Genomic DNA, 140,972 nt, shown 5'->3' with positions numbered 1-140,972 from the left:
TGCAGCACTATTCATAATATCCAAGATTTGGAAGCAACCTAAGTGTCCATCAACAGATGAACAGATAAAGAAAATGTGGAACATATACACAAAAGAGTATTATGCAGTCAGAAAAAAGAATGAGATCCTATCATTTGCAACCATATGAATGGAACTGGAGGTCATTATGTTAAGTTAAATAAGCCAGGCACAGAAAGACAAACTTTGTCTGTTCTTACTCATTTGTGGGAGCTAAAAATTAAAACAATTAAACTCATGGAGCTAGAGATTAGAATGAAGGTTATCAAAGGCTGGAAAGGGTAGTGGGGTGGCGGGGAAGTGAAGATGGTTAATGAGTACAAAAATATAATTTAATAGAATGAATAAGGTCTAGAATTCACTACAATCAACAATAATTTATTATACATTTTAAAATAAAAAAGAATAATTGGATTGTTTCTAATACAAATAAAGGATAAATGCTTGAGGTGATGGATACCACAGTTACCCTGATGTGACTATTTGCATGGTATACCTGTGTCAAAATATCTCATGTACCCCATAAATATATATACCTACTATGTACCCACAAACTTAAAAATTTTAAAAACTGAGGAACAATATATAGTAAACAAATGAAAAAAACCTTATGCAAGAATATATACTGTATGATTCCATTTATACAAAGTTCAAGAACAGGGAAATAAATTAACTCCAGTGACAGAAATCAGAACAATGGTTGCCTCTGGGGAGTGGGATTGGGATAGCCACTGGAAAAGGGCACCAGGGAAATTTCTGGGGCAATGGAAATGTTCTATACTTCAATTTAGCTGGTGGTTATATTGGATGTGTTAAAAATCCATAGCATTTTACTGTATATAATATAAATCTTTATAAAGTATAATAGGCTGGATGTGGTGGCTCATACCTGTAATCCCAGCCCTTTTGGAGGCCAAGGCAGGAGGATCCGTTGAGCCCAGGGGTTTGAGACCAGCCTGGGCAACAAAGCAAGACTCTGTTTCTATTTTTAAAAAATAAAAATTAAAATGTATATGCTTTAAAAAAATTAAGACTCTCAAGTCCTGAAGGACAGATGAATGGAGAGATGCATCTATCATGCATAGTGCTTAATACTTGCAATACATGTTTACATCCGTGGTCCTAGCATCCAAAGCCCTTAATTGGGTCTTATTTTGTCCTGAATTCCTATCATTCTCTCACCTAGGTTCCTCTGCCCCAGCCCCACTGACCACTCATCATAAGCCAGACACATTCCCATCTCAGAACTTGTGCTTGCAGTTTTCTTCCTGGAATTATCTTTTACCAGAGGCTGGCTTGCTCCTTAACATCTTCAGTTTGCTGCTCAAATGTCACTCTGTCACAGAATAGCATACATATCCTGCCTTCTCTCATTCCTCTCCACTTTTCTTCATTCCCCTTATCCCACCCTTTGCCCTGACATTGTACATATTTATTTGCTTATTGTCTGTCTGCCCTGTTAGATTGTCAGCTCCACAAAGACAAGGACTTCATCTGTTTTGCTCACTGCTGTATCCTCGGTACCTAGACAGTTGTTAAATATTTGTTCTCAGTGAGCTCTCATAGCAACTCTTGGAGACTCTTGGGGCATGTAAAGTTTGAAAAGGAAAATGATTACAAACAGAAGGCTTGATATACATTAGATAGTCAATAAGTGTTAGTTCTTTTCTTTCCCAAACTCTTCTTTGGGTGTAGAGGCACAGATTTATTAATCTGGAAATTAAAAAAAATTTAATTGGGAAAATTAAGTTCTGAATGGTTTGATGACCTTCCCAAGGTCACACTACAAATGGTCAATCTCAAATTTGAGTTCTGGGCTTTTTGATCCCAAATGGCCCTTAAGACAGAGCAGCCATCACATTGATGGTCAGACTATGCAATGGAAGGCAGAGGTGTTAGCACAGGGACTAATTTCCTGACCACTGTTGGACACTAGACAGGTAGACTCCCCCTCCCACAATTTCACACCCTATGGACTTATATATATATATATATAAAGTCCCTTTTCCCCAGGGAAATGCACAGTCATACAAGAACTAAGGGGGTTTCTGCACTCCATGAAACCCATCCACAGAAACAGGGTTAAGAACACCTGCATTAAGTCTTTAAATCATCCCATGTTCAGACTCTTCATTATATTCCTTAAAACATTCCCATAACCCAATGCTTTTCAACCTTGGGGGAGTTTCTCCTCTTAATTACAGAGGAGCTTATGTTGGATGTAGGCAGATCTAGCAGTAAGTGAAGCTTAGGGCTTGTCTGGGAGAATGAAGATGAAAAGAATAGCTCGAGTCTCGTGTCTTGCCAGAAGGAAAAGAAACACAGCATCCTCACGCTCAAGGCTTGTTCTAAACTTAGCCGGCTCCCGTGGTTCCAGAGTTGGCAAAATGAGCTCCCGCTGTCCTAATGAACATGTCATTGTGCAGTGACTCACGGAGACAGCAGCCATGTGCGGGATGTGAGTGCTTCTAGCCAGATGGGGACCATGGTGGGCTGAGACCCTTGACATATCAGGAAAGGCCAAGGCAGGATGGGAGTGAGGATGGCCTGGATGCCAGGCTGGAGATCTAAGGAGGCCCAACAGTGGCAGAACCCAACTTCTGGGAAACACAGGAAGGGACCAGATGAAGCCACACAGTGAGGGAGAGATCAGTCTTGGAGATTTTGTCTGATAGGACTTCATACCCATCAGGGCATGGAACAAGAGAGACAATAGTGCCACATGGGTATACCAGGCCACCTAAGAAGAATGGCAGTCCAAGATGACAAGTGATTTCTCTCTCCATGATCTTAGACAGGTGGGCGTTAATAAAAAGGTGGCTCCTAGAAGGAGAGAGAGGCAATGCTCCTCTATCCTGCCTGGCCCTGCTATAGTCAGGCTGCCCTGGTAAGGCTGTGCTTGGGCCTATAAGCAGCTTGAGGTGCTGCACTCATGGAGGATGTGGATGGACTTGGGGTTCACCATTAGATGGGGACACAGAGAGGAATGGGTGCAGTCAGTGTCTCTAAGGAGCTGGTGGGCTGTCCAGGGTGCCACTCTGCAGAGGCTAGGACTACCCCAAAGGAATGTCAGCAAAGTGGGGTGGGAAGGGGCCTCCTGGGGCCTGGTGGAGGCTGAGTTCCTTACGGAAGTCAGGATAAGTGTTCATTTGAGCAGCAAGTGGAAGTCACAACTGGGAAGTGGAGCAGCCTGGGGCATCATAGAGCAGCAGGCCTGAGAGGTGATGGGAGGCCGGGCAGATGTCCCAGGTCAGGGAGATGAGGGACAGGCCAGGAGGCTGGAGGCTGGAATGCCACAGGACATTGACTCTGAACAAGGCAGGAATGTGCAATCTTGCTCTGAGTGCAGTGGCCTCCTGGCATCAGGAGAGTCAGAGGGCTGAGTGAAGTGGGCCCTGTGGGGCATCATGGCGCGGGGGTAGTCCCATTTCATGAGGCCCAAGGGGAGAATCAAGGCTATGGGAAGAGCTCACAGAAATCAGAAATCAGTACAATAGAAGGAAGGGCTTCCTGAGTGCCACATTGTCTAGCAATAAAATGGGAGGTAGTGGCCAGGCATGGTGACTCATACCTGTAATACCAGCACTTTGGGGGGCCGAGGCCAGTGGATCACTTGAGGTCAGGAGTTCGAGACCAACCTGGCCAACATGGTGAAACCCCATCCCTACTAAAAATACAAAAATTAGCCAGGCGTGACAGCACATGCCTGTAGTCCCAGCTACTCGGGAGGCTGAAGAGGGAGAATCGCTTGAACCCAGGAGGTAGAGTTTACAGTGAGCTGAGATTGTGCCACTTTGCTCCCACTTGGGCAGCAGAGTGAGACTCCATCTCAAAAGAAAGAAAGAAAAGAAAGAAAGGAAGAAAGAGAAAGAAAGAAAGGAAGGAAGGAAGGAAAAGAAAAGAAATACTAAGATGACTTTCAAAAAAGAAAGAAAGAAAGAAATGGGAGGTAGTACACTCCCTGGCACTGGACAGCATCCCTCAGATCACCTGAGGAGAGTGAGAACAGATTCAACCATCGGAGTCCCTTCTAACCTTGCCGGTCTTCAGTTTGGATTTCTCCAGCAGCCTTGTTGAGGGAGAAGAGCAGGATTTACTTCTTTTCCACATGGGGAAAGCTAAGGCCCAGAAAAACTGAACACTGCACCCAAGGTCACGCAGAAAAGGAGGAGAATTGGGAACAAAACCCATGTCTGCTCTTCCCCAAGCTCCAGAGTTTCCCATCTGGTTTCCCAACTGGTTTCCCAGCCTGCGCTATTCTTGACTGGCTCCCTTGGCCAGGACAGAGGGTACCTACAGGACGGGCACAGTACTGCCTGCTGGTTCCCAGGTGAGGCTGGTACATGAAAGGCCTGTCCTCGCTGCCCAGGTGCTCAGCACGGCCATCAGGTCGTTGTCGGCCACATGCACAGATAAATGGGGGTGAAGATTTGCTACACACTTACCCAGCCCTGGCTCTGTGCCTGTCAGGAGGGAATGTCATCGTGCAGGACACTTACCCTGACTATGGCACTCTTGACAAAAAAACCCCTTTGGCTTCACTGTTGGTGGGTAGTTCTTCAGGGTCCACTGGAGAACCTTGTCCTCCAGGCCACCAGGGGGACCCAGTTGGCCTGGTTTACATCTTTGTTTTCCAAAGTTTCTTAAAACACCAATCCTTCCAAAAAAACTCCTTGAGGAAAGGCTTTTTTTTTTTTTTTTTTGGTAACAGTTCTATTGAGATAAATTTACATACCATACAATTTACACATTTAAAGTGTGCAATTCAATGGTCTTTAGTATAGTTACAGAGTTACGCAACCATCAGCACAATCAATTTTAGAACATTTTCATTACCCACAAAAGGAGCCCATATCTTATAGCTGTCATCCTCCAAAACCCTCTCATCCCTTCCTCTCAGGCAGCCCCAGGCAACCACAGTTCTACTTTCTGTTTCTACAGATTTTTGTATTCTGTGCATTTCTTTTTTTTTTTTTTTTTTTTTTTGAGACTGAGTCTTGCACTGTCGCCCAGGCTGGAGTGCAGTGGTGCGATCTTGGTTCACTGCAAGCTCTGCCTCAAGGGTTCACGCCATTCTCCTGCCTCAGCCTCCCGAGTAGCTGGGACTATAGGTGTCCACCACCATACCCGGCTAATTTTTTGTATTTTTAGTAGAGACAGGGTTTCACTATGTTAGCCAGGATGGTCTCGATCTCCTGATCTCGTGATCCGCCCGCCTTGGCTTCCCAAAGTGCTGGGATTACAGGCGTGAGCCACCGCGCCCAGCTGTGCATTTCATATCAATAGAATCCTATGTGATATTCTGTGTGTGGCTTCTTCCCCTCCGGGTAGTGTTTGCAGGATTCACTCATATTGTAGCATGTGTCAGTACTTTGTTCTTTTTTATAATCAAAGACTATATCAGGGCTGAGCACAGTGGCTCACGCCTGTAATCTCAGCACATTGGGAGGCCAAAGCAGGGAGATCACTTGAAGCCAGGAGTTCGAGGCCAGCTTGGTCAACATGGTGAAACTCCATCTCTACTAAAAATACACATACAAAAAAAAGTTAGCCTGGCGTGGTGGCATACGCCTGTAATTCCAGCTACTCAGGAGGCTGAGGCATGAGAATCGCTTGAACCTGGGAGGCAGAGGTTGCAGTGAGCTGAGATCAGGCCGCTGCACTCCAGCCTGGGCAACAGAGTGAGACTCTGTCTCAAAAAAGAAAGAAAGAAAAAGAAGCAAGACTGTGACAAAAAAATAAAAATAATAAAAATAAATAAATAAAGTGTCCAGGTTAGGCCAGGTGCAGTGGCTCATGCCTGTAATCCCAAATCTTTGTGAGGCGGAGGCAAGAGGATCACTTGAGTCCAGGAGTTTGAGAGCAGCCTGGGCAACATATTGAGACCTCATCTCTACAAAAAAATAAGAAAATTAGCTAGGCATGGTGGTGCTTGCTTGTAGTCCCAGGTATTTGAGAGGATGAGGCAGGATCGCTTGAGCCCAAGAGTTGGAGGCTGCAGTGAGCCCTGATTGCACTATTGCACCCCAGCCTGGGTAACAGAGAGAAACCCTGTCTCAAAAATAAAATAAAATAAAATAAAAAGTGTGCATGTTACACAACTAATAACAGGTTCAACCCAGGCTGGCTAACTGCAGAGTCGTGCTCTAAACCCTGAGCTGGAGCGCAAGGAACCCTCAGTACAGTGGCCATGCCTCCTTGTTCCTGTTGCCCGGGCTGACTGCCCCAGTTGGCTGTAGTCAGAATCTGCTCCCAATCAGCCAACCTGTGCAAGAGCAGGGCTGGCCTACCTGGAGTGGTGATGTGGCCGACAGAGGATGCCCTCAGTGGGTGAGTGACAGTGGCCCACACCCTGCATCTCTTCTGAGTCTCCTCCCTACAACCCCTCTGCTTTGGCAGCACTAAGAGCTTTCAACCTCTTCTTCATCACTTGCTTCCTGTGGACAGGGACAGGCCAGATCACATGCCATCTGGTATCCAGGCTGCGAGAGCCAGAGAAGGCCTCCTCCATCCTCACCAGGCTGGAGGGTACAAACAAAAACCTCCCTTCCACTCAGGGCCACTCTGGGGCTATGCTTTCTGTGGTGGCCAAGCCTGAGTCTAACTATTACCGAGACCAATTATTAATAGCAAATATTTAGTGGGACTTCCCTGAGTGACAGGCATTGTGCTTAGTGGGCTCCACACAGCATGTCTGTTAGCCCTTACCACGGTGCGCCCACCACAGCACGTCCGCATTTGCAGACAAAACACTGAGACTTGATGCGCTGAGCGAGTCACCCAAGATCACCTGGTTAGCACCCAGCAAGAGCAGGCCCATCTCTTGACTGTTGGGCAGTTCCCTGGACTCCCCCCAAGGGGAGCTTCCTGGCCCTGAATCCCCAGGGGCTTAGGTAAGGATGGGAGGGGCTCTTCCCTCTGATGGGGGCACATCAAGACAGATAGAGCCCAGGAGAGAATCTCAGGGCTCTTCCCACCCACAGGAATGGGAAGGACACTATCTCTGTGCCTGGCAAGATGGTAGGCACTTAATATATCTAACCCCATCATTCAATAGTAGCAATAACCCTGCTGGAAGGAATATAGACTTTGCTCGGGGTCCTGAGCAAATTGACCCAACATCCTCTGGCTGGGTGGTGCTAACATGGCTGAAAGCCAGAGGCACAGCAACCGATGGAGTCAGAGTCAGGTGCAGCTCCAAGCACTGTTCTGTTTACCTATCCAGCATCCCTTTTCCCTTTCTCCTTCAACAGACCCCATCCTCTCAGCCACAGGGAGGTCATGTGACCCAAGTTGAGTCAATCAAAGGGCCTCATTTTCTAGCTTCAGTGTCACCAAGGGAGGGGCACATGACCCAAGCTGGGCCAATCAGAGTTCTTCTCCATGAGTTTTCAAATTGAAGCAGGGGGAGACACTCTTTTTCCTCTTTGGCTATAAAGCTCTGAGGAAGTAAGCCCAGAGCTCCTGGAGACATATTTTCTTCCAGTGAAGAAGCCAGTCCCAAGGAATGAAGGTGTATCACCTGGAAACTGAATTGAGCCATGAGTAACAGAAGCCTGACCACAGTGGCTTTTCGCATGAAGAGAACTTCAGAAACAGGCAGTTGCTCGTGTTGGTTCAGTGTCAGGGCTAAGTTCTTTGGGATTCTCTTAGCCCAAGATGATTATCTTAGCCTCAAAATGGCTGCCCCAGCACCAGTCCTCAAGCCTACCTTCCAGGCAGAAAGATGAGGGAAGAGGCAGGGGTCAGCCCTTTAAAGAGCATCCTAGAAGCCCCACTCAAAGATTTCCATTTCTAGCTCATTGGCCATTCCCATGTGCAGGGAAATCTGTGAAACACACCTCACCATCCCTTAACAATAGAGGGGTTCTGTTGTTAAGGAGGAAGGGGAGAGTGCTTGCTGGGTGGTGTTTAAATCTTGCCTATTCTGCATAGTTCTGTGGGCCAACAAATGCATCTTTTTTCAAGCTGGCTTGAATTGGGTTTCTGTCACCTGCCACCAGGGAACCCCTGATCAGCAGCAGATAACCTATGTCAGAGACCCCCCTGCCTCCTCTGGCTTTCAGCTCAGGATTTCTCTCACAAAACCCCTTGCTGCTTCAAGCAGAAACTTTTGGCATCAATTTCACCCTTACTCATGATTGGATTCACAGCAGTCTCTAATTTCCCAGTCGACTCATTTCCCACCCTGGTAGAAGGTCCAAATTGGGCCTTGTTCCCAGCAAGAGTGAGGCTGGGGGAACTGCACAATGTCACAGGCAGGCTCATTAGAGAAGAGCCCAGGAAACAGAGTGCAGACCTGGAGGGCCAGCTCACCCAATCCCCCATTTGGGAGATACGTAAAAACTGAGACCTGGAGAAGGGACTTCAATTTGCCCAGGGCCACAAAACTGTCTCCACACCCTCATATTGATCCTCGGTGGAAGCCCCAGGAGGCTTGGATAGGGAGGTCCAAGGTGCCTGTCCAGCCTTGCGGCCCCAGGGGATACCTACTCATCCAGCAGGAACTCTGAGAGTCCTCCTGCTGGAAGGACTTAGAGAAAAAGGGAGAGAGAATGAAATGACTCTCCCGTGACTAGCTGGCAGTTGCCATTGATAGCTCGCCTGGGGATTGGCAGGACCCAGTGCTGGGCCTCCTGCCCAGCTCCCTGAAGGGTAGGAAATGAGTTGGCATGCAAATCGGGAGTCCACTGTTATCCCAGGCATGAGTAAGGGCAAAACAGCTGCCAAAACAAGGTTGCTTCTGCTCAAAGTAGCAAGGAGGTTTGTGAGGGAAGCCTGCACTGAGACCAGAGCCGGGACTCCTTACTTACCTCACTGCTGTCTGGCTCTGCGACCTTCAACAACCCGCTTAACCTCCTGGGGCTTGGAAATTCCACACATCACCTCGGACAGCTGCGTTTCTTTGCTTGTTCATTCATTCAGCCAATGAACATTCCTTAGCATCTGCTTCCTTAGGAAGGGACATATGGTGGGAAGAGTTAAGGCTTTGCAGTCATAGACCTGAATTCAAAGTTAAATGATTTTGGGCAAGTCATTTAACCTCTGTGTGCCTCAGTTTCCTCATCTGCAAAATGGGGTAAGAATACTTCCTTCACATGGTGGATTTAAGAATCAAGTTAAACTAGACAACATAAGGGTCTCTAATAAGTGCCAAACACAGCAGTTGTCAGTAGTCTGATGGTGATGATGATGACGGTGATGATGGTAATAATGATCTGTAAAGCCCAAGCCAGTGCCTAAAGCATAAAAGATGTTCAAGAAGTTGTAGTTACTGACTGGGCATGGCAGCTCACACCTGTAATCACAGCACTTTGGGAGGCCAAGGCAGGTGAATCACTTGAGGCCAGGAGTTTGAGACCAGCCTGGCCAAAATGGAGAAACCCCATCTCTACTGAAAATAAAAAAAATTAGCTGGGCGCAGTGGTGCATACCTATAATTTCAGCTGCTCCGGAGTCTGAGGCAGGAGAATCGCTTGAACCCAGAAGGTGGAGGTTGCAGTGAGCCAAGATTGTGGCACTGCATTCCGGTCTGGGCAACAAAGTAAGACCCTGTCTTTATTAAAAAAAAAAAAAAAAAAAAAAGGCCGGGTGCAGTGGCTCACCCCTGTAATCCCAGCACTTTGGGAGGCCAAGGCGGGCCAATCACCTGAGGTTGGGAGTTTGAGACCAGTCTGACCAACATGGAGAAACCCTGTCTCTACTAAAAATACAAAATTAGCTGGGCGTGGTGGTGCACGCCTGCAATCCCAGCTACTAGGGAGGCTGAGGCAGGAGAATTGCTTAGACCTGGGAGGTGGAGGTTGCGGTGAGCCGAGATCGCACCATTGCACTCCAGCCTGGGCAACAAGAGCAAAAGTCCATCTCAAAAAAAAAAAAAAAAAGAAAGAAAAAAAAAAGAAGTTGTAGCTACGGTTACTGTGTTACTGTTGATGTCAGCAATCATAACACAACAAAGTGCTTAACACGCTTCCTGATGTAGCAGATGCTCAAGATGTGGTGGCTATTGATGCCTTTATTTCAGTGATGGCATCATGACCTGCCCAGTGCCCAACACGGAGTTGATGCTCAATGCATGTGAGTTTCCTTCCCTTCAGCAGAGGTCTCAGAGCACCCTAACCTTTGCAAAGGATCCATTGACATCTAGAATGGAGTTAGGTACCCTTGGGTACCCACAGCAGGGTGCGTGTGAATCCCAGGGTCCCATGGAGGCTTCCCCTGCAGGGTAGTTCACAACCCAGCTCTCTCTCACAGCTGTTGCTGGAGGAGACAGATCTTTCCAGCAAACCATAAGCCTGGTACCAGACCAGCCACTATCCCCCCACCCCCAATCCATGTTTCCCAGCCCAGGACCAAGCTGGATTCTGCTCTCCCTGCCCAACTTTTATATTCCCAGCTACTTATAACACTGGCTGAAAGCAGCCTGTGTCTGAGGCTAAATGGGTGGTGAGAAATCTGGCCTCCCAATCACATGCGAAGCCCCTGGCACCCATCAGAGCATCTCATCTTCCAAAGCATCCCTCTAGCTTTTTTTCTCTGTGCCTGGCTCTCTCTCAAGCATCGGTAGCTCATTTCTGGTCTGGAGCTCGGGCCATGTGGTTCAGGGAGAGGTCATTTCATCTATCCAGATAGCTCTGTTTTGCAGTCACCTAGACCATAGAGTCCTAGCCTGTTGGTGGCCCCAATGTGCTGTGCTTCTCTTTCAAACCCTCACTAGTACTAAGGGGCAAGGTGGCCCTGACTGTCTGCAGGGAAGTGGAGGAGAAGATGAGGAGGAATGTCCAATAGCATGGAGACAGGGAGGAGGAGGGCACGGTGCTGTCTGTAGAGTGCAGAGAGTGGGACGGGAGAACCAGAAGCCACTGCAATGTGGTGAGGGGCAGGAGCTGATGCTGGAATCCCACATCTGCCACTTCCTAGCTGTGTGCCCTTGGGCAAGTTACTTAACCTCTCTGAGTTTCCATTTATTCCTCTGTAAAAGACAGAAAATAAGTCCCACTGTAGAGTCATTGTCAGGACTGAGAAACCGTTTGAGGAGCTCCAGCAGCACAGTGCCTGGCATGCAATTGCTGCGTCTGCTGTCTTCCTTTTACCTCCCCTAAACTCGGATCCCTGGACCGCAGAAGGCTAAAAGATCCAAATCCACTGCTCCCTTGCTTTCCCCAGGATTTGCCATTCAGAAAAGAGATCAACTTGAGGAAGACAGCCTTAGCTTCAAGTTCAGCTGACTGGCAGTTGAGTCTCACCTAAACTGCCTGATTTTTAAAATTTGTCTATTTTTTGAGATAGGATCTTGCTTGGTTGCCCAAGCTGGTGTGCAGCGGTGCAATCTCGGCTAACTGCAGCCTCCAACTCCCAGGCTCCAGCAATCCTCCCATCTCAGCTTCCCGAGTAACTGGAACTACAGGTGCTGGCCACCACGCCTGGCTAATATTTTTATTTTCATTTTTGTAGGACAGGTTCTCCCCATGTTGCCCAGGCTGGTTGAACTACTGGGCTCTAGCAATCCTCCTGCCTGGGCCTCCCAAAGTGCTGGGACCATAGGCGCAGGCCACCACGCCTGGCTCTAAATTGCCTGATTTAGAGCTGGTCTCTGTCCAGGACAGCGGCAGTCCCAGCTTGAGCATGCATGGCGCAGAACCTTTGGCTCATCAGAAGGGGGGACGGGGGAGAGGCTGGCTAGAGGATCACAGGAGAGAATGTGTCTGAGGCCCAGGCCTGATGCAGGGACCTCCTGCCGGCTGGTGAGATACGGCCTCCAAGGCGCTTTGTGGCAACACCAGGGCATGGCCTAGGTGAAGGCCAACAGGCCCTCCCCACAGGGCTGGAACAGGAAGGGAGAGAAGTGGTGACCCAAGAGGCCCCCAAGAGGCTCAACCGGGGCGGGGGAGGGCCAGAAATCACCGAGGGGCGTGGTGAGCAGAGCAGGAGCCGCTGCCGCCACCAGGGGGCGAGGGCCTAGGGAATCCTGCTCGCTGCCCTCACAGCGTCCCCTTGCGGCTGGGCGGCTGCCAGTGCTGCTGGCCACCGCCGAGGGCTAGAAGTCCCCGTTCCCATGACACTCAGAAGATGAAGGGACTGTGCGGGTGCGTGTGTGTGCATGTAAATCGGGGAGAGGAACTGGATTTAATATTTACTCCCAATCCGCAGGTTTGATGTTCCCGGCTCTCCTTAGGGACCCCCACTGGCCTCGAGCTCTTCGCAGGAAGGGTGGTATCTAGCTTGTTCACTGTGGTCCCCCAGGGTTCAGCACGCAGCCTCGAATGCTCAGGAATGAATGGATGAATGGCTGAATAAATGATGAAAGAGGACAGCTTTCAGGGACAGCCTGCCAGGTGTGGGCAGAGAAACGAACCTGAGAAGTCCGCCATCCCCCTGGCTCCCCACGTCAGGGCAAGCAACAGCTTATGATGCTACAGGCTGCTCCGTGCAGGGTGAGGAGCATCCCCGCTCTGCTACCTACAAGCTGGGTGACCTCGGGCTCTTCATTTACCCTCTCTGAGCCTTGTGACACCATCTAAAAACAGAGACCATAAGACTGTCTAGAAGGAGGTTGTTTTTCTGTTTTTTTAATTAAACATGTGAGGCGGGTGAAAGGGCATCATGTGGTCACTGCTCACTACACGGACATTTCCTTGGCCAGGCGGGGTTGGGTGGGCAGAGGGTCCCCTCCCCCAGCACCCTGACCGGCGTCCTCTTTCTGTCGCAGCGCCCTGCCAGCTCTCCAAGCCCGTCGTGCTGTGCTGTCCGCTGCCTGCTGGCCCACGGCCAGACCAAAACCAGAGACGCCGGCTCCGGCCAGCAGCAGCCACTCCCCTCTTCCTCCTTTGCATTCCCCACGCCGCCCCCTGCTCCCAGCCTCTACTCCTTTCTTTCTTTCTTCAGTGGCTTCTCCGCCTCTCTTTGTGTTCCTTCTAGAAATCGTTCCAGCCTGCTGGAGAAAAATAAAACAGAAATCTCCTCCTCATCCACCTTCTGTGATGGCAGTACTCACAGCTCCTCCTCTTGGGCCCCCTGGCCTCTGAGAGCCACCCACACCCACCCTGCGCCCAGGCCCTGCACCCGAAGCTCCCCCGGTGAGGAACATGGGCATTCAACAGAAGAAAAATACCATTGATTTTGGAAGCAGAGCTCAGGGGAGCTGGGCTGCACTCCCAGCTCTGCACAGATCTCAGATGGGAGCTGAATCTCTCTGGGCTTGGGTTTCTTTCCCCGAAAAACATGGACCACTCTAGGCTCCTGTGCTACTCCATTTGACATGACAGCAGCCCCAGCTTAATAAGGCTGGCATCCCAAGAGGACCAGCCTCTCAAACAGTGTCCTGGGCTCAGGCCCCTGATGTACCCTCCTCTTGGAAAAATATCTGATGGAGCATCCCACTGTGAGTACTCCCCTACCTCAGAGTAGGAAAAACCCCTGAGGTCTCATTTATTGACTGCTTACTGGAGGTCAGTCACCGTTCTTTGAGCTTCATGTGAAATATCTCATTTAATCTTCACCACCATTTTTTGAGGTCAATACTATTGTTTCCCCCATTTTACAGATAAGGAAACTGGAACGACCTGTCCAAGATCACATATATATCAGAGGCAGGATTTGAACACAGGTATTTTTAACTTCAAAGCCGAGGCACTTTAATCATCATCCTTTCACAGGAGAGACAATGCACAAAAGGCAATAAATAAAACTTCTTCCTAAATCTGGATGGATTTTATGCAAAGAGAAAAGTCAGAGTAAGTAGTTCTGGGACTTTTGACAAATAAGAGATGGAAGACAGATCCACATAATAAAAAGTATGTGGGGTTGGGGGCGGAGGAGACTGGTGTTGCTTAGTCCTGGGTTGGAATACCCGTTCAATTTGCTAGCTGAGTGGCCACAGGTCAGTGACGTTACCTTTCTATGACTTGGGTTGGGGGATTTCTCTTCCACGAGAACTAAGATCCTACTGAATTGACCATCCCACAGATAGAAAGTGTTGACAAAATACAAAAACAAAACAAAACGAAAAAGCAAAACAAACCCAAAACCAACGCGAGGCACTGAAGAGTGAATAAAAGCAAGTAGGCCCTGGCTGGGAGTCAACACTTGGAAGAAGGGCATGACATATGGTGAGTTATCTGTTTTTCTGGCTTTGATCTTGAAGGTGCGCTGCAGTCAGCAGAGCACACTTGGGGAACCTGCGGTCTTTCTGGCCTAAAGAATCAGAGTACAAAGTTTAGAGCAACCACAGCCACTGGAAAGTGAAGTGGGGAGTGCCATAAAGGAAAGGCTCGGAAAGGGGGTGGCTCCAGATCCCATCTGTAAACTCTGCCCAAATCTCTCACTGCTCCCTGAACCACACATGCATGAAAAATACTTTAGCAGAGGAAAATAACTGAACTGAGGTTTGAGCTGCCACCGAAGAGCAGAGTTTGAAGTTAATTGCCTAATAAAAAGAAAGAAATCAACATGTTTCGGAGGACTAACAGAAACCAGAGCCTCTACAGCGTAACATGAACAATGTCCAGGATAGAATCCTGTTCCTGTATAAATATGTTCTCAAAACACAACAGAACTAAACTAGAAATCAGTAACAGCAAGATAGCTGGAAAATCCCAAAATGTTTGGAGATTAAACAACACACTTCTAAGTAACACACAGGTCAAAGAAGAAGTCTCAGGAGAAATTTTTAAATATTTTTAATATATGAAAATGAGGCTGGGCATGGTGCCTCACGCCTATAATCCCAGCAATTTGGGAGGCTGAGGAAGGTGAAGTGCTTGAGCCCAAGAGTTCGAGACCAGCCTGGGCAACAAAGTGAGACCTATCTCTACGAAAAAAATAGAAAAAATTAGCCAAGTATGGTGGTGAAAGCCTATAGTCCCAGCTACTCGGGAGGCTGAGCTGGGAGGATCACTTGAGCCCGGGAGTTTGAGGTTACTACAGTGAGCCATGATCGTGCCGATGTACTCCAGCCTGTGTGACAGAGCATGACACTGTTTCAAAAAAAAAGAAAATGAAAATGAAAATACAAATCTTCAAAATTTGTTGAATGCCGTGAAAGCAATGCTTAGAGGGAAATTTATATCATTAAATGCATATATTTTAAAAAAGAAAGATCTAAAATTAATAACCTAAGTTTTCCCCTTAAAAAACTAGAGAAAAGGGGCAATTTAATCTCAGAGCAAGCAGAGGAAAAGGAATAATAAAAATTAGAGCAGAAACCAACAAAACTGTAAACAGGAAATAAATAGAGAAAATAAAATCTAAATCTTGTTCTTTTAAAAGATCAATAAAAATGATGAACCAACATCCAGGCTAACTAAGAAAGACAGAAGACACAAATTACGAATACAGTAGTCCCCTCTTAATGGCAAGGGATATGTTCCAAAACCCCTGAAGTGTACCTAAAATAGGCGGTAGTATCAAACCCTGCATATACTATGTCTTTCCTGTATGTACCTACTTATGACAAAGTTTCATTTATAAATTAGGCACAGTAAGAATAATATAATAATAATAATAATAAAATAGAACTAATAATAAAATAGGACAATTATAACAATATACTGGAATAAAAAGTATGTGAATATGTTCTCTCTTTCTCTTTTCCTCTCAAAATATCTTATTGTACTGTGCCCATCCTTTTTCTTCTTGTGATGATGTAACATGATAAAATGCTTATACAACAAGATGAAGTGAAGTGAATGATGTAGGCATTGTAACTGCCCAGTGAGCTCACCTTACCTGCTGCCTACAGAGAGCCAATTTATCCAGACAGAGGAATTGCAATAGAGAAAGAGTAATTCACACAGCCGGCTGTGCTGGAAACTGGAGTTTTATTATTACTCTAATCAGTCTTCCTGAGCATTCAGGGATCAGAGTTTTTAAGGATAATTTGGTGGGTGGAGAACCAGTAAGTTGGGAGTGCTGATTGGTTGGGTCAGAGATGAAATCATAGGGCCAGGCAGTGGTGGTTCATGCCTATAGTCCCAGCACTTTGGAAGGCTGAGGCAGACTGATTGATTGAGCTCAGAAGTTTGAGACCAGCTTAGGCAACATGGCAAAACCCCATCTCTACAAAAAATGCAAAAATTAGCTAGGCATGTTGGCTCACACCTGTAGTCCCAGCTACTCCAGAGGCTAAGGCAGGAGGATGCCTTTAGCCTGGGAGGTAGAGGTAGCAGTAAGCCGAGATCGTGTCACTGCACTCCAGCCTGGGTGACAGAGTGAGACCCTGTCTCAAAAAAACAAAAAAACAAACAAAACAGGGCCAAAGCTGTCCTCTTAACGCTGAGTCAGTTCCTGGGTTGGGGCCATAAGATCAGATGACTCAGTTTATGAATCTGGGTGGTGCCAGCTGACCTGCAAAATATCACAAGCACTGATCTCAGGTTTTACAATGGTGATAATTTCCCCAGTAGTTCTTTGGGGATGGTCAGAATCTTGTAGCTTCCAGCTGCATGACTCCTAAACCATAATTTCTAATCTTTCGGCTAATTTATTAGTCCTACAAAGGCAGTCTAGTCCCCAGCCAAGAAGAGGCTTTGTTTTGGGAAAAGGCTGTTATTGTCTTTGTTTTAAACTGTAAACTAAGTTCCTCCCAAAGTTATTAATAAAGTTATTAATAGTTTGTCCTATGGTCAGGAATGAACAAGGATAGCTTGGAGGTTAAAAGTAAGATGGAATTGGTTAGGTCAGATCTCTTTCTTTTTTTTTGAGATGGAGTTTCACTTTGTCGCCCAGGCTGGAGTGCAGTGGCAGGATCTCAGCTCACTGCAACTTCAGCCTTCTTGGTTCAAGCAATTCTCCTGCCTCAGCCTTCTGAGTAGCTGGGACTACTGGCATGCACCACTACGCCTGGCTAGTTTTTGTATTTTTACTAGAGACGGGGTTTCACTATGTTGGCCAGGCTGGTCTTGAACCCCTGACCTCAGGTGATTCCCTCACCTCGGCCTCCCAGAATTCTGGGATTACAGGCATGAGCCACAGCACCCGGCCAGGTCAGATCTCTTTTCACTGCCTCAGTTATAATTTTGCAGTGGCCATTTCAACATTGGCCTATATTGTTAGGCCACAATATATCAGAAGGAGGATCATCTACTTCAGGTGATCCTGGATCATCAAACCATGCTGACATTGATGACAGCATGTCGGGAGCAAATGATGTCAATGACTAACAGGCAGGTGGCATACACAGCATGCATATGTTGGACAAAAGGGATGGAGCTGGGCTGGATGGAGCAGGACAACGCGAAATTTCATTATGATACTAAAAAGGGTGCATAAATTCATAATTTAAAACTTATGAATTGTTTATTTCTGGAATTTTCCATTTAATATTTTTAGGCTCTTGTTGACCACAGATAACTAAAGTTCACAGAAATTGAGCCACTAACAATGGGGGACTACTGTATCAGAAGTTAAAGAGGGGTCATCAATACTGATCCCATGGATATTAAAAGGATGATAAAGGAATATCACGAACAACTGTTGCCATAAATTTGATAACCTAGATGAAATAGGCCAATTCCTTGAAAGATATAAACTACCAAAACTCACACAAGAAACAATAATCTTGATAAGCCTATATCTATTAAAGAAATTGAGTCAATAATTGATAACCTTCCAAAAATGAAAGCACAAAACAACTATAAAGCTGGAGGACTGACACCCCCTGACTCCAAGACTTACTACAAAGCCATAGAAATCAAGACAGCATGGAACTGACAAAACAACAGACCCATGGATCAATGGAACAGAATGAAGAGCCCAGAAATAGACCCACACCAAAGGAACAAAGCAATTCAATGGAGAAGGGAGAGCCTGTTCAACAAATGATGCTGGAACAACTGGATGTGCACATGCAAAAAAAAAAAAAAAAAAAAAAAAGGAATCTACACACAAATCTTGCTCCTACAAATACTAACTGAAAATGGATCATACAGCTAAATGTACAATGCAAAAATTATAAAACCTCTAGAAGCTAACTGTATTTGTATTCATGCTGCTGATAAAGATAAAAACTGGGCAGTTTACAAAAGAAAGAGGTTTAATTGGACTTACAGTTCCACATGGCTGGGAAAGCCTCAGAATCATGGCAGAAGGCGAGGAGGAGCAAGTCACAAGTTACGTGGATGGTGGCAGGCAAAGAGAGGGAGCTCGTGCAGGGGAATTCCTCTTTTTAAAACCATCAGATCTCATGAGACTTATTCACTATCATGAGAACAGCATGGGAAAGGCTTGCCGCCATGATTCAGGTACCTCTGACTGGGTCCCTCCCACAACACACGGGAATTCAATATGAGATTTGGGTGGGGACAGAGCCAAACCATATCATTCTGCCCCAGGCCATTCCCAAATCTTGCATCCTCACATTTCAAAACCAATCATGCCTTCCCAACAGTCCCCCAAAGTCTTAACTCATTTCAGCATTAACTCAGAAGCCCACCATCCAAAGTTCATTGGAGACAAGTCCCTTCCACCTATAAGCCTGTAAAATCAAAAGCAAGTTAGTTACTTCCTAGATACAATGGGGGTACAGGTATTGGGTAAATACAGCCACTCCACATGAAAGAAATTGTCTAAAACAAAGGGGCTACAGGCCCCCATAGAAGTCTGAAATACAACAGGGCAGTCAAATCTCAAAGCTCCAAAATGATCTCCTTTGACTCCATGTCTCACATCTGGGTCACACTGATGCAAGAGGTGGGTTCCTATGGTCTTGGGCAGTTCTGCTCCTGTGGCTTTGCAGGGTATAGCCCCCCTCCTGTCTGCTTTCACGGGCTGGTGTTGAGTGTCTGTGGCTTTTCCAGGTGCACTGTGAAAGCTGTCAGTGGATCTATCATTCTGGGGTCTGGAGGATGGTAACTCTTTTCTCACAGCTCCACTATGCAGTGCCCCAGTAGGGACTCTGTGTGGGGGCTCTGACTCCACATTTCCCTCTGCACTGCCCTAGCAGAGGTTCTCCATGAGGGCCCTGCCCTTACAAATTTTTGCATGGACATCGAGGCATTTCCATACATCCTCTGAAATCTAGGGGGAGGTTTACAAACCTCAATTCTTGACTTTCTGTGTAACCACAGGCTCTACACCATGTGGAAGCTGCCAAGGCTTGGGGCTTCCACCCTCTGAAGCAACAGCCTGAGCTGTACCTTGGCCCTTTTTAGTCACAGCTGGAGCAGCTGGGATGCAGGGCACCAAGTTCCTAGACTGCACACAGCAGAGGGACCCTGGGCCCAGCCCACAAAACCATTTTTTCCTCCTAAACCTTTGGGCCTGTGATGGGAGGGGCTGCCATGAAGGTCTCTGACACCCTGGAGACATTTTCCCCATTGTTTTGGTGGTTAACATTTGGCTCCTTGTTACTTATGCAAATTTCTGCAGCCAGCTTGAAATTCTCCTTAGAACATGGGATTTTCTTTCCTACCACATTTGATCAGGCTGCAAATTTTCTGAACTTTTATTCTCTGCTTCCCTTTTAAAACTGAACACCTTTAACAGCACCCAAGTCACCTCTTGAATGTTTTGCTACTTAGAAATTTCTTCTGCTAGATACCATCATCTCCCTCAAGTTCAAATTTACACAAATCTCTAGGGCAAGGGCAAAATGCCACCAGTCTCTTTGCTAAAACATAACAAGAGTCACCTTTGCTCCAGTTCCCACCAAGTTCCTCATCTCCATCTGAGACCACCTCAGCCTGGATTTCATTGTGCATATCATTATCAGCATTTTGTTGATGCCATTCTACAAGTCCCTAGGGAGTTCCAAACTTTTCCTGTCTTCTTCTGAGCCCTCCAAACTGTTCCAACCTCTGTCTGCTACCAAGTTCCAAAGTAGCTTCCACATTTTCAGGTATCTTTTCAGCAGCACCCCACTCTACTGGTACCAATTTACTGTATTAGTCTGTTTTCATGCTGCTGATAAGGACATACCTGAGACTGAGCAATTTACAAAAGAAAAAGTTTTAATTGGACTTACAGTCCCATGTGGCTGAGGAAGCCTCACAATCACGGTGGAAGGCAAGGAGGAGCAAGTCACATCTTACATGGATATTGGCAAGCAAAGAGGAGAGAGCTTGTGCAGGAGAATTCCTCTTTTAAAAACCATGAGATCTCATGAGACTTATTCACTATCATGAGAATAGCATGGGAAAGACTTGCCCCCATGATTCAATTACCTCCCACTGGATCCCTCCCACAATACATGGGAATTCAAGATGAGATTTGGGTGGGAATACAGCCAAACCATATCAGTAACATAAGAGAAAATCTGATAAATCTTGGTTTTGGTGATGAGTTTTTAAATATAACATCAAAAGTATGATCTATGGAGGCTGGGTGTGGTGGTCATGCCTGTAATTCCAACACTTTGGGAGGCTCTGGTGGGTGGATCATTTGAGGCCAAGAGTTCAAGACTAGCCTTGGCAACACAGTGAAACCCCATCTCTACTAAAAATAGAAAAAATTAGCTGGGCCTGGTGGTGCACACCTGTAATTCCAGCTACTCGGGAGGCTGAGGTATGAGAGTCACTTGAAATGGGGAAGCAGAGGCTGTAGTGAGCCGAGATCACACCACTGCACTCTAGCCTGGGCAACAGAGTGAAACTCTGTCTCAAACAAACAAACAAACAAAGTATGATCTATGAAAAAAAATTCACAAATTGTACTTTATTAAAATTATAGCCTTCTGATGTATGGCTAAATGAAAAGGTAGAAAATCTCAGCAAAGAAATAGAATTTTTTTTTCGAGATGGAGTCTCCCTCTGTTGCCCAGGCTAGAGTGCAGTGGCAGTATCTCGGCTCACTGCAACCTCTGCCCCCCGGGTTCAAGCAATTTTCCCGCCTCAGCCTCCTGAGTAGCTGGGATTACAGGCACCCATCACCATGCCCAGCTAATTTTTATATTTTTAGTAGGGATGGGGTTTCATCATGCTGGCCAGGCTGGAGAAATTTTTTTTTTTAAAGAACCAAATTGTAGTAATGGAGAGGTATAGGGAGGAACAAATAGAAATATGAGAACAGAAATATACAATATCCTTGGTGTCACAGCTCAGGAGGAAAAAATTCACTAGATGGGTTGAACAACAGAATGGAGAGGAATAGAAACTAGTTGGTGAACTCGAAGATAGATGAATAGGAATTACACAATCTGAAGAATACAGAGAAAAAAATGTTAAAAACAATTAAATCAAACAATGTCTCAGGGACCTGTAGGTCCTGACACCAAAAATACAAAAGGATATTATTATATGGTCTGACATACATGTAATTGGAGTCCTAGAAGGAGAGAAATGAGAATGAGGCAGAATAAAATATTTGAAGGAAAAAATGGTCAAATACTTCCTAAATTTGATAAAGATATAAATTTCAAATTTCAAGAAGATAACCAAACCCCAACCAGGATAAAATTTTTTTAAATGACCAGGCACAGTAGCTCACACCTGTGTAACCCCAGCACTTTGGGAGGCTGAGGCAGAAGGATCATTTGAGGCCAGGAGTTCGAGACAAGCCTGGCCAAAAACATACTAAGACCTCTGTCTGTACAAAAAAATTTAAAAAAAGGAAGAAAGAAAAAGAAAACTGTGCCAAGAAATATCAGGTCAAACCAATATCTGAAAACCAAAGATAAAGATAAAATGTTGAGGCTGGCCGTAGTGGCTCATGCCAGTAATCCCAGCTACTTGGGAGGCTGAGGCATGAGAATTGCTTGGACGTGGGAGGCAGAGGTTGCAGTGAGCTGAGATCATGCCACTGCACTGCAGCCTGGGCAACAGAGCAAGATTCTGTCTCAAAAAATAATAATAATAAATAAAAAGAGAAAATGTTGAAAGTAGACAGTGTAGCCAGGCACGATGGCTCATGCCTGTAATCCCAGCACTTTGGAAGGCTGAAGTGGGCGGATCATCTGAGGCCAGGAGTTTGAGACCAGCCTGACCAACATGGTGAAACCCTGTCTCTACTAAAAATACAAAATTAGCCGGGTGTGGTGGTGCATGCCTGTAATCTCAGCTACTCAGGAGGCTGAGGTAGGACAATGGCTTGAACCCTGGAGGTGTCTTGGTGACAGAGCAAAACTCTGTCTCAAAAGAAAGAAAGAAAAAAAGAAAGAAAGAAAGAAAGAAAAGAAGACAGTGTAAAACAACACACTACCTAGGTAGCACTAGTAATTTGCTTGACTGCTGACTTTTCATTCAAAAACTATGGGGTCAGAAGATAGTGGAACAACATTTTAAAATGATGAATGAAATTCAATATTTCCATATAAAATTCTATATCCAGTGAAATAATCATTCCTTCAGGAATGAAAATCAAATAAAGACATTAGAGGGGAAAAAGTGAAGAGAATTTATCATCTGCAGTCCTGCATCATAAGACATGCCAAAGGGAGTTCTTCAGGCAGAAGGGAAATGATACCACGTGAAAATTTTCGGAAAGGAATGAAAAGTATAGAAAATGGTAAATATCCTGGTAACTATATAAGATTATTTTATTTTTAATTTATTTAAAGACATATGACTGTTTTAAAGAAAAAAATAACAAAAAATGCAAAAATTAGCCAGGCATGGTGGCACATACCTGTAGTCCCAGCTACTTAGGAGGCTGAGGTGGGAGGATTGCTTGAGTCTGGGAGGTTGAGTCTGCAGTGAGCTGTGATTGCACCACTGCACTCCAGCCTGCGTGACAGAGTGAGACCTTGTTTCAAAAAAAAAAAGAAAGAGAGAAAAAAGAAAAGAAAAAACTATAATATTGTCTTGGAGAGTTTATAGAGTATATAGAAATAATGCATCTGACAGTTGTAGCATAAAGGACAGACACAGCCAGGTGTGGTGGCTAATGCCTGTTATCCTAGTATTTTGGGAGGCTGAGGCTGGAGGATATCTTGAGATCAGGAGTTCGAGACCAGCCTGAGCAACGTAATGAACACCATCTCTATTTTAAAAAAAGGGCCAGCATGGTAGCTCATGCCTGTAATCCCAGCACTTTGGGAGGCCAAGGTGGGCGGATCACCTGAGGTTGGGAGTTCAAGACCAGCCTGACCAACATGGGGAAACCCTGTCTCTACTAAAAATACAAAATTAGCGGGGTGTGGTGGCACACGCCTGTAATCCCAGCTACTCAGAAGGCTAAGGTAGTAGAATCGCTTGAACCCGGGAGGTGGAGGTTGAGGTGAGCCAAGATCGTGCCATTGCACTCTACTGGGCAACAGGAGCGAAACTCCATCTCAAAAAATAAAAGAAAGAAAAGGAAAGACAGACAGGAGTGTAGCAAATATGGGTAACGGTAAAAGAAAAGACAGACAGGAGGGTAGCAAATATGAGCTGGAAATAGCATGTGAAATCATGCAAGATGAACCCCAAGTTGACTGTGAAAAGTTAAGGATATATACTATATTTGTTGCTGTTTTCGAGACAGGGTCTCACTCTGTCATCCAAACTGGTGTGCAGTGGCACAATCTTAGATCACTGAAACCTCCGCTTCCTGGGCTCAGGTGATTCTCCAGCTGCAGCCTCCCGAGTAGCTGGGACTACAGGCACAAGCCACCATGCCTGGCTAATTTTTGTGTATATAGAATTTTTGTATATGTATATATGTTTTTTTTGGTAGAGATGGGGTTTCACCATGTTTCCCAGGCTGGTCTCATACTCCTGAGCTCAAAGCAATCCCCACCCTGGCCTCCCAAAGAATTACATTGTAATTCTTAGAGAAACCACAAAAGATATGCAGAACCAATAAGTCAATTAAAATGGAATTCTAAAGAATTTTCAAATAAATCAAAAGAAGGTGGGGGAGAAGTCTTCATCATTTGTAAGTGGGAATCACACAGTCACCCTTCACAGAGCTATTGAGAGACTGAGATAGATATGGCAGTGGCTGCAGGGCCTCTGAGCAAGGCTGCTGGAGGAAGGGAGTGGGGAGGAGGCAGGCAGTTTCTCACTCAGCCCAGGAGGAGTGGACTGATATTATCTAGTCACAACGGAGGGACACCTTAGCCATTCAGACGACCGCTAGGACCCTGCCTGGCTCTCACAATGTAGGGGGTCTCCTTCGCACTTCCTGATCCTTCTGTCCTCCCTCTGCTTCAGCCTTTCCCCTCTTCTTAACCTAACCAGGTGCCCAAAAGGGCAAAAAGCCTCAATTCTTTGCATGGGCTTTGTTCTGGCATGCAACACTGTCAGGCCCTCAGTCCCCTTCCACACTACTGGGCTGGCAGATTGTACCAACTTCCCCCAACTCACATTAGTCCTACACGTGACCCCTGTTTGACCTGGCTAGGGCTCAAGGTCATCAGGGACTAGCAAAGCCATGGTAAGGCAGGAGGTAGTAAGCTGGGGAGTCATGGTCCTCCTCTTTCTCTTTGCTTCTGAGGTCCCAAAGCCCCAGAACAGGGATCCCAGAGTCATGAGGACTAAACAGGACAATGTGTTAATTCACTCATTCCTTCATTCATTCTGCATTATGGACCTACTCTTCGCCAGATGCTGGCAATACAGAAGTAAGAAACCTGTTCCCTGCCTTCAGGCAACTCCCAGGCTGGTTAGGAGACAGACGCTGTCTGTGGTTAGTGCATGAATTTATGAGCTGGTGCACAGCAGTAAGCCCAGGATGCTGTGGGGACAGAGATGAAGGACATGAAGGAGGGCCTTCTGGAGGAGGTGGCACCTTGATATGATTTGGCTCTGTGTCCCCACCCAAGTCTCATTTCGAATTGTAATCCCTATGTGTTGAAGGAGGAGCCTATGGGGGAGGTAATTGAATCATGTGGGCAGACTTCCCCCCTGCTGTTCTGGTGGTGGAGTTCTCACAAGATCTGGTTGTTTAAAAGTGTGTAGCACTTCCCCCTTTGCTCTCTCTCTCCTGCCACCATGTGAAGATGTGTTGCTTCCCCTTTGCCTTCTGCCATGATTGTAAGTTTCCTGAGGCCTCCGTAGCCATGCTTTCTGTACAGCCTGTGGAACTGTGAGTCAATTAAACTTCTTTTCTTTATGAATTACCCAGTCTCAGGTAGTTCTTTATAGCAGGGTGAGGACGGACTAATACACACCTGTAATAAATCTTCTAAGTTGAGTAGAAGTTAGCCAAGTCAAGAAGGTGAGCGGGCATTCAGGAAGAGGATCCCACTTATGCAAAGATTCGAAGGCGAGAGGCCTGCAGCCTGCACCTCTGGAAAAAGCAGGGCTGCACAGTGGCTGGGGCTTGGCACATGACGGGAAGAGGGCGGGGGATGAGGCTGGCAGGAAGGGTGTCAGGAGCTCAGCAGTTTAGGATATTGCACAGGGCCTGTGCCGAGCGGGCAGTGGTCAGGGAAAGGACTGGAAGCATTCTGGAGGTGTCCTGACAGGAGACTCCACCGGGCTCTAGACTGCCTGGAAGTGGGGGAGAAAGAGAAGGCAAGGAGGAGGTCCTGTGTCTGCCTTCAGAGGCCTGGCGGAACTGACATTGTAACTGAGACTCCACAGCCTCTGAGACGGTGGCTTCAGCCAGGCTCTGCCAGCAGGTCTCCTCCCCTTTCACCAGCCCAGGCCCCAGCCTGCAGGGTTCTCCCCCTACCTTGTCAGCCAGGCGCTCCTGAATGTATCTCAGGCAAACCTCCCCCACTTCCCCCACAGAACCCCTCACTGACTCAGCTGTTTTAGGAGCTATGTGAGGGCAGTGCCTCCTTCCCGCCAGGCCACTGGTGCCCCAGGAAGGCTGGTACTTGTATAAAGGCCTGCAGTCGTGACGTCCGAAAGCTGCCCCGCCTCATAGTGCTGCTGGCCCTGCAGGCCTTGCTAGTGGCCAAGCCATGTTTAGTATGAAGTTAGAAGTCTCTTCTCTCCAAGTCTGTGCTGCACTTGTCACCAGGCCCCAAAGCAGAGCGATTTGGGTCCTGTGTCTCAGAGCTGGTGGAAAACACACATACACGGCTACTTCGTCTTCTGCCTGCAGATCCACTCCAGGATTTCCACATCTGCCTGCAGCCCAGTCAGGGCCTCTGCTATGGGCTCATCACGAAGTAGGGTGATCAGCCCCTCCCAGCTTGTCCAGGGCTTTCCTGGCTTGGGCACTGAAAGTCCTATGTCCCAGGAAACCCGTCAGTCCTGGGTAAACTGGGGCAGTGGGTCACTGTGACATGGAAGGGGAGAGCGTGGGCGAGATGGTAAGTCAGCCCCAAGATGGAGCCTGGCCTAGGGAGTCCCTAATAAGGGTTCAGAGCTGGGGGAGATGGGGCTTTGGTTCAGGCCCCTGGTGAGTTATGAATCTCCAAGCGAGGTCTGAGAACTGAACATGGACTTGTTTCTTTAGGAAACTGTTCTGGTTTCCAAATAACCAACCTTCCTACAACCTGCAGAAGAAACTAGAGGATGCTAAAACGTGGAGAATTTCATAAGAAAAAGAAAATTTTAGCGCTAGGAAGGACCTCACACATTGAATTTTCACCACGTTCCCACCCATTTAACAGTTCAGAAAGGTGAGGCTAACTGTTAAGAAAATGGTCTTTGAAGTCAGGCAGCTCAGGGTTAAATCCTGGCTCTGTCATATAACAGTCATCCCTGGGTGGTGGGTGACTTTCTCACTGACCCACAATCAGTCCTTTAGCCTCTGTGTCATCTCCTCGAGTCACAGAGAGCTCATGACCTCTCCCGGCCACCACTGGGCAGGTCTCACTAACAGGAAGGTCTTCCCTGATTTAGTCCTATTCTTCCTCAGTTTAATTTCTCCCCAGAGGTGCTTAAAACATAGAAGAATATGTTGAATGCCTTGTCCTCATGACAGCCTTCAAGTGTTTGAGGATGGTGTCCATCTTCCCCCGCATCCAGGCAAGGGCCCTAGCCAGCTCCTAATATTTATGGACAACCACTCTGTAGACCTTCAGGCTATGGAAGGTGAGGTCGCCTTTCCAAGTTCATGCAGCTAAGAAAGGAACAAGGCCGGGCGCAGTGGCTCACATCTGTAATCCCAGCACTTTGGGAGGCTGAGGCGGGCGGATCACTTGAGTTCAGGGGTTTGAGACCAGCCTAGGCAACATGGCAAAACCCCGTCTCTACCAAAGATACAAAAACTAGCCATGCGTGGTGACATGTGCCTGTTGTCCCAGCTCCTTGGAAGGCTAAGGTGGGAGAATTACTGGAGCCTGGGAAGTCGAGGCTGCAGTGAGCTGTGATTATGCCACTATACTTCAACTTGGGTGACAGAGCAAGACCCTGTCTAAAAAAGAATAATAATAGAAGTGGGCCGGGCACGGTAGCTCACGCCTGTAATCCCAGCACTTTGTGAGGTCGAGGCAGGCGGATCACTTGAGGCCAGGAATTTGAGACCAGCCTGGTCAACACAGTGAAACCCCATCTCTACCAAAAATACAAAAGTTATCGAGGAGTGATTGTGCATGCCTGTAATCCCAGCTACTCAGGAGGCTGAAGCACAAGAATCGCTTGAACCTGGGAGGCGGAGATTGCAGTGAGCCAAGATCACACCACTGCACTCCAGCCTGGGTGACAGAGCCAGACCCTGTCTCAAAAATAAATAAATAAAATAATAGAAGTGAACAAGCCATTATCTGAGCCCAGCATTGTCTCGGCCTTTTTATGGTTCCTTGTGACATGCACGATTTTGTTAACCTTCTCTCTACCCTTGTATTCATTTCCTGGGGCTGCGGCAACAAATTACCACAAGCTGAGAAGCTTAAAACAAGAGAAATTTATTATCTTATAGTTCCAGAGGCTGGAAGTTCAAAATCAAGGTGCTGGCAGGGCCATACCTTCTCTGAAGGCTCTGGGAGAGGACCCTTCCTTGCTCCTTCTAGCTCACTGGGGTTGTGGTGATCTTTGGCAGTCCTTAACTCACAGATGCATCACTGCAGTCTCTGCCTCCATCTTCATGCAGCCTTCTCCCTGGGTTGTGGCTTCCCATCATCTTTTCTCTGTGCTGTCTCTCTCTTTTTTTGTTTTTGTTTGTTTGTTTTTTTCTCCTCTTTCTCCAGACTGTGAGTGTCTGTGTCCAAATTTCCCTGTTATAAGGACACTAATCACTGGATTTAGGGTCTAACTAATCCAGTGTAACCTCATTTCAACTTGATCATATCAGCAAAGACCCTATTTACAAAAAAGGCCATAGTCACAGGTTCTGGGTATTAGGACTTGAACATGCCTTTTTGGGGACACAATTCAATCTCATACCAAATGTGACTGAAACTAATTCAGAGGCTGGGCACAGTGGTGGAGGCCAAGGCGAGAGGATCACTTGAGCCCAGGAATTCAAGAACAGCCTGGGCAATACGGCGAAACCCCGTCTCTACAAAAAGTACAAAAATTAGCCAGGCATTGTGGCAAACACCTGTAGTCCCAGCTGCTCTGGAGGCTGAGGTGGGAGGATGGCTTGAGCCCAGGAGGTCAAGGCTGCAATGAGCCATGATTGTGCCACTGCCCTTTAGCCTGGGCAACAGAGTGAGATGCTGCCTCAACAAAAAAAAAAAAAAAGAAAGAAAGAAAGAAAGAAAGAAAGAAAGAAAGAAAGAAAGAAAGAAAGAAAGAAAGAGAAAGAAACGGAAAAGAAACTAATTCATCAAGAGGAAGCTGCTGAACAGACATGGTCATGTATGGGGAATAGACAGTAATGGTCATGTATGGGGAATAGAGAGTTTATGCTTAGGGTGTGATGGAGGGCAGGGCAGAGCCGACACTCAGAGCCCAAGCCCTCCGGGAGAAGGCCTGACTGCCCCAGGCCAGCAACAGAGCCCCAGACGGAAACCTGGTTTTTTCTCGGTCACCAGACTGTCTTGTGCTTTTCCTGGCTGCTGTGTCTGCCTTCCAGCCTGCAGGACGGGAGGCAGAATGGGCAGATGAAGGAGACCAGAATGGGGAGGCCTGCACTAACAATTTGCAATGACCCCTGGGCAGGTCACAGCGTTGCTCTGTAAGACACCGTAGATCTCAGCTGCCACTGAACTGACCTCATCTGTCAAGCAGCAACTCTGTCTGGAGCTCCAAGGATCCTTGGCAAGGGCTGGAATGACTGGGAAGGAGAGGAATTTTTCTTCAAAGAAAAGATAGAAGACTACCAGGGCAAAAAGTATAGTTCTCTCCTTTCTCAGAGCCATTGACTAAAGCCCAGTTTGTGAGAAGGACAGCCTCCACCAACATCTCATTATTTAAAAGAAAGGCCTCTGCCAGGCACGGTGGCTCATGTTGTAACCCCAGCGCTTTAGAAGGCGGAGGCATATGGATTACTTGAGGCCAGGAGTTTGAGACCAGCCTGGCCAACGTGGGGAAACCCTGTCTCTACTAAAGATATAAAAATTAGCCAGGCACAGTGGTGGGCACCTGAAATCTCAGCTACTGGGGAGGCTGAGGCAGGAAAATCGCTTGAACCTGGGAGGTGGAGGTTGCAGTAAGCTGAGATTGCACCACTGCACTCTAGTCTGGGTGACAGAGACTCTGTCTCAGCAGAAAAATAAATAAACAAAATTTAAAAATAACGAATAAAAGGAAGTCCTCTGAGTAGGGACTCCAGGGTCCTTCCTGTGTCTGAGACCTCTCCCTGGGAAGAGCAGCTGTGTGGAAAGTGCTACTTGAAGTCAGCAGAGCAGGGTTCGAGTCTTAGCTCTGCCAGGCACCAGCAGTTTGGCTTGAGGTTGTTACTCTCCCTCTCTCTGTGCCTCATGTCCCTGCCTCTAAAGAAGGGAGAGTTGTGGGGTGGGGCTAGTGGGGAGGGATAGCATTAGGAGATATACCTAATGTTAAATGATGAGTTCATGGGTGCAGCACACCAACATCACACATGTATACATATGTAACAAACCTGCACGTTGTGCACATGTACCCTAAAGTATTTAAAGTACAATAAAAAATAAAATAAAATAAAATAGAAATAAAAATAAAAAATAAAAACATTTGTCCTCTGCCTCCCTGGCCTCCACTCCACCCTCTTACAGCAACGCCCGTAGGTTTTCATTTTGGGCTCCGCCCCTCCCCAGCTCTCAGGCCGGACCCATACCACATTCAGGACATGAAGCTTTTGGTGTGTTCCTCAAACCACTGGGAACATTGCTTTCTTCTGGCTACAGTAATTGCCTCAGGGACAATTACTGAGCTGGTCATCAGGGTGGATGACTGGGATCCTGCAGGAGCTGCTGGAAAAGAGATTTTCACTTTCCCACTGGCCTTGGGGCTCTGGGGATATAAATCTACAGCCACCTGGCCACCATGAGAAGAGAACCCACCGCTGTCGGGGTGACAACACGGTGCCAGCTCAAGGAGGAAAGAACCAAGAGACAGGGTGGCATGGTCCGGGAGACACTATCAAATCCAGAAACCCACCATGCCTGAAGCCAGACCCAGCCCCTCGACATTTCAGTCACATAAACCAATCTGTTCCCTTTTTGGTTAAAGCCTGTTTGAGCAGTCCTGTGTCACTTGGAACAAAAATGTCCTAATCAATACAAATCGATAGTACTCACTTCAGTGGGTCACTGTACGATTCAACAGAATGAGATCATCAGACTATGACCTTTTTGAGGACAGGCACTGTCTTATTCACATGGGTGTTCCTAGTCACTGACCCATAGTAGACGCTCAAATGTTTGTAGAATAAATGAATATCATGTTTAAATGCTCCTGAAGCTTTTAAGTTTCTTAATAAATGTAGTTAATAGTATATTCCAGCAAAATTAATCGTATCATCTGTTCTTGTGGCATATTACCCTTCTCCTAAAATTTGGACAATGAGTCAATAATCCCACTATGGCTTCCCTCATTAATTAAATAATGGAGCCTGGAGTGGTGGCTCACACCTGTAATCCCAACACTTTGGGAGGCTGAGGCAGGCAGATCACTTGAGCTCAGGAGTTCGAGACCAGCCTGGCGACATGGCAAAACTCCGTCTCTACAAAAAATACAAAAATTAGCTGGGCATGGTGGCCCAAGCCTGTGGTCCCAGCTACTTGGTAAGCTAAGGGGGGAGGATCAATTGAGCCAGGGAGATCGAGGAAGCAGTGAGCCATGTTCTTGCCACTGCACTCCAGCCTGGGCAACAAAGTGAGACCCTGTCTAAAAAATAAATAAATAAAAATAAAATTAAATAACAAAGTTCACAGTATCTATGGATTGCCTTGTATGTTCCAAGGTGGGGCAGTCAAGAGTCCAGTAAGTAACAAGAACAACACATGGAAATTGCCCTTGTGAGGTCCCAACAATTGTGAAGTGGTGTGTGATGAAGTTGCCCTAGGGATGATCCCAGCCATGGGGACAGAGCAGGATCAGCTAATCCTGACTTAGAGGTCACACGGGGCTTCCCTGAGGAAGTGTCTGCTGGGGACAAGGAAGGGGCCAAGGAAGAGTTCACTGGGTGATGGGGATGGGTGGGAAAGTGTTGGAGGAAGGGAAAACAGCCTGTGCAAAGGCAAGGAGAAGTTTGAGGAACAGAGGTCAGTGTGGTTTGAGAGGAGAGACCCAGGCGGTGTGCACTGATGAGGCTGGCAGGATTCAGGGGAGACCCCTATTGGGACCTGGGACTTCAGCCTTAGAGTGAAGGGGAGGTGCTGAAGGGGCATGGCAGGAGTACACACTCAGAATGGCACTGCCAGAGAGCTCCTAGGCTGAAGAGTGAAGGAAGGTCGGGCAGCACACCAGGGGTATGGCCAGAACCCAAGGAGAGGCAGCAGGATGGAGGGAAATGGGCTGATTCCAGGGTTGTCTGGAAGGCAGAACAGTGATGGCATGGATGTTGGGAAAGAGGGAGGGGGAAGAGTCAAGGGCAGTTAGGAGGACCGTGCAGCCATGCCCTGAGAAAGATTTCCACAGGGAAGAGTGAGATGGGCATTCCCGTTCTCCTCCTCTTTCTATGACTAAGGAACGTTGCGTTGGCCCACCCAACTGTTGGACTTTATAGTGGGCTGCGGGCGGGAGAACTGCTGGGGCGCTGGCTGGGTTTCTTTTTCTTCTTTTCAGAGATGGGGTCTTGCTCTGTCACCCAGGCTGGAGTGCAGTGGCACAATCACAGCTCACTGCAGCCTCCAACTCCTGGGCCCAAGTGATCCTCCTGCCAAGTAGCTGGGACTACAGGCATGCACCACTAGGCCCAGCTAATTTTTCAAATATTTTGTAGAGACAGCCTCACTGTGTTGCCCAGGCTGGTCTCAAACTCCTGGGCTCAAATGCTCCTCCTGCCTTGGCCAAAGTGCTGGGATTACAGGTGTGAGCCACCAGGCCTGGCAGGCTGGGTTTCTATGGAAAGTGCTGAAAGGTAGATGAGGTTATTTGAATGGTGGAAGTTGGGAGTGAGGGGAAGGCAGCAGCCGCCACACATGCAAGGACAGGGACACACACACACACACACACACCCCCACACCCACACCCACACACACGTACTTAGGGAAACAGGCTTTCAAACGTTTTGCTACATCAGTGTAATTTCCTGCATTCATTTCGTAGGGCTGCCATTGCTACAAACTTCGTGGCTTGAAACAAAAGACATTTATTCTCCCACAGGTCTGGAGGCTACAAGCCTGAAACCCAAGTGTCAGCAGGGCCACAGTCCTCCTCCAGCTTCTGGTGGCTTTGATCAGATCACATTACTAGATTAGTGCAAAAGTAATTGCGGTTTTGCTGTTAAAGGTAATGGCAAACTTTTAATGGCAAAACCGCAGTTACTTTCGCACTAACATATAAGTTCCAAGTGTTCTTTCTCTATTCTAAATACAAGTCCTTTATCAGATTTATGATGTGCAAATATTTTCTCCCATTCTGTGGGTTGTCTTTTCACTCTTTTCACAGTGTCCCTTGAAGCATGAAAGTTTTAAATTTTGATGAAGTCCAATTTATCAAATGTTTCTTGGGTTGCTTATGCTTTGGATGTCATAGCTAAAAAATGACTTCCAAACCTAATCTAGTGAATATTTTCCCCTCTATTTTCTTCTAAGAGTTTAATAGTTTTAGCACGTATATTTAGCTTTATGTCTACCCAACGTTTTGAGTATAATAAGATGGGGGCCCACAAAGTGGCTAAATGAGTAAGATGAGATTGTGGGAAGGGCCTGCGCAGGCTTTGGAGACAGCTCCCGACACCCTCATCCTCTTCCCCATCCTTATCCCCGGGGTCCATATCCTGCAGGAGCTGCCACCTGAGGCTGGAATGCCTCTCATGGAAGGGCGTTCTTGAGAGCAGCTGAGAGGCCTGTCTCAGGTCTGCAGGGTTGAAGACAAACCCTAGAGCAAGACTGCAAGGCACAGGGCATGGTGGTTTATGCCTGTAATCCCAGCTACTCAGGAGGCCAAGGCTAGAGGATCGCTTGAGCCAGGGAGTTTGAGACCAGCCTGGGCAACATAGCAAGACCTCATCTCTAAAAAAATAAAAATAAAAAAAATTTGCCAGAAGTGGTGGTGCCTGCCTGTGGTCCCAGCTACTCAGAAGGCTCAGGCAAGAGGATCACTTGAGCCTAGGAGGTCAGGGCTGAAGTGAGCTATGATCATGCCACTGCACTCCAACCTGGGCAACAGAGTGAGGCCCCACCTCTAAAAACAAAAACAAAAAGAACTATAGGACAAGAGTCAAGAACCAGAGAAGTTGGTTTTGCAGAATGTACCAGAAACAGAGCTGGAGCAGACTGCCAGGGGGAAGGAGCATGTGGTCAAAAATGGAACAATCCGCCCACCAGAATAGCTGGCCAAAAACATACAACACAAAAAATAAAGTGAACAAATGAAAAACAGGTACGGCCAAGTATTGGTGAGCACGACAAGCAACCGGAACTCTCATACATGGCCCGTGGAAGCGAAAATTGTTCCAGTCACTTTGGAAAATGGCAAGTTTCTGCTAAGTTGAGCATATACCTTGCCTCTGACCCAGCAGTCCACATCTAGGTACATACCCAGCATGAATACACACATATGTTTCCCAAGACAGGTACAAGAATGGTCACAGAAGCAATATGCTTAATAGCCAACAAATGGAAATCACTTAAACATCCATCAGCAACAGAATGAATAAAGAAATTGTGGCTTACTTATACCATGGAATATATTATAGAGCAATGAGAATGAATGAACCACAACATGAATAAATCTCACGTACACAGCATTAACCAGAAGAAGTTAGAGCCAAAAGAATATATATTGTAATGTTATATTTATATAAAATACAGCCAGGCACGGTGGCTCACACCTGTAATCCCAGCACTTTGGGAGGCCAAGTCGGGTGGACTGCTTGAGCCCAAGAGTTCAAGATCAGCCTAGGAAACAATTAGACTCCGTCTCTGCAAAAAGACAAAAAAATCAGCCAGGCGTGGTGGCACATGCCTGTAGTCTGAGCTGGGAGGATCACTTGAGCCCAGGAGGTGGAGGCCGCAGTGAGCTGTGATTACATCACTGCACTCCAGCCTGGGTGATAGAGCAAGACCTTATCTCACAAAATAAAATAAAATAAAGTAGGCCGGGCACGGTGGCTCACGCCTGTAATCCCAGCACTTTGGGAGGCCGAGGCAGGTGGATCACTTGAGGCCAGGAGTTCGAGACCAGACTGGCCACCATGGTGAAACCCTGTCTCTACTAAAAATACAAAAATCAGCCAGGCATGATGGCGTGTGCCTGTTAGTCCTAGCCACTCTGGAGGCTGAGGCAGGAGAATCACTTAAACCTGGGAGGCAGAGGTTGAGGCAGAGGTTGCAGTGAGCCAAGATAGCGCCACTACACTCCAGCCTGGGCAATGGAGCAAGACTCTGTCTCAAAATAAAATAAAATAATAAAAAAACATAATATAAAATTAAATTAAATTAATACAATAAAATAAAATACAAAGCAGGAAAATTAATGCTGCTAGGGTTAGAAGAAGGGTCAGCCTTAGGGAGCATAGTGCCTGAAGGCAGCACAGGGCAGGAGCTGTTTGCATTCTCTTTCTTAATTTGGGTGCGCTTACGTGGATCTGCTCACGTTGAAAATTCATCAAACTGTCAACTTCTGATTTTGATTATTTTGGGCATGTATATTGAATCATAAAATTTACAACAACAAAAAACAGAACAAGCAGAAACTGGGTGTGATGCTATGGTCAGAGGTGGAATGGCGATGAGTCTCTGTAGGGCTGGCCCCAGCCCAGCGTTCCTCTTCTGTGGGGGTTGACAAACTCCCAGCCTTGGGGGTGGCATTTAAAGCAACAGGTCTCTTTCAAGCGAATGTGCGGAAGGTGAGGAGCAAATTAATTAATAAGTCCCTTCCTTTTTTCCCTCTGTCCACCGTTCCTCCTTTTATTTATTTATTCTTTGGGTTTTTGTCTTTTTGCTTTTGTTTTTTGAGATTGGGTCTCACTCTGGTGCCCAAGCTGGAGTACAATGGTGTGATGTCTGCTCACTGAAGCCTCAGCCTCCCGGGCTCAAACTGATCCTCTCACCTCAGCCTCCCGAGTAGCTAGGACTACAGGTACACACCACCATGCCCTGCTAATCTATGTATTTTTTGTAGAGTTGGGGTTTCACCACGTCGTCCAGGCTGGTCTTGAACTCTTGGGCTCAAGTGATCCTCCAGCCTCAGCCTCCCTAAGTGCTGGGATTATAGGCGTGAGGCACCATGCCCAGCCAATTCATTCATTCTTTTATTTACACTTTCAGAACTCGTTTATTGAGCACCACATCAGCCAAGCCCTAGGTACTCAAAGAGAAGTAACTCACAGCCTCTGCCCTCACGAAGCCCACGGTCTGGCGGGGGAAGCTGACCCAGAGCAAATCAGTCCAACCTAGAGGGAAGGGGGCCCTGACAGGCATCCATCCTGGGAGTAATGTGGTCAGCTCAGGCTGGCTGGTGGACAGGGCAGGGCAGGGGAGTAGTCAGGGAAGGCTTCTCAGAGAAGGTGATGCAGGATCAGGGGCCTTAAGCAGGTACTGACCAGGCAGTTTAAGGAGGCAGGATGCTCCTGGCAGAGGGAACAGCCAGCTGGCTCCCTCCCCTCATCTTATAACTACGTGGACATTATTCAGGAGGTGAGTATGAAGAATAGGGGGCAAGTCAAGAACCAAAGGGAAGGCACCTGGGTATGACCTCATGATTTTAGACGACACAGGCTACTATGTTCCAACTCCTGGCTGGAGAGGAATCCAAAACCATCCTGGTAGAGGAGGCTAAGGGGATTTCTCCAGGAGTCACCTTCTCTGAGTCTCGCTTATGAAATGCAAAGGCAGGCTGGACATGGTGGCTCACGTCTGTAATCCCAGCACTTTGGGAGGCTGAGGTGGGCAAATCATGAGGTCAGGAGTTCGCGACCAGCCTGACCAACATGGTGAAACCCCATCTCTCCTAAAAATACAAAAATTAGCCAGGGGTGGTGGCAGGTGCCTGTAATCCCAGCTACTCAGGAGGCTGAGGCAGGAGAAATGCTTGAACCCAGGAGGTGGAGGTTGCAGTGAGCCGAGATTACACCACTGCACACTAGCCTGGGTGACAGAGCAAGACGCTGTCTCAAAGAAAAAAAAAAAAAAGGAAAAGAAATGCAAAGGCGGCCTACTCAGGGGTCCAGCAAACAAAGCAAATATATGAATCTGACTGGTTGTGAGGCAGTAGGGAGTGGTGGGGTCTGCAGACCATGTGCTGTGGAAGGAAACAAGTCAAAGAAGGCAGACAGGCTGTCAGGAGGTGTGAGGGTTTCTGAGTTCAATGGGGTGGGGTGGGGAGGGCCCCACTGAGTAGGTGACACTTGAGATAAAATCTGAAAAAGTGAGGAAGTGAGTCTTGGCTGTTTCTGAGAGATTACAGATGGACGGAACAGCAAAGGTGCTAAGGTGGAGTGAGCAGGGCATGGTGAGGAACGACAAGGAGGCCATCCCAGCACTGTGGGAGGCTGAGGCAGGAGGACTGCTTGAGGCCCGAAGTTCAAGACCAGCCTGGGCAACATAGGGAGACCCCCCCTCCACCTCACAGTAACTGGCTTCTCTGGCTCTGTGCCAGCAGTTCCTGCAGACCTTCCTGGGAAGGCCCAGCAGGTGTCTCACGGCCTTCTGAGGGATGCCCCCCAGGACTCAACCACTCACAGCTAATGCTGATTTAAAAACAAAACCAAAATCCAGCTGGGCGTGGTGGCAGGCGCCTGTAATTCTAGTTGCTCGGGAGCCTGAGGCAGGAGAATCACTTGAACCCAGGAGGCGGAGGTTGCAGTGAGCCAAGATCGCACCACTGCACTCCAGCCTGGGCGACAAAGCGAGACTCCATCTCAAATAACTAAATAAGTAAATAAAAATTTAACAAATAAAAGCAAAACCAATAACCAAAGCCACCAAATTATCAGTGTCCAAAGCAGGTGCAAGGCCACCAGATTGTCCTGAAGCTACCACTGATTAACTGTGATGATGCTTGTTCTGGCATCTTCCTGAAATCGTCCACTGCTTTCCACAGTGCTCCTGTGAACACCGAGGAGGCTCTACCCCAAATGCCTCTTTTCTCCTCGCCCTGTCCTTGAAATGCTCTTATGCGCTTCAACTCTCTTTCCTCAGGATGACTGCTTCCCAGGGAGCCCTCTAGCCCTCAAGCAAACAGGCCCTCAGGAATCTTCCTCTACGGTCCACCAGGGCTGCTCTGACAGGCCTAAATCCTGGAGGAAAATCAGCTGAGGCAGTAATAATAGGTTGGTTTCCTTCCTTCCTTCCTTCCTTCCTTCCTTCCTCCCTTCCTTCCTTCCTCCCTCCCTCCCTTCCTTCTTTCCACTTACTGGGTTCTTACTTTGTGCCAGACACTGTTTTAGGTGCTAAAGATACAGTAGTACACAAAGACAACACACATACACGTATGCAGAATAATGCATATATGTTAATTAATTTCACTTTGCCCTTCCAGTGACACACATAGTGTATACATATATAAAAGCATCATGTTGTATATTATAAATATATAAGATTTTATTTGTCAATTAAAGAAGAAAAGACAACAACAGGGGCCGGGTGCGGTGGCTTACTCCTGTAATCCCAACACTTTGGGAAGCTGAGGCGGGTGGATGGCTTGAGACCAGGAGTTTGAGACGAGCCTGACAGTCTGGTCAGGATTCAACACGGTGAAGCCCTGTCTCTACAAAAAATGTAAAAATTAGCCAGACATGGTAGCACTTGCCTGTAGTACCAGCTACTTGGGAGGCTGAGATGGGAGGATCTCTTGAGCCTGGGGAGGTCAAGGCTGCAGTAAGCCATGATCGCACCACTGCACTCCAGCCTGGGCGACAGAGTAAGACCCTGTCTAAACAAAACAAAACAAACAAACAAGAAACAGACAACAGAACCCCCCTTTCATGGAGCCCAAGCGCTGGTGGACTGTTGCATGCTTGCTGGACACCACTGCTGTAAGTACCTTCCATGCATGAGCTCATTTAATCCTCACAATAAGGTATCGTACTACTGCGTCCATTTTACAGATGAAGAAGCCTGAGGCTCTGAGAAGTTAGGCAACTAGCTTCCTAATGACAATGACTACCATTCATTGAGTGCTTACACTACTGTCAGACACTGGGTGGAGCATTTTGCATTCATTATCTGGGCAGCATGAGAGGTGACAGGTCTGAGGCAGGACAGGTATGATTTCAGCTCTAGCTCACCGTGTGGCCTTGCATGACTTCTTCCATGTGTCTTAAAGGGACGCACTCTTACGTGGCTCTAGGTCTTATGAAATATCTGAAATTTTCAGGCTGAGTGAGTTCCTCTGCCTCCCTGAAACCTGACAGGGAAGGCAGAGGGGACAGGGTCGGGTCCTGAGGACCAGCAGTGGGTGCTGGGAAGCCGGGGTGGATGCGAGGGTGAGGGGCATCTCCCGACACAGCCAGGTCAGCCGGGGGCAGCGCCGCCCAATAAATGCAGGCTCCACGTGCTTCCCAGGTGGAGCCCAAGTGGCCCTCGGATCCTGCTGGTTCCAGGGGCGACCACGCTTCAGGGCCCACAAGTGATGGAAATCGGGGGAATATTGTCTGCAGACTTTGTGCTGAAAATACATACCAGGGGGTGCGGGAGGATTAACACCTGCAAGTCTGTGGGAAACCACGGGCCTGGGGCCGAGCGTCCTGAATTCCAGTCCCCCACTTCTCAGGGTGGGCTGTGCTGCCTTGGTCAAGGCTCGGAACTCAGCTTCCCTATCCGTTACCGTGAGAGCTCTGACTCCCAGCCAGGCTCTCCCCGGGAGAGCGGGACCGCGGCGGCTCTCTGCCCCTCCCTCTTCGCCGGCCCGGGCCGTGGCTGGGGAGGCCCTAGAGGCCCCGGCGGGCTCCGGCGCCCCCTGCCGGCCGAGAAGGGCCGCACCGCGCCTGCGCCCGCTCGCCGAGAGGGGCTGGGAGGAGACCTGGGAGGGCGGAGGCCGCCGCCCCGGCCGGGCCACGCTGGGGGCACGATGATGTCAGCGGAGGAAAGGAAATGAGTCATCACTCCCTGGGACCGTGGGGCGGCCGGGAGCGAGTGTGGAGACGCGGCCACAGGAACCCAGGACAATGGCGGGAAGTAAGAGGAATGTGGGCCTGACTGCAGCCGCGCGCCCCTGACCCCGGACCCCACGGCGGGGAGGAGGCTGGGGCGCAGGGCGGGCCCCGAGGGGTCGGAAGGCGGCCAGAACTCAGGCGGGGTCGTGTGGGGACGGGGTGGCTGGAAGAGGATGGGGACGCAGCCAAGCCCAGGGTGCCCGGCCTGAAGAACAACCCGGGCCGTCTTTCTCACCAAGGATGTTTCCAAAACCTTAGCCGACCCCTTGGCGGTTCCTCCACTTCCCTTAAACTCTACTGAACCTCAGAATAATCCCGGGGGCAGGTTAAAACCCGGATCCCCCGGCCCCACCCCGGAGATTCTGATTCAGCAGGACAAAACTGGGCCTCCATGAATTTGCATTTTTTAAATTATCCTTTTTTATTGAGATGGGGTCTCACTGTGTTGCCCAGGCTGGTCTCAAACTCCTAGACTCAAGCAATCCTCCCGCCTCAGCTCGGCAACGTGCTGGGATTACAGGCATCAGCCAGGATCCCAGCCGGAATTTGCATTTTTAACAAACTCCTAGTAGGGGGTGCTGGGCCAGGGTCCTCAGACCACTCTTTTGAGTAGTGCCACCTTAGAACGAAGTCCTGCTACTTGGCGGACCTAGAACCGTCCTCTGTCATGTGGTTCCTCCAGTCTCACCTGTCCCCACCTCCTACCCCTCACCAGTGTACTAGCAAGACCCAACTACCTGCATGTTGCGGTTCTCTCCTCTGTGTGTTTGCACAGACTATTTCCTTCGATTGAAAGGCCTTCTCTTCACTACGCTGCTGCTCAAACTGTCTGACTTCTACCTGCCCTTTAAAATCTTCTCCATGGGTGTGTCAAAGAGTATAATCAACAGAGTGAAAAAAGCAACCTATAGAATGGGAGAAAATATTTTCAAATCATAGCTCTGATAAGGAATCAATATCCACAGTGTATAAAGAACTACAGCTAGACCATAGAAAATCAATCCTGATTCAAAAATGGGCAAAGGACTTGAATAGGCATTTCTCCAAAGAAAATAAACAAGCGGCCAATAAGCACTTGGGAAGATGTTCAACATCACTAATCTTTAGGGAAACGCAAATCAAAACCATAGTGAGGCCCCCACCATCCTGACTCTCCTTCCTTCCAGAGGATGTTGCCTTCTGGATCCACCTCAACCCTACTCAGGGAGCCGCTCAGCTTCCTCAAGGGCCTGGAGTAGATGGCTTCCATCTTCTCTTTTGCCACCTGTGGAGGTTTTTAAGAGCAAACAGAAATTCAAGTGAATTGTCCTCCTACAGTTACTGACGAAACTATTACAGCTACTTCTGATTATCCATTCAGGTTAAATCAGGCATCATTTCAGTCACCTCCAGGTATTAATGTGTATGATATAAATTGGAAAGTCAAGTCCTCCTAGGAGATGACTGTGCTTCTGCACAATTCCATTACATTTGCAGTCTCTGTCTTCCTGTACTGCATTGCTGTCGTGCTTTATGTTGGTTACAGGAACCTATATCAGGGTAGTCATAAACTTCCCATGATTGGCTTTGTCATTACTCTTGTTGCCATCTTTTGCGATTGGTGAGCACTTCAAAAGCTCGCTTGGGCAAAAGCTCTTGCAGATATTAAAATAACTACTGGTCAAAATATTGTTCAGGAACTTCTGCTTGTAAGAAATCATAATAATGTGTTATTTTGGCTCTGTGACCAGCATGGGATTCCTAAATGTATCTGTGATCTTTGTCTTTCTGAATATGATACTTTGGAGGGGAAATGCTTGGCGTGTGTACAAGTATGAGGAGACCAACTTACACAACCCATCAAATACTTATGCTCCTCATAGCCAAGGAGGTATTCCACCTCCTGCTGGAATGTAATTAAAGGGAGAAACACACTGTATGAAATATATGTCTATATCATGACTTGTTGCCAACATCTTGAGGCACATTATTTGTTTCCAATAAAAGTAATGTTTTTTTTTTTAAGCCACACAATGAGATATCACCTCACACCCATCAGAATGGCTACTGTAAAACAAAAACAGAAAATAACAAGTGTGGACAAGAATGTGAAGAAAGTGAAGCCCTTGTGCAGTTGGAGGGAATGTAAAATGTTCCAGCCACTGTGGAAAACAGTGTCTTCATCTGTTTCCTATTGCTATAACTGAACACCAGAGACTGGGTAAATTATAAAGAAAAGAATTTATTTCTTACAATTCTAGAGGCTGGGAAGTCCTAGGTCAAGGGACTGCATCTGCTTGGCCTCTGGGGAGGGCCTCATGTCATAACATGTCAGAAGGCATCACGTGGGAAAGGGGTGCACTGAGAGCCAAACTGCCTTTAATAACAAACCCAGGCTGGGCACAGCGGCTCATGCCTGTAATCCCAGCACTTTGGGGGAGCAGGGGGTCAAGGCTTGCAGATCACTTGAGGCCAGGAGTTCAAGACCAGCCTGGCCAACATGGTGAAACCTTGTCTCTACTAAAAATACAAAAATTAGCCAGGGATGGTGGCAGGTGCCTGTAATCTCAGCTACTTGGGAGGCTGAGGAAGGAGGATGGCTTGAACCCTGGAGGCAGAGACTGCAGTGAGCCGAGATTGTGCCACTGCATTCCAGCCTGGGTGACAGAGTGAGATTCTGTCTCAAAAAATATAATATAATATAATATAATATGGCACAAAGAATACTAAATAGACCTCTGTACTTGCCCACACAGGTTTAACAAATGTCAACATTTTGCCACATTTGCTTTCTATTTCTTTTTTCGAAAAAACAAAACAAAAAAACCCCCAAAACTGATAAATCTAAAGCCCTCCCATTTTCCCTTGTATAGATAACCAGTGTCTCAAGTTAGTGTAGATCCTTCTTGACCATGTATATATACACATACATACATACACATTTACTACAGAGGTATATATCAATGTATACAATACCATATCGATAATATGTATATTTCATACGTATATAAAATATGGGGGCCCAGGAAGCGATCCTCTTGCCTCAGCCTCCAAATTAGCTGAGATTACAGGTCTAAGCCACCACGCCTGGCTAATTTTTATATTTTTAGTAGAGATGGAGTTTCACCATGTTGGCCAGGCTAGTCTCGAATTCCTGGTCTCAAGTGATCCACGCACCTCAGCTTCCTAAAGTGTTGGGATTACATACACAAATATAACACATACATTAACAATATATGTACATATATACTATCATACTGTGTAAATCTCTTTGAAATTTGCTTTTTCACTCATTTTTGAGATTTACCCGTGTTATTACATTGTAGATCTGATTCGTTAATTTTAAATGCTCCATAGTTTCCCATTGTTTGAATAAACCTGTTTATTTATTTGTTCCTTTCCTAATGGACTGTTGGTTGTTCCCATTTTCGTTATTACACACAGCACTGCAGTGAAAATTCTTGTATCGATGTGTGGGTGTTTTTTCCTTTTGAGACAGGGTATTGCTCTGCCACCCAGGCTGGAGTGCATTGGCACAATCACAGCTCACTGAAGCCTCAACTTCCTAGGTTCAAGCAATCCTCCCACCTCAGCCTCCCAAGTAGCTGAGACTACAGGCGCATGCCACCACACCCAGCTAAATTTTAAATTTTTTGTAGACAGGGGTCTTGCCATGTTGACCAGGAGGATGGTTTCAAAACTCCTGGGCTCAAGTGATCCACCCGCCTCAGCCTCCCAAATTGCTGGGATTACAGGCATGAGTCACCGCGCCCGGCCTGTTTTGCGAGGCATATGGTTGCTAGATCACAGTGCATGCACATCTTCGGCTTTAACTAGCTATCGCCAAATTCTCCAAAGTTGATCTGAAACCAGTGGAGCGTGTCAGCACTGCCCCTAGCATGCGCACACCAGGCGGGGGTGTGACAGCCCTCGGGCTAGGCCCCAACCCCACTTCGAGATCCGTGCGGGGGCCGGGAGCTAGCAGAGGCCAAGCAATGGGAACAGGCACCTCCAAGCCTGCAAGGACAAGGCGAGCACCTTCCTGGGCCCCCAAAAGTGCAGAGGGGCCCGAGTCCACAGCCCGGACTTGGGCGGCTGCTGCCGCTCCCGGCTCCCGCCTGCTACGTGAAGCGTGATGCCCGAGCCGCACCCCTCGCGGCCTGGGGCGGGGGCGCCTGGTCCTCGCTGGGCCGGGGCCGGGTCTGGGGCAGGGGCGTCCTCTCCACGAGCCTAGCCCCGTGGCCCCGGCGCTCAGGGGCAGCCTGGAGTTCCCCTCGCCCGGCTCGCCGCACGGCCCGGGGCAGGGCGCCTCCGGGAGCGGATCGTGGGCCAGGGCCCAGCCGTCTGTTGTGTCAGGCCCGCGGTCACCCCGATGAGGGGTGGACCCCAGGGACGCTGCCCCGGGCGGCCCTGCGCAGAGCCTCCTCCGGAGGCGCAGGAACTCCGCACCTTTGGTAGGGCAGGCGCCGCCTCTCCCTTACGGCGCTGGGCTTCCGAATGCGGCCCCAGCTTCGCCTCCTCCCAGCGGCCTCCTGGCGGCAGCAGCGGGCAAGAGCGGCGACGCGGGGCCAGGGTCCGGAGGCCCTGATCTGGAGGCACGTCCCGCCCGGCCGCGCGAGGGTGGGGGCGGCGCAGTCGGTTGCCTCGGGGACGCGGGCACAGGGTACCCGCCGCCACTGCTGCTCCAGCAGCCGCTCCTGCCACCGCCGCCCGCGCCCCAGCGCGGCGGACGGCCCGCCGCTGCCATCAGGTTTTGTCACAAAGTGAGTTTAAACCAGGACGGGCGCTGTGGCTCACGCCTGTCATCCCGGCATTTTGGGAGGCCCAGGCGGGTGGATCGCCTGAGGTCAGGAGTTCGAGACCAGCCTGGCCAACATAGCAAAACCCCTTCTCTACTAAAAATACAAAAATTAGCCAGATGTGGTGGAGGTTGCCAGGAGGCTGAGGCAGGAGAATCTCTTGAACCCGGGAGGTAGAGAATGCAGTGAGCCGAGATCCCGCCACTGCACTCCAGCCTGGGTGACACAGCGAGACTCGTCTCAAAAATACATACATACATACATACATACATACATACATACATACATGCATACATACATAAAGGAGTTTAAACCAAATTTAGGGGAGCAAACTTAGTTTTCAGAGTTTTTCTATTTTGGAATTGCAAATAAAAGATTTTAAGCTTCTACCAATTTGTATTCCCACCAGCCGCTTATGACTTCTCATTTCCCCATATCTTTACCAATATGGTGTTATTAGGCTTTTTAATTTTTGCCAATCTGATAAGTGTGAAATGAAGTCTTTATTTTGATTTGAATTCTCATAATTACTAGGGAAGTTGAGCATTTTTCATTTGTTTATGACAATTCCGGTTTCCTCTTCTGTGAATTTCCTGTTTCTCTTGAATTGTTCTTCTTTTATTGATGTATTCTGGACACAAACAAGTTGTACTGAATTGCCAATATCTTGCCTTTTCATATTTATGGTACCTTTCATCATAAAGAAGTTTAAAATTTCAAGGTAGTCAAATTCATCAACATTTTCCTTTATAAAATATGTCCTTCTCATCTTATTTAAGAAACCCACCCCCTTCAAGTTCATGGTTGTATTTGCTTGCAGATTTTTTTTAAGTTTTAAAGTTTGGCTTTTTATATTTAGTTTTAAAAAATATATCCGGAGTCTATCTTTGGGTACGATGTGAGGAAGGAATCTAGTTTTATATTTTGCATCTGTTAGCCAGTTGTTCTGGTATTATGTACAAATTGGTGTCTTATTTTCCCGCTGATGTGTAGTAAAACCACCTCCATCACAGTCCAAGTTCCCATCAATATGTGGCCCACCTCTGGGTCCTCTGTGCAGCCCCATGGTCTCTTTGTCTGTCTTTGCTAATAATAATTCTTTATTATGGTAGGACAAGCCCCTCCCATCTTATTTCTCACTTTCTTCTTCAATAGTGTCCTAGCTAGTCTTGGCCCTTTATTCCTTTATTATATAAATTTTTTAAAAACTTGTTTATTTCCATAGAAAAACTAGTTGGATTTATTTATTTATTTATTTATTTATTTATTTATTTATCTATTTTTGAGACAGAGTCTCCCTCTGTTGCCCAGGCTGGAGTGCAATGGCGTGATCTCAGCTCACTGCAACCTCCGCCTCCCAGGTTCAAGCGATTCTCCTGCCTCAGCCTCCCAAGTAGCTGGGATTACAGGCATGTACCACCACGCCCAGCTAATTTTTGTATTTTTAGTAGAGATGGGGTTTTGCCATGTTGGCCTGCCCGGCTGGTCTCAAACTCCTGACCTCAGGTAATCCGCCTGCCCCAGCCTCCCAAAGTGCTGGGATTACAGGCATGAGCCACCGTGCCTGGCCAGGATTATTTTTTTAAAACAAACTCTCAGATCACTAAAAACTGGTTGGATTTTGATGAGTATTGTCTTTGGGTCACAATTTCGCTGTTAATAAGGAGGGATGAAAATACTTTTATTTTTTGACTCACAGTCTGGTCCTATCGCCCAGGCTGGAACGCAGTGGTGAAATCATGGATCACTGCAGCCTCAACCTCCTGGGCTCAAGCAATCCTCCCACCTCAGCCTCCTAAGTAGCTGGGACCACAGGCATGCGCCACCATGCCTGGCTAATTTTTGTATTTTTTGTTGTGACAGTGTTTCACCTAGGCTGGCCTCAAACTCTTGAGCCCAAGTGATCCACCTACCTCAGCCTCCCAAAGTGCTGGGATTATAAGCATGAGCCACCGTGCCTGGCCTGAAAATACTTTTTCTTTTCCCTCAAAGGAGAGGGCAGTCATACCCCACTTATTCTGAGGTTACATTTCAGCAAACTCCAAAGTCTGGAAAACAAGAGGAAATAAGAATAAGGTCAAAACAGCCTCTGAGAAGCTCTGGACACCTCAGAACCTATGTGCTAAATCACACCCACTTTTGTCACAAGTGGTCTTCTCAGGCCTCCCTCAGAACCTGTTTACTTTAGTCACTGTTCCAGGAAACTTGATGGTCTGATTTCCTAGCCTACAGCAGATTTAAAGCAGCTGCAACTTAGAAGAAACATGGAGGAAAACATGCTGATAACTAACATCTGATAGAGATAGAAAAGTCCAAATACTTATGAAAACCAGCTGCAGGAAAATGAGAGGGCAGCAGAGCGGGGCCGCTCACTTCTGAAACCTTTGGAGGCCCCACTGCACATATGATGGACAGAAGGCAGCTCTGTTCCACACGGTCATTCAGGAGCCAGGAGTTAACCCCTCCTTGTGTGTTCTGGGGCTGCTCCGGCTGTGGACATTCTAGGCGGAGTGGGAAGGTACAGTGAACAAGTTCAAGTCCAGCATTTCCTCTTAGGCAAGTGATGGGCAAGATGCACCCACCTACTGCAGTTTCATCCCATTGCTGAGAGGTTGGCACTAGGCCCTACCCAGCTGCACAGGGACCAGGAGATGTAGTCTTTGCTGGTCATATAAGGCCTTCTAGAGCATCGTAGTGATATAGGAGTTAAAAAGAAATTTCTGGCCGGGCATGGTGGCTCACGCCTGTAATCCCAACACTTTGGGAGGCCGAGGAGGGTGGATCTCAAGGTCAAGAGATCAAGACCATCCTGGCCAACATGGTGAAACCCTGTCTCTACTAAAACTACAAAAATAGCTGGGCATGGTGGCACGTGCCTGAGGCTGAGGCAAGAGAATCGCTTGAACCCGGGAGGCAGAGGTTGCAGTGAGCCAAGATCGCATCACTGCACTCCAGCCTGGCAACAGAGAGAGACTCTGTCTCAAAATAAAATAAAATAAAAATAAAAGAAATTTCTCAGGCAGATAATGAGGGTAAGGAAGTCCTCAGTAAGGTTTTCCTTTTAATCAAAAGCAGCCCCCAAATCATTTCTTTTTCTAAGAAAGAGCCTGTAAAATCGAGCTGCAGACATAGATAAGCAAGCTGGAAACTTGCACGGGTGAATGCTGGCAGCTGTGCCAATAGGAAAATGCTACCTGGGGGCCAAAATGTCATGTTCAATATGGAGGCTCCATCTTCCCTTTTCTTTGCCAACCACATGTACAGTAAGGAACAGACAACATGGCGCTGGCCAGATAGAGACGCCATCTACATAATAAAAGATCAGGGTGGGATGGCCAGCTTTTTCACGCACTATGCAAACGTCACACCTGGCTTAACCAATCGCTCAGGCCCTATGTAAATCAGACACCACCTTCTCAAGTTCGTCTGTAAAACCCCGTGCTTTTAACTACAAAACCAGAAGATCCGCTCGGGAGCCTCTCTCTCTCTCTGCAGGAAAGAAACCTATTCTCTTTTCTCTTTCTTTCGCCTGTTAAACCTCCACTCTTAAACTCACTTCTTGTGTGTCTGTGTCTTCAATTTCCCTGGCGTGAGTCAAGGAACCTCGGGTATTTACCCCAGATAATGACACCGCTTCAGCAGGACCCCAGCTCTGACTCTGAGTGAGATGAGAGCCATTGGAGAGCTCTGAGCCCAGCCGTGACCTGATCTGATTTGTAAATGATCCCTCAGGTTGCTGTGTTGAGAAGGCTGAGGGGGTGCAGGTGGGGGCAGGGGCAAAAACAGGGACCCCCGTTGGGATGACCTGCTCTCTGAAGCTTTCCTGACCCCTCCTCCCTTCAGGTGGAGCCGACCTCTTCCTCTGTTGTTCTCTAGGCTTCCACAACATTTCCCCTAATTTAAACACTGACTGTTTACTTGTCTGTCTTCCTCCAGGTCAATATATCCACAGCACCTGGCCCAGAACAGGTGCTTGGCAAAGTATGTTTCCAGCATGTTAGATACAATTGAAATAACAGCTAGAACCCAGTATGTTGGTCAAGGATCTTTTTTAAAAATGTATTTATTTTTCACAGACAGGGTCTTGTTTTGTTACCAGGCTGGAGTACAGTGGTTCCATCATAGCTCATTGTAACCTTGAACCCTCTTGAGGCTCAAGAGATCCTCCTGCCTCAGCCTCCCGAGTAGCTAGGACTACAGGCCATGCCACTAAGCTTTTTAAAATTAAAAAGATTTAATTTTAAAATATTTTGTAGAGACAGGGTTTCGCTGTTTCCCAAGCTGGTCTAGACCCCCTGGCATCAAGCAATCCTCCCGCCTTGGCTTCCCAAAGTGCTGGGATTATAGGCATGTGCCACCGTGCCTGGCCAGGGATCCTTAACTGCAGGAAACAGAAACCAACTCTGGTTGTCTTTAAATTAAAAAGAAAATTTTGGAGATGCCCAGAACCCACAGGAAGGCTGGAGAACTAGGTCTGGACAAAGAACAGGAAGCAGCAGAGAGGTTCTTGGCAGTCAGGCTGTGTGGCTGTGGTGAAGAAGTCAACTGCCTCTCCCACCTTGTTTCAAAGTCCTGGGAAGGGCTCTGACTGGAAGGATTGAGGTCAGGTGTCAATGCTTTGGTCTCACTGGGGCAGGGAGAGGAAGAACTGGGGCAGGGAAAACCTTCAGAGACCCCTTTGGCTTCCAGGATGGGAGGGCAAGGCTCCCCGATTTAGTGTCTCACCAAGACTGTGCTGGCAGGAGGCAGGCAATGGGAAGGGAGAGCAGAGAGCTGTGAGGGGAAACCAATGCTGAGTGGCCCAGTGCCAGCAAATGTCCACAACAATTTCCCAGGGCTGGAAAAGCACAGAGGCACGAGCTGGGAACTGGGAATTGGGCACTGTACAAGAGATGAGTCTTCCTTGTCTGTGGAAGACAAGGGCTCAGCACAGCACCTAGTACTCAGATGTTCATCTGATGTTTATCCCATGAGTGGATGGATGGAGGGATGAGCTACGAAAACCCAAGGGCTGTGAGCATTACTCCTTCCTTCCTTCCTTCCGAGCCAGAGTCTTTCTATGTCACCCAGGCTGGAGTGCAGTAGCATGATCCTGGCTTACTGCAATCTCTGCCTCCTGGGCTCAAACAATCCTCCCACTTCAGCCTCCTGAGTAGCTGGGACTACAGGCACATACCACCATGCTCAGCTAATTTTTTTTTTTAATTTTTTGTACAGACAGGGTCTCACTGTATTGTCCAGGCTGAACATTTCTAGGCATATTGATTTTATGAATCAGAAGGGGATGAGATGGCAGCAGCCTCAATGAAGAGATGAATGCAAAAAAGAAAAAAAGACTTACCTCAGGGAACAAATTGTAGCACTGTTTCCAAAGGCCCCATTCATCTAGCTCTGAGCAGGATTAACATTTATTTAAATAAATTGGCCCCATGCAGTTTGGGCTGATTATGTTGGACACACTGGAGGGATTGGGCAGCAGGAGGTGGGCTAGCCTCCAGATTCTCTCAGGAAGCCATGGATCTGGCCCTGACATCCCATCCAGGAGTGGGGCCCAGCAGTCTGGGGAAGAACCAAGTGGGACGTTTTGACTACACGTGCCAAGAAGCCAGCATCTTTCAAGGAAATCTGCTGGGCTGGGCACCAAGGAGTATCACAATCCATGCATAGCGAGTTGAGGGGTTGGCCTCAGAACCTGCCTGGAGGTCATACAGCCCAGAGGTTTCCAAATGTGCTCTTGGGGCCTGTGAAGTCACAGAAGTGTCACAGGTGCATCCAGAGGTGAAGATAAGGAGGCAAACCCTGAGCTCCTCGTCCCAGTTGCCTTTGACCAGAGCAGCAACACACACTTTCAGGTTTTTCAAGGGAGATTCATTTGAATAAAGAGTTCTGTGGGCCGGGTGCACCTGTAATCCCAGTACGCTGGGGAGGCCAAGGTGGGAGGATCACTTGAGACCAGCCTGGGCAACACAGCAAGACCTCCTCTCGAAAGAAAGAGAGAGAGAGAGAGGGAGGGAGGGAGGAAGGGAGGAAGGAAGGAAAAAAAGAAAAGAGTTCTGTGTACAAAAAAAAAAGTTTGGGATCTACTTCAGTGTTTTCAGGAGTATAGATGGGAAGGACACAGAATTGCTAGTTACGTGACCTTATTAAGCCTTGGTTTCCCCATCTATAAAATGTGGATAACATCAGAGGATTGTAGGCTGGTGCGGTGGCTCATGCCTGTAATCCCAGCACTTTGGAAGGCTGAGGCAGGCGGATCACCTGAGGTCAGGAGTTCGAGACCAGCCTGACCAACATGGAGAAACCCCATCTCTACTAAAAATACAAAATTAGCCGGGTGTGGTGGCATGTGCCTGTAATCCCAGCTACTTGGGAGGCTGAGGCAGGAGAATCGCTTGAACCCAGGAGGCAGAGGTTGCGGTGAGCCAAGATCGCCCCACTGCACTCCAGCCTGGGCAACAAGAGCGAAACTCCATCTCAAAAAAAATAAAATTAAATTAAAATAAAACAACCCAGAGGATTGTGGTGAGATTAAATGGGATAATGTATGTGGCAGGATATTATTTTGAGACACTCATTGATGTTCATTTTTCTCCCTGTATTTTCCCATTTGCTTTTCCACATTCAAGTAGCTTTGAGGGCGGGGGCAGATTGAGGAGTACCCTAAAACTCTTTCTTAAAGGCCTGAACCCTTAGGGAACTAAGCTGGTGTCTAGAAGCGAGAAAAGGGGAAGAGAAGATTCATGCAAATGCTCAAGGCACCTTGGCCAGAAGCAGAGGGGAGACCAGACCCCACACTCCTCCAGAACCAGCAGGGTCTCCTGTCCCAGAAAGGAATGACAGAGAGCAAGAGATCTGTGGCCCCGGAGCAGTTCTCAGGGAGGCAGTGAGATCCTTTAGGCTGACCACGTTGAAGTAACAAGAAAACATTGGCCCTGAAGGGGCCCTGGGGGTGGGGCAAGGACAGCATCAGAAGCCATGGATGGTGTTCTGAAGACCAAAATCCCATCCTCCTACCACGTGATGTTGCACAAAGACCTCAGAACTAGGACATAAATCCTGGAAGAAGTTACATATTTAGGCCGGGTGGGGTGGTAATCCCAGCGGAGTCTGAGGCGGGTGGATTGCTTGGGCCCAGGAGTTTGAGACCAGCCTGGGCAAGATGGTGAAACCCCATCTCTACTAAAAATACAACAATTAGCTGGGTACAGGGGCATGAACCTGTCATCCCAGCTACTCGAGAGGCTGAGGCTGGAGAATTGCTTGAACCCTTGAGGTGGAGGTTGCAGTGAGCCGAGATGGAACCACTGCACTCCAGCCTGGGCGACGGAGTGAGACCCTGTCTCCAAAAAATAAAGAAAGAAATTACATATTTTTCCCCACCAGCCTGATGGCAAAGGAACTCCGAATCAGAAATGGGGCACAGGTACAGAAAAACAAGAAAGTTTTCTGCCTGCCCACTGGAGCTGTCCGGGCACTGAGCAAAGGCCTGCCATGTGTGTGTCTAAGGCCTAGAGCCAGCCCAGGGGCTGCATCTGCATCACTCAGCCCTCTCCTGGCTCGTCTCTGTGCCTCTTCAGTCCAATGCTTCCTCCTTCCCGGGCCCCATCTGTTCTGCAGTTTTCTCTCAACCTAGCTTCCTGGGAAGGGCTGCAGACATGTTTGAGGAGCCCAGTAAAACACCCTCAAGGGCTGTTGCCTTCTTCCTCCGGGCTAATGAATTCTTGCAGGGGCTGGGAAGAGGTGGGTGGGAGGACAGGGCAGGTAGATCTGGAGAGTCTGGCTTCCTGGGCCCCAGCCCAGCCCTCGGCAGAGCAATGTGACCTGATCCCATACTTGGCAAGGCAGCTGCAGACATTTGCAAAGTGACAAAAGGAGAGGAGGGACCTAAGAAGAAAACAGCATTTGCACAGCACATGGAAGTGCCTGGAAATGTTTTCTAGACACGTTATTCTTCTCTAGGGTGATTTTCAAGGCCAACTGAGCCTGGAGACTAAGGCTTCCAGAGGTGACTGACTGGCCCAGTGTGGCCACAGAGGCTTCCTCTCTGCAGTGTGTGTGTGAGTGAAACTGCCTTTGCAAAGATTGTAACATTGAGAAAATTACGGCAGTGAAAGAGATCTAATCTAACCCACCCCCATCTCGCATTTGCCTTAATCATTCCTGGGCTTAAGCTAAGCTAACTTTGGGAGACATTTAGGTTATCGTTTATTTATTTATTTATTTATTTATTTATTTATTTAGAGGCAGGGTCTCTCTCTGTTGCCCAGGCTGGGGTCCAGTCGTGCGATCTCAGCTCACTGCAACCTCCGCCTCCCAAGTTCAAGTGATTCTCATGCCTCAGCCTCCTGAGTAGCTGAGACAGGTCCGTGCCACTACACTCAGCTACTTTTATTGTATTTTTACTAGAGATGGGGTTTGCCATGTTGCCCAGGCTGGTCTCGAATTCCTGGTCTCAAGTGATCCACCCACCTTGGCCTCCGAGTGTGCTGGGATTACAGGCATGAACTACAGCACCCTGCCAAAGTTACAGTTTAAATTATACTAGGCCTTCCCCAAAAGTCAACTGCCTTTTAAAGCTGATGAAAGGCCATTAGACTAGGGAGAGAAGAGGAATCTGATTTCTGATAAGGTGTAGCCATTATTCCAGGGGGATCCTGCAGATAACATCACTATTGTAGACTGACCTTTTGAGATATCTTTTCAGATATTTTTTGCATGTCTGACACCCATGACTCCACCTGGACCTGATGACTCCTGTGGCCCCACCCAGGAGTGACTCAGCTCAACACAACAGCTTTGACCCCCTCTGAGTTCATCTCCACTCCAACCAATCAGCAGCAAGCACCCATTGGCTGGCCACCCCCACCCCTTACCCAAACTGCCTTTGAGCCTTGGAGATTGATATGAGTGATAACTCCATCTCCTGTGTGGTGTGGCTGGCTACAAGTCAATTAAATTCTTTCCCTACTGCTATGGTGTGTTCTTTATTTGTGCAGCAGGAAGGAAAAACCCATCAGTTACATGAGCATGTGTGTATATGTGTGAGTATATGTATGTATTGTGTATGTGTGAATGTATGTGTGTATATAGTGTGTATGTGTGTGTCTATGTGTGTATAGGAATGTGTGTGTGTGTGTGTGTGTGTGTGTCCATTTCAGGACAGGGGCTCTCCCTAGATCTTTAGAGCCGGTAGGACGTCATTTAGCAATCCCCCAAATCCAATCACTCCTTTTTAGGGATGTTAAAACCAAGGCCCAAGGGACATGACCTGCCTGAAATCGCACCTTTCTCCAGTGACAAAGGAGGAAGTGGCCTGGGAGTCAGAAGTGGTCTCATCTGCACCCCAACTCTTGGCCCTTCTTGCTTGGTAGAGGTCATTCTCTCTTGATAGCACAGCCGCTTGATGAAAATAGAGCAGTTAGCTTGTCCAGCAGTGGCCCCATCTGGGCCAAGCCCTGTGCTTTGTACCTGACATAGGTTATGTCATTCAACGTACCCCTCACAGTGATCTCTCAAAATAGGCATTTTGATGTACATTTCATAGAGGTGGAAACCGAAGCTGGCTGGGTGAGTTTTATTTCCTGTGGCCTGCGTACTTGTTCTATTTATGTAGTCATGATTGACATTTTTGAGGACATACTATATGCCGGGTACTGTTCTAAACACTTTGTGCATGTTACCTTCTTTTTTCCTCATCATAGCAGGTACCTATGTTACCACTATGTAACCACCCTATGTTACAAACGAGGTCCCTAAGCACAGAGTTGAAGTAATTGCTCAAGGTAAATCAGCAAGTAGAGGTCAGAAATCTAAAGGCAGTGAGGAAGGGGAGCAGTGAGGCCGGAAGAGAGGAAAGCCCTACAAGTCTGAGTTAACCGCAGTGGGCAACTGGGGCTCAACCCCACCAGGGACGGCTGTGAGCCTGGGTCAAACACACTCCGGGGGTATTTAGCTGAGGGATTGTAACTGAGTAGCCCCGTTTTTCTAAGAGATGGTTTAATTATTTTTTTCTCTCTTCTTTTCTCACTCCCCGGTTCCCCAGTTTCCCACTTCCTACTCATTCCTTTAGACATGCAAATATAACCTTTTACCTCGCAGTTCAGCAGATGCCTACAAGGCAAGTTCATCTAATTATATGTTCTCCTAGACGGATCTCTTCTTGAGGGTTACCAGTTGATTTGCAAACCAAAGCCTGCCCATCGGGGAACTCTAACCCTCCACCGGGTTGCCTCAGAACTTTCGCTCACCAAGAGGCTGCCTTGAGAGATATTTTTAGTAGAGATGGGTTTCCCCATGTTAACCAGGCTGGTCTTGAACTCCTGGCCTCAAATGATCCACCCACCTCAGTCTCCCAAAGTGTTCCCCGACTAACGCAGTTCATCGTCTTATCAGCATTTAGAGAGGCTCCCTGCTTCCTTAGTACTTTGTGTTTTTTCCTTGCTCTCTGCCTAAATGTCAAATAGATAATCTCTAGACTCCAGCATCTAGTAATACTTTGCAACGTCTCATGTCTTTCCATTAATACTTGTTACGTGATAAAAGGGTTGGTTTCATGCTCCTTGAAAGATGTTTCCAATGGGTTCAAGGACTTTCTTTGCTTTTTATTTTATTTTATTTTGAGACAGTCTTGCTCTGTTGCCTAGGCTGAAGTGCAGTGGTGCGATCTCAAGTCACTGCAACCTCTGGGTCCCCAGTTCAAGTGATTCTCCCATCTCAGCCTCCCAAGTAGCTGGGACCACATGGACAGGCCACCATGCCCAGCCAATTTTTAGTAGAGACGGGGTTTCGCCATGTTGGTCAAGCTGGTCTCAAACTCCTGGCTTTAAGCAGTCTGCCTGCCTTGGCTTCCAATGTGGTGGGATTACAGGCATGAGCCACTGAGCCCGGCCCTTTCTTTGCTTTTTAAATTAAAATCTTTTCTTTTAACACTTCCAAGCCCAGATTAGTCTTGCAAGCCTCAGCATCTGCTAGGAAGTTGCTTGTTCTCTTGGAGGTGGACTCTTGGGGACATTGTTTTTCTTCTAAAAGATTAACACAGCATTAGCGATATATTTGATGAAGTTTACATAAGCAGATGAAATCAGCTTTTGCCTTATGAAGAAATGTGGTGGACTGCTAACCAGTGCCCCACCCAACTCCACCTCCTACTACTTGCACCCTGGTGTAGCCCCTTCTCATGCAGACTCTGGACTTGGCCGGGTGATTTGCTTTGCCAACTGGATATTAGCAAGAGCTATGTAAGCAGGGGCTTGATAGACATTTGCACAGGGGGGCTCCTGCTCTTGTAAGCAGGCCACCATGCTCTCAAGAAGTCCAGGCCATCCCCCTGTGAGAGGAACCAGGAGATTCCTGGAGGAGAACAGAGGTGCCTGGCCCCAAGGCCCCAGGCAAATACAAGAGGCCTTCTTGGACATTCCCACCAGCCTGTTGCCAGTGAACACAGCCACATGAGCCACCCCTAGGCAAAGACCGCCCAATCAACCAGACACTGCCAAAAAAAAAAAAAAAAAAAATCATTGTCTGTTTAAAGCCCCTAAATTATGGGACTATCTGCTGCACAGCCACAGAGAACTGACACATGAAGTTCACGTTCAACAGTAAAGTGGAACATGGACAATCCTGAAGGTGAGCTGTGGAAACATTCTCAGCATCCTGAGTCCTGTTTATCTCGAGGTTGCACCTATTTCTTGGATTTATTTCTGACTATAAAAGGAAAATTGAAAAATACCCAAAAAAAGTTTAAAGAAGAAATTGATATTGCTCACAGTCCCACACTCCAAAATAAGTATATTTTACCTTTTGGTGACTCTCCTTTCAGGTCTTCTTTCTTTCTTTCTTTCTTTTTTTTAGGCAGGGTCTCGTTCTGTCACCCAGTCTAGAGCACAGTGGCATAATCATAGTTCACTGAGCGTCAACCTCCTGGGCTCAAGTGATCCTCCTGCCTCAGCGTCCCCAGTAGCTGGTACTACAGGCATGCACCACTATGCCCAGCTATTTTTTGTATTTTTAGTAGAGACGGGGTTTTGCGATGTTGGACTGGCTGGTCTTGAACTCCTGACCTCAAGTGATCCTCCTGCCTCAGCCTCCCAAAGTGCTGGGATGACTCGTGAGCCACCGTGCCCAGCCGACATAACATTTTTTATTTAATGAATCTTCTGCTGTTGAACATTTAAGTTGGCTTGTTTGAAACAGAACGTAATATTGCAGTCCATATACTTGTAAAAAGTATTTCAGCATATGGCAGATGATTTTCTTAGAAAAGTGTCCCAAGGTGGACTTACCGCATGTCCTGATTAATCTCTGTGTCCCCAGATACTCTTTGCAGCCTCCCCTACCTTTCTCTGTGCCCCCGGAGACTGAGCCAGCCCTAAGCATTGAATCACTTAACTTCCCCTGGTACTTTGAATAAGGTTCAGCCATCAGGAGGCAACAGCAAGGGGGACAGGTGACAGGAGGGGAGGGGGTATGTATTTGTCCTGCTCCCTCCCTGCTTTGCTGTGGTTCTGGCAGTGACTGCAGCCCTAGGGCTGTAACTTGGGTGTGGCCGACCCTCCGAACTGTCTGGGGTGCTAATGGAGTCCTGCTGTTGCACAAGCTTCAACTTCCCCTCTTGGTTCCCTTAACCTGGCCCATGTCTCTGAAAATAATAACTTCACTACAACATCTCTTCAAAATCCCAGCTGGGTAGGGAGATTAGAGGGTCTTTCTAGAACACCTGCTAATATGAACAAGTTCTCCTTCGCTGGCCATTTTTTTCAAAGTGTTCTTGGTTGTCCCCACTTGTCTATGACCTTTAGATTCACTATGCAAAATTCCCCAAAAATATATTGGAATTTTTATTATTAATACAATTGCACAAAACTGGCCATGGGCAGTTGCTCACACCTATAATCCCAGCATTTTGGGAGACTGAGGTGGGAGGATCGCTTGAGCACAAGAGTTTGAGACCAGGCCGGGCACAATAGCTCATGCCTGTAATCCTAGCACTTTGGGAGGCTGAGGTGGGCAGATTGCCTGAGCTCAGGAGTTTGAGACCAGCCTGGACAACATGGGAAAATCCCGTCTCTACTAAAAAACAAAAAATTTGTTGGGCATGGTGGTGCACATCTGTAATCCCAGCTACTCAGGAGGCTGAGGCGTGAGAATTGCTTGAACTAGGGATGTGGAGGTTGCAATGAGCCAAGATCGCACCACTGCACTCCAGCCTGGGGGACAGAGTGAGACTCTTTCCAAAAAAAAAAAAAAAAAAGAATTTGAGACTAACCTGGGCAACACAGCAAGACACCATCTCTACAAAAAAAATTAAAAATACAAAAATTAGCTGGGCGTGGTGGCATGCACCTGTAGTCCTAGCTACTTGGGAGGCTGAGGTGGGAGGATCACAGGAGCTCAGGAGTTTGAGGTTACAGTGAGCCATGAGCACACCACTGCACTTCAGCCTGGGCAACACAGCAAGAGGCTGTCTCTAATTTTTTTAAAAATAAGAAAAAATGTGTTAAAAAAAAGAATCACACAAAACTTATATATTAATTTGGCCAGAACTGGCATCTTTCCATTCACGAGTATCACATGCCTTTCCATGTATGTAAACTTTATTTAAAACCTCTTAGTTAAGTTTTTGTTGTTTATAGGACATGCACATTTTGTGTCAAGCTTATATCTAGGTATTTTATAAATGACCATGAAAAAATTCACTCTCAAGCATTAAAGAAATGCAAATTATGAGAGAACAATGAGATCCTATTTTTCCTTTCAAACTAGGACATAGTTTTACAAATAATACTCAACCTCAGAACGGTGTAGTGAAAAGGGCATTCTCATATGCTTCTGGGAGGATATGCATTAGTCTATTTATGTCCATTCTGGAGGAAGGTTTGACATTTTGTATAATAAGAATTGAAAATGTTGGCCAGACATGTATACATATGTAACTAACCTGCACATTGTGCACATGTACCCTAAAACTTAAAGTATAATAATAATAAAATAAAAAAAAGAAAATTAAAAAAAAGAAAAGAAAAGAAAATGTTGGCCAGGTGTGGTGGCTCATGCCTGTAATCCCAGCACTTTAGGAAGCTGAGGCAAGACGACTGCTTGAGCCCAGGAGTTCAAAGCCAGCCTGGGCAACAAAGCCAGACCCTGTCTCTATTAAAAATAAATAATAATAAATTTTTAAAAAGAATTTAAAATGTTTATGTCCTTTTAAATGAAATCTTTCCTATCCAGTTTTCCTGTGCAGCTGCTTCATTCAAGCCTGCTTTTAGTTGGAGCCTAAAACAATGTGAATAAATGTCCTAAATCCATAATTAGCGGCCTAATATGATTTTTTTAAGAAGTCCATATCCTTTGGCTTAATGTATAAGGTCAGGGTCCTGGCCAGAAATAGGCCCGAGCATTTAGTTTATAATCAAAGTGATATTTCAAACCAGTGAGGAAATATTCTACTAAAAGAGAAAGGCTGGGCTGGGCATGGTGACCCACGTCTGTAATCCCAGCACTTTGGGAGGGCGAGGCGGGTGGATCATTTGATGTCAGGAATTCAAGACCAACCTGGTCAACATGGCGAAAACCCATCTCTACTAAAAATGCAAAACTTACCCGGGCATGGTGGCACGCGCCTGTAATCCCAGCTACTGGGAAGGCTGAGCCAGGAGACTCGCTTGAACCTGAGAAGCCGAGGTTGCAGTGAGCAGAGATTGTGCCACTGCACTCCAGCCTGGGAGACAAAAGCAAGACTGTCTCAAAACAAACAAACAAACAAACAAGAGAGAAAGCCTGAATAATGACATATGAAAAGTTGACTATTCAGAAAAAAATAAGTTTAGATCTTTATCTTCCAGTTTATATCAAAATTAGTCCCAGGTGGGTTTAAAAGCCAAATGAAGGAGTAAGAGGAAATGGAGGAAGGGAAGGGGGGAAGAGGAGCAGAAAAGAAAAAATATAGATCTGAAATGTCTGTGTGATACTCAGATGGGAGCAGTTTTACAATTAAAAAAAAACAAAAGGGAGAAAGAATAAAGGAAAACATCAAGGCCGGGAGTAGTGGCTCAAGCCTGTAATCCCAGCACTTTGGGAGGCCCAAGGCAGGCAGGTTGCTTGAGCCCAGGAGTTCAAGACCAGCCTGGGCAACATAGCGAGACCTCCTCTCTACAAAAGATACAAAAATTAGCCGGGCGTAGTGGTGTGCACCTGTGGTTCCAGCTACTAGGGAGGCTAAGGTGGGAGGATGGCTTGAGCCGGGAGGCGGAGACTGCAGGGAGCCAAGATCACGCCACTGTACTCCAGCCTGGGTGACAGAGTGAGGCGCTGACTCAAAAATAAAAAACTAAAGAAAGAAAAAGAAAAACATCAAAAGGTCATCCCACATCAAAATGTCGTGTGGTGTATCAAATATCACCAAAAACAAAATCAGAAGGTAAAATTCTAAGCTTAGAAAAATATTTGCAACACATTCGACAGAACTGACATTTTTAAAGTGCTTCTGTACGTCAACAAGAGAAAAAATAGAAAATAGAAAAGCAGACCAAGGATATGAATAGGCAACTCACAAAAGGAGAAAGTCAGATGTTCACAACTATTTTTAAAATGCAGCAGACACGTGGTCTTGGAGACGCAACAAGCAGGGCCGCGGACCAGGCGTTAGGTAGGAAAGGCATTCACCCCTTCTCCAGCTGCGGGGCGGGGCCCCGGGTCCCTCTCTGGAGGGGCCTCCAGGGAGCGGAGCTCTGGGATGCCGTTTCCCCGGGGCGTCTGGGAGGGGCTGGAGAAACAAGCATTTCCTAGGGCTGAGCCCACTTGCCCTCTAGGGGGTGACGATTTCTCTCCCAGTCTTCCCCCCGACTTGGCTGGACTCCGAGGGGAGGGCGCTGGCGCTTCCAATGGCACAGCAGCTCGTGGGGAGCTCGGGCGCTGCCTCTCGGGCGGCTTCCCCAGCCCTCCTGACTCGCGGCCACCGGAGGGCGGTGCTGTCCAGGAGACGCCGGAGCTGGGCGCTCACAAAGGCCCCTTTCTCCTCCACCGAAGATGAGTCATAGCCCAGGCGGGGTCGGAAGGGCAGCCGCTCCAAGGCGACTGCAGAGCCGCGACTGCAGAGCCACGCCTCCGAGTCACCCTGGACGCCTGCGCCGGCCGCGTCTGCTTCTCCTTGGCTTGGCAGGCCACAGGGAAAACTGGGTCAGGCCGGTGGCCTAGTTCGCTGGTTCACAGCGTGAACGCCGGCAGTAGGTGACTAGGAAGGGCATCTCCACTTACTGTCTGGCTCATTCACGTGACAAATATCTGAAGAGCCCCGTGACTGACAGCCAGTTGCTAGTGCACTCCCAAGGCCCGGGTCACCTGAGTTTAGAATGTGTCATCTCAATACCCTGGGGGCTGGGCCTGCCTGGGCAGGTCGCCAAATCACTGGTCTTGTCACATCTCAGGTTCAGTTGCCCACATTGCAAAACATCCCCTGGCCCCCTGGCATTGGATTCCCTTGTGATCTAACCCTGCCCCACCCCTCTGACTGGCTCCCACCAGGTGGCCTTCACTTTGGTCCCCACCCCTGCCTGGCAATCCCCCTCCCCACATCCTGCTCCTGTGAGCCCAGGCCTGTCCTATGGCGGCCTGCAGTGACCTTCCACACCCACCCGAGCCCATTCAGTCTCCTCTCTGCTTCTGACTCTGCCCTAGGATGTCTGAGGATGTCATTTGTTTTTCCCTCCAAAATTCTTTTTGCTAATAAGAAGGACACTTTTGACACCCGGTCCAAAGGTGTAAGCTCCTGGGCCTCAGTGGAGCCAGAAGCAGCCTGTATAGGCCTGGTCTGCTCAGCTGGACAGGAGGAGATCTGGTAGGGATGGACCACTCCAGAGGAGAGGAGGTCAGCCATGGGCCTGAGCAGCATGAAGACCTCATGTGCCAGGAGGGAGGTCAGCAAGGGTGTGAGACCAAGGAGGGCACTGAGTCCAGAGTGCAGTAGCCCTTCCTCTTCTTTCTTTTCTTTTCTCTCTTTTTTTTTTTTCAGATGGAGTCTCACTCTGTAGCTTAGGCTGGAGTGCAGTGGCACAATCTTGGCTCACTGCAGCCTCCACCTCCCAGGTTCAAGCGATCCTCCTGCCTCAGCCTCCTAAGTAGGTGGAACTACAGATGCACACCACCAAGCCTTGCTAATTTTTGTATTTTTAGTAGAGATGGGGTTTCACCATGTTGACCAGGCTGGTCTCGAACTCCCAGCCTCAAGTGATCTGCCCTCTTTAGCCTCCCAAAGTGAACCACCAGGCCTGGCTCCTCTCCTTTTTTCTTTCCTTCCTCTTCTTTCCCTGCCCTCCCTTGTGGTTGCAGCCAAGGAGCTGGGCTGCAGCTGGCCCTCCCTCATGCTGAGTTTTGCTAACATAGTGCCTTCTTGTTCTCTCCCCCTCCCACCTTCCTGCCACCCCATGTGCCATTTCCCAGTGACTCTGGAGCTTCTGAGATGCCTCTGCCTGCATTATGGGTGGGCACACTGAGGCTCAGAAGAGCCAATGACTTGCCAGGAAGCACAGCCATTGGCAGGAGTGGGCAGAGTGGCAGAGGGATCAACTCTGTCTCACCCCAACTTGTGAGGACATGCCCAGAACACATGGGAAAGCAGGTGCACTGTGCTTTGCTGGGATGACAGCGTTCATAGACTTGAAGGCATCAATTTGACTTCAGCATTTAAAAAAATTTGTAATGTTTGCTGCAGAATATCCAAACAATAGAGATGTGTATAAAATAGAACCCAAACAAAAGTCCAATTCTCCCCCAACTCACTTCTCACTGTTGTAAACCAAAAATAATGGACCCCTCCTCTTGGCCAAAGGCATTCCAGGGTTACCTGAAAATCTAGTCAGGCCACGATGGAAGAGGGGGTGGGAGATGCCTCATTATACCCTCCAGCATTCACACCAACGGGGACCTTAGGTCTGATAAGAAACAATACAGTCTATTCTCCCTAAATCCTGCTACTTGGAGGCTTCGTCTGTGTGACAAAACCTAGGTCTTCACAACCTCTTATCATAACCCAGACATTCCTTTCTACCGATAATAACTCTTTCAATCAATTGCCAATCAGAAAGTTTTAAAATCTGACCTCTGGAAGCTGCACCCTACTTTGAATTGTCCTGCCCTTCCAGATCAAACCAATGTAAACCTTGCCTGTATTGATTGATGTATTGTCTTCCTAAAATGTATGAAAGCGGCCAAGTGCAGTGGCTCACGCCTGTAATCCCAACACTTTGGGAGGCCGAGGCAGGTGGATCACCTGAGGTCAGAAGTTTGAGAACAGCCTGACCAACATGGAGAAGCCTCGTCTCTACTAAAAATACAAAATTAACCCGGGCGTGGTGGCGCATGCCTGTAGTCCCAGCTACTTGGGAGGCTGAGGCAGGAGAATAGCTTGAACCCAGGAGGCGGAGGTTTTGGTGAGCTGAGATCACATCATTGCACTCCAGCCTGGATGACAAGAGCGAAACTCTGTCTCAAAAAAAAAAAAAAAAAAGGAAAGAAAAGAAAAAAAATAAAAAGGAAAGCAAGCTGTACCCCGACCACATTGGGCACATGTCATCAGGACCTCCTGAGGCTGTGTTATGGGCATGTCCTTAACCTTGGCAAAATAAGCTTTCTAAACTAACTGAGACCTGTTTCATATATTTTGGGTTCACACTATTAAGAGTTTGGTATACGGCTGGGCTCAGTTGCTCACACCTGTAATCCCAGCACTTTGAGAGGCTGAGGCGGGCCGATCACCTGAGGTCGGGAGTTCGAGACCAGTCTGACCAACATAGAGAAACCCTGTCTCTACTAAAAATACAAAATTAGTGGGGCGTGGTGGTGCATGCCTGTAATCCCAGGTACTTGGGAGGCAGAGACAGCAGAATTGCTTGAACCCGGGAGGCAGAGGTTGCAGTGAGCCAAGATCACGCCATTGCACTCCAGCCTGGGCAACAAGAGCAAAACTCTGCCTCAAAAAAAAAAAAAAAAGAGTTTGGTATAAATCCATCCTTCTAAGCTTTGCAACACATTTTATATATATGTAAATATAGATATATGTGTATATAGATACACATTTGTATATATGTATATATACATATATACAATTATAATCACTGAACTACCATTCTGGAACTTCTGTGTTCTCTTCCTACAGCTTCGTGTCTTTCTTTGTAAAGGCTCCTAACATCCTGCCACATGGTGAACCTGTCCCTCCCTACGGCTGGACAGTTAGGGAGATTTGCTTTATGGTACATGTCTGGGTGCGTGCTGTGGGAACCTCCATGGAGAATAACTTTACATGTGGATCTGTGAGCGCAGAGACATGCATGCATCTTCTGGGCTTTTTAAAAGTTTGTGATGACAAGAGGCTGACAGGTGCACAGCAGGCTGCATGGAATTGCCACTCTGAGGAGTGCACTGTCAGCCTCAAGTCACCCCTCCCTCGACACCTGCTCACCCGCCCCCTCACCTGTTCCTCATCCCCAGGGCAGGAAGCAGCCCCATCCAAAGCTTCTGTCTTCCCGTGTGGCCTCTGTGGTCCTTCTGGCACCCCTGACCCCCTCAACCACCTTATTTGTCATCAAACATCTCCACCACCCTCAGGCTCTTAGGACAGATGAACAAATGTCTGATGCGGCGCACAACCCAGTTAGCCACAGACTCAGCCTCCTTTTGCAACCCTGCCCACCAGCTTTGCTAACAACCCCTTTTTTCTCTCCTTTTGAAGCAGTGGCAGATACAGATGCAGCTTATTTTCAGATGCAAATCAATGCATCTCCACTGCTGCAGGCTGGGTTGCTGGGCCTAGCTTTGCAGGACTGTGTCTGCTTATTGTCTCAATACAGGCTGGGGCCTACCCTGGTCTGGGGGTCCACCCTGGTGGTGCCAGGTGACTGGTGTGGTTTTGTGGAGCCCCTCTGTGCACTGGGCTTTGATCCAGGCCCTGGGGGGTGAGATAAGAGAAATAAAGAACAGAAACTCTGTTCCATGTTCTCCCTAGTACTGAGGGCTTCTGAATATCTCTTACAGTGGACTTCTGCCATAACCCGCACAGTTTTTTGTTTTGTTTTGTTTGTTTTTTGGGACGGAGTCTTGCTCTATCGCCAGGCTGGAGTGCAGTGGTGCAATCTCAGCTCACTGCAACTTCCGCCTCCCGGATTCAAGCGATTCTACTGCCTCAGCCTCCCAAGTAGCTGGAATTACAGGCACCCGCCACCGCGCCTGGCTAACTTTTGTATTTTTAGTAGAAATGGGGCTTCACCATCTTGGCCAGGCTAGTCTCACACTCCTGACCTCATGATCCACCCGCCTCAGCCTCCCAAAGTGCTGGGATTACAGGCATGAGCCATCGTGCCCATAACTTGTTTTGTTTTGTTTTTTTGAGACTCGGTCTCCCTCTGTCACCCAGCCTGGAGTGCAGTGGTGCAATCTCAGCTCACTTCAGCCTCCACCTCCTGGGCTCAAGTGATCCTCCCAGCTGAGCCTCCCAAGTATCTGAGACTGCAGGGGTGCACCACCACCCCAGCTGATTGCTTTATTTTTTTGGTAGAGACGGGTTTTCACCATGTTGCTCAGGCTGGTCTCAAACTTCTGAGCTCAAGGGATCCACCTGCCTCAATCTTCAAAAGTGCTGGGTTTACAGGCGTAAGGCATAAGCCACCGCACCTGGCCCCTGCACAGCTTTCAAGATTTGCCTCCCTCTTGCTCACCTTTTCCCACCTGCCCCCTGCCCTGCTGCCCCGCTAAGAAAAGAGTGCATGTGATTCTTCTTCACAGAATTATATTGCAGTATGAGTGTTAGGAACCAGCATAATACAATAGTGTGGGATGTTCAGACCAGTTCAACGAGTGTTCTCAGAGAATCTTCCATGTGTCTGGCACATCATGCCACACAAAGTACGTCACTATCTACGTCAGGAAACTAGATGGAAAAATGTCTAGACTCCTGGTCTGCTCACAAGACAGATGTATACACAATTATAATACAATGTGATGGGAACAAGAGAGGTTGGTGACATTAAATGATAATGTGGAATATTTATTATCTGTGGAATGTTTGGGGAGAAATGTTCCCAATCTGTCTTCTTTCCTTGTTTACTTACACATCTCACCTCAAAGTTACATGTTCTCTGTCTGAGCCTCTTGCTCTTGAAATCTAGCTGCCTCAAGGGAACATTTTCAGATTAGACCCAAGAAAGACAGTACTTTTCCCAGTCTAAGTGCAAAAGCCCCGTGAATCTGGCCCACTTCACAGTTGTACGTGTATCCTCCATCCTCTCTGTAACTTAATATTCCATCCACCTTTAACAAGCTTTTCCCTTCATTTGTGACTAGACTGGGGATGTGAACACTACAGAGGAAGAAGCTGCCTGTGGAACTCACGGGGTACCAAAACTTTTTTGGCAAGATAATGCCCAGTGCTGGTGAGGTTCTGGCGAGATTGCCACTCGCAGATACACACGGGTGCTTGTGGTTTAAATGGACTCTGCACTGTTGGAAAGCAATCTGAAAGCATGAACAAGAGCTATGAAGCATAACTCCTTTTTTTTTTTTTTTTTTTTTTTTTTAGACAGAGTCTCACTCGTCACCCAGGCTGGGGTACAATGGTGTGATCACGGCTCACCTGCAACCTTCATCTCCCAGGCTCAAGTGATCCTCCCACGTCAGCTTCCTGGGTAGCTGGGATTACAGGCGTGCGCCACCACGCCCAGCTAATTTTTATATTTTTAGTAGACGCAGGGTTTCTCCATGTTGGCCAGCCTGATCTCGAACTCCTGACCTCAAGTGATCTGCCCACCTTGGCCTCCCAAAGTGCTGGGATTACAGGCATGAGCCACCACGCCCAGCCTATGAAGCAGAACTTCTGACCCACTAGATGCACAGTTTTTGTCCAGCTTTGAGATTACAAAAGCTTCATTCCTCGAGGAGCTATCTTTAAAAGGAGAAAAGACTTTAAGTGTCCACCCACAGGGAAATAGTTAATTAGACTGAAAGCTCCTTCAATACACAGACTTATCCCTATGCATAAAGCATAGGACAGGCAGTGGGCCATAGTAGGTCCTCAGTAGATGTTTGAGAACCTGTGAGGCGAGGGAAAAGGCAGTGCAGTGGTTAGAAACACAGTTCCTAGAGCCAGCCTGCTGGGTTCAAATCCCAGCTCTGCACTAACTTGCTGTGCAACCTAGGGAAAGTTATATACCTCTCTGTGCCTCAGTTTCCTCTTCTGTAAAATAAGGATGATGATTAGAGTAGAACCAAACTTACAGGATTATAAGAATTAAAGAAGGTAGAATAGGTGAGGTATACATGACTGTGAATATTAACTATGATTATTTTCATTGAATAAAATGTTCTGAGACATGATGTGGCAATTATAAATGATAATAATTAATACCATGGGCAAAGTAGAATGAATATTAATAATGTCATAGCCTCCACCCTGCTCCTCCTGCCTCTTGCCTTGCACTCTCTGGTACATTATTTCCCAGCTGTCCTATAGCTGACAAGCAAAACTAACCTTGTCCCTGCACTGCTATGCTTTGATTGTGTCAGTTTCCCTAAAATACTGGAAACTGCTTCATACTCTGATACCCTTACTGCCCCCCTCACCCAACTTGGCAAACTCATAGTCATCTGTCCAGACTTACATCACACCTAGAGCCTTTCTTCCTTGACACACCTGAGCATTGCCACTCATTGTTTCTGAATCATAACAATTGATTAAGAGACAAACATGTGACTGGCCCCGCCTGCCCTCCAGGTCTGGAGCTAGAGAGTCATGCACACGAACACTGTCAATGCCAAAGAGCTGATCAAGACCCCTTTCTGGCCCCTTGATCTCTTCCCTCTGTCCCTTCCATCTTTCTGCATTGCTTTTCCAACTTAGTCTTTGCAAACCACTCTCACAATTTGTGCCACAACTGCCAATCATCTGTGCTATTCACTACTTAATATTTTCAAAAATCGAGTCTCTCTCTCTTTGTATTTTTTTGATTTTTTTTAGATGGAGTCTTGCTCTGCCCAGGCTGGAGTCCAGTGGCACGATCTTGGCTCACTGCAACCTCCACCTCCCAGGTTCAAGCGATTCTCCTGCCTCAGCCTCCCAAGTACATAGGACTACAGGCATGTGCCACCATGCCCAGCTAATTTTTGTATTTTTAGTAGAGATGGGATTTCACCATGTTGGTCAGGCTGATTTCGAACTCCTGACCTCAGGTGATCTACCCACCTCAGTCTCCCAAAGTGCTGGGATTACAGGTGTGAGCCACCGCACCTGGCCCCGACTCTCTCTTTAAAAACATAAATATATTTCTTTTAGCAGGCCTAGGAGGAGGCTGGAGGGCCAGCTGGATCATGGAAGAGTGGGGAGAAGAACCAGAGCAGGAGGTCTGGGCTTGGGAAAGCCTGGAGGGATTGGACAGGGTCCAGACAGGGGAGGGCCCAGGGCAGTCAAGAGTTTAAAGGCCCAGCCTGGGTCAGATCTGCATTTTAGGAAGATCCCCTGTGGCTACCAGGGGCAGGCTGGACAAAGGTCTGTGAAGACAACCTCAGCAAGAGTGGATGCCAGGAGTTTATATCCAACACTAGGAAAATAAATTCCAAATGTGGAGTGCATACATTGTTCTCTGGGAGTGAGGGTATCCATGGGCTCTTAACTCTGAGAGTTAAGAATAAGGTTTCTCCCAACCAGGAGCTGATGTTCAAGCTGCCTGGAGGCAGACAGGGCCAACTCTCTGGCAGCCAGTTCCCCAGTGTAGGGTGTGGGCTCCCGCCATGACCTTCCCCACCTGGCTGGCCCTGTGTGCTCAGATGCAGTCCTGATGGCCGAGCCCCTGAGAGACTGCCAGGCTCTGCAGCTGCCTCTTCTCTTCAGGCCTTGTTCTGCCCAAGAGCAGGTCCACAACTATCTACGGAATTAGCCTTCAGTGGCAGGAATTGAAGAAGTGGGCCCTAAAGTATGCCTTGAACTGGGAAGGGGCAATCAAGTAGGGAGGCAGATGGGCAGGGCAGCAGGCACTGCCCCACGTGGAGTTTCCCAGCTTCCTCCTTGGTTTCTGGTGCTTTCTGCCATTGTCTCGTTGGCTATAGGGGCTGCTGGGGCATTGGTTCCAGTAATAGGATTGAAAGAAAGCAGCACCTTAGTTTATCAGTCTGGGCTCTGCTACTAATGCTCACCTTGTCTTGGTCAAGTTGATTGACTTTAGGAACATGAAGGGGTTTGAATCACATTGGTGGTTTTCAGCAGGGGATATACCTCTGTGTGGCCTGGGTTGTGGTTTGGACTTAGAATATCCAGGCAATGGGCCTGGTAGAAATGTTTTCAGAAATTCCACCAGTAACTGTGAAGGTCAACACCAGCCTTAGTTCATCTCTGAGGTCCTTGTCACCCCTCATTTTCTGGTGAGGTCCATTGGGCACATTCTCCCACTTGGGGGGTGGTGTGGGTATAGAACCCCAGCATTGTACCAAGAACTTGCAGCATACTAAAGAAAGATACCACTTACATTGTCCAGGCCAGCCCTATTCCAGATTCAGAACTATTAAGTCTCTAATCCTCATAACAACCCCACGAGGATGTAACTTCTATTATCCCCATTTTACAGTGAAGGAAGGAGACGCAGAGAGGTTCAGCTACTTGCTAGTGAGTAGAGAGCTGGGATGCCTACCCTAGTAGTGTATTGTCAATCATCTCTCTCTGTTGCCTCCTGTGCAAGCAAGGAAGGCTGATTAGTGATCCTGCATGTGGCCCATTATGGCAATTATGAGGTTGTCTTTTCCTCAGCTGTTTAGGGGTTTGCAGGTCTGTTATCATCTGTGCCCTAGACTGGAGTTCCTAGAAGGCAGAAACTGTCTTGATAGCTCCAGCGTCCAGTAGTCTGGCATATGGCAAGTGTTCAATTGCTGCTGAGTGAATACATAAATGCATGCATGAATTAATGAATGAATAAGTGAGTGCATGGATGACCAGTGCTGGGACAGAGAGAGGCACGGGATGCTGAGGAATCCAGGGCAGCCTCTGTCAGGGCAGAGGCTCAGAATCAGGCCCCAGAGGGTGGTTTGTGCCATGATCTGTCCATACCCAAGGGGCCCCTAAACAATATCGTCTGTCTCTTTGTACACAGTCCACCTTGTGGAGTTGGCCCAACTACTGGTTGTAGCAAAACCTCCGCCCAGCCCGGGCTGCAGCCTTCCCCGCCCAGGCAGACTCTCCAGTGGAAGGAGGCTCCTCCCCTGGGCTCCAGGGCTTGTATCTTGGGGAAAGGAAGTCAAGCTGGATTTTCACCCACTTCTCTGCCTCCCTCCCATCGCTCCCAGATCATCTGACCATTCACAGGAAGTCCATGGTGGGGTGTGGCTGTTTTTAAGGACTTTGGCATTGTTTCAGGAAAGGAAAAAAAAAAAAAAGCTAAACAAACAACTGCTCAAAACACTAAAACAATTCTCTGATTTGTTTCAAATTTGTATAGGGGATGGGGTTTTCATAAATAGCCAGGCTGGTGGTGGTGTGGAGATGTGATCTTTTGGGCATATTAATAACAACTGCCTCCCTCACCAAGACTAGGCCCTATGTTAAGTGCTTCTGGGGCTTGATCTTATTTAATCCATACATCCCTGGGCCATACTGTGATTATGAGGAGGAGTTTCAGAGAGGTTAAGGGGCTTACCCAAGGGCACACAGCTGCAAAGTGGTTAGAGCAAAGATCTTAAGCCATGTATTTTTTTTCTTTTTTTTTCTTCTTTTGTGACAGGGTCTTACTCTGTTGCCCAGGCTTGAGTGCAGTGATGCAAACATGGCTCACTGCAACCTGGACCTCCCGGGCTCAAGTGATCTTCCCACCTTACCTTCCCATGTAGCTGGGACCACAGGCACAGGCCACCATGCCCAGCTAATTTTTTGATTTTTTTGTAGGAATGGGGTCTCACTTTGTTGCCCAGGCTGGCCTGTAACTCCTGGACTCAAGCAATCCTCCCCACTCTGCCTCCCAAAGTGCTGAAATTACAGACGTAAGCCACTGCACCCAGCCCCAAGTATTTCTTGACTCTGGAGTCAGATAGCCTGGGCTTGAATCCTGACTCTGCTATTTACTATCACGTGACTTCTGGCGAGTTAGTTAACCCCTCTGTGCCTCAGTTTCCTCATTTATAAAATGAAGATAACTGTCTGTTTCATAGGGTTGTTGTGAGCATTCAATTATACACATTAAGCACTTAGAACAGTGCCTGAATCATGGTGAAAGTTCATAAATGTTAGCTATATTTCAATACAAATGGAAATTAACACTTTATTTAATACAAATAGAAATTAACACTTCACTTACTACCTGTTTCTGGTGTCTTTTACTGCTGACATTATATATAGCATTCCACTGACCTTTGACTTTTATATGTACATTCTCCTGACTTTGTGTTTTATCAAATCCTCAATGACACTTATAATCTGTACCATTATCTATAATATACCATTACAGTGTGTACCACTTAAAACAATTTTTAAGACATCTTTGATTATAAAATATGTCCTAATTTCAGAGTGCAGAGATAAAAGTATAACTTTCTTATCAGTGAAATATGGTAAGAATGGTCTGACCCTTTATTACTGAGTTGGGTCCTTCCTGGGTATGAATTCTCCCTGCTCCCTAGATGGCATCTGTATTAGTTGATCTAGATAACAGTTCCACCCAATGCAGTCTGGCCCCTGGACTCTTAACCCAGGGCCAGCCCCAATGGCTGGTATTACTGGCAGGTCAGCTCCAGGCAAGTGGGACTACCCTTGTCTGATACAGCTGGTAGAAGGGGCTCATGTCAGGCCAGGTGTGCTGGCTCATGCCTGTAATCCCAGCACTTTGGAAGGCCGATGGGGGCAGATTGCTTGAGTCCAGGAGTTTGAGACCAGTCTGGGCAACATGGTGAAAACCCAACTCTACAAAAAATACAAAAACTAGTCAGGTGTGATGCCGCGCACCTGAAGTCTCAGCTACTCAGGAGGCTGAGGTGGGAGGATTGCTCAAACCCAGAAGGTTGAGGCTGCAATGAACCATGATTGTGTCACTGCTCTCCAGCCTAGGAGACAGAGCAAGTCTCTGTCTCAAAACACAAAAATAAAATTAAAAAAAAAAAAGGGGCTCACGTCAGCTTGTAACCTGACCTCTTGTTGATCATTAAAGCTAGAGGCTCAACCTGTGACCATGACCAGACAAATAAATAAAGCCAGGGGTGCAGGGTCAGGTGACTTCCTCACCTGCAGTGATTGCTTTGGAGCATCCTGCTCCAGCCTGTTTGAGTTGGATTTGTTCACATTGCAATGAAAATGTGAGATCAGTTCCCAAGGAGAGTGGTGTGTAGGAAAAAACTAACCATCCTTTGGTATCATTTGCCCAGGTGGTGGGCGAAGGACACCTTGTGTGGGTTTCAATGGCCTAATTATATTTGGAGTCATTCCTTCTGCGTTTGTTTTCCCTGTGATTCAATGAAAGGTAGGGAGTGTTGGGAAAGGTTTAGCCTGACATCATGGCTGGCTCTAGGGAGTTGGCAGAGGCACAGGCAAGAACCAATTTAGTCCCATGTACCCCATAAACATATACACCTACTATATACCCACAAAAATAAAATATTGAAATAAAAAATTCATAGAAAAAAAGAGAGCTAATTTTGGTATTTGATGTTGACTGAATGCCCTTCCTAAATGACAGTGCCCGTCTATGGCCATCATGAAAAGAAACAGGGCTCCTGAGACAGATTTATTTTGTGTTTGAGACAGAGTCTCTCTTAGTTGCCAGGCTGGAGTGCAGTGGTGCAATCACAGCTCACTGCAGCCTCTACCTCCCAGGCTTGAGTGATCCTCCCACCTCAGCCTCCAGAGTAACGGAGGAGACCACCCCTCATATTGTCTTATGCCCAATTTCTGCCTCCAAAGAAAGAAGAAGTAAAAACTAAAAGACAGAAATGAAATCCACCAGCAGACAGCCCAGCGCCACACCCTGGGCCTGGTAGTTAAAGATCGACCCCTGACCTAATAGGTTATGTTATCTATAGATTACAGACATTGTATAGAAAAGCACTGTGAAAATCCCCATCCTGTTCTGTTCCGTTCCAATTACTGGTGCATGCAGCCCCCAGTCACGTACCCCTTGCTTGCTCAATCGATCACGACCCTCTCACGCAGACCCCCTTAGAGTTGTGAGCCCTTAAAAGGGACAGGAATTGCTCACTCAGGGAGCTCGGCTCTTGAGACAGGAGTCTTACTGATGCTCCCGGCTGAATAAACTGCTTCCTTCTTTAACTCGATGTCTGAGGGGTTTTGTCTGCAGCTTTTCCTGCTACAAGAGTATCTGGGACCACAGGCACACCACCATGTGCAGCGAATTTTTTAAAAATTATTATTTGTAGAGACGAGCTCTCACTATGTTGCCCAGGCTGGTCTTGAACTCCTGGGTGCAAGTGACTCTCACGCCTTGGCCTCCAAAAGTGCTGGGATTAAAGGTGTGAGCCACTGGGCCCAGCCTGGAGACAGATTAATCTGAATTTACATGCTCGATGGTCTTCTCTTAGCTGTGTGACCTGAGGAGCTGGCCTCTCTGAACCTCCACAGCTATAATACAGGATAATTCTACAGGGTTGTTAAGAAGTACCAGGGATAGTGACGAGCACGTGGTCAGTGCTCAACAGATGGTAGTAGCAGCTGTCAAGTGCCTGCCATGTACCTGACACTGTTGCAGATACAAAATAGAAGCTAAACACTATTCATGGAGGAGAGGTATTATTACAGTATTCTTAGATCAAAGCTCTGAAAGTTACAAGCTGTTAAGCAGCCAAGCCAGCAATCACCTGTCTTTCTTGGGACTGCAGCCTCAGCCAACACTTCTGCAAAGTCCTCTGGGCAGCAGGCCCTGTGGCGAGAAAGTGGGCCAAGCTGCTATATGAACAGCCTCCTGATCTGAGGCCAGATGGGGCCAAGCCTAGAAAGCTGGGTCTTTGCCAGGTGTTGAGCAGCGTGACCCAGACACAGTCTGAGGGAGCTGCTTTCTCCACCCAGCACAAGCTGGATGAGCGTGCACCAGGATGCCCATCCCAGCTCCCCAGGCCAGAGCTACTGCCATGACTGCTGACCGGGGGCTGGTCTCTCACTTGCCAAGGCATCAACAACCACTGTGACCCAAATATCAGCCAGGGGTAGAGTCCAGTGGGAAAAGTTTGAAGGATTTCCTCAGGTGTAAGGAATTTGCATTCTAAATGAGTAACCAACACCCAAGAATGAGTACCTAGCAACAGGCTGTATTTGAAGGAAGTGATGTGGAAATTAGGACTCTGATGGAACTTGAGAAATGGGCAAGATGACTTCTGGCTGGGCCAGCTTATCTGACCACCAAAAACAGGCCATTTAGGTAATGCATCATAAACTCAAATATACAAGAATTGGGTTTGTTATGAAATTGGGTAAAACAAGTGAGACAGGCTCATGTCACCCAGGGGGATGGCAGGGACAACCTTTGACTTGGGGGCTTCCCGGTCCTATTTCCCAGAAGCTGCCTGCAGACCCTTGCAACACAGCAAGGCCACAGTAATGTTTACTGTTTCTCTTCTGAGCTCAACTGTTATCATCCAAGGGAGAACTTGAAGCCTGTGTAATTTCTGCCAAATCATGTTAGGGGTCTTAGAGGTGGCAAGATGGTTGGGGAGTACACAGAAATCACTGTCTGTGCTCTAGCACAGTTTATATCTAATTAAGAAGTTTTGGCCAGGTGTGGGGGGCTAACACCTGTAATCCCAGCACTTTGGGAGGCCAAGGCGGGAGGACTGCTACAGTCTGGGAGATGGAGACCAGCCTAGGCAGCAAGACCTTGTCTCTATAAAAAATACAAAAATTAGCTGGGTGTGATGGTGCATAACTATAGTCCCAGCTACTCAGGAGGCTGAGACAGGAGAATCGATTGAGCTCAGGAGATGGAGGCTGCAGTGAGCCGTGATCATGCCACTGCACCCCAACCTGGGTCACAGGGCGAGACCATCTTGAAAAAATAAAGAAGTTTCAAGGAGGCATTCCTGCTGTTCCTATGCCTTAGTCCATTTGGGCTGCTAGAAGAAAGTACCATAGACTAGATGGGTTATAAACAACAGAAGTTAACTTCTCACAGTTCTGGATGTTGGAAGTTTGAGATCAGGGTGCAGGTCCTCTTCTCGGTTAGACTGTTGTCTTCTCATTGTATCTTCACATGGTGGAGAGGGAATGAGAGCTTTCTAGGGTTCCTTTCACACGGGCACGAATCCCATTATGAGGACTCCGCCCTCATGACCTAATCACCTCCCAAAGGCCCCACTCCCTAATATCATTACATTGAGGATTAGGATTTCAACGTATTACTGGTGGTGGTGGTGGTGGTCGTGGGGTGTGCATACAACATTCGGTCCATAATATTAACTGTGCTTTTCCTCAGCCATTACTGTGAGATTAATATTGTGAATCATACAACTTACTGGGTTTCCCATTTTGTGTGAGTTTGTTTTTGACACAGAGTCTGGTTCTGTCATGCAGGCTGGAGTGCAGTGGCGCCATCTTGGATCAATGCCAACTTTGCCTCCCAGGTTCAAGCTATTCTCCTGCCTCAGCCTCCTGAGTAGCTGGGACTTACAGGCATGAGCCACCACGCCCAGGTAATTTTTGGGGAGTATTTTTAGTAGAGATGGGGTTTCACCATGTTGGCCAGGCTGGTCTCCAGCTCCTGACCTCAAGTGATCTGCCCACCAGAGTCTCCCAAAGTGCTGGGATTACAGGTGTGAGCCCCTGTGCCCGGCCATTTTGTGTGAGTTTGGTGCCAAAATATTTAGCTCACTTGGTGCAAATGTATGTCTTTTAAGATTTCCATTTAAGGCAGGGCGTGATGGCTCATGCCTGTAATCCCAGCACTTTGGGAGGCTGAGGTGGGTGGATCACCTGAGGTCAGGAATTCCAGACCAGCCTGGCCAACATGGCAGAACCCTGTCTCTACTAAAAAAAAAAAAAATACAGCCGGGCGTGGTGGCTCACGCCTGTAATCCCAGCACTTTGGGAGGCCGACGCAGGCAGATCACGAGGTCAAGAGATCGAGACCATCCTGGCCACCATGGTGAAACCCCACCTCTGCTAAAAATACAAAAATTAGCTGGGCATGGTGGCAGGCACCTGTAGTCCCAGCTACTTGGGAGGCTGAGGCAGGAGAATCGCTTGAACCCAGGAGGCAGAGGTTGCAGTGAGCCGAGAATGTGCCACTGCACTCCAGCCTGGTGACAGGGAGAGACTCCGTCTCAAAATAAATAAATAAATAACCCAGGTGTGGTGGCACGGCCTGTAATCCCTGCTACTCAGGAGGCTGAGACAGGAGAATCTCTTGAACCCGGGAGGCGGAGGTTGTGGTGCGCTGAGCCTGCACCACTGCATTCCAGTCTGGGCAACAGAGCGAGTCTCCGTGTCAAAAAATATATATATATACATATATATATATATTTCTGTTTAATATCAGCCTCATTCTTGGCTTTTTTTTTTTGAGATGGAGTTTCACTCTTGTTGCCCAGGCTGGAGTACAATGGTGCAATCTTGGCTCACCGCAACCTCCGCCTCCCGGGTTCAGGCGATTGTCCTGCCTCAGCCTCCTGAGTAGCTGGGATTACAGACGCATGCCACCATGCTGGGTTAATTTTTTGTATTTTTAGTAGAAACGGGGTTTCACCATGTTAGCCGGCTGGTCTCGAACTCCTGACCTCAGGTGATCTGCCTGCCTTGGCCTCCCAAAGTGCTGGGATTACAGGCGAGGGCCACTGCACCTGGCCTCTTGGATCTATTTTAATCATTATCTTTCTCAGGTATCTCTCTAATGCCCATCATCCTTAATCTATTTTTTATAAGAACATTTCATTATTATTCAACAATTCGGAAGCATAAAACGACCCAGTGGAGTAGCCATTTCATTTCTCTTACTTACTGATCTATACTCGAGCAAGTTTGTCCAACGTGTAGCCCACGGGCCACATGTGGCCCAGGATGGCTTTGAACGTGGCCCAACACAAATTCGTAAACCTTCTTAATAACATTATGAGATTGTTTTTGTAATTCTTTTTTAAGCTCATCAGTTAGTGTATTTTATGTGTGGCCCAAGACAATTCTTCCAATGTAGCCCAAGGAAGCCAAAAGATTGGACACCCCTGTTCTAGATGATTTCTATAGCTCACACTTTACTTTTGGAGAACAATTTTTTCAGAAAGAGCCATTGATGCTTCAGCCTTATTTAAAACCAAACAAACACAAACTCACTATAATGACGGTGACAGGCAACACTGTATTATAGGTTTTCCTAACAAAACCTGTAATACTACTTTCAGACCAGAAGACCAACTGTTATGTGGAACTATAAAGAAAATTCCTTAATCAGTATCTTTAAAACAGAAACCAGAAGGATAATGACAGTAGTCTCTAATAGAGAAAATAGTGCTGGAGTTGATAAAAATTGAATTAAATCATTTTTTCCTTCTCCAATTCCAGCCCTATTCAATCATTTTCTGATTCCTCAACTGTTAAGATAAGCCTAGACTGGTCAGGCACTGTGGCTCATGCCCGTAATCCCAGCACTTTGGGAGGCCAAGATGGGCAGATCACTTGAGGCCAGGAGTTCAAGACGAGCCTGGCCAACATGATGAAACCCTATCTCTACTAAAAATACAAAAATTGGCCCAGCTCACGCCTGTAATCCCAGCTACTCAGGTGGCTTATGCACGAGAACCACTTGAACCAGGGGAGGCAGAGTATGCAGTGAGCTGAGATTGCACCACTGCACTCCAGCTTGGGTGACAGAGCGAGATCCTACCTCAAAGTAAAAAATAAAAGCATACATAATGTCAAAAAACAACCACACAAAGCTACCCCACCCACCTGTAATAAAACAGGTCACTTTATACCTGGCTCAGACCAGATTTTTGCTGGTGGCTAAAGAATGCTTTATGGATCAAAGGGCAGGTTGAGATTGCCTACTTACGTTCATTCCTTCCAAGCATCTTACCATAAACATCTGCCAAGGTTATGACGAGCATGTCACTAGGTTGCATTTTATTAGTTGCTGCCAACAGCTCTTACTTCTGATGGAAAAGAATTTAACAACAACAAAAAAACCCAGTATACTCCAACTTATGCTTTTTCTATGCTTTTATCACCAAATGATAGTACATCCATATATAACTCTAGATATTTGTTTTATAGTCCACACACTTGCTAGTTAAAATGTATTATCATAAGCCACAGTCTGTTCAGAATTACTTGGGTAAAATGCTATGTCACCTACAAACCCTCATCTGATTAATATGGAGGTTGTAATCACTGTCTCAATGGTTTCAGGCTCGTGAAACTTCTCATGCTATTTTCTTACGCCTGTGCTGGCTGGCTGACGGCCAAGTCCTCTGCCTCTGCCACTGCCTCAACCCATAAGCATGCTACAGTGCAGTCCAACCTTTTTTGGTCTTGCCGACCCAAGAGCAGTGTAAACCAGTTGAATCCAACTGCATCACAGTCACAGCAGGCAGGAAATTTCAAGGATCGTTAAGTTTAAGATTTGCCAACCTAAGATCAAGTTATAGGTTTTAAAGTGATTTCATTATCGCAAAAGGATAGCTTGGCTGCTGAGTGTGATTTTCCTATGTTCACATGTACTCCATGGGATTCTAAAACAGAAAATTAAATCTGAACATAAATGATCTGCCAGTTCTCCAAATGACAGGCTTGTGGCAAAATAGGAGAGGCAGTGTCATTTTCAAATCATGTAGCTAGAATCTGATCCAAGTCCATAATCAACGTCTTCCCTATTTTCCTTTGGTCCTTCAGTCTGTTATTACTGTTATTACCTTCTTCCCCACAGACAAATGGAAAATTCAAACATGTTTCTACTTGACATATACGCTGCAATCTTCCTTTCACACTGGCACTCACTATGGTTTTCACGAGAAGAGGTGGCAAACAGGTGAACATCTCACAGAATGTAGCTTCCAAAAATGCTGTTTTGGGCCAGGTTCGGTGGCTCACACCTATAATCCCAGCACTCTGGGAGGCCGAGGCGGGCGGATCACGAGGTCAGGAGTTTGAGACCAGTCTGGCCAACAGTGAAACGCCGTCTGTCCTAAAAATACAACAAAAATTAGCTGGGCGTGGTGGGGGAGCGCCTGTAATCCCAGCTGCTTGGGAGGCTGAGGCAGGAGAATTGCTTGAACCCAGGAGGTGGAGGCTGCAGTGAGCCAAGATCGCACCACTGCACTCCAGCCCAGGTGACAGTGTGAGACTCCGTCTCAAAAAAAATAAAAAATAAAAAATAAAAAAAGCTGTTTTTACTTGACTGGATATGTTGGTGTGGAAAGCAAAAATAATGCAATGATATGAAAAGTAATGGTATCTTATTTATTTAGAGTCTTACTCTGTCACCCAGGCTGGAGTGCAGTTGCGTGATCTCAGCTCACTGCAACCTCCATTTCTCCAGTTCAAGCAATTCTCTTGCCTCAGCCTCCTAAGTAGCTAGGAGTACAGGAACCCACCACCATGCCCAGCTAATTTTTGTAATTTTAGTAGAGACAGGGGTTTCACTATGTTGGTCAGGCTTGTCATGAACTCCCGGCCTTAAGTGACCCACCTGCCTTGGCCTCCCAAAGTGCTGGGATTATAGGTGTGGGCCACTGCGCCCGGCCAGTGTATTTTAAAATTATAAAGCCGATATATTACAAAGTAAAATGCAGGGGAAAAAAAGTCACAAGAAGTATAAAGATTAGATGCTTCTTGTGCTTCTTTTTGTAAAATACAGATGATCCTCAAGAAGTAACTTGAGCAGATTTTCTACTGGCTTTCAAATTGATAACCCTACACCCCCTATAAATTTTTACATTCCTTAACAGAGCTAACCATAGGAACTTCCAAATAATTTCTCAGTGGAAATGAGTCTTCAAAATCACACATGGCTCATAAGAGTTTTGCTTTTTTAATGCCTTCTCAAAGGACCCAGACTGCTAGATTTTCATAATAACTACTTTAACCAGATAGACTTACTATAGGCTGGTAGTTCCCCACTAAAAGATACTTTTCTCTTGCTTAGTAGTCACCTTCCTGTGTTCTAGAGCTTCCCTATGCTTTTAAAATATGCATTATTACAACAGTTCTCCTAAAAACAAAACCACCATAAGAGCTGCTGCACTCGGGGAGCCCTGAATGAATTCTAGAGCAGCGCCTGAGTCCTGCATTCTTTCTTCATTGTCCTTTTTGCTTAATTTGCCTGTGGTGTACCATCAACCTTACAATGGAGACAGAGAGAAAGTACTCCACCTAACCTATTTAAGAAACATTTGCAATATACTGTTTTTTTTTTTTACAAGTCTTTAATTAAAAAACTCAACAAAAATATATAATTGAGCATTTTACATAATGCATACATTCTTAATATCTGCAGGTAAGATAAACAACAGAAGGCAAAAGCAGATATGCTGTATTGCTTCTTTGGCAACTCACCAATATCATCCCCTGCAGAAACAGAGTTTTTTTTTTTTTTTTTAAATCCATGGTCTTAAAATAATTGTCCCTTAGTATAAACAAAATATTTAGCAATAATACAGTAGACGGATTCTTCAAATTCACAACAATTTATAATACTTTATACCACAAGGGTAAACTAGTAAGCTGCTTTCTAAAATTAAGGCAGCAGCAGTGTTTAGAGGGGGAGTAAAAAAAAAAAAAAAGACATCCTTTTTCTAGTTATATCCTGGCTCTGCCTTCTTTGTTGTTGTTTTTAAATAACGTCACATTCAAGCTCTACGTCTTGGATGACATTCCTAAGGATAATAAAATCCTTTTCCCTGTACATAAACTGTGTTTCACTTCCAGATCAGTCTGACACTCTCCAACAAAACCAAATACATTTCGTATGAGGCAACACAATTTTTTTTTTTTTTTGAGATGGAGTCTCGCTCTGTTGTCCAGGTTGGAGTGCAGTGGTGTGATCTTGGCTTACTGCAACCTCCACCTCCTGGGTTCAAGCAATTCTCCTGCCTCAGCCTCCCAAGTAGCTAGGACTACAGGTGTGCACCACCACGCCTGGCTAATTTTTTTTTTTTTTGTATTTTTAGTAGAGACAGGGTTTCATCATGTTTGCCAGGCTAGTCTCAAACTGCTGACCTCAGGTGATTTGCCCGCCTCACCCAATTCAACTTTCGTAAGTCAGTATTTACCATCTAACTCAGTGTCCCAGAATTTAAAATTTCCTTGCACTTTACAGCAAAGATACATATTGTGGCTCTACTGAAGCAATATATACATGTCAGAACTAAAAATCAGAAAAGCAAAAGGGTCCATTCAACATATAGCAGCTTATATCTAAATATGTACAGGTATGTATGTTTTCACAGTTAGATCTTTAAAAAAATTTATATTTGATATGTTCAGAAATACTTCTATTGTCTATAAATAATATTTTAAAAGCTCAACTGATCAAAATGCAGTACAAGAACATATCAAATTAAATAAATCTTCTACGTCTTTAAAAACAGATAATTGAAGTCAGTAAAGCTTGAGGTTTGTGTTAAGTGTATTCTGTCAGTCCCTACTACTAGGGAAGGCAGAATCTTCTAAATACGATACGAGAGAAACTCCAAAAGCTTGGAAGGAATCGGCAGCTCCTGAACTTCTTGGGTGGGCATCACTCTTCGGATTGACATGCGACATAAATGTTGCAGGCTAGGGACCTGCCGTGGAGTGGCCCAAAAATACACACTTCCGTCATGTGTCCTAAACAGAAACAAAGCACATGCTTAGTCACCCAAGTATATGTATTTCAGTGTTGCTACAGCTCAAACAACTATCACCCAATACATGTGAGTAGTGGAGTCACAAACTTCACATTAAAACCCAACCAGGAAGAACTAACCAATGATGTATTCCATGACAAGGTAACACTACTATGAAGAACACTTATTAGAGTTTTACTGACAATAAATTACTAGCTGCTAAAAGCCCCCTTAAATTGGCCCTTAAAGAAAAGAGAAAAATGGGCCAGGTGTGGTGGCTCACGCCTGTAATCCCAGCACTTTGGGAAGTTGAGGCGGGAAGATCACTTGAGGTCAGGGTCAGGAGTTTGAGACCAGCCAGGCGAACATGGTGAAATCCCGACCCTACTGGAAAAACGAACAAACAAATAAATTAGCCAGGACTGGTGGTGTGCACCTGTAGTCCCAGCTACTCGGGAGGCTGAGGCAGGAGAATCTCCTTGAACTGGAAGACGGAGGCTACAGTGAGCAGAGATTGCACCACTGTACTCCAGCCTGGGAGACTACATCTCAAAAAAAAAAAAAAAAAAAAAAAAAAGAGAAAAATATATTTACCCAGCAGCTAAAACACTGCCATCAGTAGAGAAGGCACAGCAAAGACCATTGCTCAAAGGTGCAACTTGCACTGGATAATCCTCATCAATTCTCCAGAACCTCACCATTCTGAAAATGAAATAAATTATTTAGTATCTTGTAGAAAATGTAAGGTAAAAGCAACTTTTTTAAAATTTAGAAAGAAATGCCATTGAGTTATGAGTCACAAAATACACACATCACACCAACAGGCAATTATAATAACTTGCTTTATACAATTACAAAATATTTTAAGGTCTATAATATCAGTTGGTAAATTGGATAAACTTTCACTTAAGAGACTACAATGCATGGCTGCCTTCCCTCCTTCCCAGTGTTCAAACCTAGAATGTTCACACCCGGAAACTTTCTCCTTACTTTCCTACACTTACAATACAATCAACTTCTAGTCTGTTTCACCCTTTTCCCAAGACATTTTTAAAAGCTAGGTGGGCCTGGTAGCTCACAACCATAATCCCACCACTTTGGGAGGCCGAGGTGGGTGGACTGCTTGAGCCCAGGACTTTTAAGACCAGCCTGGGCAACATAGGGAGACCCTGTCTCTACAAAAAATTTTTTAAAAAAACTAGCCAGGTGTGGTGGTATACCCCTGTGGTGTGAGATACTCGGAAGGCTGAGGTGGGAGGATCACCTGAGCCCAGAAAATCAAGGCTGTGGTGAGATGTGATTGCACCACTGCACTATAGCCTGGGCAACAAAGCAAGACCCTGTCTCCAATAAACAAACAAAAAAAACCAGGAAAGGAAAAAAAGCTTTTCACCCAGGCTGAGTGTGTCTACAAATACAGCAGAGAACTAACATGCAGAATCTATCTGAGCAAACAGGAAACAATGGTTGCAGACAAACAAACAAAAAAAACCTCTCTCCATATGTTTGCTAACATTCTGGGAAGAGAAGAGCTGCCTTATGAATTGACGTCACCGAACTACTCAATGCTATATGCATGAACACAGATGGTTGCAACTAGTTTCTGCTTCTTACCAACAAGCAGCACATATCATTCATGTGACATTTCATATTCTAATCTCAATCATGGTGGATACAAATTACTATTTATTTGTAATTCTTTTGGTTTTACTATTTGTTTCACTTTAGAAATTTCCTTCTGCTTCAACCTTTGTTAAGACATTACTTTAAAAAATCTCTGTAAGCTGGGCTAAAAGCTGACTAAAAATCAACCCACTATGCCTAAACAAGTTAAACAAGGAACACAGGGAGAGGCATGCATTATCTTTAGTTTACACAGATAATTGTTCAGGCCGATATTCTTTAAGACACAACAAAATCTCCCAGGGGCTTGTGTTGAGGAAGAGACATTAAAACTCTTAACTGCAGAAAGGCTTTAAGGCTTAAGAATGTAAAAGGTAATAGTAAGTCAGTCAAGCTATAATGCACATACTTACTTATCATCAGCAAGGCTTGCAACATGCAGTCCATCATGGCTAAAAGATACAGATCGTACCCACCGGTCATTTGCTCCTCCAGCAAATATTGGAGTAGGTGGGGGAAACAGGTGCCTGAGGTCAAATATATGTTTTCAGTGGATATCAGTCACTTCAAGAAAACAAAATTACCCAGGTACAAAGTACATCTGTCTTTGAATAGTGTTTAAAGTAGCCTTAATTAATATAACTGAGAAGACTCAGTAGAGATGATACATCCAAATTAAAGTCACCTGAAAAGAACTAATCTTTTATGGTCGGGCGCAGTGGCTCATGCCTGTAATCCCAGCACTTTGGGAGGTTAAGGCAGGTGGATCACGAGATCAAGAGATTGAGACCAGCCTGACCAACATGGTGAAACCCCATCTCTACTAAAAATACAAAAATTAGCCAGGGGTGGTTGCAGGTGCCTGTAAGCCCAGCTACTCAGGAGGCTGAGGCAGGAGAACTGCTTGAACCCAGGAGGTGGAGGTTGCAGTGAGCTGAGATTGCGCCACTGCACTCCAGCCTGGCGACAGAGCAAGACTCTGTCAAAAAAAAAAAAAATCTTTTATGATTTAAGACAGTAAGATTAAGTCCAACTTTGGTTTTAACTGTTTTTCTCCAACAAAAACTCTAAACATAATTAGTACTTCTATAGAGAGCTGGGTACTGTTAAGTAGCAAGACTTGTATCAAGAGAGCCAAATTTACTTTTAGAATTTATATCGAAGGCTTTCCATTAGTCAAGGGCTTAAATAATACCAACATTTTAAATTAGAATAGACTGTAATTTTAGGTTGCATATATTGGTGATTGTAATTATTCACATAACTTGATAGGTGGAGATGAATTATAGACTAAAATAATTCATGCTGTACCCACCCAAATTCCATCAGAATGTCTCCATTATGTGGATCCCAGATATATACTCGAGTATCATAAGATGCAGTAGCCAGTAATGCTCCATCAGGAGAAAAGTCACAAGCTACCACATCATGGTGATGTCCTTCTAGTTTCCGTATCATGGTGTATTTATCCATATTCCAAAGGAAAACCTGCAATAAAAAGGCAAATGTTATAGCTTCATTCAGACATACAGAGGACAAAATGGCACATCTTATACTAAAACTGCTAAATTTAATTAAGATTATATTAAGCATTATAAATTATGAGTAATTTAAAGAATATGCTCAGTGTCATAGTCAGATTAAAATCAGTCTTTAAGTTAATTAAGGCAGACATGCAAATTCTATTTCAAATGTTTCTGTTAAATGTTAATTTAAAAATAAGCCTAAACATAAAATAAAGGCAATGCAATTTAACCACAAAGCTATACTGAAATCCATTTATTCCAAAAACTAATTAACTAAAATATACGGAAATAAATAGGGTTAAGTACTACAAACCCCCTTCTCTTTTTTTTCCAGAAACTACCAGATTTTTAAAAAAATATACAGACAGAAAACGTAAGGTTAACAAATTGTTACTCCATTGGCATCTCCCTTTGAGATAATCACTTGTTTACAATAGGCTTGGGTCACCAACTTGAGCCTAGGAAGAGAAACAGATACTGCAAGCAAATAGAATATTCACAGCCAAATGAAATTTCTTTGGCAAACAACAAGGATGTTAAACCACATTACAAAATGAAAATGCTATTTTATGAAAATAATACAATTACATTTCAATAAATCAAAATTTAACCATCTTATTTTTCCCAAACTAACCACGATCATAAGTCATTTGAATATAAAACGGTTCAATTATTTAAGAATAAGTTCATATACAATTTTAGATTCTAAAGATCAGTAGTTAACTGTGCAGAATAGCTCTAAACAGGATTCTAATGTTTACTTCAGTCTGTTATATTAAATGTGAGCTTGGAGGTTTATCCTAAGACAATCTCTCCTCTTGGAGTAAAGCAATCCTTTTTGGTTTTTTTTTTTTCTGCACAGACACAATACATTATTTCTAAAAGAAAATAAGTACAAATTTTAAATTGAATCAAAGACGTAAGATATCTCTGGAATCTGAAAGAATTCCAAAAAATAGCACAGAGAAACCATTTGAAAGCCAAATACTTTACATTAAATTGGTTTCACTTGTCAGACTCCCAATTCCATAAAACTGGAAAATCAATTTACTCAGGAGTCAGTGTATTTTACTGTGGGGGAAATTACTTTAAAAAAGAAAAAAAGAAAGAAAGAAAAGCAGAAAGTGGACATCGACCAGCACCTGTGTACGTACAGTACACCTTGCAGCCGAATGCAAGGTTACTTCATCCTATGGTAAAGGTCGCCCCCAGCCCGGTAGCCAGAGATGCCACTCTTTCTGCCCAGCTAACACCATTGTGCGCCTGTGTGCGAGTGGTGCCAGCATAACCTCAATCACACCAATATTGCTGCCACCACCTGTGACAGGGAAAGCAAGAAGCATATGGAAAACACACAGCCTAAAATAGCAATGTCAACATCTAATTTTGTTCTTCTTATGATTTGTAAAGAACTAAACTGAGTATCTTGCTTTAAACTTCCAACATTTATAACTATCATTTTAACATACTCCTTGGGTAAATAAAATGCATTTCAACTAGCCTCCCACCCTCCATTAATTCAAAGTGTATTGTAATTATCACATGTATTTGGACTTCAACCATTTTATAAATACTTGAAGCTACTGAGATCAATTTAACTATACTAACAGAGCTGGTAAACAACTACAAGAGTTCATCAATAAGCATAACCCTCTTAACAGTCACTTTACTTAAGCTGTCTATAGGTATGCTATGTAAGACAAACAATATCAAATTTCACCTATAACTGTAGGACATACATGAGTGCTATTTTTATATTATTTTAAGTTACTTTTTTTTCAGTTAAATGTACAGGACCAGCTGGGACTCAAAACTTTAAAAACAGCAAACTGGACCAAAAAAATAGAACAACAGAGAAGAAAATAATTAGCAAGGGAATGTCTTAACATATAGACTAGATCTCTTCTACAGCACATAAACTTTTCTAGACTTACAAAAAAAAAAAACCCTGATATGCCCATTATTATCTATTATCTCTAAAAACAATCCAACTTCTCACTTGGCAATCAATAACTATATTTAATTTCCTTCATGCAAATTCTCCCCCATCATGAAATAAAACATTTAAAATATTCATGACACCGAGCACAGACTTCATAGGTTACTTAGATTTAAAATGATTATGCACACATTATCATAATCCAATTCATAATGAATGTACAAGAACTTTGACACGTACTGCTTTACTGGCTCCGACTGAACACAGCATAGAAGAGTCAGGAGAGAATGCACAGCTGTACACCCAATTCTGATGCCCCCTCAATACTTTCATCATGTTTCCTGAACAAAAAGAAATAATCTGTATTAACCCTAGAATCCACTTCAAATGAGCAGTATTTCAAAACAGCAGTAAAGCAAAGGATCACAAACATTTATAGCTGAAAGCAATTTATCTATAACAAGGGTTACCGATATACACCAGCTGCTTAGGTTTTAAATTTTACTGGAACACAATCCTGTCCATGTGTTTATGTTGTGCTCTACAGCAGACAGCATGGTTCACAAGCCTCAAATATTCAACATCTAGCCCTTCAAGAAAAAGTCTGGGGCCTGGCGCGGTGGCTCTTGTCTGTAATTCCAGCACTTTGAGAGGCTGAGGCAGGTGGACTGCTTGAGGCCAGGAATTTGAGACAATCCTGGCCAACAGGGTGAAACCCATCTCTACTAAAAAACATTAAAAAATCAGCCGGGCATGGTGGCGCATGCCGGTAATCCTAGCTACTTGGGAGGCTGAGGCACAAGAATTACTTGAACCTGGGAGGCAGAGGCTGCAGTGAGCGGAGATCACGCCGCTGCACTCCAGCCTGGGCGAAAGAGCGAGACTCCATCTCAAAAAAAAAAAAAAAAAAAAAAAAAAAAGACAGAATTCTTTTAGTCCAATCCCCTTATTTTAAAAGTTAAGCAACTGGAACACAACAGCAAGGTTAAGAAACTTGACCATCTTCAAAATGCCTTTTCATTCTTCATTTTTGAGAACCTACAACTCACTCCAAAGTCCTTGTGTATTATACCCACAGCACACAACTATGCTTAAGTATACTGAACTCTTAGTTTTACAAATACTTACTGAGTGCCTACGCATGCCAGGCCCTATGCCGGCACTGAGGATATAACTGGAAATAAGGCAAGGACCCCACTATCTTGGAGCTTATATTTTACTAAGACTATGTTCTTAAAACATGTACATTGCTGAAATTAGTTTGAGATAAGCAAGCATCATTCGATATGCAAAATAAAAAAATTATTAAAATATTTCAACTGTTGGCATCCCTTTGCACCTCAACAGCTGAGCAGATAAAACACAGAGAAGGTCCTTCATGATTTGTTAATGTTAGCATAGAACTTTATTAAGGAATGGTTACTATCTATCAGCTGGAACATCTCCAGATCTGAGGGTTTTGTTTCCTACTAATTCAATTTAAGCTTTATTACCCCTAGGCAAGCCTGTTAACCTCCAGCTTGAGGCTGTTAGAGCACCAACAGACCTTACATTTAAGGTTTTAGTTAAACATATAAACTCTTTCATTAGGGACTGAGAAAGGGAAGAGATGCTCATCTCAAATGAGGTAGCATCTCCAAAACTTTGTAAGGCTTTAGAGAAAGGTGAGTACTTGACACCAACGTATCTTTCTATTGTATTGGACAGTAAATCTTTCACTTTTTATAAAAGCACTTCTTAACCTAGCCAATTTAACGTTTACTAATATTCACATGTTATAAGTTCTGGTATGTAGGTCATGTTTCAATTTAAATTTTATTAGATACTAAGTTACTTCAAGACCTACCTAAATTTTCACTCAGCCAATACAGTAAGTTAATAACCCTCCCTAAGAGGACATAAACACAGACTGGTTCCTGTAAAATCCCAAACCTGATCCATATTTGGTCCTCAGATAGTTGATACAGATTTATGTGGTTAGTTTCTGAATAATATCAGATCATTTACTTCGAATAACTGTTGGCTCCTATTCTGGGTCACATTTATGTTTTTCTTTGATCTATTCAGGAAAGGAACCTAAGTGTTAAGGCAGAGAAAAGGAACTTTGATCACATGTCATTTTTAAAGTCAAATGCCCCACATGTTCCCAATACCTCTCCATAGTAGTATCAAGAAACAAATCCTAGTTCATAGCTTGGAAAAAAGACATACCATCATCTTTCAGGTCCCATACTCTGAGAGTTTTGTCTCTTGAAGCTGACACCAGGATCAAGCTTCCATCTGGAGCAAAAGTTAAATCTCTGACCACTTCAGTATGATCTACCAAGTTAAGGAGGAGTTTTCCTAAATATGATAGAAAAGGGAAAAAAAAGACAGTATTAATATATTTTTGTTTTGTTCTTATTTTTCTTGAGACAGGGTCTCACTCTGTCACTCAGGCTGGAGTGCAATGGCGTAATCTTGGCTCACTACAGCCTCGACCTCCTGGGTTCAAGCAATCCCCCTACCTCAGCCTCCGAAATAGTTGGAACTACAGTTACAAGTCACCACGGCTGGCCTTTTTTTTTTTTTTTTTTTTTTTTTTTTTGGAGAGATGGAGTCTCACTATGTTGCCCAGGCTGGTCTAAAACTCCTGGGCTCAAGTGATCCCCCAGCTTTGGCCTCCCAAAGTGCTGGAATTACAGGCATGAACTTTAAAATATAAAATCAAATTATTTCTTTGCTTGTTATTTCCCTGGCCTAGGAATGTTAAGCTCCTCAAAAGATACAAGTTATCCCACAACTTTAGTTTTCAAACATGATCCCAGTGAAAAAAAATGTATTTAACTAATAATGTAAGAGCTTTGTTTTCTAAGACAATCTATGTGTTCATCTTGTTTTTTTCAAGAACCCAAATTTTGACTCATTATCACCTATGTTAGTATCACTTGTTATGTTCTAATGTACATGTTCTTTTAATGCTTCTTTAAAAATCCTTTATGTTTTTGAGTACATATTATATGCCAGAAAGTGTTTTAGGCAATAAGCAACACATTTATTTCTAGTTGCCCAAAGAATTTAACTTCTCAATCTATCTAAACTTTCACTAAACCTTTCCAAGGTGAGATGATTACTGAAATCTGATTTACCTCGAAAACCTCTAAGCTATCAATCATTGAAAAAGCATAAACAAAGAAAACACCTTGACATGTGAGTCATTAACTAAATAACTAGTTTATAAAGGACAACTAACTAAACATTCCCTGGAAAACCCTTTCCTACTGTAATACTCTCTAAAGAGTGATGAAGCAATATGAACTCCATAGTTTTCCTAAATTAAAATCATGAGCTGAAGAAGGTGACATTCAGGTCTATTATAAAGACGCACCTATGCCATCAATTCTTGCTTTTCAGTAAGCTGAAATCCTCAAATCCCAATTCCAGTGCCTATAAGCAGTGCCCTGCATCATAAAATAATACATTTGCTTTAAAAACTATGAATCCATACCTGTATATACATCCCATATTTTGATACGCCCATTGTTCAACCCTGTAGCAAGAAGTAGCTGATCTTGTCCAAATCTGAAGCGATGCCATTCTATATTTACACAGCGACTCTGTTTTTCTGGAACTGATGACCCAAAAGCAAGACTCCAGACTATATCTCCACAGTCTATAATATGTTCACGAGGCTTATTTTTCTGACCACCATCACTATTTTGTCTTGGCAATCTTAAACTGCTTGAATTGGTAACATTCTTGGTGCCATGCAAGAGACTGGAGTGGGGGAAGTCAGATGGAAATTGTATTATTATTCACTCTGGACTCCTCTGGACATTGAATAATTACAAGTGTTTGTTAAAATAACCTCAATATTATTATAATGACACCAAATAACAATAGAATCCTATAGATAGGAAGGGAAAGGTTGATATTTGAACTACGAGAGAAGGACATTAATAGAAATTCTCAGTGACTGAGTAGTAAGTTCAACAATAAAGCAATTTATATTATAACTTATTTGCCTCCCAAATTTTCCTCAAAACCACCGAATCAACTGGTGCTCCTTCAACCTAAAAACACAAGTATAAATAAGCAAAAAACAAACAAACAAACAAAAAAACCCAGTAACTTAAGATATGGTCAAGCTGATATCAGAAAATTGCCTTAAAGGGGGAAAAAAATCCTCAAACCATAATGATCAGTTTCCCATAGGTTCCAGACCTCAAGTTATATGTAATGAGAACATTAGTGACTATAACCATGAAGGTCTGCTAGACACAAAAAAAACAGGGAAAGATCCAATATAGCACATGATACATTTTAGAAAAACTTTCAACAAACATCCAAACTCAATTTACCCCAAACAGAGGGACTATAAGTCCATTAAAAACAAAAACAACAACAACAACAACAAAGGGCCAGGCTCGGTGGCTCACGCCTGTAATCCCAGCACTTAGGGAGGCTGAGGAGGGTGGATCACCTAAAGTCAGGAGTTCGAGACCAGCCTGGCCAACACGGTGAAACCCCTGTCTCTACTACTATGCACCAGGGTTATCCAACAAAATGTAAAATCCAAAGTGAATCCAAAAAGCTTCACATCACAGAAGTCACCTACTCTGGCACAACACTATATATATATATACACTTGTTAGACACAATCTGACTTTTAACATACAGAAAAACTTAATGTATAAATAACACCAGACAATTCTTTTTTTTTTTTTTTTTTTGAGACATTATTTGGCTCTGTCACCCAGGCTGGAGTGCAGTGGTGCTATCTCGACTCACTACAACCTCCGGCTCCTGGGTTCAAGCAATTCTTCTGCCTCAGCCTCCCGAGTAGCTGGGACTACAGGTGTGCCACACCACGCCCAGCTAGTTCTTGTATTTTCAGTAGAGATGGGGTTTCACCATGTTGGCCAGGCGGGTATCAAACTCCTGACCTCAAGTGATCTGCCTGCCTTGGCCTCCCAAAGTGCTGGGATTATAGGCCTGAGCCGCCGCGCCCGGCCCAAAGAATTCTTTACACAAAATTTCCAATAAATATATTCAGCCCATGATTAAAACTCACGACATCATCTATAAAGTAAAACTTAAATATCAAAATGTTTTTATTACCCTACACTGAGAGAAAATGGTAAATTCCACAAACAGATACAAAATACAGAAAAGTAACAGTCTTACAAGTTCTGAAGGCACTGGGACCACGGAACAAGCTTTACTGTGCGATGTCCTTGTGACCAAGCAAAGTATGAACCATCTGGAGCAAAAGCAACAGTCCAATTTTCACGACCACATTTCTTGTCAAAAGGAGCTGCAGGAGCTAAAAGTTCACCTATAGTACGTAATCTCACTAAAAGGAAAAATAAAAATACTGGATATCATATATAACCAACAATACATGTGAGACTGCTTCCATATTACTTTGGGATTGAGTTTCTTCCCTCTTCTATGCAGACAGGGTATAGTGAGTTCTGCATTCCATCCTCTAACGGGGGGTATGCAGTATATGAAGACCCCTTAACGATAATGACTATCTCCAAGTTTTGATAAAGTGATTTCCCTAAAATTTCCCAATGCAAGAGTTTTTAAGAAAGTTTCCGTAAAAAAAACTGGTCAATAATAATGTAATGACCAATTAGACCTAACAATTACAAAAGTCCTAACTTTTGCATTGTATTACGTTCTCATCAAATTATTAACATTTAAAATGCAAGAAATTAAACTTAGTTGGCAGGAAAAGTATCTTCCAAATTAAGTTTCTTAGCTTTCAAAAACCATACCTCACCATAAAATACAATATTACACCATTACTCAAAGGAAAGCACTACAAAATACACTATCCAAACAAGTATTTTTACCCTTTTCAGGCCCAGGTCACAAAAATCACAAAACCCTCAGAACTAGAAGAGACTTACAGGTTGTCTAGTCCAACCCTCCAAACCAGTGCTTTAAAAAGGCATTATAGGCCGCGTGTGGTTGCTCACACCTGTAATCCCAACATTCTGGGAGGCCAAGACAAGCGGATCACTTGAGGTCTGGAGTTTGAGACCAGCCTGGCCAACATGGTTTGAAACCCTGTCTCTACTAAAAATACAAAAATTAGCTGGGCGTGGTGGTGGGCGCCTGTAATCCCAGGATGAAGCAGGAGAATTGCCTGAACCCAGGAGGCGGAAGTTGCAGTAAGCCAAGAAAGTGCCACTGCACCCCAGCCTGGGCGACAGAGTGAGACTCCATCTCAAAAAAAAAATAAGCTAAAATAAAAGAAAATGCATTATAGCCGGGCATGGTGGTATGCTGGAGTGTGTCTGTAATCCCAGCTTCTTGGAAGGCTGAAGCATAAGAACTGTTTGAATCTTGGAGGTGGAGACTGCAGTGAGCCAAGACTGCATCACTGCACTCCAGCCTGGGTGACAGAGCAAGACTGTCATAAAAAAAAAAAAACAAAAAAAACCAAAATGCATTATATTTGTGATTCTCAAATACTGGTCCTTAAGAGTCTTCCTAATAGGCCTCAAACTGACTCAAAAATGGAATTATTTTGGTTTTTAAGGACAAAAAATGGACAATGTCATATATTTTAAATTCAGATTACTCAAATTTTGTATTCCTAACAAAAATTGGCATATTACCAGAGTATATGGAGAATATTACTTCCATATTTAACAAAAAGCATGATCAACAAGCTCATACTGCAATGCATGCATGCAAACTCAGCTACAATTTCCTCAATTTGGGGAAAGGAGCCTCTTTATCAGTGTATCACCTATTTTGGGTTGGTCTTAATTTTCCCTATTACCTATTTTGTGGTCAGTTGTCTGGTCAATTGTACACTGTATAATAATATATTTTTATGTATTTCTGGTTTAAACTTTCCAACACCTAAGCTTTAATATATTCTATGTTATTGCTGTTCACATAAGAACCCCTTACACTGATATAGCTAGAGAACCTGGACATGGACACACCCACCCCCAAAATGTACTTCTTCAGCCTGAATGTATGCTCCATCAACAGCTAGTATAGCACCTGGCATATGACAGGTGCTCAGTAAATATTTACGGAATGAATATGAAAGCACACATTTATGCTCCCATTCTAAAGTGATTTAAATATGTTATCTGCCCAATTCTTGACACCTTAACAAATAGGTGTGGTTTAGAAAGCAAAAACAAAAAGCCTGAGACCTACTTTTCTATGATATTCATAATAAGGCTTACACTATTTTGGTGCAACTGAGACCGTTTTTAATGACTCAAAATCTTCCTCCTACCACTCTACCCACTCAGTACTGATTCTGACCTAAGAGAATAAGCCTGCTGCTATCCTCATATGGCATTTATATATTGAAGATAGCCATCAATGAATCTTTTTTACCAGGCTAAGAGATCTCTATCCTTTCAATCATACCTTAGATCACATGGTTTCAAGTCCATTTCCCATCCTAACTTCATCATACTTTTCTGGATAAATTCTAGTTAGTACTGGCCCTCATAAAAGTGGCACCCAGAACTAACCACAATACTTCAGGTGTGGTTTAATCAAAGCAGCAGAGTCCCCCACCCACCCCATATTAGCACAGCATAAGATGACATTAACTTTACTAGCCGTCACATAACTTTGTTTTTTTGAGTCAAGGTCTTGCTCTGTCATGCAGGCTGGAGCGCAGTAGCACAATAACTGCGCACTGTAGCCTTGAACTCCCAGGCTCAGGCGATCCTCCTGCCTCAGCCTCCCAAGTAGCTGGGACCACAGACATGCACCACTACACCCGGTTAATGTTTTTATTTTTGTAAAGGTAGGTGTTCCTTTTGTTGCCCAGGCTGGTCTCAAACTCCTGGGCTCAAGTGATCCTCCCACCTTCAGCCTCCCAAAGTACTGGGATTACAGATGTGAGCCACATAACTTTCTTAATACAAAATTCACAAACTTGGTGACCCTCAAATGCCTGCAGATACCTTTAACATACAAATGATTTCAGAAAGAGCATGCTGCTCCAGGTTTCCTTACAATTTTCCCAAACCTACAGCCTTATTTGTTCCTTTTACCAGGGTTCTTTATATGCCTGGCCTCTGAATTTGCAACCCCTGCCTGCTTAATTTTTTAGACAGGGTCTTGCTCTGTTGCCAAGGCTGGAGTGCAGAGGCAAACTCGTAGGCTTAAATGATCCTCCTGCCTCAACCTCCTGAGTAGCTGTAGCAGGGACTACGGGCACATGCCCCCACACTTGGCTAACTGAAAAAAACAAAAACAAAAAACAAACTTTTTTTTTTCCTTTTAAGACAGTCTTGCTCTGTCGCCCAGGCTGGAGTGCAGTGGCTTGATCTTGGCTCACTGTAACCTCCGCCTCCTGGGTTCAAGCAATTCTCCTGCCTCAGCCTCCCGAGTAGCTGGGATTACAGGCGTGCACCACCATGCCTGGCTAATTATTATTATTATTTTTTGTATTTTTAGTAGAGACGGGGTTTCACCATGTTGGCCAGGCTGGTCTCGAACTACTGACCTTGTGACCCGCCCGCCTCGGCCTCCCAAAGTGCTCAGATTAGAGGTGTGAGCCACCGCACCCGGCAAAAAAACAATTTTTTATAGACAGGGTCTTGCTATGTTACCCAGGCTGGTCTCCAGCTCCTGGCCTCAAACGATCCTCCCACCTTGGTTTCCCAAAGCGGTGAGATTAAGGCATGACCCACTGCATCAGGCACACTTTTTTTTTAACTTGGATTCCTGTTTAACCACATCTATCTTTGAAAACATTTTTAAAGCATTTTAAAAACATTTTACAAGCATTTTTAGGAGGAAAAAAATGCTAAGTTCACAAATAAGGGAAGCAAGTTTTAAAATTCAACTTAAAAGTCTCTATGGAGAATATTTATGTAACTTGTATACGAGGAACAGCCCTTGCATTCAATTTCAAGAACATCTAGTAAATGAGACTAAAATTAAGCTCTCCCTTAGCAAGCATAAGCAAGACTTAAATTTTTCATACGTGACTTTTTTTTTTTTTTTTTTTTTTTCTGAGACGGAGGCTTGCTCTGTTGCCCAGGCTGGAGTGCAGTGGCATGATCTCCGCTCACTACAACCTCTGCCTCCCGGGTTCAAGCAATTCTCCCTGCCTCAGCCTCCCGAGTAGCTTAGATTACAGGTATGCACCATCATGATGCCCACCACCACGCCCAGCTAACTTTTGTATATTTTAGCAGAGACGGAGTTTCACCATGTTGGCCAGGCTGGTCTTGAACTCCTGACCTCAGGTGATCTGCCCACCTCGGCCTCCCAAAGTGCTGGGATTACACGCATGAGCCACCGTGCCCAGCCTAGACTGTATTTTAAGGTTACTCTATATTTTTCTTCTACCTTGACCACAATCATGGAACTCCTTGTGTATAGTGGTAATAGGACAGGCACACTGGTAATCCCAACACTTTGGTAGGCCAAGGTGGATGGATCACTTGAGCCCATGAGTTTGAGACCAGCCTGGGATAGATAGGGGACCTCATCTCTACAAAAAATTTAAAAAATTAGCGAGTGTGGTGGCATGCACCTGTAGTACCAGGCTGAGGTGGGAGAATTGCTTGAGCCCAGGAGGCAGAGGTTGCAGAAAGCCAAGATTTCACAACCGCACTCCAGCTTGGGTGATAGAGCAAGACTCTGTCTAAAAAAAAAAAAAGAGTAGGCCGGGGGCAGTGGCTCACGCCTGTAATCCCAGCACTTTGGGAGGCCGAGGAGGGTGAATCACCTGAGGTCAGGAGTTCCAGACCAGCTTGGCTAACATGGTGAAACCCCCCATCTGTACTAAAAATACAAAAAATCAGCCAGGTGTGGTGGCACGAACCTGTAATCCCAGCTACTCGGGAGGGTGAGGCAGGAGAACTGCTTGATCCCGAGAGGTGGAGGTTGCAGTAAGCTGAGACTGCGCTACTGCACTCCAGCCTGGACGACGGAGCGAGACTCAGTCTCAAAGGAACAAAAAAAAAAGTAAAAGAGCGGTAACAATTACTAAAAAATTGGTTCAAATAGATAGCAAAGACAATGAAATAATAACATATTTATAACATAATTCTCAAATATATACAAACTCAAGAAATAGAGCCATTATAAAACCTACCAAATAAATGCATTAATCTGTTAAAATTTACTAATAATTGCCTTGTGTTTCTTTGCTGGATAACAGGTATATCAAATTGCCTTTGGCACTTTAATAAAATGATTTAAGTGCTCAGATTAAATACTGGTACAATTTTATAAACCTAGCACAAAGTTTGTAATAAAGTGCTTTGAAAAAAAATTTTTAAGTTAAACCTTTATTACATTATCTGTAACTGTTTAATGTTAGCAACAGAAATGTATGATTTAATGACCTTATTAAGGGAAAGGCTGCCATGGGAAATCAGCCGTAAGATACAACACTACATTATTAATATCTGTAAAACAGTAACATACCATCTGAGTCACTGCTGAACCAAGCAAACCAGATTTAGCTCCTTCTTTACATTCCTCCCCAAAATTTCATAACCAGAAAGGGATGATCTGTGGCAGTGCCTTGTGAAAAAGGGCAGTAGCTCAAGGCAGTAGTATCACAGAATTATTTAATCATTCATGGAAATCTTGCCTCTACTCTCCGTATGTCCTTGAGAAACTAAACTTGGCTTGGCTTTTAATTAACACCCAAGAAAAGAAAAAAAGTAAATCCTTATTCATAGATTTAAAAAGCTACGCAGAGAAATGTTCAACCTTGTATCCAAATGATAATTCAAAAAAAGAAACAAAGAAAAAAACTGGGGTTAAAAAAAGCTCAGAAAAAGCAAAAGTTCTTCTAGATATCTGGCACTTAGCTAGTAAGTTTTTATAACGTATCCAGGAAATAACACTGAGACCTAAATATGAAAAAAAAAAAGAAAGAAAAGAAAAGAGAAATCAGGGGGCTAGTGGGGGAACACTTAGTGGATGGTTCTACTTTATGTAGGTATGCTATCCATCTCTATCCATCTCTTAGAAAACAAAACCGGAAATCTGGGCGGGGTGGCTCACGCCCGTAATCCTAGCACTTTGGGAGGCAGAGGTGGGCGATCACCTGAGGTCGGGAGTTCGAGACCAGCCTGACCAACATGGAGAAACCCCATCTCTACTAAAAACACAAAAATTAGCCGGGCGTGTGCATGCCTGTAATCCCACCTACTCAGGAGGCTGAGGGAGGAGAATCGCTTGAAACCGGGAGCCGGAGGTTGCAGTGAGCCGAGATCGTGCCATTGCACTCCAGCCTGGGCAACAAGAGCAAAAACTCCATCTCAAAAAAAAAAAAGAGAGAGAGAAAACAGGACCGCAAAGTTTTCAAAATGGTTTATCAGGATGAAGTAAAATACAGATTTAAAAAAAAGGCAGATCACTCGTCTATAACATTATGGTGTACTAAAGTAAAAGAAAAACCCACTGGACTGATAAGAACTTTTGAGTTCTTTGTCCCACTTCGCGACATACTTTCTAGTCTTAAAATACAGTTAAAATAATAACTGGACACAAATTCTGTGTTCTTTGCATCTTTTTTTTTCTTTTTTCTGTGTGAACTCTGCTACAATTTTTTCCCTTTTTTTTCTGTGTTTGTATCTTTAAAAATGGTTATTAAAACCAGGGTTAAAGTCCCTTCCTAATCAATCATCCCTAAGACAACAAAAGTCCAGAATTCTAAAACAGCTGTTTCTAGATATAAAAATTCACCCACATACAAAATAGTGCGCGTTTTGGCTACTTCAGCCTCTTCCCTTCTCTAGAAATAACTCCTCCTTGTACTTAGTAAAGGCACACATTCACTTCAAGAGTAGGAAAATGTAAATGCTCTCTGCTCAGCGGCCGCAGCTAATTATTACTTCACACAGTAAGATCAGTGTTTGCTAAGTGTTATCAGCCAATGTACAGCACCCCCCAACACCGTCAAACGTTGTTCCAGTTATTTTACTTTAAAAGAGGATTTAAATAATGCGACGTGCTTTCCACTGAGCCACTAAGTAGGTGTGGACGCACAACCTTCAACACTAATTGCCCTTTACTAAGCCGACCAGGGCTAGACACTAAGCCAGAAAAGCCTTTTCCAGAGTTTCCTCTTCCGCACAAAAGCTTTCCTTCTGTCACTCCACCCAACCACCCAGCTCCTCCCTTAAGTGTTTGAAAGATAATTCTAAAAGTCTCCTCCCCCGAACCGCTGCGTTTCTTAAGGCCACACCATTTTAAAAATACTGTATTGCTTTTGCCAGGCTGTTGGGACCTCTTCCATCTCATTTCTATCTAAGAGTGGTTGGTACACACGAGGACCCCCTCCTTTCATTACCGCTTACAACCCACAAGTTTACTTTTCCCCATTGTAAACCTAAAGTCCCTGAGTGGCCCTTCCCTGTCCACTCGACAGTCATGCCCTGAGCCAAGAACTCCCAGGACAAGAGCCCTGCGCGGACCTCCGACGAAGAAACCGGGGTCCTTGCCCGCCCCAGCCACACAGCAACCGCGAGGGAGCACAGTAGGTGCTGCATCCACGTCGGTGCCGTTTACCCCTCAGCCAACTCCCACCGAGGCGGCTTCCTCCTCCTCGCTAGTGGGCTGGCCCTGGCGCACTGGAGCTCTTCCCTCAGACTTGGAGTCGCTTCCTCCCAAACCTCCTCCGGGGAGTCCCTGCCTCTCCTCGGCCCTCATGCGCCCACCCACGGTCCCAATCCTCACCGATCTCTTTCTCGTTGACCCTCGGGGGAAAGCTGGCCATCTATGGGGCACCGTCTGATTCCGGGAATACGATGCGGACCCAACAACAGAGAAGAGAGTGGCGACCGCTGAGGGGCGTGACGCCAAGTTGGTCCCTCCCGGGCCCAGGGACAGAGGAGACGGGCGGGGGCGGCCGCTGCGGCTTCTGCTAACTGCCTCGGGAAAGCTCCCGAAGGCCTCAGACCAAAGTACGGAGTCAACCACAGACAATAGACCCTGTACCCAGCCTCGCGCCTGCGGAGGAAGACAGTTCCCCTAAAGCGCCGACTGCAAACGAGACACTGGAGTCAAAATGGCGGGCGGCGCCGGAGATATCTGGGCGGCAGGGGCGCGGCCACGTGACGTCACAGCCCGAGGCCCCCGCCTCCCGACGCACGGGACGTGATCTCCCCGGCCCGGCGCGGGCGTTGCCTGGGGGCCTCGCAGGGGGAGATCCAGCCCAGGCTGGTTCCGCTGACTCTGCCTGTAGGCCGGTGGCGTCTTCTGGGCCTGGATGGTCTAATATGGAGTTTATAAGCTGAAGTGGCTTTGAAAAGGGCAAGCAGAGAATTGTATTATTATTAGCCTCCTAGCTTAAAGATTGCATGGAACTTAAACTGGCTGAACCAAAAGAACAAAAAGACATTTCAGGTTTTCACTCAATTTGGCCAACTCCCCAGCCCACAAGTAATAGGGAACTGAAGGATGCACTGATGAAAAAGACAGGATGAAAATTAACATCGTTGTGCACCACCTGTCCAGCTGCGATTGTTCAGACCTGAGCCAGCAGGTTTTAGGAAGGGCCGAGGGGAACGAGAAGGAGACTCGGGCGTGATCGCGCCGCACCGCGCCGCGGGGCCTCTCTGGACTGCCTTTGTCCTGGCCAAGATGGATCCCACTGTCCTGGCCAAGATGGATCCCACTGTGTCAGCTCAGAATTGGCCCTTCCTCCACCTTACCTGAAGGCCTCTGGGAGGCACCTAGTTGTCCACACATCAGACTGATAAATGTGTCAGTATCTGCTAGATGCCAGCTTGGTTCCCGGTCACAGATGACGTATTTGCATTTTAATGGCTTCTCGTGTGGACCCTAAACATTGCAAAGGCCTGGGGCGTATAAGACTGGGAATTCAAATATGTGGCAGATATTCATGGGACAGAGTAGAGTGTTGCATAGCCGCTTTTTTTTTTTTTTTTTTTTTTTTTTTTGAGACGGAGTCTCGCTTCTCCCAGGCTGGGGTGCAATGGCGTGATCTTGGCTCACTGCAACCTCCGTTTCCCGGGTTCAGGCAATTCTCCTGCCTCAGCCTCCCCAGTAGCTGGGATTTGTACAGGCATGTGACACCAAGCCCGGGTAATTTTTGTATTTTTAGTACAGAGGGCGTTTCACCCTGTTGGCCAGGCTAGTCTCGAACTCCTGGCCTCGAGTGATCCGCCCGCCTCAGCCTCCCAAAGTGCTGGGATTACAACGTGAGCCACCACGCCCGGCTGCATAGCCGCTTTTAAGAGATCTCAAATGATAACACTGTAGGGCATGTTTACTTCATCTTTTCTTTGCATGAGTGTATTAATTCTTCAAATAGCGAAATGTTTAATAAAACATCGCCCCTCCTTTTTTTTTTTTTTGGTTATTTATTTATTTTTTTTTTTGAGACGGAGTCTTGCTCTGTCTCCCAGAGCAGAGTGCAGTGGCGCCAACTCGGCTCACTGCAACCTCTGCCTCCCGGGTTCAGGCGATTCTCCTGCCTCAGCCTCCCGAGTAGCTGGGACTACAGGTGGCTGCCACCACGCCCAGCTAATTTTTTTCATCCTTTTAGTAGGGAGGGGGTTTCACGATATTGGCCAGGCTGGTCTTGAACTCCTGACCTTGTGATCTGCCCACCTCGGCCTCTCAAAGTGCTAGGATTAGAGGCGTTAAGCTACTGCGCCCTGCCTGCCCCTCGTCTTTAAAAAAAAATCACTTTGTTAGGCTGGGGGCGGTGGCTCACGCCTGTAATCTCAGCGCTTTGGGAGGCTGAGGCGGGTGTCAGGAGTTCGAGACCAGCCTGGCCAACATGGTGAAACCCCCATCTCTACTAAAAATACAAAAAATTAGCCAGGCGTAGTGGCGAAGTCCCAGCTACTCTGGAGGCTAAGGCAGGAGAATTGCTTGAAACCGGGAGGCAGAGGTTGCAGTGAGCTGAGGTTGCACCACTGCACTCTAGCCTGGGTGACAAGAGTGAAACTCTGTCTCAATAAATAAATAAATCAATAAATCACTTTGTTAGCTTCAGTCAACGATATCTTGAGGACTCACTCTGTATCAGGCACTGGGCCTAGTTGCTGAATTTTTAGAGTAGAACAAAAGAAAAACTTTAATGCAGTCTTGTAGCTCATGTACCAACATTCATATCAGTCTGAGTTAATTCTTTTAACCAACTGCTATTATCCCTGTTACTTGTACTATACCATACAAATTCATGGGAAATACCAGTTTTTGAGTGTCCAACAGTGAATTATTGTGATGACTTTTTCTTTTTTTTTTTCTCCCTGAGATGGAGTCTCACTCTGTCGCCCAGGCTGGAGTGCAGTGGCACGATCTCGGCTCACTGCAACCTTTGCCTCCTGGGTTCAGGTGATTCTCCTACCTCAGCCTTCCGAGTAGCTGGGATTACAGGCACACGCCACCATGGCTGGCTGATTTTTGTATTTTTAGTAGAGACGGGATTTCACCATGTTGGCCAGGCTGGTCTCAAACTCCTGACCTCAAGTGATCTGCCCGCCTTGGCCTCCCAAAGTGCTGGAATTACAGGCGTGAGCCACCCCGGCCAGACTTTTTAATACAATTGTTTAATTTCTATTTTAGTTTATTCCTGCAAGCCAACAGACTTCCTGGCCATTTTCTCAACTGGCAAAGCATGACAATGGAATGAAAAATAATTTTATGATTTGTGTACTCATTAGTAATAGATACTTCTAAGCACTGAGCCATATAAGTGCTTCTGTGGATTAACCGATTTCATGCTCACAACATATGAGCAGTGTATTGACATACATTACAGAAAAACTTTAATGCAGTCTTGTAGCTCATATACCAACATTTATATCCATCTCAGTTAATTCTTTTAACCAACTGCTATTATCCCTGTTACTTGTACTATACCATACAAATTCATGGGAAATACCAGTTCTTGAGTGTCCATCAGTGAATTATTGTGATGACTTTTTCTTTTTTTTTTTTCTCCCTGAGATGGAGTCTCATTCTGTCGCCCTGGCTGGAGTGCACATACAGTGTATTGACATACATTTCATAGACACTTAGTAACCTGAGAAGCCACAGGACAGAGTAAGCTGCAGGGGCTAGATCTGAACTCAGACTTGTTTGACTGCCCTGCTTCCATGCTACCTTGCCTCTCATAAATGAAACCTAGCTTGAAAAGCAAATATATACCTGGCATTTCATATCTGTGTTTGCTACTTTAATGTCAAATCTGAAGGGGCTTCTTATTCCCTACATGTCGCATAGATGTTGGGGTTCTCTAGAGTTCTGTCCTTGGCCCACAGCTTTTTTTTTTTCCTTCTTTCGCAGTCTCCCTGGGTGATGGCAACCTCTTTCTTGGGTTTAAATACCAGCTCTGTGTGAAGACCCTCAAGTTGAGAGCTAACTTCCGTCTTTTTTTTTTTTTTTTGAGACGGAGTCTTGCTTTGTCACCCAGGCTGGAGTGCAACAGCGCGATCTCAGCTCACTGCAACCTTCGCCTCCTGGACTCAAGCAGTTCTCCTGTGTCAGCCTTCCCAGTAGGTGGGATTACAGGTGCACACCACCATACCCAGCTAATTTTTGTATTTTTAGTAAAGACAGTGTTTCACCATGTTGACCAGGCTGGTCTCGAACTCCTGACCTCAGGTGATCCACCTGTGTCGGCTTCCCAAAGTGCCGGGATTACAGGCATGAGCCACTGAGCCCGGCCTGTCTTAAGTTTAAAATTTACATGTTCAAATGCTTACAATAAAACTCAAAATGTCAAAACTGAACACATCATTTCTCCTCAGTCTGCTCCATCTTTTGTATTTCCTACTCTAGTGAAATGTCCACCCAGTCACAGGTGCCAGAGGTGAGTCTTCCTAGCTTCCCTGCTATGCCTCATCCCAACATGAAATCAACCAATCCACAAGGCTTGCCAATATTTTATCTTAAACTGTTCTAGAGTCTGTCCTGTCTGTCCCAGCTCAGCTGCCATGGGCTTAGTTCAAGATCTTGTCATTTCAATCCTCTTAACAATCCTTTATAACCCCACACCCTGAAAAACCACCATTGACACCTTGGTGTTATTTCCTTCCCCTTAAAAAGTTGTATTAGTAATGTCATGTCTTTAGACAAATAATTTAGCCTCCCTGTGCCTCAGTCTTCTCATCCAGAAAATGGGGATAGTAATAATACCTACTTCACAGTTTTGAGGATTAGTATTTACAACAGGGCCTGACACAGAGTACTATATATGTGTTAAATACTATTTTTATATATAGTAATCCTAGCTAACTGCAAAACTGAAAGATCAAAATCTCATAGAAAATAGAGGGTTGGCAAAAAGCTGTGAAATAACATTAAGTATATGTACAATTGAAACAATAAATAAAAGGCCAGGCATGATGGCTCATGCCTATAAGCCCAGCACTTTGGTAGGTTGAGGCAGGCAGATTGCTTGAGCCCAGGAGTTCTAGATTAGCCTTAGCAACATGGTGAAACCTTGCTTCTACAAAAAAAATACAAAAAATTTAGCTGGGCATGGTGGCACGCACTTGTAGTACCAGCTACTCAGGAGGCTGAGGTGGGAGGATCACCTGAGCCTGGTAAAGTCAAGACTGTAGTGAGCTGTGATTGAGCTACTGCACCCCAGTTTAGGAGACAAAGTGAGACCCCATCTCAAAAATAAATAAATAAAAATAAATAATAATAAACAAAAGTTCTAGAAAGCATTCATTTCAAAAACAAAGCTGACCCAACCACTAAAATCCCATTCTCTTGAATCTCATTCTTGAATTATTCAAAAAACATCACTGTTATATAGTTATTTGTTAAGGCCAATTTACCCATAATTTTTACCAACATTTATTATCCTGAGATATATACACACACACACATATACATATACAGGCTGAGCATCCCTAATCTGAGAATCTGAAATGCTACAAAATCCAAAGCTTTTTGAATTCCAACATGATGCTGCAAGTGGAAAATTCCACACCTGACCTCATGTGACAGGTCACAGTCAAAAGTTTGTACAGGCTGGGCAAAGTGGTTCACAGCCATAATCTCAGCACTTTGGGAGGCTGAGGTGGGTAGATCGCCTGAGCTCAGGAGTTCAAGACTAGCCTGTGCAACATGGTGAAACCCCGTCTCTACCAAAAATACAAAAAATTAGCTGGGGTCGATCGCTGAGGTGCTAGGATCTCTTGAGCCTGGGAGGCAGAGATTGCAGTAAGCAGAGATTGCAGTGAGCAGAGATTGCAGCACTGCACTCCAACCTCGTGTGACAGAGTGAGATGCTGCCTCAAAAAGAGAAAAAAAAGTTTGCGCAGTCAAATCTCTGTTTTGTGCACAAAATTACTAAAAATATTATATAAGGCCAGGCGCGGTGGCTCACGCCTGTAATCCCAGCACTTTGGGAGGCCAAGGTGGGCAGATCACAAGGTCGGGAGTTCAAGACCAACATGGTGAAACTCCGTCTCTATTAAAACTACAAAAATTAGCCGGGTGTGGGGGCGCATGCCTGTAGTCCCAGGTACTCAGGAGGCTGAGGCAGGAGAATCGCTTGAACCTGGGAGGCGGCGGTTGCAGTGAGCCAAGATCGTGCCACGGCACTCCAGCCTGGGTGAGAGAGTGAGACTTCATCTCAAAAAAAAAAAAATTGTATAAAATCGCCTTCAGTCTATGTGTAAGATGTATATGAAACATAAATAAATGTCATGTTTAGACTCATGTTAGACTTAGTGCCATCCTCAAGATAGCTCATTATGTGTATGCAAATATTCTGATATCTGAAACACTTCTGGTCCCAAGCATTTCCAATGAGAGATATTCAACCTGTATATGTAACTGTATATGCATCCTCCATCATGCTATTATCTCACATCTCAGCAAAATGTTGTATAAACAGGCAGGCTTTTCATGTAGTTATACCTTTGCTTTTTCTACACCATTTTCTTATATGAACAGGGAGGTGCAGAAGCATTAAAGAGGTGGAACAATAGTCACATTCGTTTGTTCAGGGGGAGTGAATATAACTATGCATATGGAAATAATTAGCATTTGGAGTAGATTACAATTTAAAAGTTTGTGTCTTGCCTTTTCTTTCCTATCATAAAATAATGTTTTCCTGTATTAAAAAACCTTTTCAGCCAAGTGGTGGCTCATGCCTGTAATCCCAACACTTTGCCTGAGGCAGGCAGATCACTTGAGGTTAGGAGTTCAAGACCAGCCTGACCAACATGGTGAAACTCTGTCTCCATTAAAAATACAAAAATTAGCTGGGAGTGGTGGCTCATGCCTCTAATCCCAGCACTTTGGGAGGCTGAGGCGGGCAGATTATGTGAGCTCAGTAGTTCAAGAACAGCCTGGCCAACATGGTGAAACCCTGTCTCTACTAAAAATACAAAAATATTGGCCAGGTGTGATGGTGTATGCCTGTAGTCCCAGCTACTCGGGAGGCTCAGGCAGGAGAATTGCTTGAACCCAGGAGATGGAGGTTGCAGTGAGCCGAGATCTTGCCACTGCACTCAACCCTAGGCAACAGAGCAAGACTTTGCCTCAAAAAACAAACAAACACTTTTTACTACATCACTGTAGGTAACTTTGACTTCATTTGGCATTGAACATTTTTCTTTTCTTCACAATACTTACTATCGCGGAGGACTGGGCTTCTCCTATAATTAACTTTTCATTATTCCTATAGACATTACAGGTATATTTCCCTTGATACCATGAATGTATCCAGTTCACAACTGTGGTCTTTTTGTTGAGCAATTCAAGTGGGTTGCTATCAGGATATGCATCCATATAGAGCTCTGAAGTTGCAGACAAACCTCTAAATAAATTTAAAATTCGTAAGGATTCCTGCAGGTTCTTATTTTTGAACCTATATTTTGGTGACAGAAGAAAGGAAATATCCCCTTCCTATAACTAAAAGAAAGCAACATTTACTTAAAACAAAAGCCACATGCCAGGTGCGGTGGCTCGCACCTGTAATCCCAGCACTTTGGGAGGCTGAGGTGGGAGTTTGAGACCAGCCTGGATAACGTAATGAAACCCTGTGTCTACTAAAAATACAAAAAATTAGCTGGGCGTGGTGTCGGGCGCCTGTAGTCCCAGCTACTTGGGAGGCTGAGGCAGGAGAATCACTTGAACCTGGGAGGCGGAGGTTGCAGTGAGCTGAGATCACACCATTGCACTGCAGCCTGGGCAACACAGTGAGACTTCGTCTTTAAAAAAAATAAAGAAAATAAAGAAAAAACCACACATGAATAAAATAGAAAAGCTAATAAATTCTGTAACAGAGAATTGAATGAAGCCCACTACCACCAAAAAAAAAAATTTTTTAAGCCCAAAAACCAAAAAACCAAACTCAACAAACACAATGCCAATATTTTATTGTTTCCTAGTGTGGTCAAATCTCAAAGATAAAAATGATTATCATATGGCCAGGCACAGTGACTCACGTCTATAATCCCACCACTCTGGGAGGCTGAGGTGGGCGGGTCACTTGAGGTCCGGAGTTCAAGACGAGCCTGGCCAACATGATGAAACCCCATCTCTACTAGAAATATAAAAAGTTTGCCGGGCATGGTAGTGGGTGCCTGTAATCCCAGCTACTTGGGAAGCTGAGGCAGGAGAATCACTTGAACCCGGGAGGTGGAGTTTGCAGTGAGCCAAGATGGCACTACTGCACTCCAGCCTGGATAACAGAATGAGACTCTGTCTCCCAAAAAAAAAAAAAAAAAAAAAAAAGCCTATCATACTGTTTTGACTCTGTCCTGACCAAGTCCAAACAAAAAACAATTAAAAATGCCTTGCACAGCATGCATTGCTTAAGCAATAGGAGAGTTGCTTATTTTTGCTTTTTGGACCTCTCTGCTATTGCATTGTTTTTACAACTTCTCCATGCTAAGTCTAAGGATGCATACAAAATTATGCAGGGTTTGGATTCTAGGCCAGGAGTTTCAAATCATGGGATTTGTGGCACTAAGTCTGGGATTCTAGAATGAAAGGATATGGAATTTGCCCAGGATTCAGCTGGGCAAGTACAATTTATACACATAAGCATGTACATTAATAAATAGTAATAGATATCTTTGTAATTGTGGAAATGCTGGAAAAATAAGAGGACCCAGAGGAAAATTCTGAAGGCAACCACTTTTGGCGGTGGTAGTCTTGCTGGGGATGAAATATCTAATAGTGCCCCCATTTTTACCCTGCTGTCTTATTTTTCACTTTTTCCCTGATTTCACATTTTTTGTGTGGGGTGTTTTGACAATGTGGTTTGAGCAGAATATTAGTATTGGGTTTTCAAAGATGTATACTTTGATCTTAGTTTAAAACTGTACCCAAAAAGGCTCAAAGTGTGGAAAATGGTGCAGCCAGTCTAGATGTTTCTGCATCTGTGTCTGGGCCAGAATGCTGGAGGCTTACAGGAAATTATATCTGAAAGAGTAAGCAGTGGGGCTGGGTGTGGTGGCTCAGGCCTGTAATCCTGACACTCTGGGAGGCTAAGGCGGGAGGATCACTTGAGTCCAGGAGTTTGAGACCAGCCTGGGCAACATGACACCTCATCTCTACAAAATTTTTAAAAAATTAGTCTGGTATGGTAGTATGCCTGTAGTCCCAGCTACTACTTGGGTGGCTGAGGTGAGAGGATCGCTTAAGCTCAGGAGGACAAGGCTGCAGTGAGCCATGATTGTGCCATTGCACTCCAGCCTGGGAGACAGAGTGAGACCCTATCTCAAAAAAAAAAAAAAAAAAAAAAAGAGTAAGCAGAGGCCCCCCATCTCTATTGCTCTGTTGGATTTCCTATACACACTGATGAGATAACCCAGCTCCCTCTCCTCTCCTTACCCCCAAACTCAGGGCAGTTACATGCAGGCTGTGTCCTTTAGTTCAGTCCTTGACCTTCAGAAGAAATCTGTGTAAAATGGAATATTCCATGCGATGATGGAGATTTTCCTCCTATCAATAATTTTCCTCTTCCTCTAATAGAGCTCTGCACTTTCATTTTCTGATGTTTTTGCCTGTGACCATTCCACAGAGATTGCGAGGAAGAAAACAATGATCCTTCACCAACTGCATACAACTCCAGGATTTCTCTTTCGTGGCCTCCTCCTTCACTCTTTTGTTTCTTGTTTGGAAAACGCTTCCTGAGTCTTATCTCCAGGTGCCCGGCTTTTTTGGCAAGCTTTTTAGTCAGCTGTTTCCCACTTCTGGTGCAATGACATGGGCTGGAATTTGAATCCTCTTCAAGGGTCTCAGAGAGTCCTAGTGACAGGTCACAGGCTATCTCTCCTCAAGATTTCACCCCTGCCAGCCAGTCTTGTCCTGGTACAATGGATTTGAATCCAAGATCTGCTATTGCTATCTTTACTTGCTAGAATATAGGTCATAGTATTTTTTTTAGGCTAAGGAACTTCTGACTGACTCCTCCACATTATTTCAGTTCTTTTTAATCTTCCATATTGTTTTAGTTACTGAATTTGGTTTTTTCTTTTTTTTTTTCAGATTCCTTTTTTTTTTTTTCAAAGTCTCACTCTGTTGCCCAAGCTGGGTGATCTTGGCTCACTGCAACCTCCGCCTCTGGGGTTCAAGCGATTCTCCCGCCTCAGCTTCCCAAGTAGCTGGGATTACAGGCGTGCACCACCATGCTCAGCTAATTTTTGTATTCTTAGTAGAGTCGGGGTTTCACCATGTTGGCCAGGCTGGTCTTAAACTCCTGATCTCAGGTGACCTGCCTGCCTCAGCCTCCCAAAGTGCTGGGATTACAGGCACGAGCCACCACGCCCAGCCCTGTGCCTAATTTATAAATTATACTTTATCATAGGTATCTATAAGAAAAAACATAGTATACATAAGGTTCAGTACTATCTGCAGGTTTAGGCATCTACTAGGGTCTTGGAAGTATCCTCCAAGAGAAGTAAGCACTACTGTTTTGTGTGACTTTGCTTATTAGTTGCAGATGGAAAAATAAGTGTATTGAAGAGGTTATCTTCAATAAATATTTAGGAGTTTTTAAGAACAGGCATTTAAACTAATGTTTCAGAGGCATAGAATCATTTTCAGACTCATAGCTAGAAATGACCTTAGAGGCCAGATCATGTAGTATTACCTTTTACAGATGATGAAGCTATTGTCTTAGTGTATAAATAACTTTCTCACATTCATACAACTGGTTAGTGATAAAATGAGGATGAGGCATGGTTTTCCTTGCAAGACTCCCAGCACTTTTCCTATTACACTGAACTTTGTATACATGTTATCTCTCCCCAAAGTCATAAGTTAATGGAAGACAGAGGTCATATCCATTCATCTCAATTTTTTTAAACTTTTTTTTTTTTGAGACAGAATCTTGCTCTGTCACCCAGGCTGGCATGCAATGTCATGATCTTGGCTCACTGCAACCTCTGCCTCCTGGGTTCAAGCAATTCTCCTGCCTCAGCCTCCCAAGTAGCTGGGATTACAGGCACACGCCACCACGCCCAGCTAATTTTTTGTATTTTTAGTAGAGACGGGGTTTCACCATATTGGCCAGGCTGGTCTCAAACTCCTGACCTCATGATCTGCCCACCTCAGCCTCCCAAAGTGCTGGGATTACAGGTGTGAGACACTGCGCCCAGCCTCATCTCAATTTTTATGAAAGATAAAAAATTAGAATGCCTGGCAAATACAGCTGCCAAATAGCAGATGCTTAGTTAATTCTCTTTGAATTGAGTTCTTACATGATGAAACATTCTTCTTCTTGGTCTCATGTTCATGAGAAGCCACTCTATTCACTGAATATTTACTGATGTCTTACTATGTGCCAAGTACCAGACTAAGATAAAAAATGAGAATTAAAATGAAGATCTCCTTTCAGTTTTGGGTCTATATTAAAATGTTACTGTAAGGGTGTTCAATTTCTCAATTAGAAAAGGGAAGGAAGTGAACTTTCAGCTAAGCTATTTCCCTTTCATAGACTCATTTGCATTTCCTAAAATTTTAGTGCTAACAAGAACTTAGGTTACCTAAGATCACATTGTCAGTAAATGGCAAATCAAGGGTGAGAATGAACATCAGCTCCCTCAAAATCCAATATTCCTTCCATTACAAATAATCTCTTTCTTGTGCATTTTTGGAATAACATATACAATAGTTAAATTTATGAGTGTTAATAAAATGGAAATCCATGTTTCTTCTGGATTAGATATTAAAACACCTGAAAAAGGATATGGAAAGAAAGTGGGATGGGAGAACAGAGCCATTGACTCTTAGTCAAAAGAGCAGAAGATGCCCTAATCATCTGTGTCGAATTATGGAATATTACGGCACACACCACCATGTCTGGCTAATTTTTGTATTTTAGTAGAGGTGAGGTTTTGCCATGTTGGCCAGACTGGTCTCAAACTCCTGGCCTCAAGTGATCCGTCTGCCTCGGCCTCTCAAAGTGCTGGGATTACAGGTGTGAGCCACCTTGCCGGGCCTAAATTAAAACAAAAAATTTTTTTAAGTTTAAAATATAACAGAGACAAGGTCTCACTATGCTGCCCAGGCTGGTCTCAAACTCCTGGGCTCAAGCCATCTGCCTGCCTTGGCCTCCCAATATGTGGAGATTACAGGTGTGAGCCACCAAGCCCAGCCGAAAATATGTTTTGACTTTGCACTTTCATCCTTGGATACCAATGTACTTTGTAAGCATTAATTGGCTGTTATCTAACCTTGTGTCTCAAGGGTATAGACTGTTATTTCTTCATCCCACAGAGGAATGAACTCAGTTCCAGAGAGGTTTGGAGAATTATCCCAGCATAGCGAATAGTATGATTAAGCCAAGCAAAATTTAAGCCTAGGAGCTTAAATTCCTCTTAAGATTTGGCCACCTTGATGTGATCTGGGAATTTGGGAGTTGTGCAATCCTTATGGTTTGTTCCAGCTCTCAAGCAAGCACTAAGGAGCTAGGGAGAAGGCTACCCTTCATTAAACTCTGTCTGGCCCTTTGCTGGGTTAGCTCATTTAATCCTCCCAGCAAGTATTTCCCCATTTCACAGATAAGGAAAGTTTCAGAGGTTAAGTAACTTCTGCAAATTCACATACTTATGTAAGAGGCAGAGTCAGAATTGAAACCTTTCTTTCTCACTTGAGTTCATGTGCTTCGTGGAAACCATGAAATTATAAATTTGGAGACCTGGGCTCTAGGCTGATTTTGCCACCAAACTGAAACAACACTGATCAAAAGAGCCAACAATCCTGACCCATAATCATCTCCAGCTCCTTTGCTCAGTCATGGGCTTCCTTAGTTTATTCATCACCTCACACGGGGACACAAGTGGATCCACGTAGTGGGCCTCCTGACTTCATCTTTCTTCCCTGCATAAATATCATTCGACCATTTTATATTGCACCATATGCTAGAACAATGGCAAAATTTGATACGTTATTTTGAAAAATTGAAACTCCAAGATTAATGCTGTTAAGAATCAATCCAAACTGGATGTTTTTCTTATGTAGAAATAATCCACATAGAGATAGTCATGTGACCTGTCTATCTCCTAAATCTCATCGGGAGGGCTTCCCTAAGCTGGTGAGAGGATGTTGAGAGGGAATTGCCTGGAGGGAGATGATTTAAAAGGAGACTTAAAAGCCTTAAACATGGGGGTAGGAAAAGGTCTTAATAACCAGGAATTCACAAGGACCTGAGGATGAGGAGCTAAATTTGGGAGGGGGGAGCAGAGATGGGGATGGTTGAGAGTTACAACAGGGGAGGGAAAGGAGGAAGGACAGAGGCTTTCTCTTTTCTGCAGCTCCTTGGCCTGGCTTCTCTGCCCACGGCAGCTCTTGCACGTATCTTAGGGCCTTTTCACAGTCCAGAAGCTGGCAGTGCCCTCAGCCAGGTATAGAGCCCTGTTGGGTTGGTTGGTTTGTCTTTTACCCCCTTTTGAATAGCAGCCCCTTTTGGCAGGCTGATGCCTTGGAGAACATCATTGTACTTGCTCCACACCAGGCATGATGTGTTTTCAAACTGCAGACTCTTGGACACTAAGCCTGCTGCCTTCTCAGATGGAAACTTCTTTTCATATTTCAGCAGGTCATTCACAGTCCCCACCTCATTCAGCCTCCATGGATGCTGCTGCCCCCACAGTTCTCCTAATGCCAAATCCCCAGCACTCTGTCTCCCTGGCCCATTGAGTCATATATTTTATTTTAGTTTTAGTTTTTTAAACTCAAACGTTATTTATTACGTAGGTATTTATTACACAATGATGGACTTTTACTGATAACTCGTGATGGGCTTTAGGGTAGGATTCCTAGTAACAAGCACGGTCACCAGGGCCTCCAAACTTTCTGGATTTGCAGCGATGAGGGTCAGCCACCAGCAGGGTCCAGCCACATTGGATGAGGACGTCTTTGACCTTCTTGGAAGCCACACGTATTTCTGGTAACAGGCCACCAGGGCTTTGGAGATGGACTGACAGATAGCATGAATCTGGGCCACCTGACCATCACCCTTCAGTAGGACATGGATGTCCACGTCAGCAAATCGCTCCTTGCCCAGAAGCAGAACTGGTTCCAGCAGCTTGTAATGCAGTGTGCATGACTCCATCATCTCCAGGGGCCGCCTGTTCACTTCCATGAGGCCACTGCCATGTTTGCGGCCCGCCATGGCTGTGGTCATCTTCCTCTGTCCAGAGACCTGCATGGACTGCAGCAGGCTCTTGGACCACATGGCTATGGGCGTAGATGAGAGATCCTCACCATGCAGCATTGCTCCTGGAAAAGCTGGTGTCATATATTTCAATGCACCCATTTTATAGAACATATGGTGAATATCTTAGAGTTCTTTCTGTTTTCTTTATTGAAATATAGCCAAAAAGTTAGTGGACCCATAACACACAAGGAACTAGCAAGTGATAGATTCCTCTTATTTCTCAGTGGCTTGTCTGATGCAATCTGATTTTGGATAACTCATCTACCATTCATCCGTTCATTTCACCCTCAACATAACACACCAAAAAAAAAAAAATCCTAATAATTTTCTTTGTCAAGAAACTTAGGCTGGGCATGGTGGCTCATGCCTGTAATCCCAGCACTTTGGGAGGCCAAGGTGGGAGGATCACCTGAGGTCAGGAGTTTGAGACTAACCTGGCCAACATGGTGAAACCCCATCTCTACTAAAAATACAAAAATTAGCCAGGCATGGTGTTACACACCTGTAGTCCCAGCTACTCGGGAGCCTGAGGCAGGAGGATGGCTTGAATCCAGGATGTGGAGGTTGCAGTGAGCTGAGATTGCACCACTGCACTCCAGCCTGGGCGACAGGGCGAGACTCTAAATTTCTCAGCTTGTTATCTGGGAAGAAGAAAAGCAGAAAGGAAGGAAGGAAGGATGGAAAGGAACCTAAAGACTATGGGTAGTAAATGGCATTTAAGCTGGGACCCTCTCTCACATCACGTAATTTTATAACTAGTAATTATTCTGCCATTGAAGATTTTTATTTTATTTATTTTATTTTATTTTATTTTACATTTTTTTGATACAGAGTCTCACTCTTTTCCCCATGCTGGAGTGCAGTGGCACAATCTCGGCTCACAGCAAACTCTCCCTCCGGGGTTCAAGCAATTCTCCTGCCTCAACCTCCCCCTGCCTCAGCCTTCCGAGTAGCTGGGACTACAGGTACAGTGCCACCACACCTGGCTAATTTTTGTATTTTTAGCAGAGATGGGGTTTCACCATGCTGGCCAGGCTGGTCTCAAGCTCCTAACCTCAAGTGATCCACCTACCTTGCCCTCCCAAAGCGCTGGGATTACAGGCATGAGTCACGCCCAGCCTGGTTTGTTTTTTTGAGACAGGGTCTCACTGTGTCACCCAGGCTGGAGTGCAGTGGCGCAATCACAGCACACTGCAGCCTTGACCTCCTAGCCTCAGGTGATCCTCCCACCTCAGCCTCCAAGTGGCTAGCCAAATTTTTTTTTAAGTGAAAATTATTTTTTATGGCCATTACTATACCAATCCCAGAACTCAAGACTCCTCAAGTCTATGAAACACAACTCTGAGAGGAGCTGCTTCAAAGTATTGTTTCAATTATTTCTGAGATTTAGATTCAGTTAGCACAATAAATACAGTATAAAAAGAGAAGGCAGAGAGGTGGAGAGGAGGGGGGGAGCCTGAGACTATGTTGCCAAGATGTTCTTTTTGTAGAAAATGACTGTGAAAGAAGGAAGAGCTCATTCTCTTATCCTTTTAAATCTCACAGCTTCATAATCCTCCCTAAACCTGACCTTCCTTTCTTTTTTTTATTTTTTTATTTTTATTTTTATTTATTTTATTTTATTTATTTTTTTTATTGATCATTCTTGGGTGTTTCTCGCAGAGGGGGATTTGGCAGGGTTATAGGACAATAGTGGAGGGAACCTGACCTTCCTTTCAACTTCTATTGGAAACTCTCCAGTACTGAAGTCTATTGTCCAACTCAAATGATAACCTTTCCTATCTTCTTTCTTCTTGCCCACCCTATACAAATAGGTGGTATGGTTTTTGCTTTTATTAAAACTGTTTTTGTAACCAATGTTTATTTTTTATCAAAATATTCCATGCAACTAGTCTAGGGGTCAAATAATGCTAAAAAGGCTTAGAGCAAAAGCAGCAGTTTCACTCCTACCCCTTCATCACTTCCTACCACTCAGAGGCAACTACTCAACTTGTTCAATTTATTGCTTTGTGGGTACATAATAAGAGTGGGAAAACAGGCCGGGCACAGTGGATCATGCCTGTAATCCCAGCACTTTGGGAGGCCGAGGCGGGTGGATTACCTGAGGTTGGGAGTTCGAGACCAGCCTGACCAACATGGAGAAACTCCATCTCTACTAAAAATACAAAATTAGCCAGGTGTGGTGGCACATGCCTGTAATCCCAGCTACTAGAGAGGCTGAGGCAGGAGAATCCCTTGAACCTGGAAGGTGGAGTTTGCGGTAAGCCGAGATCGCACCATTGCACTCCAGCCTGGGTGACAGAGCAAAACTCTGTCTCAAAAAAAAAAAAAAAAAAAAAAAAAAAAAAAAGAGTTGGAAAACAAAATTTATCTCTTTGGACATTTATCTCTGTTATATCTAAGAAATACGTACATGTTATCTCTAGTTTGTCACATAGCATTTTTTTTTTTTTGAGACAGGATCTTGTTCTGTCACCCAGGCTGGAGTGCAGTGATTCACTGCAACCTGTACCTCCCTGGTACCAGGGATTCTCATGCCTCAGCCTCCTGAGTAGCTGGGATTACAGGTGTGCACCACCACACTCAGGTAATTTTTGTAATTTTAGTAGACACAGGTTTTCACCATGTTGGACAGGCTGGTCTCGAACTCCTGGCCTCAAGTGATCCACCAGCCTCGGCCTTCCAGAGTGCTGGGATTAAAGGCGTGAGCCACAGCACCTGGTCCACATAGCAATTTTTATGTTAAGCAACTGTGAAAAGCTTACACACGTGAACTGTTTATCTGATCAAGTTTATTGTTCTTCAAAATTCATGTAGGCCCAGCTACTATGGAGGCTGAGGCAGGACTGCTCGAGCCCAGGAGGTTAAGGTTGTAGCTTGCAATAATTGTGCTCGTGAATGGCCACTGCACTCCAGCCCAGGCAACACAGCAATAATGACTTCAATGTAGTTCAAGCTTGTCCAAACCACGGCCCACTAGCTGCATGTGGCCCAGGCTTTGATTGTGGCCCAACACGAATTTGTAAACTTTCTTAAAACATTATCAGATTTTTTTGTGATTTTTTTTTTCTTTAGCTCATCAGCTATCGTAAATGTTAGCCTATCTTAACCGTGGCCCAAGACCATTCTTCTTCCAACGTGGCCTGGGGAAGCCAAAAGATTGGACACCCCTGATTTAATCCACCACAAACCATTCTGAATGAAAAGTTTTCGGAAGTGCAAATCCGAAGAAGATAATGCATTTACCGGATTACAAAATCATTATAATACAATCAGTCAGGATTCTAGCACAGAAGAGATTGAAGCAGAGCAGAACCCACTAGGGTATGTATATTATATATCATATATACCGCATATAATCTTACACAATTGTGGGAACTGCTTAAGCAATCCCTGTAAAGCTGTTATCGTCACAGCTGATCCTGGAGCTTGAAGACGTCAGGAAAGGCAGTCAGGAAGGCGTAGAGAAAAGCAAATACCAGCTGGAACCCACAAAGGCAAACTAAAACCGTGTCAATTCTCTTTGCCTTTGACCTTGATAGTATGGCCATCCTGCAGAAGCAGCTGCGTTCCTTCAGTACACACCTAGCCTAGGAGTAGGAAACGCTGGAGAAGGACTTGGGGGAAGGCGGAGCAGTTTTAGGCCCAGCTGCTGGCCCAAGCCAAGGAGGTAAACCAGCAGATAAACAATAACACGAGCCACAAAATGTCTGCTGCTTCGCTCCCGCCCTCAAATCTGCATGAGAATGTCTCCTGTGGCCCACCCTAACCAGAAACATATCCACAGGGGATGCTGGGAAACGTAGTTCCACCTCGCCAAGGGGACACAATACGTTTCAAAGCCACCATGGTCTACCGCTTCTCAATTTGGCACCTGAGTTTATTTATTTATATATTTATTATTTATTTAGCTGGGGGATGTCAGGAAGTCACTTTATTTGTAAAATGATGGATTAGACCTGACTATATTCTCTGATAATTAGAAGTTTGCAAAGATGAATAAAGATTTATAAGGCCAGGCGTGATAGTTCATGCCTACAATCTCAACTTTGGGAAGCCGAGGAGGGAGGATCACTTGAGCCCAGGAGTTCGAGATTAGCCTGGGCAACCAAGCAAGACCCACTTCTCTACAAAAAAATAAAAATAAAAAATAAAAAAATAAAGAAAGAATTAGCCAGGCTTGGTGACTTACTGAGGCAGGAGGATTTCTTGAGCTCAGGAGTTCAAGGCTGCAGGGAGCCATGATCACTGCACGGCACTTCAGCCTGGGCAACAGAGCGAGACCTTGGCTCTAACAAAAAAAAAAAAAAAAAAAAAAAAAAAAGGAAAGAAAAGAAAAAGATTTATAAAGTCAATTTTATGGAGGAAGGTCTCTCATTCGGTTCTGAAGTGTTGCGAATCTAAAGTTAGGAAGACAAATTCCCTTTAATTCAGCAAACACTAAGCCCCTACCATAGGCGTCCTCTGCGAAGGAGACACTCCGAATCTCAGGCGCTCACTCGCCATGTGTAAGAGGAAGCGCAAATAAAAGTCCTGGCCAGGCGCGGTGGCTCACGTCTGTAATCCCAGCACTTTGGGAGGCAGAGGCGGGAGGATCACTAGAGGTCTGGAGTTCGAGACCAGCCTGCCCAACATGGTAACCCCCTCCACTCCCCCCACCACACTTCTACAAAAAATAAATAAATAATAAATAAAAATAATAAAAAGCCCTTTCACTCGAGAAGCATTTCGCTTCTCTTAGCCGGAGCCATCCTCCAAAGTGCGAAAGCCTAATTACTGTCCACTCTCACCAAGCCATTAGCAAAATGACCACCTACCTGCTGTGAACACCGAGGTGAGGCTACTACAGTTCCCAGCCGGCCTCTCTCCCACTTCCGCTCCTGGACTCCACAGGCCAGGATTAAGGCACCCATGTTTTAAACCACACTTAACCTCTAAATAAAGATAACAACTAAGGCATCTTTCTGTCTAATATGACACAACTGTACCATGTACAACACAAAACACGTTAACCCTTTCCCCAGAAAGATGAGGCAAAATTCCTTTTCAGTTTTTGAAGGGTATTCATTTTCCTACCTAATTCACACTTTTCCTTTGGTATTCCACAATTTAAAAACTGATATAAATCTAATCTGCTATTAAGTATGGGTATGGGAGAGGGAAAGAAAATCAAACTACTTTATTCATATAGACACAAACATATTCATGTAAAAAAAGGAAGAAATATTCATTACAGTCCTTATTTCTGCAGCTAGCTACATGGCTGTAAACTATTTTATCAAGCCAGCTGCTTCGGAATGATGGGAACATGATAAGAATATGAATTCCCGCCGGACGTAGTGGCTCATATTACCGCCTGTAATGCCAGCACTTTGGGAGGCCAAGGTGGGCAGACCACTTGAGGTCAGGAGTTCAAGACCAGCCTGGCGAACGTGGCGAAACCCCATCTCTACCAAAAATACGGAAAAAAAAAAATTAGCTGGGCATGGCGGTGGGTGCCTCTAATCCCAGCTACTTGGGAGGCTGAGGCAGGAGAATCGCTTGAACCCAGGAAGTGGAGATGGTGGTGAGTCGAGATTGCACCACTGCACTCCAGCCTGGGCAACAGAGTGAGACTTGTCTAAAAAAAAAAAACAAAAAAACACAAACAAACAAAAAAATGAATTCCATGAGCATGAGCCCCTTGCCATACTTCATTTATAACTACTTTCTTCCACTTCCCATTCCTATTATTTGTGTCCTCAGCAGGCACCTCAGCTGATTTTAGTTCCCTGCCTGCTAAAATAACCCAGACCTTCATTCCTGAACCGTCTGGACCATCAACAGCCCTGCCTTAACTGGGTTGTTATAGTTTTCAATTGACTTTAATCCCTGGGCTTGGGAGGACAAAGGGGAACCCTGGAGAATCTCTTGCATTCCAGGCATATGCCCCCTTACCCTCATTTCATAACAGCATCCTCATTTTCTCTTTCTTTTTTTAAGTCTTTTCATTTTTATTACTCAAAAAAGTTTCATTTTTTAATTTCGTTTTCTGACTTTGTGCTTGTGCCTTCAACACTTTCACAACGATTTTCTGCTCCTCAGTAAGGAAAGCATGCTTGATCCTGTCACGAACACATTTAGCACACATGGAACCACCACAGGCCCTGCTGACATGTTCCTTTGTTTTGGACAATCTCATAAGAACTTTAGGTCTTACAGCAGGAACCACTTGAAGTCTGCCTGGGCACATGCCACATGCAGATTTTGGTGCTTTCCCAAACTTCTTGGTATAAAGATAAACAATTCTATTACCAGGGGTTCGGGACAGCCTAGTTTTGGTTCGGGACAGCCTAGTTTTGTTAGAGGCTGTATTGTAGGAAAGCCTACAATGTATGTCAAACGCTGGACCATTCTGAGTGCCTGTAGACAGCATCCCTGGAAGAGCCCCATTTTCTCTTGATGGTCAGGATCAATCACCACAGACAGTACTCCTTCTTTGCCTGTTGATTCAGAGGCATGAGCCCAAAGTGGCTGGGTAGCATTCTTGATTTCCAGTTCATTGGAATCATTGTTGTGCCCCTGATGGAAGCATTTATCCCTTTGGAGCCAAAATCTCTGGACCATTCATGGGGCTGGAAAGCAGAAGTGTCGCTAATGGATTGCTAGGAGTAATAGTGAGAAGAAACTATTCCCATTCCCATCCTTTGACTTCCAGACCTGGGAATCCTGGCTATGACAGAAATATTACCATATGTTGGATGCTGATTGAGAACACACACTGCCTTCTGAAGAACACTGCCTCAGCCCCACAGGTGTTACCATCTAGCTAGAACTATAATTGAGTCTTCCAAAGGCCATTCTACTGTTCCATCGAGGCAGCTGCTTCAGGACAATGAGGAACATGGTAAGAACAGTGAGTTCCATGAACATGGGCCTTTGGTCACACTTTATTTGCTGTGAAATGAACTCTTTGGTTAGAAATAGTGCGTGTGGAATACTATGATGATGGATAAAGCATTCTATAAGCCCACAGATAGAGTGAATTTCATCTTTTTTTTTTTTTGCCCATGGTTTTATGCTTTTGGAGTCTTATTTAAGAAACTCTTTCTCAATCCAAGGTCACGAATATATTCTTCTACATGTTCTTCTATTACTTTTATGGTTTTACCTTTCACATTTAAGTGTTTTGTACACTTGGAGTTTATTTATGGTGTGAAATAGAGAGACCTTTTTTTTTTTTTTGAGCAGGATTTCTCTCTGTCACCCATGCTGGAGTATAGAGGTGCCATCACGGCTCACTGCAGCCTCAGCCTCCTGGGGTCAAGCAATCCTCCTACCTCAGCCTCCTGAGTAGCTGGGACTACAAGCACATGCCACCATGCCTGGAGAGCCATTTTAAAAAATCCATTTAGTGAATCAGGTTTCCCAACTCTACATCCTTCCCTCACACATAACTGTGTCTCTTTCTGGACTCTATTCTATTCTGTCTCTCTATTTTGCCTGTTTGTATGACAGTGTCACGCTTTTTCTTGCTGTGGCATTGTAATGTCTGGTAGAGACAGTCTATTCCTTTGCTCCTCTTTTCTCAAAATCATGTTAATTGTTTATGAATCTTTAAATATTAAAAAGTATTTTTAGGCCAGGCGCAGTGGCTCACGCCTATAATCCCAGCACTTTGGAAGGCCGAGGCAGGCAGATCACTTGAACCCAGGAGTTCAAGACCAGCCTGAACAATAGGGAAAGACCCCGTCTCCCGTCTCTACCAAAAATACAAAAAAAAAATTAGCCAATCGTGGTGGTGCATGCCTGTAATCCCAGCTACTTGGGAGGCTGAGGCAGGAGGATTGCTTGAACTAGGGAGGTGGAAGTTGCAGTGAGCCAAGATTGCGCCATTGGACTCCAGCCTGTGTGACAGAGTGAGACCCTGTCTCAAAAAAAAAAAAAAAAAGTTTTTAAAAATTATTTTCAGGATTCAAGTCCGCATCCTCTTGCCTTTGGCAAGAGGGCAATGGAAGAGTCATCTAACATTCCTGGGACCCCATGTGCACCTTTTGGGAAAAATTATTTGTATGAGAAAAAAAGAATAATAGTGGTATTTAATCTCCGGAAACTACATAGAAATCCATCATCAGGGACATTTGCCCAAATTAAGAAAACTGCTGGATGAATCAAGGTTTCTGAAATTGTATTCCTCGTACCATAAAGTAATAAAATAGGCCGGGTGTGGGGGCTCAACCCTGTAATCCCAGCACTTTGGGAGGCCCATGCCTGTAATCCCAGCTCTTTGGGAGGCCAAGGCTGGTGGATCACCTGAGGTCAGGAGTTCAAGACCAGCCTGGCTAACATGGCGAAACTCCATCTTTACTAAAAATACAAAAATTAGCCAGGCATGGTGGCACTTGCCTGTAATCCCAGCTACTTGGGAGGCTGAGGTAAAAGAATCACTTGTACCTGGGAGGTGGCAATTGTAATGAACCAAGATTGCACCACTACACTCCAGCCTGGGTGACAGAGTAAGACTCTGTCTCAAAATAAAATAAAATATAGCAGAGCAAGACTTTTAATGCACAACCCCTTCATTTTAAATGAACATCTTATTTAAAATAAAACAAACACAAACCAAAGACCTTCAAATGAATGATCTCTCTAGTAGTTTGCGTGTATTTTCTTACTTTTTGGCATTTAAATAAATTTCTTTTGCTTTATTTTTAAGTACGTAGGCTTAAGTTTGTCTCTCATCACCACAGTGGAATCTGAGAATTGCTATTTGTAATGTTTAACAAGTAAGAACAATGCATGCTGTTCTGTAGAGGGTAGGGTAGGTGAAGCTGGATACCTATAAAATTTTGAGTATTAAGAAAAGTGCTCTGGGCCAGATGCAGTGGCTTACCCCTGTAATCCCAGCATTTGGGAGACCAAGGTGGGTGGATCACCTGAGGTCAGGAGTTCGAGACCAGCCTGGCCAACATGACAAAACCCCATCTCTACTAAAAATACAAAAATTAGCTGGGCGTGGTGGCACATGCCTGTAATTCCAGCTATTCGGGAGGCTGAGGTAGGAGAATCGCTTGAACCTGGGAGGCGGAGGTTGCAATGAGCTGAGATCTTGCCACTGCACTCCAGACTGAGCAACACAGTGAGATTCTGCCTCAAAAAAAAAAAAAATGTTCTGGACTCACCCCCAGAGACCCTCCAGTTACTATGCCTAGGGTGCAGCTCAGCAATCTGTGTTTTTACAACCACGTCAAGTGATTCTGCTATCCCACGTTTTGAGAAGTACAATAAACACAGTCCTTTCTACTTGGTTGCTGGCTTAAAGATGATGTGGACAACTGGGATAAGGTTTCAGGCCACAAATAGAATGGTTAGAATTTGAGAGGACTCAAGAGAGCCTTAACCATAACTGAGGAAAGTGAAGAATTTGTCAGAAGTGATACGTTTCACAAGCTTTGCTCTTAAATAACTGCGTTAGAACTGTAACTGCCACATCGTAGCTTTGAAATGTAATTGGGAACATTTCTCATCATTTAAAAAAAACTTCTTGAATCTTAAAAATTAAAGAAGTTTTCCCAACCTGGTTTTAAAAGCTGCATATTTGAAATTAAAAATATTTATTTATTTATTGTGTTAGTCCATTTTCACGCTGCTGATAAACATATACCCAAGACTGGGAAGAAAAAGAGGTTTAATTGGACTTACAGTTCCATATGGCTGGGGAGGGCTCAGAATTATGGTGGGAGGTGAAAGGCACTTCTTACAGGGTGGCAGCAAGAGAAAATAAGGAAGAAGCAAAAGTGGAAGCCCCTGATAAACCCATCAGATCTCACGAGACTTAATCACTATTACGAGAATAGCTTGGGAAAGACCGCCCCCATGATTTAATTACCTCCCCCTGGGTCCCTCCCACAACATGTGAGAATTCTGGGAGATACAATTCAAGTTGAGATTTGGGTGGGGACACAGCCAAACCATATTATTTATTTATTTATTTACTGGAGATGGAGTCTCACTCTGTCACCCAGGCTGGAGTCCAGTGGTATGATTGCAGCTCACTGCAACCTCTGCCTCCCGGGTTCAGGTGATTCTCCTCCCTCAGCCTCCTGAGTAGCTGAGATTACAGGCTCATGCCACCAAGCCTGGCTAATTTTCGTATTTTTAGTAGAGACAGTTTCACCATGTTGGTCAGGCTGGTTTTGAACTCCTGGCCTCAGGTGATGTGCCCACCTCGGCCTTCCAAAGTGCTGGGATTACAGTCGTGAGCCACCACACCCGGCGTCCTCCAGGAGTTTTCAAACAGAAACTTAGGAGGGAGAATCAGCACGTCACTGTTGGTGGCCTCCTTGGATGTGAGGCTCAGGTGCTGCCAGGAAGCAGGGCTGTTGTCTCAGAGCACAAAGTCAACATGCAGAAGGAGCAAGACTGAGGGCAAAATGCTTATAGAAATATTTCTCTACAGAGTCGAGTGGCTGTGAAATAGGAAGCAGTTACTCCAATCACCAAAAGTTTAAACACACAAAGTCAAACTGTGCATGAGCTTTCCTTTCCCAGTGCTAGAGAAAATTCCAGGGACAGGGCTTGATCTGAGAGGTTTATCAGGATTTCCAGAAAGAGGTGTAAATGGAGGGTGGAGTCTCCATAACAGAGGAGCAAATTCAAGCATGCATGCAATCAATCCAAGTGGCAAGTGGGAGATCAGCGATGCTGGGAAGTTTGCTTGTTTGTGTTTTCAATGAATGTTTATTGAGCACCTATTATGTCCCTGAAACTGTTCTAGGTGTTGGCAATGCAGCAGCTATGGAGGCAGATGAGGTCTCTGCAGTCATGAAGCTTTCATTGTACTGGAGGGAGACAGGGAATGAACAAACAAACAAGAAACAGACTCATGGGAATTCTAGATGGAGATGTATTCTGTGAAAAAAAATAAAACACAATGATATGCTAGAAAGTGGCTTCAGCAGAGAGCATGCCCTCTAGACTGATAGATCAGGAAAGGCTTAGCAATAGAAGGTAGCATTTCAGGTGAGACAAGGTGGAGCCCAGGCAGCCAGCCCAGCTTCTCCAAAGTCTCTGAGGCAGAAGGAGCTCAGGGTGTTTGAGAAAGAGGAAGTCATATGGATGGAGCGAAAAAAGCAAGGAGAGCAGTAGCAGGTAGCAGGTAATGTCAGAGAGGAAGGCAGGGGCTAGATCACACAAGGCAGTACAGACTAGGATAAGAGATTTGACTTGTGCTAAGGATGGCAGGAAGACATTGGGAGATATCTCTATCTCTATCTCTATATAGTGAAAGCAAGTTTATTAAGAAAGTAAAGGAATAAAGAATGACTATCCATAGGCAGAGCAGCCAACAATGGGATATTAAGAGGAGGTTTCCATTGTTCAAAGTTCCTTCCAGCTACCAAGCTGAGAATGGAGAGGATGACAAGAATGGCAGCAGGGAGACCAGGTTGTTAAGAGACTGTCATTGTAAATCCTGTTGGAGACTAGCAGACAAGTAAAGATTGGGATATGCATGATGTCAGGAGTGAAAAAAAAAACAAAAACAGATTTTGGACAAGAATTTAAACGTGTAGACTAAGAACAAAGCAAGATCACATGACACAGAGGACAGTAAGCCAGCTTAAAACAAAACCTGGACAGCCCAGGAAGCTCGAGGTGCTTGAGCAACACTGCTGCCCTCAATGCCCTGAGGTCCACTTGAGGACCTGCTGCTGGCGTGGGGAACCGCACCTCCATTTTTTGTCGTGTGTTGATCCACCTGGGCATGAAAACAATGAGGCTTGCGCCTGATATTTCAGACTTTTTACAGGCAACAGCTCCTTCAGCATATTTTAGAACCACCTCTCCCCTAGCACTCAGATCAGCACTGCCCTCCAAAGACACCTGTTCTCTGGTGTAGGCAGATGTTCCTGTTCCCTTGGCAACAACTCTTATGTAAATGGATTGTCCAGAACTGACTCTTCCAGAGCCCCTCTTGCACCACCCCCCAACTGTCCCTCACTCCCCCATACATATCATGAACAATCCAGACCCAGGTTAAAGCCAAGATGGCTAGAGCAGTATTATTTTAAATCTCCCTAATTAATCTTCTCTAGCATGTTAAAATATTAAGAGCCTATTAGCAAAATTGACTTGGATAATCTAAGCTCTAAATAAGTACTTAACCAACAATACCCCTAATCTGGGCTTTCTATTGAATTTCTTAGTGTTTTCTCCAATTTTAAAAAACACAGAGATAAACCAAGTAATGAGAAATAAAATGTGCTGTGATAACCTCTAGGCTAGATGTGAGTACTAAAACTGAGTGCTCACTCACCTAGGTGTCAATCCTCAGAGACACATTCTCTCTTCCCACCCATATTCACTCTTCCCATTCTCCCCAGTTTCTGGGCCAACACTAATAGAAGGATAATAAATGGATAGTTTTAGAGTATTTGGAATTAGGTTACTAGCATTAGTTTACCTGCTCTTCTAGTCAAGAGTCCATTGGTTGCTAGAAGCAAAGGCTTATAGCCCCTAAAATTAACCATAGGTTTGAGGAAGAGCAGAAACTGAGACTGTTTGGGAGTCTAGCTGCTTCTCACTAAAGTGTGAGAAGTACTTCTATGGTTGCCCCCGACCCAGACATCTATCTGATCCACAGCCATCATTCTCCACTCTTTCTCAACTTTATTCCTTTAATTGCCTCAGTCCAGAGGTTACGGAAGTGCTTCTCACACTTTAGTGGGTATAGGGGTATATAGGGTAATGTGGATATTGTGAAAATGTATATTCTTTGTTTTGAGACAGAGTTTTGCTCTTGCCGTCCAGGCTGAAGTGCAGTGGTACGGTCTCAGCTCGCTGCAACCTCCGCTTCCCAGGTTCAAGCAATTCTCCTGCCTCAGCCTCCTGAGTAGCTGGGACTACAGGCATGTGTCACCATGCCTGGCTAGTTTTTGTATTTGTAGTAGAGATGGGGTTTCACCATGTTGGTCAGGCTGGTCTCGAACTCCTGACCTCAGGTGATCTGCCCGCCTTGGCCTCCCAAAGTGCTAGGATTACAGGCGTGAGCCACAGTATCTGGTCATTAGAATGTATATTCCTATTCAGTGGGCTTGAATTGGGACCTGAGATTTTACATTTCTGACAAGCACCGGCGCTTCTGCTCTGAGTACCTGGTTTTGATTAGGGGTTGTAGGATTCTGTTTTTTTCTACTCTTTAGGTTTTTGTTTGTTTGTTTTTTGAGACAGAGTTTTGCTCTTTAGCCCAGGCTGGAGCGCAATGACATGATCTCAGCTCACTGCAACCTCCGCCTTCCGGTTTCAAGCAATTCTCCTGCCTCAGCCTCCTGAGTAGCTGGGATTACAGGCACCTGCCACCACGCGTGGCTAATTTTTGTATTTTTAGTAGAGACGGGGTTTCACCATGTTTGCCAGGCTAGTCTTGAACTCCTGACCTTGTGATCTGCCCACCTCGGCCTCCCAAAGTGCTGTGAATACAGCCGTGACCCACAGAGCACCCGACCTCTACTCTTTAGTTCTAACAGGCTTTTGTTCTTTTTTTTATTTTTATTTTTTGAGACTGAATCTTGCTCTGTCACCCCAGGTTGGAGTGCAGTGGCACCATCTCGGATCATTGCAACCTCCACCTCCTGAGTTCAAGTGATTCTCATGCCCCAGCCTCCGAAGTGACTGGGATTACAAGTGCCTGCCACCATGTCTGGCTAATTGTTATATTTTTAGTAGACACAGGGTTTCACCATTTTGGCTAGGCTGGTCTCGAACTCCTGACCTCAAGTAATCTGCCCACCTTGGCCTCCCAAAGTGCTGGGATTACAGGCATGAACCACTGCGTCCAGCCCAGGCTTTTGACCTTAAGCAGTTTGTTGTTTAAAGTCCTAGTCCTGGTACAATAGGAGAACATCAAGGTGTACATACAAATTATGTGAAAGCTTGAAACCGATGTCCAGGAGATTTAAAATTAACTGTCCTTTACATGTAAGGTGGAGGAGGAAATTATATTTCTTAGAACTTCAGAAAAGCTCATTCCCAAGAGAAAGGCTACAAGTGCAAAAGAATGGACAACCCTCCCCAGGAAGTTGCTGTTAGGGCCAGCCCTAACATTTCCAGTCCCTGGGACTAAGGCCCACAGGCCATATGGCTAAATATTTAAAAATCATAAGTCAGATAAACAAATTATTAAGTGAATTGTGTTCCACTCTCCTTCCTTGATGAATATATCTTCAAAATGGCAACATTTTAAAAAATACATGTAAAGTGATGGTTAGTATCCAAATTAGTAAATATATTATTGTTTATATCTTGATATATCTTGATGTTCAGTTGATAGATCAGGAATGTTTGGAAGATAAAACAAAATAAAACAAGCATAATTTATAACTTTTATATATTTATTTCATAAAATGTATTTGTCTTAACTTCGTTTTAGCAAAATTACTAAAAAGTCAGGATAGGCTGGGCGCTATGTCTCATTCCTGTAATCCCAGCACTTTGGGAGGTTGAGGCGGGCGGATCACTTGGGGGCAAGAGTTCAAGACCAGCCTGGCCAACATGGTGAAACACCATCTTTACTACAAATACAAAAATTAGACATGGCGGCTGGTGCCTGTAATCCCAGCTACTCAGGAGGCTGAGTCAGGAGAATCACTTGAACCCCACAGGGGGAGATTGCAGTGAGCTAAGATCGCACCACTGCACTCCAGCCTGGGCCACAGAGCGAGACTGTCTCAAAAAAAAAAAAAGTACAATTATAATGTGTCAATTTAAAAATTCAAAAGCAATTCAATAAATACCTATAGTAAAGGTATTTATTGCAGCTGATAAAAAATAAACTGACTAACTAAATAAAGCCTGCTATTGCCCAATTTTGAGGCATTGTTCTGTCACCTTTCATGTTGCAAACGAAGAGCAAAAGCTGAGAGCACTGGGGCTTGAACATGTTGGTGGATGTTGAGAATTGCAGATTGTTCTTCCACTATGGGCACCAAATCCTGAGTGACAGAGGCACCTCATGTTTTTCAGGTGATTCATATCATCAGGGAAGTTTGGGAAATACTGATAAGGAAGGCAAACAATATGGAACAATATTTAACAGAGTGCTCTGAATAGTAGAGTAGCTCAAGCAACTGGAAATTGCAAAACTTATTTGGTGACTTTGCCAAATAAATCATGATGATGATTATAAGATCACATACAATATTTTGTATGGACAGAATTTATTTAAGTTATTGTGTTTCTGATTTTAGTGTTAGATTTAAAATTATTATTTATTTATTTGAGACAGTCTCCCTCTGTCATCCAGGCTGGAGTGCAGTGGCACTATCTCAGCTCACTGCAACCTCTGCCTCCTGGGTTCAAGCGATTCTCATGCCTCAGCCTCCGGAGTAGCTGGGATTACTAGTGTGCGCCACCACGCCTGGCTAATTTTTTTTTTATTTAGTAGAGATGGTGTTTTGCCATGGTGGCCAGGCTGGTCTCAAACTCCTGACCTCAAGTGATCCACCTGCCTCGGTCTCCCAAAGTGCTGGGATTGCAGGCATGAGTCACCACTCTCGGCCTAGATTTAAAATTTTTATATACAGTTATTTTATAATATGTTGGTATTATTAAAAACAATGGTGTTTAATTATTAATAAGGTAATGTCCTGAAGTATGGCAAAACAAAGTATGCTTGTGTATGCAAGAGGTTGCAGAAAGCATAAAGACCTCACAGAGATTTTATACTGGGTCTATTTAGACCAGTTGTGCCACTAATCTAAGGGCAACCCACTTCTCTTTTGATGGCCTTTTTGCTAGAGGTATCTTAGATCTTTTGTTATCTGATACACACACACACACACACACACACACACACATGCACACGCAAACCCATATCCTATACCCTCACTTCTCCAAACTGAGCAATAACAAGAGAAATGGAGAAGAAATGTCCAAAGTTCACAAATTCCAACTTCAGCTTAGCAAACTCACATAAGGAAGTAAGAAAATGCATGCTATAGATAACAATGTCAGAACAGGGAAGGACCAGTCAAAGAACTGAGGCACACAAAGGTTAAGCAAGAGTGTTCAAGAGGACCGTAAAGGGAAATATTCAGAGAGCTTCTTTATTATTTTATTTGTTTTGAGGCAGGGTCTCGCTCCATTGTCCAGGCTGAAGTGCAGTGTGCGATCTCCGCTCACTGCAACTTCCGTCTCCCAGGTTCAAGTGATTCTCTTGCCTCAGCCTCCTGAGCAGCTGGGATTACAGGCACGTGCCACCACACCCAGATAATTTTTATTTTGTTTTGTTTTGAGATGGAGTTTCACTCTTGTCGCCCAGGCTGGAGTGCAGTGGCATGATCTCAGCTCACCGCAACCTCCGCCTCCAAGGTTCAAGCGATTCTTCTCCCTCAGCCTCCCAGGTAGCTGGGATTACAGGTACCCACCACCACACCCAGATAATTGTTGTATTTTTAGTAGAGATGAGGTTTTACCATGTTGGCCAGGCTGGTCTTGAACTCCTGACTGTCTGTCTGTGGCAGTGCAGAGTTTCTGGAACCCCTCTGTGACTTAACCCAAAGCCACATGTGCCACTCCCCCATGGGCCTGTCTGATAGAAGGATGTTGCTTACCAAATGGAAGCTCATCTTATTCACATCTTTCTACCAATGCCACTAAATTTGAGTTTACTTGGAGCAGAATTTTTTCCTTCCCTGGATTTTGGTTACCAAACAGATGGAACTTTCACAAATTCAAAACAGCAACTTGGTGCCCAGCTGACCGCACGTCAATGTTCTGGCTGCAGCGCATCCTATCTAAAAGGTGCCTGCTATTTCTTTACTCCTTAGATTATTTTGCTTATTAGAGTCTGGTGTTTCCAGGGGACCTGAGGGCTGGTGAGAACAGAAGCACACAAGATACCCTTACAAACATTCCCTGTCCTTTTGACTGTTGAGGGATCTGCTAGGAAATGGAAAGGCTTGATCTGCTTCCTGAGAAAACTATAGCCAAAGGAATTTTCAGCCGTGTATTATTTTTGGGAATTGTTCAGATATTTCTAAGCTGTTTTTCTCCCTAACAGAACAGGAGTAAGGAAATCCAAAGATCATTCTAACAAAAATAGAGGCAGTGCTACCCAGCTCCGTGCCTGCACAAACAGGTTGTGATGGTGTATTTGAGTAGACCCTTTCTCTAGACATGTTTCAGACTTGAAATATTATGAATGCCTGATTTAAACTGAAAGAACTTTTCCATAAACTAAACACAAAAGGAAGAAACTATTGGTACTTTTGAATAGGATAGGTGACTTTGTTTTTGTTTTGAGACAGGGTCTCACTCTATTGCCCAGGCTGGAGTGCAATGGCTCACTGCAGCCTTGACCTCTTGGCTCAAGTAATTCTCCCAGCTCAACCTCCCAAGTAGCTGGGACTTACAGGTGCATGATACTATGCCCGACTAATATTTTGTACTTTTCGTAGAGATGGGATTTTGCCATATTGGCCATGCTGGTCTCAAACTCCTGACATCAAGTGATCCACCTGCCTCAGCCTCCCAAAGCTCTGGGATTACAGGTGTGAGCCACTGCGTCCAGCCTGACTTTGAATGTCAACATCTAATCCTGTCCCACCCCACACCCCCAGCTCCTGATTGAAAGGAATACAATATAAGTAAAATAAATATCAGTGCTACAACTAGAAAAGGTTATCATCTACATTTCAAAAATATTGAGGACTTTCTACTGGACTACAGCAAGAAATCTGCATGGAAGAAAAAGCTCCAGGTATACCCTGACCTCCCTTCTCCCCAAGAAACAGCATCCTGGAATAATTGAGATCTCAGATCTTAGTAACATCCCCTAATTAGAAAGAGCAAGAGTTAACAGTAAAATAGACCTTGGGTCAATCGCACTACTTGCAATCCTTTTTACCTTTAAAAACAGTTGTGCACGTGGTCCAAGGTTAAACTGGCCACCCCATGGAGAATATCACGGTGTGGGAGTAGGGATAGGACTCCTTCTAGAGACAGTGGACACTACAATAGGCTGGGATACACCTGGATGCTGAGGCCCCCAGGCCAGTCATCGCAGGGCCAGTCAGAAAGCTGAGCCTGGTGCATCCCCGAACACCTAGAATCACAGAATCTGCCCTTCAGCTCATAGCTCTGGATCCCTTCTTCCCTTATTCTAAGCATCAAAGAGGCCTTCAAACTAAGAACAGAGAAGAGCATTGTAACAGCGACTGGTGATGGAATCCCAAGAAAATCATTTTACCCTGTTTCAGGGTCACCTAGAAAGTTTAGATAAATCTCTCCATTTTCAAAGGTGAAATGGTGGTAAAACCAACATGGAACTATGAAAGTATTCTGTATCATGAAGAGAAGAGAACGTAACACTCAAGAGGAAAACCAAGCTATTGAATAAGGTGAATGGTAGTATACTGAGGAGGAAAAAAATGTTACTTTATGAGCAGAATACTTCATTTCTCATGGTGGGGGGAAATGTGTTTAAGAACATATCTTGCAGAGCATGACTAGCTTTGAAGATGAAGCCTTCTAGGCATGGCTAAGATGGTTTGGTGAGCAAAAAGATCCAGAGATATGAAAGGAACCAGAATTGGGAGGAGCTGGCGCAGACCAGAGAGGATGTGATCTGGGAGAGTCTGGGGAGAGAAAGGGATGGAAGTTCAAGAACCTTGGGAAGAAAGTAGGCCCTGAGCAGAGAGGAAAGCAAGCATGAAATGAAAGAAACAAATGAGCTCTAGTGAGCAGGAACAGGAAAATGGAGCAAGCAGTGAGCACAAGGAACCCTAGAAATCTTGGGTGTGGCATTGGACTTCCCATGGGATGGAAGGTTGACCCAGGGTTGTCTGAATCCAACTGACATCAGAATTACGGTAGAAGACTGAAGTGTTACTTTAATACCCTGCCATTACTTTTAATGGCAAAAACTGCAATTGCTTTTGCACCAACCTATAAATTTTAGATGATAAACTTTATTGTGATCCTAACAAAATGAAAACATGGACTCTGTGAAACAATAGCTCAAAATTGATGTTCTCAAATAGTAGACTGAGATGAAAAGCAGAGGCCACTAAAATTTTTTCAAAAGGGGAATTGGATAAGAAAGTAATATAAATGGACTAAAACAATATAATGGAATTTGAAAATACATGAGCGGCAGTAAAGCCTCTAGATTCAAGAAGATGGAAAACTGAATCCACAATATGGAGGCCCAAAAGTCCTCCTAAAATGCAGAAGAAAAGAATAAATTTCAAAATAACATGAGAAAAGGCAATAAATATAGAAGACAGAGAAGGAAGATAAAAATTAAGAACTTAAGATGTTGCTGAGGCTAAAACAGGAACATTGAAACAGACCTAATAATGGAGGATGTAATCAAAGAAACTTCCGAATTGAAAAACAAAGCCTATATATGTAGACTTAAAGGGATTCCAGGCAAAAGCAATAGAAAGATGCCAATATTTAAATTTACCCTGACAACATTGCTGGTTTTTTTTTTTTTTTTTAAGACAGAGTCTTGCTCTGTCACCCAAGTTGGACTGGAGTGGCATGATCTTGGCTCACTGGAACCTTCGCCTCCTGGGCTCAAGCGATTCTCATGCTTCAGCCTCCCGAATGGCTAAGATCACAGGTGTGTGCCACCAGGCCCAGCTAATTTTTATATTTTTAGTAGAGATGGGGTTTCACCATGTTGGCCAGGCTGATCTCGAACTCCTGACCTCAAATGATCTGCCCACCTGCCTTGGTCTCCCAAAGTGCTGGGATTGCAGGCGTAAGCCACTGCGCCCGGCCCATCGCTGATTTTTAAAACAAACAAAAACTCTTATGTTAAGAATTAGAAGGCTGCTTTTTTGATATGATTAATGTCCCAAACTAATACCTTCCTTAACGGTTAATACTTGGGACATTCCCACTAGTAATCTGAAACTATCCCCACTGCTGCTTAAGCTTGGTCTCAAAATTCCAGTCATTGAATAACAACAAGAAAAACAAGTAAAATAAAACTTTTGGAAAGGTGTCAAATTTATTGCCATTTGCACAATCCCATGAACATTTACCTAAAAACCCAAGAGACCAGTTATAAAAGAAGTATATAAAATAAGTATTTTTATAAAAATCAATAGCTTTTACATGTTAGTTAAAAAAATAGATTATATAAAAGCCAGTATATATCTCATATATACTATAATAATATGTATTATTTTATAATAACAATGCAAATAGAAATAGAAAACCAGGCTGGGTGTGGTGGCTCACACCTGTAATCCCAACACTTTGAGAGGCTGAGGGAGGAGGATGGCTTGAGTCCAGAAGTTCGAAGCCACAGTGAGCTACGATCACACCGCTGCACTCCAGCCTGAGTGATAGAGCGAGACACTGTGTCAAAGAAAAAAAGAAATAGAAAACCACAAACCTTTAATGAAGGACATTAAAGAAAGAGTGTATGCCAAGGTAAAGCATGTTCCCTGAGGGGATGACTGGATATTATCAAGATGATGTTGTCCTTAAATAAATTTATAAATTTAATGTAATTCCAATCAAAGTGACAAGGAAATTTTTTTTTGGCGCTTAATGAAACATCTGGAAAAGTAACCAAATTAAACAAGCTCAGTCCTGGCATCATCAAGCGCAGGACTTGCACTGTAGACCTTAAGCTTGCTAAAAGGAAGCTGACTTCACAGTGCACTGCGGAAAGGACAGGCCACTGCGTGGCACAGAATGCAAAGTCAAGTGTCACAGTCTCTGAGACGAGGGTTAGCATGCAGGGTGTTCACATGTAGGAGCACCCTTGGGATCACCACCAGTGGATGGGAGGGGAAGGAGGAAGGACAAGCAGACAGGGGGAGAAGTCAAACCATGATTCAGTAGACCCAAGAGCCCTGGCCAAACCCACAGGAGCCGGGTGCTCAATGGCCTTCGGAGTTGTCTCAAGTGGGACCTGTGGCCAGGCATTTATACCCACAGGAATGAGTCACTGGATGTAGGCCACTGGGAAGGGGTAACTCCTCAGATGTGGTGGCTCTCTACAGCTGAGAAAATCCCTGCAGGAGATGACCCCTGAATACTCCGCTGACAACACTACCAGCGGTGGGACAAGTCTTTCATTGAAGCAGGAGCTAGAGTCCACCATCCAAGGACAAACCCAAATACATATAAATCATGAGTACTAGACAGAGTTGGCATCACAATTCGGTAATGGGAGAATACAAATACAAATTTCTCAACAAATAATGAAGGAGAAATTGGCTTACAATTTGGGGGAGAAATTAAAGTTCTACCTTATCTGATACTCTGTTATTTTTTCAAATAGAGACAGAGCCTTGCTATGTTGCCCAGAGATGGTCTCCAACTCCTGAGCTCAAAAGATCCTCCCAGTTTGGCCTCCCAAAGTGTTGGGATTATAGGCATGAGCCATCGTGGCCAGCCTATTTTTAAAATCCAATTTGGTAATTTTTTTATTGGTGAATTTAACCTATTTACATAAATTCTAATCACCAGTCTACTAGAACTATTTCTATAATTTTAATTTCATATTTTCTATTTCATACTTTTATTTCTTTTTTATTCCTTTTTTCCTTTCATTGGATAGAACAAATTTTCTTCTACTGTTGGCTTAAGATATACATTCTATTTTTATTCTTCTGGGGTATATCCCTTACATTAATACCTATATTTCCCTGTAGTCAGCTTCTTAACCTTGTCAATATCTATGTGTTCTCTACCAAACATGTGTGTACCTAGGTATATTTTACTAGCTCTGGTTTTTTATGTTTGCTGTTTGTATTATCTAGAGTTTGGGTTATGGTTTATTCTACTTTCCCGTTTTTGTCATCATGTATTTAGATAGCAATGAACGTGAGTAATTTATTTCAATTCCTTTACCTTAAAACATTCTCTAGCTTGATTTTTCTCTTTGTTAGAGAACTTCCTCCACCGTGCCCAACCTAAAAATATATTTTTTTAAAAAAGAAAATTGGTTAAGGAAATATTTTCATGCTATTATAGCTGATATTTATTTTCTTTGTGCTTATATGTTTATTTCAGTTTTTCCATAATGGGCAAATATCATTTCAATAATTATAGGGGAAAAAGTATGTATTTTTAAAATCCATAATAGAAGAAAATCACACATCATTGGTTTATCCATCCTTTTTTTCATCATGATATCTTTTACCTGCACTCAATCTCCTTTATTATTGTTATTATTATTAATTATTATTATTTTTTGAGACAGAGTCCCACTCTGTTGCCCAGGCTGGAGTGCAGTGGTATGACCTTGGCTCACTGCAACCTCTGTCTCCCAGGTTCAAGTGATTCTTGTGCCTCAGCCACCCGAGTAGCTGGGATTACAGGGGCCTGCCACCATGCCCAGCTAATTTTTGTATTTCTAGTAGAGATGGGGTTTTACCATGTTGGCCAGGCTGGTCTCGAACTCCTGACCTCAGGTGATCCACCCGCCTCAGCCTCCCAAAGTACTGGGATTACAGGCATAAGCCACTGAGCCTGGCCTTCTTTATTATTTTTTTTACGCATCTCACCAGGGTATATAGTCCTGGAGGATGAGGACAATTGTTTCTATGTTCTGTACAGTTGCTTACACATTGTGAACATTTAATAAAGTAAAATTGCAATTGTGCCTGGCATGTACTCCCTTCAATAATTGTGTTGTGATATTAGGGACAAAGTGGTGAAGTAAAACACTTACATCCAGGTAATTCAACAATGCTCAGACCTTCTGTCTTCCTCACCTCTCCTACCAAACTTCCCTTTCTCAGCAAGGTATTTAGCTCAGCTCAACACTTGATTTCATTTGTGCAGACTCAGCCTGTGGCTGGAGTGGAGATGGGGTGGTGCCTGTGATTTTGAGTATAAACATCCTCTACTCTTTTCACTTTATTTATTTTTATTATTATAAAAACCTGAAGCTATACTATCCTGTGGTTTATCAGCAACAACCCTAGTTGTGTCCAGAGGTTGCAGTTACAGGCATCCTGGACCAGTAAGACCTGGGGCATCGCTCTTAGCAAAAGAAAACCCCAAACAAGTCTACCTAGAACTGCTCTGTTCAATATGGTAGCCATTAGTCACATGTGGCTATTTAAATTTAAATTAAGTAAACTTTCTTAAAATTAAAAATTCAGTTCCTTATTCACACTTGCCACATTTCAAGTGCTACATACTCACACATGCATGACAGTGGCTACTCTACTGGACAGCTCAGATATAAAACATATTCAGCATTACAGAAAATTCTACTGGGGCAGCACTGGTTTAGAAAAGCCTTTATGCGGGCCGGGCATGGTGACTCATTTAAGGTTGGGAGATCCAGACCAGTCTGGGCAACATGGTGAAACCTTGTCTCTACAAAAAATACAAAAACTAGCCAGGTGTGGTGGTGCATGCCTGTGATCTCAGCTACTTAGGAGGCTGAGGCACGAGAATTGCTTCAACCCGGGAAGCAGAGCTTGCAGTGAGCTGGGTTCATGCCACTGCACTCCAGCCTGGGCAACAGAGCGAGGCTCTGTCTCAAAAAAAAAAAAAAAAAAAAAAAAAGCCCTTATGCTCCTCTTTTAATGGAAATTGAAACAAGGGAAGTCTGTTTTTAGGGGAGCCATGTTAGGCCATGTGCAGAGATTGTAAACATTCCTCTTCCTGGCAGGACGTAGGGAAATTCCTTTGCTTTAAACTTTCTGTGTTCAATTGACTTTAGATTCTTAGGGGTCTTTATCAGAATTTGTTTTAGGAAGCAAGACAATAACTTTTTTTTTTTTTTTTTAGTCTTGTATCTGACAAAGTCAGAGAGGATTCTCTGCCAAGATCCTTTGCTATTTTCCATTTTTAATCCAGTCTGTTTGGAGATCCCAGGAGTTGATTTGCTGGATACACCTTCTGGGGCAGGAAGAGTCTGAGTATTTTCTCAAAACCCTTCCTGCTAGTGACTACTCCAGAATGTCAATAAACTTGTGTCTTGTTTATTACATACCATTTTTTATGTGTCAGATTGGCAAATATGAAAAAGCTGAATAGCCAATCCACTGAAGATGAAGTGGAAAGAATTTGAGTACTTCATGACCAAATTGTTCTGGGAAATGAACCAATAATGGAACTCCTTGACCTCCAGAATTCTTCTTATGTGAAAGGATACTTTTCATTATTGCTTAAGCCCTTTTGAGTTGAGCGTTCAGTGGCTTGCATCAGGAAGCTTCAGGGTTGACATACTACGCTCCTGCACTGTAACACGTACCTGGGGCAGCAGGTCCAGCCCAGTCAAGGGCTGCAGGAATGAAATATCCAAACCACTGGTAGCTTGCCTGGAGCTTCTAGGAAAAGCATGATTATCCTCCTTCCAGCTTCCAGAGGACCGGGGTCCAGAGGCAATGGGATGGGTTTTGGCACTGAGGAACTGAGGAAGAGTGCCTGTTTTACACCAAGGGCTCAGCTTTTGACATCATTCATTTAGTTACTCATTATAAGTCTGTAGACAGTGGGCAAGATATGGCGACAAACAAAGGTGTAGAATAAACAGAGCGCACCTTCTGGGTCCCCTCCCTCCTACTCTCACCAATCCCCTTTTCAGGGCCAAGCCCACTCTTCTTCCCAGGGCCTGGTCCCTCTTTCTGTCTCTTTCACAGGAAGTAGAATTATACACCATCTGAGAGCCTGTATAGGGGCTGGATCAGGCCCAATGTGGATCTTGAGAACTGAATATCTTCACCCAGTTTCCCCCAGTAGTCACATCTCACATTATCAGAGTATCATGTCAAAATCAGCATTTTGTATGTGTATCACATATATAGATGTTTGTAACCACCACTATAATAAAGATTCAGAACTAATGAAAAATACAAAATGTGAATAAAAGAAATTAAAGAGGACACAAAAAATGGAAAGATACCCCATGCTCGTGGATTTGAAAAATTACTATTATTAAAATGTCTTTATTACCAAAAGCAATCTACAGATTCAATGTAATAATGTTGTATCATTTTGCACCTTTTTTTTTTTCTTGAGACGAAGTCTTGCTGTGTCACCCAGGCTGGAGTGCAGTGGCTCGATCTCGACTCACTGCATGCTCCGCTTCCTGGGTTCAAGCAATTCTCCTGCCTCAGCCTGCTGAGTAGCTGGGATTACAGGTGCGCACCACCACGCCTGGCTAATTTTTGTATTATTATTATTTTTTAATTATACTTTAAATTCTAGGGTACATGTGTACAATGTGCAGATTTGTTACAAAGGTATACATGTGCCATGTTGGTTTGCTGCACCCATTAACTTGTCATTTACATTAGATATCTCTCCTAACGCTATCCCTCCCCCATCCCCCCACTCCACGACAAGCCCCAATGTGTGATGTTCCTCACCCAGTGTCCAAGTGTTCTCATTGTTCAATTCCCACCTATGAATGAGAACATGCGGTGTTTAGTTTTCTGTCCTTGCGATAGTTTGCTCAGAATGATGGTTTCCAGCTTCATCCATGTCCCTACAAAGGACATGAATGCATCCTTCTTTATGGCTGCATAGTATTCCATGGTGCATGTGTGCCACATTTTCTTAATCCACTCTATCAATGATGGACATTTGGATTGGTTCCAAGTCTTTGCTATTGTGAATAGTGTGGCAATAAACATACGTGTGCATGTGTCTTTATAGCAGCATGATTTATAATCCTTAGGGTATATACCTAGTAATGGGATTGCTAGGTCAAATGGTATTTCTAGTTCTAGATCCTTGAGGAATCGCCAGGCTGTCTTCCACAACAGTTGAACTAGTTTACAGTCCCACCAACAGTGTAAAAGTGTTCCTATTTCTACACATCCTCTCCAGCACCTGTTGTTTCCTGATTTTTTAATGATCACCATTCTAACTGGTGTGAGATGGTATCTCATTGTGGTTTTGATTTGCATTTCTCTGATGACCAGCGATGATGAGCATTTTTGCATGTGTTGGCTGCATAAATGTCTTCTTTTGAGAAGCATCTGTTCATATCCTTTGCCCACTTTTTGATGGGGCTGTTTGATTTTTTCTTGTAAATTTGTTTAAGTTCTTTTTAGATTCTGGATATTAGTTCTTTGTCAGATGGGTAGATTGCAAAAATTTTCTCCCATTCTGTAGGTTGCCTATTCACTCTGATGGTAGTTTCTTTTGCCATGCAGAAGCTCCTTAGTTTAATTAGATCCCATTTGTCAATTTTGGATTTTGTTGCCATTGCTTTTGGTGTTTTAGGCATGAAGTCCTTGCCCATGCCTATGTCCTGAATGGTATTGCCTAGGTTTTCTTCTAGGGTTTTTATGGTTTTAGGTCTAACATTTAAGTCTTTAATCCATCTTGAATTAATTTTTGTATAAGGTGTAAGGAAGGGATCCAGTTTCAGCTTTCTACATATGGCTAGCCAGTTTTCCCAGCACCATTTATTAAATAGGGAATCCTTTCCCCACTTCCTGTTTTTGTCAGGCTTGTCAAAGATCAGATGGTTGTAGATGTGTGATGTTATTTCTGAGGGCTCTGTTCTGTTCCATTGATCTACATCTCTGTCTTGGTACCAGTACCATGCTGTTTTGATTACTGTAGCCTTGTAGTATAGTTTGAAGTCAGGTAGTATGATGCCTCCAGCTTTGTTCTTTTGGCTTAGGGTTGTCTTGGCAATGCAGGCTCTTTTTTTGGTTCCATATGAACTTTAAAGTAGTTTTTTCCAATTCTGTGAAGAAAGTCATTGGTACCTTGATGGGGATGGCATTGAATCTATAAATGAACTTGGGCAGTATCGCCATTTTCATGATATTGATTCTTCCTATCCATGAGCATGGAATGTTCTTCCATTTGTTTGTGTCCTCTTTTATTTCATTGAGCAGTGGTTTGTAGTTCTCCTTGAAGAGGTCCTTCACATCCCTTGTAAGTTGGATTCCTAGGTATTTTATTCTCTTCGTAGCAATTGTGAATGGGAGTTCACTCATGATTTGGCTCTCTGTTTGTCTATTATTGATGTATAGGAATGCTTGTGATTTTTGCACATTGATTTTGTATCCTGAGACTTTGCTGAAGTTGCTTATCAGCTTAAGGGGATTTTGGACAGAGATGATGAGGTTTTCTAAATATACAATCATGTCATCTGCAAACATGGACAATTTGACTTCCTCTTTTCCTAATTGAATACCCTTTATTTCTTTTTCTTGCCTGATTGCCCTGGCCAGAAATTCCAACACTACGTTGAATAGGAGTGGTGAGAGAGGGCATCCCTATCTTGTGCCAGTTTTCAAAGGGAATGCTTCCAGTTTTTGCCCATTCAGTATGATATTCCTTGTGGGTTTGTCATAAATAGCTCTGATTATTTTGAGATATGTTCCATCAGTACCTAATTTAGTGAGAGTTTTTAGCATGAAGTGCTGTTGAATTTTGTCAAAGGCCTTTTCTGCATCTATTGAGATAATCATGTGGTCTTTGTCTTTGGTTCTGTTTATGTGATGGATTACGTTTATTGATTTGCATATATTGAACCAGCTTTGCATCTCAGGGATGAAGCCAACTTGATCTTGGTAGATAAGCTTTTTGATGTGCTGCTGGATTTGGTTTGCCAGTATTTTGAGGATTTTTGCATTGATGTTCATCAGGGATATTGGTCTAAAATTCTTTTTTTGTTGTGTCTCTGCCCGGCTTTGGTATCAGGATGATGCTGGCCTCATAAAACGAGTTAGGGAGGATTCCCTCTTTTTCTATTGATTGGAATAGTTTCAGAAGGAATGGTTCCAGCTCCTCTTTGTACCTCTGGTAGAATTTGGCTGTGAATCCATCTGGTCCTGGACTTTTTTTCATTGGTAGGCTATTAATTATTGCCTCAATTTCAGAGCCTGTTACTGGTCCATTCAGGGATTCAACTTCTTCGTGGTTTAGTCTTGGGAGGGTGTATGTGTCCAGGAATTTATCCATTTCTTCTAGATTTTCTAGTTTATTTGTGTAGAGGTGTTTATAGTATTCTCTGATGGTAGTTTGTATTTCTGTGGGATCTGTGGTGATATCCCCTTTATCATTTTTTACTGCGTCTATTTCATTCTTCTCTCTTTTCTTCTTTATTTGGCTTGTTAGCGGTATATCAATTTTGTTGATCTTTTCAAAAAACCAGCTCCTGGATTCATTGATTTTTTAAAGGGTTTTTTGTGTCTCTAGCTCCTTCAGTTCTGCTCCGATCTGTTATTTCTTGCCTTCTGCTAGCTTTTGAATTTGTTTGCTCTTGTTTCTCTAGTTCTTTTAATTGTGATGTTAGGGTGTCAGTTTTAGATCTTTTCTGCTTTCTCTTGTGGGCATTTAGTGGTATAAATTTCCCTCTACACGCTGCTTTAAATGTGTCCCAG

At 44.9% G+C, this 140,972-nt stretch overlaps 1 protein-coding gene, 3 long non-coding RNA genes, 1 other non-coding gene and 3 pseudogenes across 10 annotated transcripts, besides 19 other annotated features; 3 read left to right on the top strand and 5 right to left on the bottom strand.

The window, feature by feature from the left end:
- Window positions 39,051–39,450: a silencer, noted in NCBI's record as "silent region_8326". NCBI's record gives its function as "represses an Ori minimal core promoter by ATAC-STARR-seq in GM12878 lymphoblastoid cells {active_cell/tissue: GM12878}" and the evidence as "EXISTENCE:reporter gene assay evidence [ECO:0000049][PMID:35858748]".
- LOC124903958 (uncharacterized) lies at window positions 39,345–42,787 on the top strand. The gene is made up of 2 exons (XR_007065678.1): window positions 39,345–39,421; window positions 41,405–42,787. It is a non-coding gene; the product is annotated as an uncharacterized LOC124903958 (long non-coding RNA).
- Window positions 39,471–39,620: a silencer, noted in NCBI's record as "silent region_8325". NCBI's record gives its function as "represses an Ori minimal core promoter by ATAC-STARR-seq in GM12878 lymphoblastoid cells {active_cell/tissue: GM12878}" and the evidence as "EXISTENCE:reporter gene assay evidence [ECO:0000049][PMID:35858748]".
- LINC03146 (long intergenic non-protein coding RNA 3146) lies at window positions 39,796–60,658 on the bottom strand. Its single transcript, XR_007065677.1, has 3 exons — window positions 59,726–60,658; window positions 58,776–58,893; window positions 39,796–40,663 (listed from the first exon to the last, which is right to left on the bottom strand). It is a non-coding gene; the product is annotated as a long intergenic non-protein coding RNA 3146 (long non-coding RNA).
- SYPL1P2 (synaptophysin like 1 pseudogene 2) lies at window positions 40,536–41,395 on the top strand (annotated as a pseudogene).
- Window positions 43,548–44,257: a silencer, noted in NCBI's record as "silent region_8324". NCBI's record gives its function as "represses an Ori minimal core promoter by ATAC-STARR-seq in GM12878 lymphoblastoid cells {active_cell/tissue: GM12878}" and the evidence as "EXISTENCE:reporter gene assay evidence [ECO:0000049][PMID:35858748]".
- Window positions 44,662–50,132, bottom strand: LOC124903959 (uncharacterized). Its single transcript, XR_007065679.1, has 2 exons — window positions 46,091–50,132; window positions 44,662–44,808 (listed from the first exon to the last, which is right to left on the bottom strand). It is a non-coding gene; the product is annotated as an uncharacterized LOC124903959 (long non-coding RNA).
- Window positions 47,191–47,849: an enhancer, noted in NCBI's record as "OCT4-NANOG-H3K27ac-H3K4me1 hESC enhancer chr17:25672330-25672988 (GRCh37/hg19 assembly coordinates)". NCBI's record gives its function as "activates a minimal SCP1, AML or CMV promoter by ChIP-STARR-seq in primed H9 embryonic stem cells {active_cell/tissue: H9 hESC(primed)}" and the evidence as "EXISTENCE:reporter gene assay evidence [ECO:0000049][PMID:30033119]".
- Window positions 52,888–52,937: an enhancer, noted in NCBI's record as "active region_11900". NCBI's record gives its function as "activates an Ori minimal core promoter by ATAC-STARR-seq in GM12878 lymphoblastoid cells {active_cell/tissue: GM12878}" and the evidence as "EXISTENCE:reporter gene assay evidence [ECO:0000049][PMID:35858748]".
- Window positions 53,408–53,487: an enhancer, noted in NCBI's record as "active region_11899". NCBI's record gives its function as "activates an Ori minimal core promoter by ATAC-STARR-seq in GM12878 lymphoblastoid cells {active_cell/tissue: GM12878}" and the evidence as "EXISTENCE:reporter gene assay evidence [ECO:0000049][PMID:35858748]".
- Window positions 53,678–53,727: a silencer, noted in NCBI's record as "silent region_8323". NCBI's record gives its function as "represses an Ori minimal core promoter by ATAC-STARR-seq in GM12878 lymphoblastoid cells {active_cell/tissue: GM12878}" and the evidence as "EXISTENCE:reporter gene assay evidence [ECO:0000049][PMID:35858748]".
- Window positions 54,088–54,137: an enhancer, noted in NCBI's record as "active region_11898". NCBI's record gives its function as "activates an Ori minimal core promoter by ATAC-STARR-seq in GM12878 lymphoblastoid cells {active_cell/tissue: GM12878}" and the evidence as "EXISTENCE:reporter gene assay evidence [ECO:0000049][PMID:35858748]".
- Window positions 54,158–54,277: an enhancer, noted in NCBI's record as "active region_11897". NCBI's record gives its function as "activates an Ori minimal core promoter by ATAC-STARR-seq in GM12878 lymphoblastoid cells {active_cell/tissue: GM12878}" and the evidence as "EXISTENCE:reporter gene assay evidence [ECO:0000049][PMID:35858748]".
- Window positions 54,518–54,597: an enhancer, noted in NCBI's record as "active region_11896". NCBI's record gives its function as "activates an Ori minimal core promoter by ATAC-STARR-seq in GM12878 lymphoblastoid cells {active_cell/tissue: GM12878}" and the evidence as "EXISTENCE:reporter gene assay evidence [ECO:0000049][PMID:35858748]".
- Window positions 54,963–55,463: an enhancer, noted in NCBI's record as "H3K4me1 hESC enhancer chr17:25664716-25665216 (GRCh37/hg19 assembly coordinates)". NCBI's record gives its function as "activates a minimal SCP1, AML or CMV promoter by ChIP-STARR-seq in naive H9 embryonic stem cells {active_cell/tissue: H9 hESC(naive)}" and the evidence as "EXISTENCE:reporter gene assay evidence [ECO:0000049][PMID:30033119]".
- Window positions 60,058–60,607: an enhancer, noted in NCBI's record as "active region_11895". NCBI's record gives its function as "activates an Ori minimal core promoter by ATAC-STARR-seq in GM12878 lymphoblastoid cells {active_cell/tissue: GM12878}" and the evidence as "EXISTENCE:reporter gene assay evidence [ECO:0000049][PMID:35858748]".
- Window positions 63,843–64,343: an enhancer, noted in NCBI's record as "H3K4me1 hESC enhancer chr17:25655836-25656336 (GRCh37/hg19 assembly coordinates)". NCBI's record gives its function as "activates a minimal SCP1, AML or CMV promoter by ChIP-STARR-seq in primed H9 embryonic stem cells {active_cell/tissue: H9 hESC(primed)}" and the evidence as "EXISTENCE:reporter gene assay evidence [ECO:0000049][PMID:30033119]".
- Window positions 67,478–67,978: an enhancer, noted in NCBI's record as "H3K4me1 hESC enhancer chr17:25652201-25652701 (GRCh37/hg19 assembly coordinates)". NCBI's record gives its function as "activates a minimal SCP1, AML or CMV promoter by ChIP-STARR-seq in primed H9 embryonic stem cells {active_cell/tissue: H9 hESC(primed)}" and the evidence as "EXISTENCE:reporter gene assay evidence [ECO:0000049][PMID:30033119]".
- Window positions 67,979–68,479: an enhancer, noted in NCBI's record as "H3K4me1 hESC enhancer chr17:25651700-25652200 (GRCh37/hg19 assembly coordinates)". NCBI's record gives its function as "activates a minimal SCP1, AML or CMV promoter by ChIP-STARR-seq in primed H9 embryonic stem cells {active_cell/tissue: H9 hESC(primed)}" and the evidence as "EXISTENCE:reporter gene assay evidence [ECO:0000049][PMID:30033119]".
- Window positions 77,227–99,039, bottom strand: WSB1 (WD repeat and SOCS box containing 1). 6 transcript variants are annotated; one of them, XM_017024434.2, is made up of 10 exons: window positions 98,718–99,039; window positions 95,845–95,966; window positions 91,197–91,365; window positions 89,518–89,786; window positions 88,242–88,373; window positions 86,271–86,371; window positions 83,881–84,053; window positions 82,979–83,092; window positions 81,537–81,644; window positions 77,227–80,943 (listed from the first exon to the last, which is right to left on the bottom strand). In XM_017024434.2, exons 6-10 carry the CDS (start codon window positions 86,364–86,366, stop codon window positions 80,784–80,786), a joined length of 651 nt encoding a protein of 216 aa, XP_016879923.1. In that variant the 5' UTR covers window positions 86,367–86,371; window positions 88,242–88,373; window positions 89,518–89,786; window positions 91,197–91,365; window positions 95,845–95,966; window positions 98,718–99,039; the 3' UTR covers window positions 77,227–80,783. The 6 variants fall into 6 exon arrangements, 5 of the variants coding, with proteins under 5 accessions (XP_016879923.1, NP_056441.6, NP_001335279.1 ...); NR_145520.2 differs by lacking the exon at window positions 95,845–95,966 and having other exon boundaries at window positions 83,881–85,409; NM_015626.10 differs by lacking the exon at window positions 95,845–95,966.
- Window positions 98,761–98,820: an enhancer, noted in NCBI's record as "active region_11894". NCBI's record gives its function as "activates an Ori minimal core promoter by ATAC-STARR-seq in GM12878 lymphoblastoid cells {active_cell/tissue: GM12878}" and the evidence as "EXISTENCE:reporter gene assay evidence [ECO:0000049][PMID:35858748]".
- Window positions 98,831–98,890: an enhancer, noted in NCBI's record as "active region_11893". NCBI's record gives its function as "activates an Ori minimal core promoter by ATAC-STARR-seq in GM12878 lymphoblastoid cells {active_cell/tissue: GM12878}" and the evidence as "EXISTENCE:reporter gene assay evidence [ECO:0000049][PMID:35858748]".
- Window positions 99,011–99,220: a silencer, noted in NCBI's record as "silent region_8322". NCBI's record gives its function as "represses an Ori minimal core promoter by ATAC-STARR-seq in GM12878 lymphoblastoid cells {active_cell/tissue: GM12878}" and the evidence as "EXISTENCE:reporter gene assay evidence [ECO:0000049][PMID:35858748]".
- Window positions 99,157–99,243, top strand: MIR4522 (microRNA 4522). Its single transcript, NR_039748.1, has one exon. It is a non-coding gene; the product is annotated as a microRNA 4522 (primary transcript).
- Window positions 99,261–99,310: an enhancer, noted in NCBI's record as "active region_11892". NCBI's record gives its function as "activates an Ori minimal core promoter by ATAC-STARR-seq in GM12878 lymphoblastoid cells {active_cell/tissue: GM12878}" and the evidence as "EXISTENCE:reporter gene assay evidence [ECO:0000049][PMID:35858748]".
- Window positions 112,192–112,724, bottom strand: RPS16P8 (ribosomal protein S16 pseudogene 8; annotated as a pseudogene).
- RPL34P31 (ribosomal protein L34 pseudogene 31) lies at window positions 118,635–119,079 on the bottom strand (annotated as a pseudogene).

This window comes from Homo sapiens, chromosome 17 (assembly GCF_000001405.40).
Source record: "Homo sapiens chromosome 17, GRCh38.p14 Primary Assembly".
NCBI lineage: Eukaryota > Metazoa > Chordata > Mammalia > Primates > Hominidae > Homo > Homo sapiens.
The sequence above is the reverse complement of the archived record's forward strand: the minus strand, read 5'-3'. Positions and strand labels throughout refer to the sequence as shown.

Bases quoted from the DNA above. Each gene is read 5' to 3' on its own strand.
- WSB1 (NM_015626.10), bottom strand. From the start codon at position 98,757: ATGGCCAGCTTTCCCCCGAGGGTCAACGAGAAAGAGATCG. The intron at 91,366-98,717 runs GTGAGGATTGGG...TTTTCCTTTTAG, and splicing joins GGTCAACGAGAAAGAGATCG to TGAGATTACGTACTATAGGT. The intron at 81,645-82,978 runs GTAAGTATGTGC...TTTCATTTTCAG, and splicing joins GCAAGCCTTGCTGATGATAA to AATGGTGAGGTTCTGGAGAA.